This window comes from Eleutherodactylus coqui, chromosome 5, assembly GCF_035609145.1.
Source record: "Eleutherodactylus coqui strain aEleCoq1 chromosome 5, aEleCoq1.hap1, whole genome shotgun sequence".
Lineage (NCBI taxonomy): Eukaryota > Metazoa > Chordata > Amphibia > Anura > Eleutherodactylidae > Eleutherodactylus > Eleutherodactylus coqui.
The window spans coordinates 79,137,411-79,281,589 of NC_089841.1; the positions used below are offsets into that span (position 1 = coordinate 79,137,411).

Here is a 144,179-nt window from a genome sequence, read left to right on the forward strand (position 1 = left end):
AACCTCTCATGCTCGCCTACAGGACTTCACTAGAGCAGCACCCATCCTCTGGAATGCTCTACCCCAAGGCATCCGGACAATTCCTGATGCACGAAATTTCAGATGCGCCTTAAAAACGCACCTCTTCAGGGAGGTATACCAAATCCCCTGACCTAGTCCCCCGCCCCTCCCTATGGCTCCCCACACCTTCCACCCTGCCTATCACATACAACCTCTAACCCTGCACCTCCTTACCGCCCCACCCTGTTATCTAATAACTGATTTCCATATGGAATCCCCGTACTGCCTGTGTTCCCCATCCCTCGCCCCCCCCACCTGTACCTCCTGTATCACCCCCACCCCATTTATTGCAAACTGATTGTATATATGTAATTGTTGTATTGTCTGTGTTCTCCCATGCCTGAAAGCGCTGCGGAATAAGTTGACACTATACAAATACAGATTATTATATTACAGCAGAGCGTCTCCTTTTTTTGGCGTTCTTTCATAAAAATGACAGGGAAATATATTTGTACTAAGAAAACGTGGAAAAAAACAATAAAAATGCCGCAAAAACATTCCTGGCGACGTAATTATGGCTGTATGATGGTATACGGCGCGGATGGAAAGTGTTGAGGCATGTATATATTGCATATTCAATATCAGGGAAGGGCTTAGAGCCATATGCATCCCTCTACAATGCTGTAAGCATCTTCTCGGTGTTCTAATACACCCGTGTACATCACAGTCCACGCGCCCCCTCCCTTCCTTCGTTGCATGGCAACCTCCTCACTCATACACTGTAGGCTGTAGCTCGTGCATATACCTCGCCAGTAGTGGGTTTTGCTTTCTGATTGGCTGAGTCTTCTACTTACCTGCTTTCTATTGGCTGCCGCTCTCTGGCCATACAACGTCACTTTCTCACACCATTCCATAGTGGAGAGCCGGCAAGTAGCTACGATGTGCGGCGCCGGTGGGCGTGTCTTGTTGTTCGCGAGGCGCCCGGCACGCCTTCCTATTGGCTGGGAAGAGCTGTCAGTCAGGAGGATACCTGGTGGTGGCGCGGAGGGCAGTGCTGAGGATGGGGAGGTTATAAGTAGTATACTGCAGATACTACACACAGTAGCATCCGTGGACGGGAGCATCACCACCATCATCAGCCACGTACAGGTGAGCACACACTGTGCAGTGGGTAACTATAGAGGAACTACAAGTCTCAGCATGTCTTGCTTGCATTGGCTTTCATATCCACGCTCAGTTCTTCCCAGGTGCCTTATTGCTGTCCAGCTGCCATGGCACTACAAGTCCCAGCATGTATGGATACTTTCTTGTGGGGGTTTGCATTCTTCTATGGCTTGTAGCACAGATCAGACAACCTGTGGAGGTCCTGCTGTTGTAGAACTACAAGTCTCAGCATCCACTGCCAGGTTGCTGATGATCAGATGAGTATTCTATGATTTGGCAGTTGTGTGGGACTACAAGTCTCAGGATGGCATCCAATGCCATAGGGTAGAAACCAGAGAGCTTCTTTTGAATGCTGAGACTTGTAGTTCTTGCATGGTTTGTAACTCGTTAAGCAACCTGTAGATCTGCTCCTTTGGTAGAACTAGAAGCCTCAGCATGCCTTGTCTGCTTTTTTTTCTCATTGCTTGAGATAGATGAATAGTAGTCTATGGCTTTCCGATTGTGGCGGACTACAAGTCTCAGCATGCACTGTTGGTTTTCTTTGCATACATATGGGATGGGATACAAGCCAGGCAGTTTCTTTGTGAATGCTGAGACTTGTAGTTCTTGTATGGGTTGTTGCAGATCGCACATCCTTTGGATCTGCTGCTGTTGTGGAACTAGAAGTCTCAGCATGCCTCTCCATCTAGCTGTGCACATTTTCTGCTGCTTAGGGTGTGTGGAGAACTAAAAGTCTCAGCATTTCCTACCGCTTTACTTGTGGCAAATGAGTAGTCTGTGGCTTTGCAGTTGTGTTGGACTACAAGTCTCAGCATGTGCATGTTTGTAAGGTGAGCCAGACAGCTACTTGTGCATGCTGGGACTTCTAGTTCTTATATGGCTTGTAGCAAATCACACAACCTGTAGATCTCCGACTGTTGTAGAACTAGAAGTCTCAGCATTCCCGGACAGCTGCCTTGTCATTACTAGGGGCAGATGAGTAGTTTGTGGTGTTTTCCAGTTGTGTGGGACTTGTAGTCCTACAGCCATCTCCATCAGTCCCACAGAAGTGACTGGAGCACTGGTCACACATGCACTGTGCTGCTTCATTCACTGCTGGGACTTGGGGTGTGCCGTCCTCATGATCCCTGGTGGCCCCAGCGCTCGGACCGCCGGCAATCATGCTGCGGATCGGAGAGGATTCTGGTGGGATGCCACTTTAAAGGGGCTTTCCAGGGAAATCCTACTAATGACGTATCCTCAGGCTAGTGGTTGGGATTTGCCGGGACCCCACAGCTGATTGGGTGCCACTGTCAATGCTGCTGTCCCTGTGTAGTGGCCAGAGCTTGGAGCTGCACCTGCAATTACCAGCGCCAGCCACTGCTCAGGGACAGCAGCAGCTTCCACTCTGGGTCGGCAATAATTTTTCCCTTTAACTTCATCACGCCTACTAATGTTCACTAATAGAATGATATGATTTCCACGTCAGATTCGTTGGGTTTCAGAATGTGTTCCACATATTGAAAATCTAGAACCAGCATATTTCCACTTATGGCACTATTAATGTGCTGTCTGCTGAAACTTGTAGTCCTACAAAAAGACCTCCCCAGTGTGGAGTATAGGAAGAGCTCTGTGCTGCTTGCATGTGAGCCTATGACAATGACACTTCGCTCAGGTGTCACACAAGCTCCTTACCTGGCAGGCAGCGTGCCACTCCATGTGGCAGATAATTACCTTGTCATCACCTTCCAGCAGAGCTTACATGATCTAATCCTCATCATCCTCACCGGCCAGGTAGCACCCGTCCCTGCCTCAGGCTGTGTAATCCCTGGGAACGGGCGGAGAGCTGCTGCAAAAAAGGATTCCTCCTCTTCATCTCCTACAGGATCACATGATACGCGACATTGTAGAGTCCGTCTTTCAGGTTCCACCCAGAGCCCTTACCTTTCACACGCCACCTACCCACATTATCCTGCTCTCCCACCTGCGTTAGGGTCAGTTCGGGGTTTCCGTCTCTCTGCTCTGGTTTTTGGAAGAAACTGAGAAAAAAAAACGGATCCGCTGTTTTCTCCATTGATGTAAATGGGGTTTCAAAAAAAAAAAAAAAAGGCAAGGCTTTTCCGATTGCTTACTATTTTTTATTTTAAACCCCATGGAGATTAACGGAGGAAAAAAAGATCCATTTTTTTCTGTTTTATGTCAGCAGAGACTGAAACCCCGAACTGACCCAAACGCAGGTGTGAATGCAGCCTTAGACCGCCGACACATCTGCACTGGAACCTCAGATCAGAGGTTCCGGCGCAGATCCAGCGCAGTTTACAGTAAAAGTACGTGTTTTTTTGCTGTGCGGTTTTCAGTCCCGCGCCAGGTGAATAGATCCTATGGCTTTCTGCCCCATGGTTATGTTTTCAGTCCCAGCTGCCCCCACACATACCCAACATGGAGTAATAAGTTAGAAGTGACAGATGATGAACTTTCCCCTACTTGGATGGATCCTGCTGCTGGTAGGTAAACATGGACTACAGACCTGGAGCTACAACCACTGGGGATCAGCCAGACATCACATTGTCTCCCCGCAGGCAGCTAGAGAATCCAGTAAATAGCAGCTACCGCTAGGGGGCACTCACTACAGACAGATTATATACCTCCTTCACATATCAAGTTCGGCACTAACAACCAATCAGGTTGAATCAGGGAACCCAAACAACCAATCAGGTTGAATCAGCCAATCCAAACAACCAATGAGATTGCTGGAATTGTGAAACAGAACCAATGAGGTTGCTAGAATTGCTCCATGGTGCCGAACTTGAGTGTAATATAGATATATGCCTTCGGTGAGCATATTAAGGATTTCTGTAACGGATCAGCCCCAAACAGCCAATCAGGTTGAATCAGCCAACCCAAACAGCCAATCAGGTTGAATCAGCCAACCCAAACAGCAAATCAGGTTGAATCAACAAACCTAACAACCAATCAGGTTGCTGGAATTGTGAATCAGAACCAATCAGGTTGCTCGAATTGCCGAATGCGGCTGAGCTGTTACAGAAATTGTTAATATGCCTTGGGGTGAACAGTATAATTACAGAACCGACTAGTGGCGGCTGCAGGAAGCATCTGGCCGAACCCAGATCTCCTCGACTTTTACTATTTTTAAGAGTTTTATGAGCCGGACGTAAGGAATTGCTTCTCTCCGAGCTCCTACGAGCATGTGTAAAATAAGTAGTTCTGCCACACACAATATGGCGACGAGACAAGAGCGTTACGTAGAGTCACATGATACGATTGCCGCGGAAGGTCTGCCCTTAATAAGCATGGCGGCGTGAAGCCGTGTCCCGTTTGACAGCACTGCAGGGAGATCTAGCGCGCATGCGCAGTGACGGGCGGCGCCGGCTGTGTCAGTGTAGCACGAGTTCCGGCAGCCTGTGATGAGACTTGAGAGACGGTGACCTCTCTGCAAAGTGGCTGCCAGGGACACAGGCGAGCTGGAAGGGCTTTATCTGCGGTAAGAGCTTATCCCGGGCCCGTGCTGGACAACGTGATGGTAGGCTCTTGTAGAACTACAAGGCTCAGCAGACTATACTCAAATGGTTGCAATTAGTATATTGATTGCAATAGTGATTTGCAACCTGTTGCTCTCCAGTGGAGACTACTACAACTCTAAGCAAGTCCTGACTGCCAGAGACGCTGGGAGTTGTAGTCCCCGACATGTATAGGATCCGTCCTGCCATGATATAGGGTAAATAATTAATTTTCTGGTTCGTTCAATGAAAGGGAAGAGGAGGTTAGCGGCCCGGACCCTGCGCTGGAGATCATAATTAATACTTATCCCTGCAGTAATCTTATAACTGCCGGCTATAATAGTCGTGTGACAAGACAAGAAGCGGCGTGTCGGCGGCTGCAAAGTGTCGTTCTGTGCAGCGTGGGGATGGATCGCTCCATATGGGGGGGGGGGGGTGGAGTCTGGGAAAGCTGGGTGACAGCCACTCTTAGGAGTTGGTTTATATGGGGCGGGGAAGGGGTGGGCTGTTAAAGGGTATTCCTGCGTCAGCGCTTCATGGCGTCTCCATGGACTAGGGCAGGGAGGTCTGGTAGGTGCAGCGCCCGCCCCTTTATTTATTTTGCAGTGTCACTTGTCCCTATATGTATTAATAAGGTGGAATTGTCAGGATTCGAACCTGTGACCTCCTGCAGCCCAAGTAGCCCTTCATACTGAACTATTCCGCCTCCTCTGTGCCCCATTTCCTGCTCTGGCCTGCGCCATTTTTTTAACTCCCATAGAAGTGAATAGAAGTTGTAGTAACGGCGTAGTACAGCTGCGCTTGGCCGCCCTGTAGACTGTGGTGGTCCCACCGTGTCCGTGATGGGGGCATCGGCTAGTTTTATTGATGACCTGCCCAATGTTGTAGATTCTGACTGATCGGCTGCTGTCGGTGGCACAATGCATGGTATTGAGCAGAATCTGTTAGCGCTGACCGCGGTGTAGTGGCCGGCACTGGTAACTGCAGACATGTCGCTGATAGTAATGGGAGCTGTGCCTTTAGTTACCAGCGCCGGCCACTACATGGTGTCAGTGATCTGCTTCCATTCCCAACCTCTTTGTGTTGTAGCCCTGATTGCAGGACCCATACAGCTGATCGGTTGGGATCCCCAGCTGATCATGAATTGATGACCCATCCTGGATAAGAATGGCCGTACCACTACTTTGACTACCTAATGTACATTGTGCATTCGTATAAGACGCTACCTCTGCTTTGACTGGCCATTGCTGCTTGCATAAGCAGTACAGGCCAATCACAGCTGCAGGAAGGGTCTTAGACTACCAATGCACAGTGCACATCAGGTAGTCTGCGAAGCGGTGCGGCCATCTTTGTTTGTCCAGGATCCAAGGGTTGCTTTAAGGTTTTTTACATACAACTGCTTAGCTAACAACTCCATAATTCCTGATCACCAGAATTTCCCCTGTAAGTCAGTTCCCTCCATCCTCGATCTCTCTCCAAGCTGTACATTACAAGCAATAGGACAAGGGATCAAAGGGCCACTCCGGTGAACACCTTTTTCCATGCCCTCCCCTTCACCTGATTGCCTGTCATACTCTGGAGGTGGTCCTTGTGTATTCCAGCCACTTCCCTGCAATGCAGCCCCCTGTCTGATGCTTACTGGGCACCATCTTGAGAGATCTTGTACTATCAGTCAATCTCATGATGCATTAGCTGAAGCTATACCATTTTTGCCTGCTGAGGGAATTTCTTAATTAGCATTACCTTCTATATTCCCCTAAATAAGCTACAGACCAGGAGGATGAGCTGTGATCTCCTCTATTACAGCTGTGTGATCATTACCAGTAACTGTCATAGGAGTGTCTGTCTCCCATTAAGCAGTGTCTATGGTAGGGTCTATCCAACCACATCACACAGACTGAGACTGACTAGAAAATAAATCTATAACCCCAAGTAGATCTGAGCTGTCAGAACTGAGATCACATGACCATCTGAGGATAAGAGGCTGGAAGTTCTGGACCAAGTAACACTAGCCCACTTATATATACTGGGGCATAGCTACTTAAAGGAGATGTCTCGAGGAAGCAGTTAATTTTTTTTTTGCCCAGTCCCCCCCATTAAACACACATTACTAAGCCCCCCTGTAAATGACATTTCTAGCTGGTTCGTACTTACCGTTCCAGCGTTTCAGCAAGTTATAAAAGTTTCCTCAAGATGGCCGCCGGCTCTTTCCCCGTCGCTCGCTGCAGCCCGACGTGCGCGCTCCCGAGACGCCGCCAGCTGTGTCTCCATGGCAACCGGACGCATCGCAGCCGCCGACCAGACGCCCCGCAGCCGCCGACCAGACAGCAGGTAACCGGCGCTAGCCCCCGGCTCCCCAGCGCTAGCTCCCCCGGCGCAGCGACAGCCCCCCCCATCGCAGCGACAGCCCCCCCGGCCTAGCGCTAGCTCCCCCGGCCTAGCGCTAGCTCCCCCGGCCTAGCGACAGCCCCCCCGGCCTAGCGACAGCCCCCCCGGCCTAGCGACAGCCCCCCCGGCCTAGCGACAGCCCCCCCGGCCTAGCGGCAGCCCCCCCGGCCTAGCGGCAGCCCCCCCGGCCTAGCGGCAGCCCCCCCGGCCTAGCGGCAGCCCCCCCGGCCTAGCGGCAGCCCCCCCGGCCTAGCGGCAGCCCCCCCGGCCTAGCGGCAGCCCCCCCGGCCTAGCGGCAGCCCCCCCGGCCTAGCGGCAGCCCCCCCGGCCTAGCGGCAGCCCCCCCGGCCTAGCGGCAGCCCCCCCGGCCTAGCGGCAGCCCCCCCCCCCCCCGGCGCAGCCCGGCGCAGCGGCAGCCCCCCCTTCGACCCATCACTTACCTGGGAGGCTTCTCGGGGCTGCTGGGCTGGGCTGGGCTGGGCTGGTCTTCTCCGCTGGGCAGCTCCAGTTTCTGCACCTTCCTCTAACAGAGGATGGTGCAGAATGGCCGCTTCAGCGCGCTCCCGAGCAGTGACAGCTCGTCTGCGCATGCGCAGAAGAGCTGTAGCGGGGAGCACACTGAAGCGGCTCGTGCTGAATGGAGAAGACCGGACTGCGCAAGCGCGTCTAAAAAAGCAAGCTGCCAGCGAATTTAGACGGAACCATGGAGACGAGGACGCCAGCAACGGAACAGGTAAGTGGAATAACTTCTGTATGGCTCATATTTAATGCACAATGTACATTACAAAGTGCATTAATATGGCCATACGGAAGTGTATAACCCCACTTGGTTTCGCGAGACCACCCCTTTAATGAAGGAATAAAAAATATAGGATGTGTTTACTATGTAACCATGGAGATTGTTCAATCAAGAATATTTCTGTAGTTTGCAACAATGGCAAAGTTTTTGGAAAATATATATGTGTTTTATACTGCCAATTAACTGTGGTTACCCTGTGATGATGCAGTAAATGGGGTGTAATGTAAAGAGAACACATGGGTGAGTCAGTAGCCACCTGATGAGGCTGATGTATAAATAGTCTCAGGCTATGTTGCATATTAGAGGCCGGATGTATCTTGTTTCTGCAGTATAATCTCAGTACAAGGAGCGCAATGTAACCTTACAGGCTTGTCTGATTCTGTATAGATAATGTCTGGGTTTTAGCACCTTAGGGCTCATGCCCACAGACTGATTTATGCCGCGTTCCCTGCGTTGTAAATCCGTGGCGAAATTAACGCAGCTATTAGTTCTATTGGACCTAATACCTCAGTCCTCACATGTGGGATTCTGCTGTGGATTTACGCAGCGGGAAAAAATTGCAGCATGTTCTATTTACTGCGTTTTTACACAGCGAAAGGTCTCCATCAATATAGTATTAATGGAGACCGCGGTAAAAAGCATTTTTTTTCCACGATTGCCAGTAGGGATTTTTTGTTTATTCCCACGGTGTAAAACCGCGGGCCTTTCTCTTTTTCCCCAATTTTCGTTTTTCTCGTCCCACCCCCTTATAACTTTCATTTATCCATTGACAGCTGTCTGAGGGTTTGGTTTTTGCGACATGAGTTGTAATTTTAAATGGTACCATATAATGTACTGAAAACCTTTAAAAAAAAAAAAATTCTTAGGGGAAACGAAATTCCACCAACTTGGAGTGCATCTTTCTATATCGTACACACTGCAACAAAAATGGCCTGACAACTTTATTCTATGGGTCAGTACGATTACTCTGATACCAAATTTAGTGTGTGTGTGTGTGTGTGTGTGTGTGTGTGTTTTTTTAAAAACTTGTTTAGATTTTCTGTCACCATCTTCTGACAGCCATTACTTTTTTTATTTTTCCGTCCACCTAGTTGTCCAAGGGCTCATTTTGTAACTTCTGTTGGTCCCATTTTGGAATACATACAACATTTTGATGGCTTTCTATTACGTTTTTTTTCTCGGAGATGAGGTGACTAAAAGCGCAATTCTGGCGTTTTTATTTTTTCTGATGATCATCATCATGTGAGGTATATAATGCGTTACTTTGATAGGATGGACTTTTACAGAAGCAGTGATGCCAAATATGCATGTTTGCTGTAATTATAAATATGGCAAAAGGTTTTTGTTTTAACTTTGATCACTTTTACATCATACCACGATTTGACGGGCGATCTATCAAGCCACCCCACAGGCATAGCTTGATAGGCAATTTGCAATGACAGCCCTGGAGGCTTTTCAGAACTGCTCAACAACTACTCAGATTGTTTTATACTGGACTTATTGATTAAAAGCAAATCTTTCTACTTGAAGTCTTAAGTGTGTTGCAACTTACTATTTTAACCATAGCGACATATCAGAAGGTTTGGTATGTGGGGTCCAGGTGCTGATATCCATACTGATCACTTCTGCCCCCTTTTGTTTTAGCAGTTAATAGGCGTTTCGGCACACGGATCCCCACCAATCAAAGCTTCTGACGTACCACTATGACTTGTCTGAAGTTATGTAAAAGTTTAGTTAAACTTTTTAAGTTATGCAACTTATCAGACACTTGGTCATTGGAGACTGGATCTTGGGAATCCCAATTAGGGGGACGGCTCTATTTGCATCTGGGGAGCCCTGGATCTGATAAGTCTACGTGTCCAAGGAACCCTGTAATCCTCCCCCTTCTTAGAGGTCAGGAATTGGTGCATTTAATTATGGATTTTGTTCAGAACTTACAGGGATAATATCGTTGTATTGATATGTAGGACATGCAGAAGATACATTGCTCGTTCTAGGAGCTTCTTGTATCATTGGGAAGCCTAACCATGTTCTGTTCCTTCCCCTCTGTCTAGATTGATCACCATGCCTGGGTCTCTTCCTGCCTCTGCTGAAACTTCCTGGCCTAAAGATGTGGGAATTGTGGCCTTGGAGATCTACTTCCCATCTCAGTATGTTGACCAAGAAGAGCTGGAGAAGTTTGATGGGGTCGGAGCGGGGAAGTACACCATTGGCTTGGGCCAATCTAAGATGGGCTTCTGCTCGGACAGAGAAGACATCAACTCCCTGTGCCTGACTGTTGTCCAGAAGCTGATGGAGAGGAACAACCTGTCCTACGAGTCTATTGGAAGACTAGAAGTGGGAACAGAAACGATCATCGACAAGTCCAAATCTGTAAAGACTGTTCTGATGCAGCTATTTGAGGACTCTGGAAATACTGATGTCGAAGGCATCGACACGACTAATGCGTGTTATGGGGGCACCGCAGCTCTCTTCAATGCTGTCAACTGGGTGGAGTCAAGCTCTTGGGATGGTAAGCTTTGTGTCCGGGATTCCAAAACTACATACCTGGCATGCCATGACAGCCAGAGGAATGCAGACCAAGTGGAAGCCCCCGATCTGTTTAGAATGATATTTTAATGAAGCTTCTGGATTGCCAAGGGAGTTGCCCGTCTCTTGCAGTAAATAAGTTGTGGCATGTGTAATATTCTGCCTTGCAGGGGGATTAATTCTTCTGTAACCAATATATATTCATAGGTTTCCTATGAAAATAAATGATCCCTATGCATAGGGCAGGAGACAACGATCTCATCACTGGAGGTCCAACCACTGGGACCCCACTGATCACGAGAATGAAGTTCCCCAAGCAACCAGATGGGCAGTCAAGAATGCCCGCTGCTGCTTCATTTATTTCAATGGCCAGGCAGAGATGGTGGATATCTCTGGCGGTCACGTGGAAGTGAATGTAGTAGGAGCGGTGGTCACCCATGCGTAAATTAGTTTTGAGATGCTCGGGACCCCTGTTTTCATGATGGGTGGGATTCTGGGAAGGGGAAATGTAAATGACATGAGGCGTTGATTGATGCCAGACGCCTGATCTGCGGGTCAATGCCATTGACTAATGCTGATTCTTTCCTGCAGGACGCTATGCTCTGGTGGTCGCTGGAGACATCGCTGTGTACGCCACAGGAAGTGCCAGGCCAACAGGAGGGGCAGGAGCCGTCGCTATGCTTGTGGGACCAAATGCTACTCTCGTATTAGAAAGAGGTTGGTTTAATTGAGTGCAGGTTACCTGCACACTGTTATACCTGTTCCAAATTATGTGCATGACGTTTTAGCTGGTTTTCCAAAACCATGTTCAGGGATTTTAACTTTATTTTATCCTCAACAGTTCTATTACAAATAAGAGTACTGATGATGGTGATGGCTTTATTCATGCACTTGTCAAAAATAATCTGTCCCCTAGAAGTAGTTGTCGGAATCGAATGAAACTTTTTATGTGACTTTGTAATGTTGATATAAGTGATTAAAATATCGGAGGAAAATAAGAATTGTTTAAAAAAACTACCCCTTTAAAGGGAGGCTCTAGTAGTACCCTGTTGTATCCAAGCTAGAGGTGGTACAAGATGTGATACAGGTAGGCATGGAGACTCTAGCTTGGATACAAGATGTGATACGGGCAGGCATGGGGGCTCTAGTACCCTGATGTACCGCCTCTAGCTTAAATGTTAGATGTGATACAGGCGGGCATGGGGGCTCTGGTACCCTGTTGTACTGTCTCTAGTTTGGATACAAGATGTGATACGGATGGCCATAAAGGCTCTAGTACCCTGTTGGGTAGCTTCTAGCTTTGATACAAGATGTGATACAGGTGGGCATGGAGGTTCTAGTACCCTGTTCTACAACCTCTACCTTGAACACAAGATGTGATACAGGGGGCATGGAGGGTCTAGTATCCTGTTGTACCACTTCTAGCTTGGATACAAGATGTGATATGGGTGGGCATGGAGGCTCTAGTACCTGGTTGTACTTCCTCTAGCTTGGATACAAGATGTGATGCAGGCAGACATGGAGGCACACAGGTTCTGTATGGTATCCTGCAGTATATCGCCACGCTTTCTCTAACTGAGCCTCTAAATCGTGCAAACCCACAGGCTGTAAAAGCTAATGTCCCAGATGGTCCCATACATGTTCTATTGGTGGTAAATCTGGTGACCGGGCAGCCATGGAAGTCTGACAATGTTGTGGAGACATTCCTGTGACCCCTAAGTGTGTGCGGCCGAGCGTTCTCCTGCTGGAAAGTCCTTTTTGGAAGCTGCCATGAGAGGAACACATGTGGCTGCAGGATGTCCTGAACATATCGCTGAGCTGTCATTGTCCCTCATACTGTTGGATGTGATGCCCCCCAGACCGTCGCACCAGCAGGGGGCAGTGTGCCGCTCCATAGCAATGGCAGGATTTAGGCGCTCACTCCTAGGTCTCCAGACAGGAACACAACGGTCAGTGCCCAAACTATACCTGGATTTGTCACTGAAGACAACCTGATTCCACTTCGTAGCAGTCCAGTTTCATCATTCATGCCACCACTATAAACAGAGGCGACGGTGGGTGTCGAAGGCCATACATGTAATGGGGGCTGTGAGACCAAATGTCCTTCAGCCAAGGAAATGGTTCCCACAGACACAGGGGTGTAACAATGGTGCCTCATGTCTCTAGATGGTTGACAATAAAACAGTAGGAGCGTGCTTGTTGGACAACCCTCTCTAAGGGTGGTCTGAGGGCATCCTCAGACCGGTCGCCTTCAATGGATGGCACACACACAGTTTAGTCTGAACTTCCCGGTAAGGGACAATTCATCGCTATGACACCCCCAGCCTCACACCCCAATAATGCGCCCCGCTCAGACTCTGGTAACGAGGTGAAATCTCTTCTATTACATTGTTGAGGCGGTTAGTGGTCAACAAGCTCTACACAAGCTGAAGTCACTACACACAAGGGGCCTCCTAGAGCCTTTTATAGGCCAAGCGGGAACCGCTTTTAGGGCCTCAGATGACAAGACAATTCATCTAATCACTACAACTCTAATCATCTGCATATCTGCCTGACATGGAACTGCAGGACCAGTTTTACAGCAAAATCACAATTTCTAGGGGTGTTTTTGTTTTCTTTTAAACAATAGTAATCGTTCCATGTAAAAGCGCCTTATGGCTGCCATAAGAAACCATTCAAATAGGACAGAATTGCATCCAAATCGGCAGCTGCGTAATTCCACACCAAAAGCCGCAGATTTTGATGCATTGCTACAGGTTGGATTGCAAAGGGTTAAAACCTATTTTGGATTCAGGGTTTCCTAGGGGGCTTTCTCTTTCTGCCATTATACAATGGCGCCATCTGCTGGCTAGAGCCAGTACTGCGGTATGTGACATGCTGGAGAGGCCCCCGACAACAGTAATATACAGTAAGATTACCCTGCCAGACATCTTCCGACATCGGAGCTGTACAGCCTTCAATCAGAATGTCTTTAGATGTCAGTGGATTGGAAAGGGTTAAGCCATTTTCAGTTCTGCATTAAAATCCTCAGGCAGCCTGCAGCTTTTGATGTGGAATTTACCTCTGCTTGCGGTGTGTCATGCGGCCTATTCTGTTCTGTGTGAAAGCTTCCCTACACACATGCGTTACCGCATTGCAAAGCGCAGGAGGAGCTGCACTGACTGCACCCAGTAGCTGGATGTCTCGGAGTCACTTTACTGAGATGTCCAGGTGCCGGCTGTAATCTGTGTAGCTCCTCCTGCGTTTTGCAGTGCGGTAACAGGTGTAATACGGTAGCTGCCTGCAAGGAGATGAAAAATAAAACCCTTTATTTTAAAAACTGAAAGCTAAATGCACAGATTACTGAAATCTGATTTCTATTTAATTTGCATAATAACTTGGAACACCACGTAATGGACTATATAGATAGACTGTCACAATGGAGATGTAATTTCACTAGTATTTCATCAGCATGGATGATACACTGCTGCCATCTAGTGTCCGCACAGTGTTCTACACAAAGGTTAAGGACAAATATATCTCTAAACTTGGCCAATTTAGTGACCTTTGTGCGCCCCTTACGGTCTGATTAGTGTCTTTCCTGTTGTAGGGTTGCGTGGAACACACATGCAGCACGCTTACGACTTCTACAAGCCTGACATGGTGTCTGAGTATCCAGTTGTCGATGGGAAGCTCTCCATACAGTGCTATCTCAGCGCATTGGATCACTGCTATTCCACTTACCGTAAGAAAATACAAGCACAGTGGCGGAAAGGTAAGTTGTCTCTCGCTGGCCAGGAAGAATTGGTGTCATTCAGGTTTTGCAGAAATTCTTATGTTACTACTTTTTTTTTTTTCCCCCTTTAGAGGGATGTGATGAGCCGTTCACACTGGAGGACTTCGACTTCATGGTTTTTCACTCTCCTTACTGCAAACTTGTGCAGAAATCCCTGGCTCGTCTGTTACTGAATGACTTCATTAGTGATCGTAGCCCAAACACAGAGAGCGGTGTCTACACTGGTCTGGACTCATTCCGGTAAGATAAAGGTTGTACGTCTACAGGGAATCTTTTTTTCATAGGATTAGAATTTTAAAATGTTTTTTAAAGTCATCAACTTTGAACCCTATCAACTACTTCATGGGGCTCAAAGGTGAGGGAACGGGGGGAGGTGGGGGCTGTTTCATACTCGCCCAATTCCCTGCGAAGTTGGCTCACACACATAGCATGGTACTTTCTAGACTGCTCTGTGCACGCGCTCTACTGTTTTTCTCTATGGGAGAGCGTGTGCATAGCGCTGTCTAGGAGTCATGTTGTGTGCATGTCTGTATTAGTAAATACTTGTGTTCCCCCATTGAATAACAACTCTGAAGTGTCTACAGTTATAAGTCCAGTGTTGTGCCATCCCCATTATTCGTCCTGGGAACTTTGTGAATAAATTGACAACTGGGTGTTACCACGTCCCCTTTTCAAAGTAGTGTTTCCTTACATAGTCAGCACTGATTGGCTAGTGTCAGTGTGTTGGGACACGCCTCCAACTGCTAACATCCAGTTAACAATTCATAAATTTCCAGGAGGAGTATTAGAGGAACAGCTCAATGTAAAGCTCTAAGAGATGTTGCAGTATGGTTAGTCTATGGTGAATATTGTAGATTTACAGTCCTCTAGAACATGTTGCTTCTGCTCATTATAGGGATGTGAAATTGGAGGACACCTACTTTGACAGAGATGTAGAGAAAGCCTTCATGAAGTCCAGCACGGAGTTCTTTGAGCAGAAGACAAAAGCATCGTTGTTGGTGTCCCGGGAGAACGGCAACATGTACACCCCGTCTGTGTACGGCTGCCTCACCTCTGTGCTCGCCCAGTGAGTAGTATCGGTTTTCAAGCTTTACATCTAGAATCCCTTTTAGTATTTTGTCATCTGATTCATCTGGCCTGAACCATGGACAGCCAGAACCCCCCACCCGCAGTATGAAGACCGGTGGCTCTCCCCTCTTGTGTATAGGGAGAGCATTATCGGTTCTTACGGAGAGGCCGGTGCAGCCCGCACCCCTGAGCTCTGCTTCAAGTGCTTTTATTCTAAAACCTATGGGGGCAACAGACCTCTCCGAACCACAGACAGCGTGCATCTGATGACACGGCTTTAAGTCAAAGGGCTATCAAATTTAGGTCCTTTGACCTCTATTAACTTTTTTTTTCTTCTACCTCTCAGGTATTCCCCTCAGCAGTTAGCCGGGCAGAGGATTGGAGTGTTTTCTTATGGGTCTGGTTTTGCTGCTACTTTATACTCTATTAAAGTTTCCCAAGATGCCACACCTGGTAAGAGCGAAATAGAGTAATACACCCGTATTTGTAGGTATATTGTAGGAACACCTATTGAGAGGGATCCTCATTCAAGAATAGGAGGTTCTGTTAGCCGGAACACCGGGCTATAAAAGCCTTTTTGCTTTGTAGGATCTGGCACTTCCATGTATTACATGATTTCATTGGGTGCTATGTTTTATTTATCTATTGGTGGCGCTGCATGGGATTTTTTTTAATACTTGCCACTGGGGGTCCCAGAAGCGCAGGACATTTTATCATATAGGGACCCTTTACTCTAAAGTTAATGTGTTGAGAACATTTTAAAGTAACCCCCTGGTTCTGGTATGTAATTCTGTCCAGGCAATGGAGGGGACTTGTATAACCTGCTGTTTATTTTCTACAATGTTGTTCCTCCTATCCATGGGTTCCTGGGTGCTGTCTTTATGGCTTCCATATTGGAAGAGTAGTCCTCTAACTACCCAACACAGGGCATCAGTAGTCTGAGTCACTGCAGGCCGCTCTTATTGGCCAGTGCTAATCATGTGATTAAAGCGGCTGTCTTGTAAAACCAAAAACAGTGTCCAGGAACCAGGAGATCAGGGGGACAACAGCACAAAGGACAGATGGCAGGTAATGCCTCCGCACCCAAGCTCCATGTTATAGAGCAGGAGGAGCTGAACAGACTGCTATATAGTTATATGGGGAAAGATTCAGTAGAACTTATATTTTATTCACTTATATCTCTGCACATTGAGCTGAGCAGTCCAGTGGGCGGAGCTATTAGTGAGTGACAGCTATGTATGACTGCACATACAGGGGTAGCTGCCAATCACTGATAGCTCCACCCACTGGACTATTCAGCTCAGGATGTGCAGAGATATAAATGAATAAAATCCAAGTTCTCCTGAATCTTTCCCCATAAAACTATATATCAATCTGCTCGGCTCCTCCTGCTCTATAACATGATGCCTGCAGCTTGGATAGGAGGTTCCAGCTGACGGATTCCTTTTTAAGCAGTAATTGTTTGCATGTTTTTGACTTTCAGTATTCGCATACTCTAATGTACTGGTGATATGTAATGGCATTCGGACGCATTCCCATGTAGTGGATTTTAAGATCTGCAGCAGATTTAACTCTTTCAGTTAAAACGGGTGAGGACTGCTGGTGGTCAGCTTCAAAATCTGCTACATGTGAACATGCCCTTATAGTGGAAAGACAATAAATTGGTAAAAACCAAATGGTAGCTGAGAATTGTTTAGTATTGCTATGTTATCCTGGTCAGCCAGGACCACAGCCTATACTTTGTCTGATCACCATCCGGTCTTGTACAGGCTCCTCTCTGGATAAACTGACGTCTAGTCTGTCCGACCTGAAAGCAAGATTGGACTCCAGGAAGTGTGTCCCTCCCAGTGTGTTTGCAGAGAATCTGAAGCTCAGAGAAGACACCCACCATCTAGGTATTGGCTACTGATGCATTGTCAAAAAAATGTACATTGGCCTACTAAACCAAGACTCTTTATAGGACTACTTGGTCACAATTTGGCAGCGTGGTTACTCTTCACTGAACTTGCCTTTGTTCTCCTGCAGCCAGCTACATACCTCAGGGCTCAGTGGATGACCTGTTTGCTGGCACTTGGTACCTGGTGCGGGTGGATGAGAAGCACAGGCGGTATTATGCCCGGACCTCGCTACTGAATGACGGACCCCTGGAGGCAGCGCTGGAATCGGTCCACTCAACAAACCCTAGTGAGGTAAGGAAACCATCTTCACTGCCTCTGTACTCTGACGGATGTTCTCTTCATGGCCGTTCATCCTTCTGAGACCACAGAGATGATATAGGGATCTGCCCTTATGTATGTTACTCTACTGAGGATAGTGATTGAGGGCGAGTGGCAGCATTATAACACTACCTAATATAAGGTCCTATGGCACTAGTGGGAAAGTGGCACCAGGCACCTTCCCAACTGGCTGTACCTTTTTGATTGGTGTATTACTGACATAGGCAAGCGCTTGCGAATGTGCAGTTTTCACGGTGAAGCATCTCTTGATTCAAAATCCCATCGCTTCTGAGAAATTGCAATCCTTACATGCGTGTTAGGATTGCAAGTGTTTCCTATTACACGGCATGCATAGCTCTTAAGGTACCATTGCACAATGGGCGAGGTGTTCCGAGGGAACGCCAAAAGATAAAATATGCTGCAGAGTAACTGGGGCATGTGACTGCTGCAACTAATTACCAGCTGAAGTAAGCCAGTGACTGCCTGTACTGATCCTGTGGTGCTGGCGTCAGTGATGGCATCGCTGGCTTTCTGCACTCGGTAGTGAAGAGCAACGGGGCTCAGGCACCGAAAGAATGGAAACGGTTGGATGTGACGGTCGTGTTATTTTACAGCAAGCTGCGCAGATTTTGGTGACAATAAAGCTGTCTCTGGGAAACTTTTAAAAGCTGTAAGTTGTTTTCTTTTTTCCCTTCCACCTTGGATATGATTTTCTTTTTACTTTGGTCTATCACTGACACATCAATGGGGCTGCTTTCTTTACAGCCAGAGACAAATGTAATCAGTTTTGGTGAAGGAACCGAAAAAAAAATGGTTAGAGTTTTTGCTCACTTATCATTAGAGATGAGTGAGCATACTCACTTAAGGGCAATTGCTCGATCGAGCATTGCCCTTACAAAGTAACTGTCCGTTTGGGAGCAAAGATTTGGCTGCCGGCAGAGAGAGGAGGAACGGAGGGGAGATCTCTCTCTCCTCCCCCCCCCCCCCCCCCCCCTGCTCCCTCCTGCTCACTGCCACAACTCACCTGTCACCCGCGCCTTCTCTGCCGAGCGGGGAGATGCTCGCTCGAGTAATTGTCCTTAGCAAGTATGCTCGCTCATCACCACTTATCTATTCACAGAAGAATGGGTTACAAATGTATGATTGTTGGGATCCAAAGTGATCCCTAGAATAGCACACTCCAATTGCCCATAGTGAATGGCACAGTTGGGCACATGCATGACCACCAGTGAATTCACTCCTAAGGGGCTAATAGGTAAGCACAGCGCTCTGTGCCATCTCCATCTTCATAGACTTGGTAGTGCCATTCCTGTGATCATGGAGAATCCAGTGGACTGTGCCCCTGGTAATCATACATATTGGCGCTCATCCTGTGAATAGGAGGTAAATGCTTATTTTGTGGAATAACCTTTTTGGAGTGTCCACACATAGTGATCCATATGATCTGATGTGAATCCCCATCGGACCTCATCCCTTCTAATAAAGGTGAGAAGTCTGCTGCGGATCCACATAAAAATCACGCACCAAATCGATGTGTTAACACACCCACAGGGAGGAACTACTTATTGTTGTAGTAACTGCAATAGGTCATATGTAAAAAAAAAACAACCAGTTTTGGTTTATTGCCCCCTGGTGGCCAATCTAGTGACTTATATCAACTGCAGTATTATGTCAACAGACCAATGAGAAACCGTCAGATTCCCTCATTCTATAGGACAAATCAAGATGGGGGGGGGGGAGAGAATGTTTGTTTTTTTTGTCTCCCCTGAGAAGTTTGCTAGATTTGATATACAACCTGTTGCAGTTCCCACAACTTTGTTTGGAGTTTCACGCTCACATGTTGTTGCTTTGTCCTAATAATCCTTTTCTTCTACAACAGCACTTCCCGAGCCCGGCTAAGAAGGTACCAAGAATCCCCACCGACGCGGAGGCCATTTCTGTAGCCAACGGAGAACACTGACCTGAGTCTTCCCATATAACACATAGATGAAAATGCAAAATGAACCTCCCTGCAACCTTGCACCTTTTATTAGTTTGTTAAAGAATTGCTACAGAATATATAACTGTCCTGTATGAAAACTAGACCTGTACATCTACAACATTGTAAATAGTGAAGGGCTTCTAGCTCCTGGTGTCGGCCGGCTACAGAATATTTTATATCTTTCTAAAAAAAATAAATCTCTATATATTATGGCATTTGATATCATTTTGCTGCACTGCTTTTCTAGTTATCATGGATTAGGGAACGTCCCTGTCTGGTTTAATTGGGAACTGTTGTGTTTTGGATGATGAAACTGTCCTAGAAACATTGTAACGTGTTTGCACGAATGCCTCTGCTATGTCTTCATTGTGCAGCACTTCACACAACTGTAGTGGGTATCACTAGAATACACAATTCATCTACTATTAGCAATTCGGCAGAATCCTCGTACAGTATTAACTTCTTTCTGCCGGACTCGGTGAGTTTTGTATGGACAGAATTGTTTAAAGTCACCAGGAAAAAGCTCTGAAGATCACATTGGTGCTAAACTTTATGGGTCACGCCCCTACAAAACTGTAAAATGTAGAAAATGTAAATTTGAGGTTTTGTTAATTTTTGTTTAATTTCTTATTTTTGAACTTTATCTGTCACCGGAACATAGTGGAGAGGGCTGTTTTGTACACCTCTTATAGGTCCCAATGAAAGGTACATTTTCTTCAGCTCTCCTTGGGATCTTTTGGCACTTGAACCTACAACCTGTAAGCTCCTCAAAAGCCAGTGACATTGAAGGGGTTGTACCACAATTACAAGTTGTCCCTTAGCCACAGGATAAAGCATAACTTGCTGATCACCTCTGAGACCCACATACTATCTTGAGAACAGGGGTCCCATGCCCCTCATCCTCCTCCTCACTGATAGGGGTGCAGTAACCCTGTAGTGAGAATGAATGGAGCACTGATCACATTAACTTTCAATGTGCTTACGGAGATAGCTGAGGGTCAAGAACGCTGGTATTTCCATCAGCCCCACTGAAATGAATGGAGCACAGACCATGCATGTTCGTCAGCACTCGGTGACGGGCAGAGCGAGACCCAAGAGTCTCATTCTCGACATTAGATGGGGTTTCAATGGTAAGACCCCCACCGATCAGCAAGTTATCTCGTATCCTGTAGATGGGGGATAATTTGTGGTTGCAGTAAAACCCCTTTCATGTAGCCTGCTTCCTAGCAAATCAGTAAGCATTGCTGCCTTCCCTATGTGAACCTCACTAGGTAGACCACTTTAAAATATCACTTGAAGGGGTTGTCCAGGATTAGAAAACATGGCTGCTCTCTTCCAAAAAATCTGTCATACCTATTCATAGGTTGTGCGGTATTGCAGCTCTTCTCAATTGAAGTGAAGGGCCTGGGCTGTAATACCACACACAACCAATGGACTGGAATGGCGCTGCTTTTTAAAAGGTAGCCTTTGGTTTTTTCTTATGCTGGAAAGCCCTTCTAACATCTATGGACTCCTTTGCAATAATTTTATTGTACATCTAAAATGCAAAGCTGCTTTATATTTCAAATGGTCCTGATTAAAAATGTCTTTTTTTTTTAAATTTTTGTGTGTACAGCTTCTATGTAGATCTATGGGACTCCATGGCAACAGACTACAACCCCTGTGTAGCCTCATCTTGCAGTTGTACTATGTCCCTTGTTAAAGGGGTTGTTCAGGGTTAGAAAAACGTGTCTGTTTCCTTCCAAACACAGCATCACCCTTGTCCATAGGGTTGTGTGGTTTGCAGCTCGACTCCATTGTGAATGAGCTGAGCTAAAAAACCGCCTCAGACAAGGGTGTGGTGCTGTTTGAAAGAAAGCAACCATGTTTTTCTAACCCTGGACAACCCCTTTAACCTACAAAGTGTATATTGGCATAAGCTATGGGACCGATGGAAGTATGACAGCAGGATCTGACTACACGGTTTCTTTGTAGTCTGTTACCATGGAGACGTATAGGTCTGAATAGAAGCTGTAAACGCAAAATAAATTTTTCAAAGACTATTTGTAATATCTTTTTCTTTTTGATGCATTGGCATAATAAAATGTTTGCAAAGTTGCGCATGGTCATGGAAGTGGTGTAACTTAGATTTCTGTATTTGACAGATTACAGAACAGTTTGATTTTGCATCTTCAGTGATATTTTTTGAACAACTCACTTTGTATGTTTAATTTTCTTATGATTTGTATAATATTTCTGTGTACTCTATTTTGTACAGTCTAAATCTTTTCTCAAGCAATTCCCATCTGAAATGTACAGTACACGAATGTAAAAAATAGTGATGATGTGTTTAAATTGTATACAAACATGGACAAATGGTTCTAATAGAATCCCTTCATAAAGTCAAGGGATGGGCAAAAAAAACTTGCAAGTGATGTAAAAACTTTACAAATAAAGTCTTCGCAGAATTTTGTATGCTCGTGCTTATTTGACATTTCGCTTCCATTATACTTTATTTTTGTGATTTGCTCTTCATAAGAGAAACCAAGTAATCTTGTAGATAAGATACCTTTTAATGACCAACAAAAATACATGATGTTGCGAGCTTTCCAACCTCTTGGGATTCTTCCTCCAGGCATCATGAAATTGATCTGAAGAGGCACTAAATTAGTGTTAGGGGGTCACCAATACATCTGTACTATAGATGTCTCATAATTCCCAGTCAGGCATGAATTAATTTTTTTTTCCTTTATCAAACCAGAACAGTCTGCAGTTAGGGTTAAAATTAAGACCTAGTGGTTGAAACGTTGCCTTTAACATGGAGCAATAAAGTTCTTTATTTTTTGATATACACCGCTTTATTGCTTTGCAATTGATCTACATTGGGAATTGGAGGTCCATGATTCCTGGATGTTGGCTGGGCATGGCTGACTGCCTCTCGCAAAAGGGATATTGGAAGGAGTGCTGCTGGATCAACTTGCTATTTTGTTCCAGCCTTCCTAACCAATCCCAATTTTTCAAACTTGACATATTACTTTAAGCAGTAATTTCGTAAAGCTTTTTCTTTATTTAATTTATTTTTTTTCGTTTTGGAGTGACTTTGGGGGATGTATATATTAGAAATATCTCCCCAGTTTAAAAATCCTCCGTTTTCAAACCGATTTACAAAACCTGTTTAAGTGCTTCACAGAAACTAAAGAGATTGTCACCTACTTTTAGCCCTCTGAGCTCAGCGGAGCGAGTGGTTCTGTAAAGTAGTCCACCTGTTTAAATTATAATGGATGGACTATTTAGTGCACCATTCAATGCACTGAGCGGTGGCTTCCAGTGCTGGACATCAGTGCAACAACTAGGAAGGTAAGTAAAACACATCTCTGCACTCAGCAGGTCATCTACTTTTAGCCCATAAACTTAACTTGTAGAACTAAAAGTACACACTTTTTTTTTTTTTTTTATTCTCTTCCCCCCCCCCCCCCCCCCCCCCCCCTTCAATAAAGGCATATTCACATGGTGGATTTATTACCATGTGAGTTCTGTCTGTAGCTGATCCAGGTAGAACTTGCATTAAAAAAAAATAATAGAATGGGTTCTTTTACACCAACAATTTTCCAAAATGGAGGCATTTTAAGGGGTATTATCTTTTAGAACCTCAAAGGCCTTTATGAACCTGGAATGGTGCCTGGGAACAACAAGATTACTAGTAATTGGAGATGAGCAAGTATACTTGCTAAGGCACATTACTTGAGCAAGTAGTGCCTTAGCCAAGTATCTTCCCCACTCGTCTCAAGATTTGGGCGCCGCTGACAGGTGAGTTGCAAGGGGAGAGAGATCTCCCCACCGGCCCCCGAATCTTTAGAGATGAGCGGGGAGATACTCAGCTAAGGCACTACTCGCTCTAATAATGTGCCTTTGCGAGTATACTTGCTCATCTCTACTGGTAATCTATTTTCTAGGAGTCCATGGCAGCACCAGTGAGACCACTTCCCATCCAGACTGGAAACGGGATCCTCCCAGATCTCTTTAAAAGCAGGCATACCCTTCACCTCCTCAGTTCCTGTTTCCTGTCCATAAGACCGGTTGGAGGATGCTGAGGTAGCTGCTGCTTGGGGTTATCTCTGCTCTTTTAAGGATTCCAACAGATCTCGGACAGGTGGTGGACTGTAGGGTGTTGTAACTGGAGCTGAGTTTTGTGATTATGTGACCTGCTTTATTTGGTGCTTTCATCATCCGATGGAATTCAGAAGTGCACTAATCTGGGCTTTGTCTATTATCGCTGATGGGAGCGCAGGAAGGAATGAGCCCTTTCTGAGAGGATTTCCAGCCAGTCCAGAATAGAATTCTGCAGAAGGAACTCAATTCTGTCTTTACCTTAACCCTACACTAATGAAACATTTTAAGGGGATTGCTATATGTGCGCTCAATTAGCAGACCAAGGACCTAGAATGGTAGCGTTGGAAGGGACCTCCAGGGTCATCGGGTCCAACCCCCCCTGCTCAGTGCAGGATTCACTAAATCATCCCAGAAATATTTATCCAGCCTTTGTTTGAACACTTCCATTGAAGGAGAACTCACCACCTCCTGTGGTAACCTGTTCCACTCATTGATCCCTCTCAGTGTCTAATATCTAATTTGTCTCCTCCTTTTCAGTTTCATCCCATTTCTTCTAGTCTTTCCTTGTGCAGATGAAAATAGGGTTGATCTCCCCTCCTTTTGCACACGGTCACAAGGCGAGGGGAGCTGTGATGTCAACAGTAGGCAAAAGGGCCAACCTAAAATTACAGCAACAATTTCCCAGGTTGTTCATCACCATATTTCCATAGTAGCTTACCCTGCTGGTCATCATGAGAAAAGATTACTTAATTTTTAAATGAGTAGTGGAAAAAAAAAGCAGCACATTCCCTTTAGCCCCTGCCCTGTAAGAGGGAGTACATGTATGCCCTCTAGTGGCAGGGGACGGTGGTGTATGGAGCAGGCCAGGGAGCTGAGCCTGGGTTGTAACATTCCGTCGTACTGGTTTTGTGCATATTGCATTCATCACGTGGTCTAAAATGGCATGTTAACAGTATTCTGTGGGTTTTTATGTTTTACTATTTTTGTAAAAACTTTCCATTGCCATATTTAGAGAACTGTAACTTTTAATATTCCATCTACGTGTGAGGGCTCGTCTTTTACGGGATAGTGTTTTTAGGAGCTGAGCTGTTCAAATTACTGCCACTTTTCTTTTCCCTGTACTCCGTTCACCACCATGTAGTATAAATGATAAGTCATCTGAATTCTGCAAGTCAGTAAGATTGCAGCAATACCAAATTTATGTAGATTTTTTAACACTTGCCTAATAAAAGCATTTTTAATAGAAATTTTATTTTCTTGCATCACCATATTTTGAGGGGTAACTTTTCTGTCTATGGAGCTGTGTGACTGATTGTAGGATAAGTTGATGTGGTCATTGGTACCATTTTAAGTGGGCAAGTGACTTTTTGATCTTTGTCGTTTTTGGGAGCTGTAGTGATTAAAGCAATTCTGGCATTTTTTTTTAAATTTCTTGTGCAGTATAAATGACATTAAAGGGGTTGTCTCGCGGCAGCAAGTGGGGTTAAGCACTTCTGTATGGCCATATTAATACACTTTGTAATGTACATCGTGCATTAAATATGAGCCATACAGAAGTTATTCACTTACCTGCTCCGTTGCTAGCGTCCCCGTCGCCATGGTGCCGTCTAACTTCAGCGTCTAATCGCACGATTAGACGCGCTTGCGCAGATGGGTCTTTTCCCTTCGGCTCGGTTCGGCAGCAGCGGCGTTCTGGCTCCGCCCCCTTGTACGTGTCATCGCATAGCTCCGCCCCGTCACATGTGCCGATTCCAGCCAATCAGGAGGCTCGGTACACTTGTTTGTTTTTTTTGTTCATATTTCCCTGATGGCGTGTATACCCGCAGCCAATACATAATGCAATTGTGCGCATATATATATATATATATATATATATATAATATATGTGTAACAGAGAACAATAGGCTCTATTGCACATATATAGGCAGCAAAATAGCACACGCTGTGTTTTGCCCTTGCAGATTACACAATTCTGACAGACTAATGTAAGCGAAACTGCGTAAGACCATGTAATTGATTGCCTGCGAGTTACTGCGTATCACACGTGTGTACAGAGCCCGCATAGTATGCTATTCCAATACAGTCATGTGAGCCTGGCTTTATGGTGCAATCAAATGTATCTGCGTGTGTATATCTATATAATATATTTTTTTCTATAATAAAAAACATTTTTAATATGAAAAAAATTTCTTTGCTGTACCATATGCAGAGAGACGCTGCTTTTTAATTTTTATCTCTATTGAGCAGACTGAAGGCTTTATTTTTTTGCAAGAGGAGTTGACTTTTTTATTTCTACCACTTTGGGGTACATATGACTATTTGATCTTTTTTTTATAATTTTTTTTTTATTCTGCTTTTTGGGAGGCAAGGTGCTCAAAATCAATATTTCTCGCATAGATTTTATTATTTTTTTTACCGCCGTGTACCTTACGGGATAGGATTCATAATAATCTTTGTTGTTAATAGTGCGCAATACCAATTTCGTCGTTTAAAAAAAAAAAATATATATTTTTTTACGTTTTTCCCATAGTAAATCTTGTTTTATTGAAAGAAAGAAGAAAAAAAAAGTTTATGTGACTATTTTGTTTTCTACACTGAATGTATTGCTCTATTAATTTCAATAGGAGTGCCAAAATAACTGAGTGCTTCTATCGGTGGCAGTCCCATATAAACTAATGTAGGAACACTCGGGACCATGTTCCCATGATTAGTAGGGGTCCCAGTGGCTAGACAGCCACCAATCAGATACTTATCTACTGTCCTCTAGATGGGGGATAATCTCTTTTCACGGCACAACCCCTTTAAAGGCATCGTCCTACTAGTACATCCTCTGTCCATATGTCCTCTTATAGTATATGGATGTCACAATGTGGTCCTATCAGCAGTTTGTGTTCTGGCAGACCCAGCCTCTCCTTGCATTGCATTTGGATGGTAGCCTTGCAATGCATTTCCCCTGCAGGAACTGCAACTCCACCTGCATCCCGTGAATTCTTGACTCCTTTACCAAACCCAGTCGCTTTATTGAAGTTGTACTGTTGAAATTACGCAATCATGACAGTGTCCAAATAATAGTAAAATAGTGATTTATAGAACACATTTAACAGCAGAGACCAAAATACCACTGCAAGGCGTTCAATACAACCTGCACTGAATTACAATGGGTGTCATTAATGCAGTCCTTCAGCATGCACTAAAGAAAAACACAGACAATGCAAAATAATACAATATTTAAATAGTCAATAAAATGTGATACAATAATTTTACAGGTAGAGAAAATGCAAAATGAGGTTAAAGTGCACATGCCCATAAACCAGTGAACGATACAGTATAGAGCCAGGTGGAATATTGCTGCCAAATACACACACAAGGGTGCAAACTGCACTCAAGAGTCTCGAGGATGTGGTGCCAACGTTGGCGACAACCCAAGAAGCCTTGACATGCCTTTACTATCCTTCATGTTGCATCCTGGCACCGAAGAGTAGAAGCGTATTTCCTATAATGGACAGGCGGTTTGTGAGGCTTCCACATTCTCCACTACTCATTGGATATAATAGGAGGGAGCGTACAACCGGGATCTGTCATTTGAGTCATCAAACAATATTGGCCTCCTGTCATATTTTTCTGCTACACTGTATATGTGCAAGGTGAAAATACAATGACACTGAGCCGCGTCATTCTTGCCCTTCCGCTTTCGGAACCCATTGTAATGAGAAGTCTACAGTTCCTTCATCAGGACTTTGGGTTCTCCCCAATCCTGTCCGGTTCCTGAAGGTCACCTTTCAGCTCTTGAGTACCACATGTACCTGCAATGCATGGCAAAGCAAAGGTTATTACCAAGAGATCTCAGCCAACCAAATTGCCTTACCAAAATGGACTACAGGAGGCGCTACAAGCCGCTGTGTACAAAAGGATGGATTTCAATGCAGGGTCTAGACTAAATAATCTCTATTGGGAAGGCAGGATTCAGTGCATTGCAGGTCATGACAGTAAAAAAAGAACTGAAAGGCAAAGCTAAGGAGAAAAACTTTTCAGGCTAAGATTTCATGGCGATTTTTGGTCATGCGGCGGATGGTTGACCACAATGTTATTCAAATGAGGAAAAACGTTATATAGCAAACATAAAAATATGCTCAGGATTTTTTGCAATTAGTTTCAACCTCCCACATCTTTCCAAATAAGAAATAGCGTGAGCAAAAGTCGCCATGGTGCCCGAGCCTTGAAAGGATTATACCAGATTAAAAAAAAAAAGTGATGCTATTTTTAGAATTGAAAAAAAAAAGCTGATCTTTGTATTTTATATCCTCCAAATCCCTTAAAAGGCCCTAAAAAGGACTAGTGCTTTTAACACTTAGGCCGTCTTAACGGTGATATTCCCACGTGAGATCCGTCCGATTGCACTGTAGATGAAACTCGGACTGGAAAAGAACCCGTTGATTTCACACCTGAGCGATTTTTCTCTCGGACCAATGGTCTTAGATTGAAAAATTGCAGCAAGTCTTATTTTAGAAACAACTATTGTTTAAGAATGGCCCAATATTTCCTATGGGAGCATTAAAAAAAACGCATCACCTTCGCAAGTGAATTTTACTGTTGGATCCACTTACGATTTTTCTGTTACGAAGTTGTGTGTTTTTAATGCATTCGACATGCAGCAAAAAAAATATAAAAACTGTCATATTTTCACTGGCCTACACCTGTGTAAATACGGCCTACCGAAGAAGTGCCAAGTGTGAGGCAAATAAATGGCAACCCTTAGGATAGTGCTTCACGGCTGCATGAGTAATGTATGCCCCCAGTAGCTTAATGCAAATTGTAGTTTGATTTGATTTATGCAGCTTTCTTATACCTTTTCTCTTTGGAAGTAAATTTAACTTTTTTTTGGCCTTTTCTTGATTTACATTTACTTCTAAGGCCGCTTTCACACCAACATGTTCCTGCTGCGTTTATGCATCCGTAATAGGAACATGTGTCTTGTTCTGCCTGTGGGGCTCCTGACCCAAACTCCATAGATTCCTATGATGCTTGGAGTTAGTCAGGAGGCCCCTCGTCAGGTGGGCCACTCGTCCATATTACAGATACATAAATATTGCTAGAATACGCTGGTGTGTATCGGTCTTAGAAAGCAAGAATGATTGTGCAAAAGTTGCAGGTGGGTGGATTTTTTCAAAATTCAATCCGTTCCTCTCTATCGGCCTCCATGTCACTCAGCAGAAATCATTGTCTGCTTCAGTATTAATAAATCCCGTTCTCATCTTGTGTGTGCAAACCTAAAGCGTGCTAATGAAATGTAAGAAGTTACTGTTGCACCCTCATAAGAGAACCAGAGCAACATTTTTGCTTTATGGCAAAGCAGTAAATCTAATAAAGCATAAAAGTCTTTTCGGATATCATGATCACCCAGTATTTAAGTCCTTAAAATGCTACAATCCAAAATATACTCTGGAAGACTATTTCTATCAAAAATAGTGATTTCCAAAAAAAATCATCCTGCCAAACAGTAGTCACCAATAACTGTAAAAGCTTGCAAAGGACAGACTTACGAAAATACCAAAAAAGCCACCTGATGTTATAAAAAGTCTAGTATGAAATCTTATCAGTATGCCAAACACTATATACTTCTATAGGGTGTCAACCAAAAATATAAGGATTCGTTTTCTATCTTTAAACTGTTAATTCTGTTATGTAATAAACATATTTAAAGACAAAAACTAAGTAACATTTATCAAAAATTAACCTGTTCATGTGTCTATGTAGACTTTATCTGGGACAGTCAAAAATGACACCAAATGTCTTAATATGTAACTCCACTGCAGCGGCTGCGATCACAAGGTTTAGTATTATACAAATTTGTAGAATGTTTGTTTCCTATTAGTGTACTTTGTCCATTATGTGACTTCTGGTTGTCTTGAAACCACTTGAATTTCTTTCCGAGTGGCCAGCACTTCATTAGATGCATTGAAATGGTCACAGGAAATACTATCTGCCATACAACAGTCTGCCTCTGCTTGCTTCCCAGACTTGTTTTGGGTGCCTCCAACTCAAGCGAATGGAATAATGAGAAGTCCACACAGGAGACCATGGATGAAAAGAAGTAGGGTAAGGTATTCACATTCAGGGTATTCACATTTGCGTTTGAGCATTCCATTCCTTGATTCGTTTGAGAATTCCATTCCATTTATCGGGTCCAACCCCACTAAGCAGGGGGTTGGACCCGATGACCCTGGAGGTCCCTTCCAACTCTACCATTCTATGAGTCGTTATGGGAACTGGAAAATGGAATTTCAGCTGGGAATAGATCTGTCCTTTGATGGAAATGAACAGACCCATTGACTATAATGGGGTTTGTTGGGCTTTCGACATGCCACTTAGCATTTTCCCGGACATTTTGTGCTGAATCTGTGTTGACAGCTCCGAACTGAACTTCTGACACAGATGTCAACACAACTTGAGTAGGCAAAGTGCAAGGAAAAAGCATGTCTAGGTTATGTGCTGTTTGTTAAGAGGGGTAAGACTAGGAATAGAGTTTAATTAATAATGGAACCTGTAAGGAGACACACGGAGTCATAGGCCACTGTATGGTTACGACTAGAGATGAGCGTGTATACTCGCTAAGGCACATTACTGGAGCAAGAAGTGCCTTAGCGAGTATCTCCCCGCTCGTCTCTAAAGATTCAGGGGCTGGCGGGGAGGAACGGAGGGGAGATCTCTCTCTCCCTCTCTCCCCCCCGCAACTCACCTGTCACCCGCGCCGGCCCCCGAATCTTTAGAGGCGAGCGGGCAGATACTCGGCTAAGGCACTACTCGCTCGAGTAATGTGCCTTAGCGAGTATACTCGCTCATCTCTAGTTACGACTGCATGATGATGATATTCGCCCATAGAAGTAATGCTTTATGTGACTAATGAATAATGTACTAGGCAGGTACTTCAGGGATATCTTAAAAGTACATCCAGATGAGGCATAAATGCAGCGGATTTTCTGCAGCGTAATTGCGTTCAGAAGATCCTTAGTGTTCACGCTAGCAGCATAGTGGATGAGATTTTAGTAAATCCCATCCACATGCTGCAAAACAAATTTGCAGCAGAACAGACCTGTGGTGAGGATTTAAAATCCACAGCCTATCAAATTATGCCGTGGATTTTCACTGTGGATTTCACCCATTCTAATGCATAGAGTGAAATCCGCAGATTACAGCGATCTGTCTATCATATTTATTAAGTAACCTAAATACAATGAAGACCTGTAAATTGTGACGTATTCACTTACCTGATGTCTCAAGTCAATACAGAATACTGACCGGCAATTCTTAAATACCGCTGCTTTATTCCAGCTGTAAATGAACTGCTGCTTGCAATGCTATTTTAACCCTGGACCCATCAATATCACAATTCTCCAAGCTTCTCACGTGGTCCGACCCAAAATTAACAGATGAGCAACCATCCGCTGAGTTATACAGTATCAGACTAGGTAATGTCTTCTAATGTGAAAGTAACCTGTCTATGAATGTCAGAAACCTACAGTTTAACCAAAATGTAAAGGATATGTCCATCTTAGAGGATTGCTTTGTAAAGACGTAGGAACATCACAGTTGCTCCTAAGCATTATGCTGCAGAGCAGCTAGATATGCCTAGGAACGTTGTATGTCACTGCCAGCAGTTTTAATCTAAGCAAAGCTGCAGATATCAGTAAAAATGACCATTAATGTCTGAATCTATGATTCAATATGAAAATTAGGATATGTAAGAGAAAAATATGGAAAACTTCGAGTAGGTTGGGCTATATCATTGTGATTTTTCACAATTCTCACTGGCACCTATCAGGCAAAACAATACAATCAGACTGGAAGAATACAGCATGTCCAACCTAATGCCCCCTATATATCAAAAATTATACCCGGACAGTTTTTCGCATGGAACCGTGGTCCTTGTGAAAAAAATCATGCCATGCTCTATTCTTGTCGATTTCACGAACAAGGACATGTCAATACATGCCAGTGTGCAGAGTCCCTGTATATTGGGAGTCCCTTGGGGGCAACTTGCATTGAGGCTAGTGTGCACCTAACCTAAATCATCTAATAACTATGGCATCTTTAGAAATTTGCTTAACCTACAGGTAACTAAAGTGCAATCCCACCCAATAAGCCTTAATATGTAGATGCAATCATCATCCAACAATGCAGTATTGGATCACATTATACCAAAGTCTCCCCAAAAAGCTGTTATCATCGTCCCAAAATTGTGAACATAATGACCCCCAGCAAGGCACTAGAGTCAGACTTCTATATAGGTAACTTAACTCGGCATGCTGTTCTCCATCTCATCGACTAGCAGCTGGTTACACGACTGAAGCACTGAATGGAAGAATTATTTAACTGTATACTCATACTCGATGGAGTCTACAGCAATTTTCTTGGCGCCAAAACTACCAGAACCCTAATATAAATCAATGGTGTCCATCAGGACTCGTTATTCTAAACCAAGCCATGTCATTACTAGTGTGAACTGCAATAATGGGGATTGGTCACAAGAGTAAGCAATAGGCTCTGTTCGCATTGGTGGTTTCCATGGCCAAAAACCATCAGATAGCCTCTATTCTGTCAGGAAGAAGAAGTAATACCGTAACCTGGTGTGCTTCTTCTACATGGTAAAAAATAATGGAAATCTGATGTCATTTTAAACATCAAAGTAGAAGTCAAACAGCAGATGTTATGTTTTTCAGCTCGATCTGTTAAAAAACAGATCCATTAAAAATGGAAACGTGGCACTAGTGAAAAGATTGCCTTAAGAGGACACTTCGGACAAAACGGATACATTGTAATTTTAAAGGTTCCGATTTACCAACAACGGCTGAATGACTGTTCTGTCAACAGCTGTTTCCCTCAACTTCCCCACACATGAATGTTCGTTTGGCCACTTTCATGTGTTTTAGGGAGGTAAGCCGCAGTCAGACAGCTTATCTCCTGGGGAACAAAAAAATTTGGTGTTAAAATCCAACGTCACTAATTCTAAAATCAGTGGGTTCAAACAACTATACCCTAATATGTATGAGGGCCTTAAAGGGGTTGAACTTTTACTGTTGATGACCTATCCTCAGGAGTCAACAGCTTTGTTTGCAATACCAACCCAAGCCGCAGCAGTGTGAACAGTGCCGTCTGCTTCTGGCTATGCTCTGTACGCAATGACATTGGGCTCGGCGAACATCTGATTGGTGGGGATCCTGAGTGGCAGACCCCTGCTGGTCAACTATTGATGACCTATCCTGAAAAAAGATCATCAATAGTAAAATTTCTGAAGAACCCCTTTAAGAAATGAAAAGTAAGGGGCGATACTTAACTTAAAGAACACCAAAGAGTGATTCCCCGTGTCTTGCCCCCTCAACTCCTGCGCTAGATATAAGACAGTTTTACCTGGAGCATTCATTTAACATATTCACAATGTATATCCACAAGTGACTTTGGAACATGTACTACTAGTAACTCTGATCTGCAGATTCAGATAATCAGTCTTTTGCAAAAAAAGAAATGACCAATATTGTATGACAGCCTTGTAAGGTGTTGGTCATTGCCTACAAATCTGAATTGGTAGACCAGGACTAGTAAGGGCAGCAGGAACTTAAGAGATGGGGGAAGAAAAATATTAAAAAATATATAAGTACCCCAACATTTTTAATGTCATAGTATCCCTTCACTTAACCTTGAGTTTATTCTTGCAACATTAGGGGTGTGATACAGTGGAGGATGGCATTTAGCGATTGTTGCCTATTGTATTATTGTGTCCTTGTGGATTTGCTGTGTGACAGCATTGGCACTCTTAAATCCCTCAGAGCAAATCATTTATACAAACATAGCGACTATTTGAGGGTGAAATATCTGCAAAACGGTATTAAAGGCATCACTGTAAATTTGTGTAAAAAGATTAAAAAAGTAAGCAGCCTCTCATGTCTCGGGCATTTCAGCTAGTTTTGTCAAAAACTGAAAGCATTTTATAAAATGGAACAAAATTTAGACGTGTGCCTGATTTCTCGGCGGGTTCGGTGAGGCCTCTTTGTGGTCTTTTCTTTTGGTTCTGGATTTGTTATTAATGGGACACTTTCCACCGCTCTTTTCTTCTGGACTCTGTGAAGAACGATCCGATAAATCCCAGTGATTGAGCTGCGAGAGTCTTTGCCCCGATTGTTAAGAATATGATCCTCCGTAATGCCCAGATTTTCCAAAGCATTTTTCACTTCTGTTTCATCGTCCTTTAGGGTCTTCGTATCCAACAAGTGTTTTGGATCCAGGTCGAAGGGTTCTAATGGTTTTGGATACTGTATACTATGCATCCATTCACTGTTCATGATGTAATCCACACTGCATCTTTCCGAAGGAACGGGCTGAAGCATCCCTTTAATCAGTGTCTTGCAGGGTTCAGATACATAGGGTGGAATGGAATAAGTCCCATCAAGAATGCACTTTTTCAGTTTGGCCACTGTGTCTGCTCGGAATGGCATACTGCCTGTCACCATAAAGTATAAGAGTATGCCTAATGCCCAAATATCAACGAAAATGCCAATGTAATGTTCATCTCGAAAAAGTTCTGGGGCAGCATATGGAGGAGAGCCACAAAAGGTGTTTAGAGTCTCGTCTTTTTTACTTATTGTGCTAAATCCAAAGTCTCCGACCTTCACGCATGTGTTACTTGTGTAGAAGACGTTTTCTGCTTTTAGGTCTCTATGTATGATTTGGTTGTCATGCTGAAAAGAAACAAAAAAGTGGTTGGATAGCGGTTAATCAGATGGACAAAGAATAATGAAAGAATTCTTGGATGGATTGCTATGAATGAAGGACAGAATGTGCTGAACTGATTGTAACATAGAACAAAGGAATGGATTTGTGAGTTTCTATTGAACAGTAATGTGAAACTTCTCTAATGCTGCACCCAGGCATTGGAACCTGCTCTGTGACATCACAAATCACTAAAAAGATCCTTTTTTTCTATCACACTGGTTACTATGTTCAATCTGGTTATTAAGAAAATATTTTTTCTTTTTATTGAGAAATTTTTCCATAACTTTTTAGCTTCACTTCTTTTACTTACATTTGTACCTATCATTATAAATTGTAGGTGCATGAATATAGAAAACTTTGTAATATGTCTAATTAAGCGAAAGTTACATTTTAATTACCTTACAGCTGCCTGTAGTTTCCTTCTCTGCAAACTCTCTGTCATGGCTGACCACGCCAGTTGAGGATCAGGGTGACGTCACTACGTCAGCCCCAGACTTTGCCGCCATCTCGCTGGTGCATGCATTCTTTCATCTCAGCGCTGATAGACCGTTTGCTTGTACTATCTGTGGGCAAATTGGTTGGCTGAGAGGAGAGACAGCTCAGTCAGCCAGCCAATCAACACAGGGCTCTACACATTTATTCCAGCTCCTCCTCTAAGAAGGCGCCGGTTATACTTTTGGGCAAGTTTGTTTAAACACACATTTAAAGGTGTTCCTGGTCTGTTCTGTGATCTTCTGTCTGAAGATTGCTGTCTTATGCTGTTCTGGTCCTGTCTGTGGTTCCCTGTCAAACTTGAATTTCCAGTCTAGCTAAATTTGCTGCACACCTTGCAGCCATACCTTTCAGTGGTTATTCATATATAGTAGTGTCATCTATCCTTTTGCCACTGTTCCCTTCTTTCACCTAGGGAGAGTCAGGTTCCTGACGTGGGGCTGCCCTCATCAGGGCGATTACTCCATTTTCAGGGAGGGATCCCTTCTCTCTCAAGTTTAGGGTGAGATTTCCTTTTCCCCACTTAGTTCTGTTATTAATTCTATTGTTTTCTGTGTTAGTTTATTGTGTCTATCCCTTGGAAACATTATTTCACGTCTGATCTAGACAAGTTGTACTTGTGTCCAGCACGGATATGACACTACCACTTCATGTTACAAACCCATCTAGTATAAAGCAGTATATGCTAGACAGGTGATATGGGAAGGGTCATGGTACAGTCTTCCTCAGTCACTGTGTGAGGCTGTTATAGCTGTGAGAGGGGAGGGAAGAGCAGCAAGAGGTAACTAATTTTCTCAGAACACACAGCACAGCTCTCCAGCTCCACACCAGGAAGAGCCTAACCACCTATCAAGTAAAGATATATGTACATTTGCATGGGTCTCATCTCTAGGACCCCCACCCATCCCTTGTCCCCCTCTTCTCATCACTGTGGGCTCGCTACACCCCCTGCAGTGAAGATCGAATGGGGCACAGTCATGAACGTAAACATAAAGCTGAGTATATACAATATATGGAAACCATGCCTCACCATATGCTTCACAGCAGACACTATCTGGGAGAAGATCACTTTGCTATCTGATTCAGATAACTTTCCGTCTGCGTTAATTTTGGCAAAAAGCTCCCCGCCTCCCGCATACTCCATCACAAGATGCAGCTTAGACAGCGTCTCCACCACCTCGTAGAGTCTGATGATGTTGGGGTGATGCAGTTTCTCCATACTGGAAATCTCTCGGGATAGCAGGCGCTGTGTCTTCTGGTCTAGCTTGGTCTTGTCCAATATTTTTATTGCAACTTTTTCTAGAAAAGAGAGCAAATATAATGTTGATTTCCATTAAATAGAAGAGAGACTTGGGGAAAAAGTGGTTAGACTTCATTTATGCCTCTTGCAATTACAGGAGTCCAGGAAGCTGAGATCTATGGTGCTGTTTGGCAAGTTTGCCATGCTGGAAACTGCTGTGGATGATCATATGTAGTTGGTACCAACATGGGATTTATTTCTCTAACAAAATAGTGGCTTTGCAGAGTTGGGAAGTGATATTTAACTCTATAAAGCCAGCGTTGTGCCAACCAGGGAAACACATTTACTAGTGATCTCATGTGATGGCAGGGACAGTGACACACATGCTAAAATACTACATGTATATGGTATAGTTAGATCCTAAAAGCTACTTCCTGGGTCATTTCTTGTGACGACCCGTTCACGTGCTTTACTATTTAGTTCCAACCAGGGAATGAACATTACATTACTAGTGACGCAGCGTACGTTGCTCTGGTTAGAACTAAATAGTAAAACACATGAATGGGGGCCTCACAAGAAATCAGCCAGTATTAGAGTTATGTGATTGGCTCTTGGAACCTACAAAGGATCTGATAGGACTCTGTATTACAAAGTTTCCCACCATAACCCAAGTCATGGAATCAGGTTGCTTGAAGTCAGACAACTTCCTTTTAAGAAAAGTTTCACATTTGGACATCTGTATTTCGAAAATATTCTTAAGAAATGATCAAATCTATGATGAGCATGTTCAAAAGGTTTTCATACACTTTAGATAGTTGTTGATCAACAGCTAATTCTCCTAACCTCCCCAAATACATGCCCAATCCCTGATATCTGCCATCGGAGGGGATTGGGACACCCCAATAAACATTAGAAAGTCAGCCAGTCCTTCTGAAATTAGCAGATTTGAGTGATTTACCTAATGGTGCCCATACACGTTGGATATATGATGGCTTAACCCAATGGTTTTAGTGGCAATCTAATAGACATAGAGGTGTCCCTATTTTCTCTTAACTTTCTCCCAACTCTCATATGAGAGAGGTAGTTGCCAGAGAAGACTGGCAGTGGTTTATTTTCCTCTCCACACCAAAAACACACGCATGACTGGCTTTAACAAGCATGCATGTTTATGAGGGAATTGGGAGGATTAGCTCTCAGCTCAACAACTGCCCTATTGGCCACTATATAAAGTGTATGGCTGAGCAGAGTGTAGCCAAGGCCATGTTCTGTGAGAATATTCTATTTATCATCCAAATACTGAACTCTCCATACACTGTAATCAGTATCTGGGCCTGTGGGGACTTTGGGCGGTGCCTTAGGGACTCTTTTTGTGACATCCTCAATATGACCCGCCATAAGGTTCGGCACAAAACTAGGGACGGGAGCTACCAAGACACCCAACATGGTGCTGGTACACTGGGAGCTGTGGCATGTTCTCAAAGGGGTGACTGGGCCAAAGACACTGCAGCCAAGCTGGCAAAGTATGTTAGGTAGATCAAGATATAATTCTGTGTGCAGTGTGAGAAATGAAAGAAATTCCTTTTTTTCGTTATTTCTCAGCTGAGGTACCAAAGAAGAGCGGCCCTTTTAGGGGGTGAAACACAGATTGCAAGATCTTCAACTTCCTTATATATCATGTTATATCCAGCCAAGTTATTTTCCAGCTAGCCAAATAGTTTTACCCCCTGAAACACACCTTGTCCAAGATACTTTACATACTATCCATAAGGCATGGGTGGGCATAAATTGGTGTGAGTATGCCAAAAAGACATAGCATGTACCCCCTAGGGTTGACTTATTCCAGACTTGGGTTGTTGAGAACAGTGCACTACTAAGCCCTTTAGTAAGATAAGTTGTGGTAGGATGCCCATCTCCAAAGTTCAAAAGAGAACAATTAAAAAATATTTGACAAAACTAAACAAAAAAACCTATAAATGTTCCATTTATTCCACCAGCTGCTGTGGTAATGTCAGCAGCAGCTGTAAAGTGCTGCACCATTAACAGTGTGACTCATGTACCATTCATCTTGTGCAGCGTGTGATGGGAACTTGTACCTCTGCCAAAAGGCAGCACAGTCAGGATCAGTATGGATGAAGGAAACTGATTTGGTGTTTTTTGAAAACCCATGATATGGAGCTTCATGTGTCGTGTGCATCCCAAGTGCTGATTCATACAGCCAAAGCTGAAGTACTATAGAGGTTCAAAATTTTGTGATAAAACAATAACATCTGCAAAAACAGATATAGCAGAGCTGAATTTGTGTAACATAGTAAGGTTGAAGAAAGTCTATCTAGTGCAGCCAATAAATAACATTCAGTATTGATCCAAATAAAGACAAAAAAATCCTAGCCAACTCAGATCAAGACTTCAAATCATATAAAGACTATATAAACCTTTGTACATGAAAAATCAATACAAACATTCTTTCCTAAGTCGCTGCAAAAAAAAGATGCCCTTCCCTGTTTTTTTTTGCATTGAGTTTTCTTTCTCAATCCTCGAACTAGAAAATAGGAGAGCCTACAAATCAAGTTTCTGGCTGGGGCTGCTCCCATGACTGATCAGCAGGTCTCTCTTATGAACATGCAAAAGCTCGTCTCCCTTTCTTCTTTCAGAGGCTGTGCAGCATAACCACGCCCACTCAATACTACACAGCTATCTCTCCATCCTCTCTCTCTGAGTAGCTGCTGGTCCGTTCCCCCTCACTGCTAACAGCAGAAAATTCACTTGGAGTGAATAGTATTAGTTAGAGTATCTTTCTCTGCTCTCTGTCCTCCTGATCTCCACCACCATCTCCCAGCACTCTTATACCCTCTCTAACAGCTGAGTGGAAAGGCAGTGAATGCACATTTACAAGAGGGGGGCAAGGTAGGGGGCTAGGAGAGAGCTATTAGTTTGCTCTGGCTGATGAAGTTTGCTAAGATTTGAGCCCTCCAGTCTGCTGTGCCTTGGAAAATAATTATAAGCACAGAAATCAAACAGTCATAAATTTTTAATGAAAACCAATCACAAAAAGTCTTCACTTCCAAAAACACATTCAATAATGAATGCCCCCTTTCATGCTTACCGGCCTTGGTAACTAAACTAAATCTTGCCATTCTGATTTTTTTTTTCCTGCACGGCGCAACTTTTAACTTCTAACAGCCCCATCATTCTGGGGATCAGTGAAGGTAGAGCACATCCTAACAGTATCCAATAACCTTGTTTGCATTATTCCTTCATTATGTGGTGCTGTTTCTGCAAAAAAAAAAGCTAATTTTCTTTTCTGCTCTTCTGTTTTCTCACAATTAATAATATTAGTGTGACATGATGATGATAATACCTGTTTTGCATTAGTCCAGTTGCTTTGAACATGAGTGCAAAACATACAGATGCAGAAGAGGTGCAATAAGTTTGATGCTAAAGCTGAAATGACAAGTAACACGTTGTTTATCAGGAGTCGTAAAGGGCGTTCCCATCTAAGACATTTATGGCATATACACATGATAAGCCATAAATGTCTGGTAGATGTGGGTCCTAACCCTGGGGGCCACACACCTACTTCTAGAATGGGGACCCCACCTGGTGCCTTGGCCACAGCTACAATAAAGGCTGCCAGGGTTATGAAAATAGCAAAGCACACTGATCTACGCTATTGCCATAACTCCAATCGCTATGAGTGGCTGAACTTAAAAATTTCTAGGTGGGGTAAAATAGAAAATAATGCATTTGCACCATGTTATTGGGTGGTTTTGTTTTTATGGTTCTCACTTATGTATAAATAAATAAAATACTGATTTTTCTGTCTCCACAGGGGACTCGGAACTTGCGATCACTTGAATCCCCATACAGTATAATTCATTACCATAGTACTGCTTTATGCTGTATTTTTACTGGCATTCTTATTATGACGTGCCACAGGCATGTTTTAATAAGCAATCAAAGTCCCTACAGAAGACCCTTGGCTGCCATGACATCTCATCAATAGGAAGCTATTTTGGATATCTGAGTCCTAATCAGGACCTTTAAATGCCACTGTCAGAATTGATAGTGACATTTAAAGGATTAAGAGCAACAATTAAACTTATCTCTGATTGCAGCTGTTTCAGACAGGTGGCTGACACCCACCATTTATGGAGCGGGCTCGGTTCATGAGCTTGCCCCATACATTGAAACTAAATGTGCGCCGTGCATGTACGACACACACTGGGAAGCAGTTAAGCTGGCCATGAGATAAAATATGTCTGAAATAGTCGATTTTGACCACATTGGCTGACCAATAATTGAAAATTATACACATACTATCATTTGCAGTGGTGAACAGCAGACCACTGTCTGCCATAAATGTGATCTGCCAGGTTGGTTTGGCTGCCGGCAATATGTTTGGGTTTGCATGATTGTCCGAATAATGACTAATTATTTGCTACTTTGCACAAGTGCCCACTCTATTGGTTTACATTTTTTAACCCATTTCACTGATCTGCCAGTTTAGTCTGGCATGTTGATGGTCAGATCATTACTACAAATGATCCGACATATGACTAATTGGACACATTCTAACCGATACTAATATTATGTTTATAGCCAACTTTGACGTAATGCAGGAAATAAAAGGCATAACTTCAAGCTCCTGGGAAAATCTGTCTCCCTAACTAAAATACTATGGGTTATTTGTAGTATTGGCCACCCTCCACATAAGAGACAGAGTAACCTTTTGAGTCTCCTCATGCCCTAAGAGCTGGTACAACAGCAACCAGTCTACTGCCTAAAATTACTCCCCTGTAGAATATATAGATGTGCTCTGCCTTATCTTTCCTCTTGGATCAACATTTCCTGAGATGAGTGGTGCAAAATGACCAGCTTTTCGCGATACTCTGTTGGGAGATGTTTGTTATATCTGTCTATTTGTGTCTATCCAGAGGATGTGATGTGCCTTCTACCCAGTTAATGGCTTGTCATGGTAATGTATTGAACTTCTACCATGGTAAATTGGAGAATTTAATAATGAAATTTGGCGAAAGGTAAGGGTGGACACCTCTGTACATGAAGGGCAAACTAAAGCCTGCTACATCTGTATATTTTTGAAACTATGAATTACCATATAAACATATAGAATGGACACGAATGTTACCTTTGGTAAGTACATGAATCCCAAGTTTCACTTGTGAAAAGTTTCCACTTCCAATTTCCCCACGTAACCTATAAAGACCAATCCTTTTACCCAGGGCCATCTCCTTGACTGTCTTCTCATCATGTGACATGTCATGGGAGAGCTTCTCAAAGGGTGTCAACTTGCGCTGCTTCCCTTCCCCGTCCTGTTCATAGCACTCCGAACGGACGTAATCCTCCAGGCTGTCCTGCTTGTTCCAGCGGGAATACCGCTGGTTCCCCGAAACCCCTCCATTCATGTACATTGCCGTCATGGTCAACATTTGGGCACCTTTTAATAAGTAGTCTTATTATAGAATATAGCAGTCACAGACCACAGATCACAGCTAGATGGCCTATGTATCAAAAATGTTCAGTGAGGGTCAAGGTAAGGCAAGAAGCTCTTATATTCCCCTTAGAAGGAAATGTCTCTTGAATGGCAGCACTAAGTCTTATAATCCAACTTAAATTTTGTCTTCAGGGTTTCAAGAAGACCTCATGTAGGAGACACAACGCCTCTTCTTGTCATTGTGCCAGATGAAGATAATTCAGAGTTCTTCTTCTCATTCATTCTTTAATGCAAGCACTGCCTTATCCTAGCTCCTCAGCTCTGAAGGTCCAGCTTCCAGCCTTCGGGGAGGATTGTGCAGGTCTGCAGATGCCGGCTTGTGCTCCAGGGTAATAATTCACTCTGTATGTCACATGACATGACAGAGCAGGATTAAGCCGCTGTAATGTCACATTCTCCTCATTAGCACAGACAAAGATGCATTAGACGCTTGAGCCTTCTCAAAAGTTAGCCAGACGTCTGGTCCCACTAAGGACAGAGATGAAAAAAATGTCATTAACACTTATGTAAAACCACTTTCTTCCAACATAGGGGCGGGTTTATAATGAGGCGGGTTGATGTAATTGTTGGGTTTGTGGTTGAAGGAAGAAGCACAGAAATAATGCAAGAAATGTAAACCCTCCGTATGCCAAAGAATAAATGTTTAACTCCAGTTTTAGTAAATCTAGGACTGCATTATTTAGCGATCAGATCTCAGACACATGACCGTATTATGGTTCCATACAAGCTCCGAGCTGCCTAGAGCCATGATAGTATACCCATAGAAGTCTATGGAGCCATGTTGTCTGTACCTCTGTACACCACATATTTCATACAGAAGTTACATGTTACAGTTGTACTGTCCCATACAAGAATTTATATTAACATTTTTTTTCTTTACCCTCCATTCCAGGCATTGTAGTACACATATATTTTTATCTATGCACGGTGTAGTCAAAAAGACTGATCCAGCACTATATCTCAACTCTGGTTTCCTATATGGAAATAACAATAATGTACTGGAATAGGACGGCATGGATACACTACACGATGGTATGGCAGTTGGGCCCCTAGGGGCCTTGAAACATGACTTTCAGTTTTGTGTTGTGTACCTATAAGAGATAGTAAAGAGAGTAAACCCCAATTGAAAGTTGAGGAGTAGCATGTGAGAAGCAGAAATCCACTTTCCACATCTCTCTTAGTGGGACCGCTGCTATGACTGAAGCAAGGAAAGCATATCGGAAGTAGTCTTCTGCTACGATACATGTATGGAGCCGTCCAAAGGCGTAACTTGAAGCTCCTGGGCCCCGATGCAAAATCTGTAATAGGGCCCCCAACTATAATGCTTTATTCATACTACTAAGCTTACTATATGGAGAAGATATGGGCTATCTAAGGGTCCGGGAGCAACCGCATCCCCTGCATCACCTATAGTTACACCCCTGGAGCCGTCGTTAGACTTGTGTTCATTCCAGGAACTCTCAACGCGGAATTTCTTGCAGAAGACTGTGGATGACTTCCCAGATGATCTGCACCATCGTCCCAGCTGACTGTTACAGAGGCCTCCATATTAAAGCGGTTATGTACCCTTTAAAACTGATGGCCTGTCCTCAGGTTAGACCATCAATATGTGATTGGTGGAAGACCACAATGTGGGATCCTCGCCAATCAGCTGATTGAAGGGGATGTGGCACTCATGGGAGCGCTGAAACCTCTTTAATCTTTATATCTGAGCACAAACCTATTTGTATTGAGAACGGCCGTATTATTGATAGCAGTCCTACAGGCATGTCCCATTCATTTCAATGTAAAAATAGAAAATCAGGGCAGTTTTTACAATTCAGAAAAAAACAATAGGGGTAATTTATTATTTGACTTGTACCAGAAAGGTGACAACAAAAAGTCACAATTTTGACCCAAAGTGCTATTTTTGAACGAAAATTGTGAGTTATTGAAGTTTACACCGTTTCACAAGATTCCTAAAAAATGGGCAGAACTTAGTGGGAGGGAGAAAGGGCTGCCCCGTCTCAGCACGTTTACTATAATTTACACCAGAAATTGGAGTCCATTATACCAACTGGGCCATGGAAAAGTAGCCCCACACAATGCTCCTATGACAGCTGTCTAAAAGAAAATCTGTCTTTATTGCCCATAACAACCAATCACAGCACAGCTTTCATTTTTTTATGATCTAACATGAAATCTGCACTATGATTGGTTGCAATGGACAAGCAAGACAGATTTTCTTTTAGACAGCTGTCATAAAAGAGTGTTGCTGGGCTACTTTTTCGTGGCCCACCCTACAGCTTACATCTACGACTCTATGCCAGCTCCTAGCTGGTGTAGATTTGTCTGGTGCGCAAAGACATGTGCCTTTTAATATGTTAGGAACATTTCAGATCTGGCACACCTCATATGAAGACATGCGCAGGAAATGCCTGTCTTGATACATTTCCCTCAATGTTTGAAGGAAGCTTTTAGATGTTTTATGGCTTCATAGTCCCAAGGAAACTTTTTTTTGTCTTTTTTGTTTCCTCCTATTCTAGCAGTCATAATGTTTTTATTTTTACATTTAGGCAAACGTATGAGGACTTGGTTTTTGGTGTGACGAGTTGCACCTTCTATGCTAATGATAAATGTATGTGATCAGTCTATACACTATTTGGATCTCAGGCTGATAGTAAATTTCTATAAGGTCTAAACCTGATAGAGGAGGTAGAACCTCCGAAACGCGTTGCATTCCCATTTGATGTACCGTATTTATTTATCTATTAAAAATAAAATGGCGATAGTCTAGAATCATGGCTTTGGACTTTATTCCACACCAAGATTCAGTTCAAGGCAGAGCTAGACTTTAAGGGGGGCCCGCTATGCCAGTACCACCCCAGAAAGTAAGTGTTACTTAATTGATTATATCCTTTTATCATCCCTGGAGAGCTGGAACTTTATACTTACTCTGATTTATTCATTTAAACTTATATTTTATTAATTAGGTTAGTTGAAAACAGATTTGACTAAACCATCAAAATGCACTAAATCATTTTGCGTCAGTTTTGCAATAAACTTTTTTTTACACTTTCAATTGTCAATGACTTTCATAAATTTATACTTTTATGCTTTTGGTTGTTTGATCCATTTGGATCACTTCCTAAGAAAGTCAAAGTAAAACATGTATGAACCTAGCACAAGTACTGAAAATCAAAAGGACCTCATGTATGTGAAAAGGTTACTGAGCGAACAGCTAGATGTGTTACAGAGGTGTTGGAGACTCACAGATCTTAATTAGTATGTATCTAGCAGTGCAGTCTGCTTCCATTCCCAGGCTGTTCATTGTGGTTGCCATAGAGAAAGTGCAGTGCACTGAGGTTCTCCTATTGTTATAGAGATATGCTCCACATCTACACAGAGCTCCCAAATGTCCTGTTTTCTCCACGACTGTCCGGATTCTTGGATTAGGAAATGGAAATGTGGGCACGTCCGGCAGCACTTTAAGCTGGATTGGCACACAACTTTGCTCCATCCCAGTTTTATAGCCGTAGCGTTAGTGGAAGATATGACCTGCAAACTGTTCTTTCTAACATTATTTATGATGTTGTCAAATAGATATTTTTTGATATTCTGCAATGGAATATTTATCGCCGATTTTGCAAATGAGCAGTGAATAATGTCAGAGGTGACCCTCAGCAATAAAAATGAAGGATGACTTGTACAGATGTAGCAGTTGTTAACATAATTGGCGTATAACTCGATTTATAACATTATAGTACATTGTAGGTAACTTGACAATTCATGCGTTATGATAACATTTACTATATCTGTAGGTCCATATTCATAGGAGGTTTTAACAAATTTACACTCATTGTCAAAATAAATCCCTCCCCTAGAAGGGGTTGTCAGAACGGAATGAAACTTTCTCTGTGTGATGGTAGCGTTGTTATAGGTAAGTGCAGGGGCGTAACTATAGAGGATGCAGGGGATGCGGTTGCACCCAGGCCCAGGAGCCTTGGGGGCCCCATAAGGCCTCTCTTCTCAATATAGGGAGCCCAGTACTATGAATAAAGCATTATAGTTGGGGGCCCTGTTACAGGTTTTGCATTGGGGCCCAGGAGCTTCAAGTTACGCCTTTGAGTAAGTGATTAAATATCAGAGCAAAAGGATACTTTATTGCCAAAAACTGAACCCTTGAAGGGAGGCTCTAGTACTCTGTTGGGCTACCTGTAGCTTGGATACAAGATGTGATATGGAGAGGCTTGGATGCTCTAGTACCCCGTTGTACCGCCTCTAGCTTAGATACAAGATGTGTTATGGTGGGCATGGAGGCTCTAGTACCCTGTTGTACCACCTCTAGCTTGGCTACGAGATGAGATACAGGGGGCATGGATGCTCTAGTACCCTGTTGTACCACCTCTAGCTTAGATACAAGATGTGATACAAAGAGGCATGGATGCTCTAGTACCCTGTTGTACCACCTCTAGCTTGGATGCAAGATGTGATACGGGTGGGCATGGAGCCATACAGATTCCATATGGTATCCTGCGACACATTTACTTAAACTGATCCTCTAGATCATGCAGACTCATAGGCTGTGAAAGTTGGTGTCCCAGATGGTCCTACTTATATTCTATTGACGATAAATCTAGCAACCAAACATACCAAGGAGGTATGGTTATGTTGTGGAGGTATTCCTGTGACCCCCTTGTGTGCGCCTGAGCATTATCTGCTGGAAAATACCTCTTGGAAGCCGCCATGAGAGACAACACATGCGGCTGCAGGATGTCCTTAACATAACGCTGAGCTGTCATTGTCCCTCGTACCACTACTAGGGGTGACTGACTGTCATATGTGATGCACCCCCTCGCCCCCACTATCACACCAGCAGTGTGCCGCTCCACGGCAAAGTCAGGATTGAGGCACTCACACCTAGGTCGTCAGACTCGAAAACACGCCCGTCGTCGGTATCCTAGACCAAGTCTAGATTCGTTGCTGAAGATAACCCAGTCCATTCCGTAACAGTCCAGTTTCGACCTTCACAGCACTACTCATCATGCTTATCATCCAGCTTCTTGCCTTTCTATAATGCTCCCACCCTCAAAATCTGTTAATTGGGCAAAATCTCTTTGATTGCATCGTAGAGGCATTTAGTCGTCAATAAGCTCGACACAAGCGGAAAAAGAGGTCACTACACACGAGTAGCCACTGAGAGCCTTTTTATAGGTCAAGAATGGAACCACTTTTAGAGCCTCAAGTGGCAAGACTGTTCATCTAATCACCACAACTCTCATCATTTGCATATCTGACTGAGATGTAACTGCATTCCGAGTTTTGTAGCAAAATGACAACTTCTAGGGGCTTGATTTTTTTTTTTTGGTCAAAGAGTGTGAACACAGAGGTATATCTTGCTGCTAGAGGGCCCAAAGGTGGGGGCCCATCTCAGGTTTTTCATAATGGGTGAACTTGAACATGTCTCTCCATATCCAATATTAGCAAACAATAATAGAGGTTCCTGAGAAGGAGAGGCCTTCACCAACCCATTGTCAGATGTATGATGTATTTTATGGTATTCTATATGGTTTTATGCTGGGTGATTTGCTAGTAAACCCAAATGAAAATTGACCTGATTGTCAAGGTCGCATACCTTTTTGACAAAATAAACTTACGTGATGGGAAATAGTAAATCCATTTGTACATATACAACTACTATAGCAGACAGTGCATATTTCTCATTTTTTCGAGGGAACAGGTTTTGTAGAATAGAGCCTCATGTACAAGGCAGAGTTAAGTCAGGCACACCCAAATTCTGATGGCTCCGCAATAGGAGCTATAAGGAGGGGGGTTTCACCCAAACAGGTAATTTTAACAGCCTATACCCCAATGTAGATGTCACAAATAATTACATGACTAAATGAAGATTATTCGGTAGGTGAGAGACTAACAAGATGAATCGCTCATTCCAAGCTCTCAATGCTATATAGTTCTATTATGAGGATACACAGAATTGTTTAGTCAACTGTCCCCAATATACCAAGCAACCATATAACAAGTATAATCAGTACTTCACAGTAAGCAGAACATACATGTTACTTCAATACATTGGCAGTTGGTGTGTGCCCACCAGACAGGACCAGCATGGTACTGCTTATTACTGGGAAAATAATACAATTGATCAGACAATAGTTAATAGTCCTGATCCATATTGCATCCAATAGCAGATGTCTGGCAGTTTCAAAGGACAGCAGATCATTAGTGGGATCCTCTGACAAAAATCTGTCTATGAGCACTTTCATAGTCCCATTGTCATGTCTGTCCATGCAGCATAAAAAAATTAAGGAAAAGTAGGTTAGGCTGAATACAAAATGACCACTTATAGACATTAAATAGTCAGATTCAGTTGTTGATAGGGGGATCTTCCGAATGGTAGACTTGGGAGTCAGAAAAAAACCTTTTCTCAAGAGTGTTGATCCAGGGATTATTCTGGCTGCCATTATAGAGTCGGGAAGGAATTTTTTCTCCCAGGTTGGGGTAAATTGGCTTCTGCCTCATTGTTTTTTTTTTCCTTCCTCTGGATCAAGATGGGGGTGGGGTGGAAGCTCATCCTCTGGATCAACATGAGGATGGGAGGGGGAGGTCAGAAACAGAATGAACTGGAGGGTCATTTGTCTTTTTCAGCCTAGCAAACTATGTTAGCTTAGAAAAACAAAATGACAGAGACTAAACTTAATACAAAAGAAGAATGTGACCCTAATCCAACCATGTCCGGACCGACCTAAAAGCAAAGCGCCCGCCCTAGTAAGGGCAACCCCATCAGGGGAACCCAGCGGAATACCCTGCTAATCCTTAGAAGCAGGAAGGACAAAAGAAACCTAGGAAAATGGGGCAGAATGAAGGGTTTAACAAATAATACAGCTAAAGCACACCAACTCCCAGGGAATAATCTACAGAAACCTGGCACCTAACCGCAGCACAGACCAGAAATACAAAGTAGTACAACCAGCATCCTGAACTAATAGGAGGCAAAAAAAAATACCCTAAAGCCATTACTGAAAGGCTGCCTGGGCTGTCCATCATCCCAGCCAGCCTATCAAACCCAGAGAAGAAGTTAAAGGGGTTGTCCCGCGAAACAAAGTGGGGGTATACACTTCTGTATGGCCATATTAATGCACTTTGTAATGTACATTGTGCATTAATTATGAGCCATACAGAAGTTATTCACTTACCTGTTCCGTTGCTAGCGTCCTTGTCTCCATGGTGCCGTCTAATTTTCAGCGTCTAATCGCCCGATTAGACGCGCTTGCGCAGTCCGGTCTTCTTCCTTTCTGAATGGGGCCGCTCGTGCCGGAGAGCGGCTCCTCGTAGCTCCGCCCCGTCACGAGTGCCGATTCCAGCCAATCAGGAGGCTGGAATCGGCAATGGACCGCACGGTGCACCGCATGGTGCACCGTGGGTGAAGATCCCGGCGGCCATCTTACTTAGGTAAGTAAGAAGTCGCCGGAGCGCGGGGATTCGGGTAAGTACTGGCCGTTTTTTTTATTTTTATTCCAGCAGGCGCATCACAGGGTGCAGCGCTAACGTGATACTACGACACCCCTGCGCTAGTGCTGCACACGCCCCCTGGTTCAGCTGCTTTTCAGTGTCTCTATAACTCCACAGCCCACTGATGTCCTGTAGTTCGACAGAGCCAAACCCAGATAACTAAAAAGTTCTTTGGTGAGCTAAATTTAGTCGGCTTCACACGAGCATATTTGTGCATGCCGAATTTGCGCACACACTTCGCAGAGAATAGAACCCATTGATTTCAATGGGTTCGTTGACATGCGTGTATTTTCCCGTGCATTTCGGTTGTGCAAAAAAAGAAAAAGCAGCATGTTCTATTTTCCTGCGCATCTGCACACCAAAAGTCCCCATATAAGTCAGAGGGGATGCGCAAATGCACACGTAATACACTTGGAGATGTGTGTAAAACTGCGTAATTGCACAGGAAATAGAACACATCTTGAACTCATTAGACTAAATAGACATTTCAATGGCTGGGAACATTGGTGGGTTTTTTTTATGTGTGCGCAAATGCACACGCCTTGTGCTTGCAAAAAGTACAGTAAAATACACTGATGTGCTAGCAAATATGCATACGTTCATGTGAAGCCAACCTCAATGTAGGTTCCAATCTAATGAGTTTGTCTTGTTGCTGGCAGATGGGCTCTCGTAATTTGATCAAAATATGCAAGTTTAGCAGTAATGCTGTTCAAAATTCATATATTCAGTGTCAGTATATTTCTTGTGCTTGTCCTTTGCTATTTCTATGTTTGCTTTTTGCATTGCAGTCGCAGTCACGTATTTCACTTTGGGGATGCTGTCCGACCTTGCTTTTTTTTCTGCATTAAACGGCTTTTAGGCAGCCTTCACTTAACTAACATGTCACGGGATTCAGACAACTCCATAATTTTTTTTCATAGCCTGCATATATTTTGGAGCATTGCCTAACCGCTGACATTGCAGTGAACAGATTAGCAGGCAGCATCTCCCTGCTCATGTATGGAGATAGGCATTATGACTCACCATTCTGCAGAAGGACTGGCTTCACATATTGATCATTTTGACACTTGGAATTTTCCTGATAACTGTCACTACCCAGCGCTGGACCGTGAAATAGATCACAGGAGGTTGTTTTTTTTTTTTAATAACTTAGTTCAAAAGAGGGCCTGGTAGGAAATATTAGATACTAATAACAAAGTTTCCCTTTTAATTACTTTTTAATTCCTGGTTTAAATAAACCAGCAAGTATTTTATCGCCACAAATGATTGAAAATAACACTAATGCAAACTTTCTTCTATGTAAATGAGCATAAACAAATAACCCCCAGAAGTGTCACCAAATGACAGGATGATGCTAATTAGCAGCTTTTAACAGCGCTCCCTCCTCTTCTGTGAAACCTATTGACGGTCTGCCTCTGATCTTGGCCAAGCAACTGATGGAAGCAACATGAAAGGCCGACGTCGCCCCGATTTATAATTGCTGTGTACTTTGTCTATGAAAATATAAATGAATTACAATGAAATGTTTATTGGTGATGCTTTATTGGTGGTTATAAAGAACGTGTGCCGGACGGATACAGCAGCCAGCCAGCATACCACCGACTACCGGGCCAGTAGCCTGATTTCCTAGGATGACATTTAAAGGGGTTAGCCCACCAAAAACATTTATCTAACATCCACAGAATAGGTGCTAAATGTATGATTGTTGGCAGAGGCGTAACTTGGAGCTCCTGGGCCCCAATGCAAAACCTGAAACGGGGCCCCCAACTATAATGCATTCTTCATAGTACTGGGCTTCCTATATGGAGAAGAGAGGCCTTATGGGCCCCCCAAGGCTCCTGGGCCCGGGTGCAACTGCATCCCCTGCATCCACTATAGTTACGCCCCTGATTGTTGGGGGTATGACTGCTGGGATCCTCAAGGTGCTCTATTCACTGTCCAGAGTGATAGCCAAGTGATCTGCAGACAGAAAAAATGTATGAAATGCATGGTGTTTTCTAACAAGCGTAAAAAAATCTGTAAAAAGATTATGCCTGAAGGAAGCCTAAGTATTCTATCATCCCCAGACTTTTTCAGGTTTGTAAAGCCCTGTTCACATTTGTGCCAGAGGCTCCGGCACAGAACTGGCATGAGATGTCAAAGGCAAAAATCCGGCATGCAGGACTTTATCATCTGGTTCAATCCTGGAAAGGATGACTGGAACCAAACAGTCAATGAATTTTCCAGTGCAAATGTCAACATAGCTTAAAAGCCATTAGTTTGTGTTTTTAAGAAATGTTTTTAGGTGGCAGGGTTTTTTTTACACACACACACGCATTTTTTCTGGTTTTATTTTGCTATAGAGAAGCCAAAGGAAAAACCCCAAAAAGTGCAACGGGCCTTCTAAAACTCATCAAAAGTGAAAAAAAACACCACAAAGTAAGCACAGCTTGTACTGAATTTCTTAATTCCGATATGGTCTACAACTAACACCCAGCTTTTTGCAGAAAAACATATGACAGAAAACACCACCAAATCTATCAAAAATACTGTGGTTTTGAAAAAAAAGATAATTTTCATAATCTATGCAATTTTATTGTTCCAGTGCATCTAAAATTAAAAATGAAGCCACTTTGCAAAATGCCGTGATTAAAAATTCACTGTGGATTTTTCCATGGGAAACGTAGCAAAATCTACTGTGGAAATTCCTCTGCGGAAAATCTGCCAGGTTCGGCCACAGCCTCAACCCCTTAAAGGGGTTGTCCCGCGCCGAAATGGGTTTTTTTTTTTTTCAACCCCCCCCCCGTTCGGCGCGAGACAACCCCGATGCAGGGAAGTAAAGAAAGTTTACCGGAGCGCTTACCTTAATCCCCGCGCTCCGGTGACTTCAATACTTACCGCTGAAGATGGCCGCCGGGATCCTCTGTCTCCGTGGACCGCAGCTCTTCTGTGCGGTCCATTGCCGATTCCAGCCTCCTGATTGGCTGGAATCGGCACATGACGGGGCGGAGCTACACGGAGCCGCTCTCTGGCACGAGCGGCTCCATAGAAGACTGCAGAAGACCCGGACTGCGCAAGCGCGGCTAATTTGGCCATCGGAGGCCGAAAATTAGTCGGCACCATGGAGACGAGGACGCCAGCAACGGAGCAGGTAAGTAAAAAACTTTTTATAACTTCTGTATGGCTCATAATTAATGCACAATGTATATTACAAAGTGCATTATTATGGCCATACAGAAGTGTATAGACCCACTTGCTGCCGCGGGACAACCCCTTTAAGGATAAAGCCTATTTTGAACACAAGGAAGTGGTGCTTTTTTGGGGATTTTCATCTTCACTTTACAAAAACCATAACTATTTTTCCATCGACATAACCACATGGGGCTTGTTTTTTTGTGTGGTCAGCTGAAGTTTTTAGTTGTACCATTTTGAGGTACATAAAATGTGTAACTTTAATTTTTTTCGGAGGGCAGGGTGAAAAGAAAACCGCATTAATTGTACCATACTTTACTATGTTTTTTATTATGTGGCCTAAATAACACGATACATTTTCTTCTGCAGGGCAGTAATAAATCAAATATAATTATGTATTTTTTTACATTTTCCCACTTTTGCACAATAAAAAATCCTTTTATTTTGGAAAAAAAAACATTTTTCTTTTGGCATAGTTGCATTCAAAGACCCGTAACTGATGAGATTTTCTATCAACAAAGCTCTGTGGGTTTTTTGTATGATGAGCTGTAGCTTCTATTGGTACCATTTTGGGGTACATCTGACTTTTTTGATCACTTTTATTGTGTTTTTTGTCAGGAAAAAATTAATAAATTAACAAAAATTAACATTTCTTATGTACCTATAGGGAATCTGAACCCGCAGTCTCCTGATCACTCAGATTATACACTGCAGTAGCTGCTGTGTATTATTATAGGGAGGACATATGTAAACAGTCCCTTACTTGAAGATGGGGGGGAGGGGGTCTCAGGCAGCTTCCCTGCCTGTCACATGACTGCGCTCAGTGCCGGGGAGGATGGGGACGTCACAGTGTCGTCCGGCGCCCCACGGCTGTCGCACCGATCACTTACTGCTTCTACCAAATAGCTATAAATTCTGCTCCTTCTGTATACTATTCAAGCTTGAGAAAGCTGCTTCTAATGCGCCGAAACACATTACATGCTCCTCTGTTGTTGTAATTAAAAGTTCAAACCTCACTGGATTCCAAGTTGATCCTTTGGTACTAGGAAGGGGGTCTTATTAAAGGTTGCCTGAGAACCCCACCCCCCTTAAAGTAAGTGATGAACTTTAACAATTCTATTCCGCATGAGTGCAGAGGGCCTTGTTACATATCCTCCCTGGAACACTTTTACCCATTTTTTTTTTTGCTAAATCTGGGTTCTTCCTCATGCTGCTCTCTATGGTTGTGGATGCCTATCGTTGTTAAACTACTATTTAACCTCGCCAGGACTCCAGGTTCCGGCGGGTTGGTTCTCTATCACTCAAGGAACCCCTGCCTAATGACAGGTAAGTCCTTTTCCTCCTATTTAAAGGGGTTGTCCCGCGCCGAAACGGGTTTTTTTTTTTTCAACCTCCCCCCGTTCGGCGCGAGACAACCCCGATGCAGGGACTGAAAAAAAGAACCGCTCAGCGCTTACCTGAATCCCCGCGCTCCGGTGACTTCTATACTTACCGGTTGAAGATGGCCGCTGGTATCCTCTCCCTCCGTGGACCGCAGCTCTTCTGTGCGGTCCATTGCCGATTCCAGCCTCCTGATTGGCTGGAATCGGCACGTGACGGGGCGGAGCTACACGGAGCTACACGGAGCCCCATTGAAAAGATAAGAAGACCCGGACTGCGCAAGCGCGTCTAATTTGGCCATTCGACCATTTTAGACGGCGAAAATTAGACGGCAACCATGGAGACGAGGACGCCAGCAGCGGAGCAGGTAAGTGAAAAACTTTTTATAACTTCTGTATGGCTCATAATTAATGCACGATGTACATTACAAAGTGCATTATTATGGCCATACAGAAGTGTATAGACCCACTTGCTGCCGCGGGACAACCCCTGCCTTTTTTGTTAATTAGCACACGATATTAACATCAAGGTGCTGTCCTACTCACATTGGGATTTTTCTGTGTATTATTGTCTATCAAGCCATTGACTGGCATTCATTTACCATGGCAACCCGTCAGCCCTCCATGATTACACGGCAGAGGACCAATGACACCCGAGATGAAGCGCTCCTTTTCTTTGCCTTGTACATGCTGTGAACCACCTTGCTGTAAGGGGTTAACAGCAGGGGTTGGTGTTTTCAATGATCCCTGCAGTTGCATATGGAAAGGCCGGCTGTAACTTACAGCTGTCTCGCACTGAATGGTGTGGGCTCAGCTGCTGAGCCTGCAACATGCATATACCATATATTATATACTAGCTTACCCGTCGCGCGTTGCTGCGAAGACAGACAGACATACATTCATTTGTTTTTATATATCTAGATAACAACCAATCACAGCGCAGCTTTCATGTTACCTCAGTGGTATAACATATAACAACCAATCACAGCGCAGCTTTCATGTTACCTCAGTGGTATAATATATAACAACCAATCGCAGCGCAGCTTATATGTTACCTTAGCAGTATAAAATATAACAACCAATCACAGCGCAGCTTTCATGTTACCTCAGCAGTAAGAGAAATAACAACCAATCACAGCGCAACTTTTATTCTGCCTCAGCAATATAAAAAATAGCAACCAATCACAGCGCAGCTTTCATGTTATCTCTGCGGTATTATATATAGCAACCAATCACAGTGCAGCTTTCATGTTACCTCAGTGGTATAATATATAACAACGAATCGCAGCACAGCTTTCATGTTACCTCAGCAGTATAAGAAATAGCAACCAATCACAGCACAGCTTTCATGTTACCTCAGCAGTATAAGAAATAGCAACCAATCACAGCACAGCTTTCATTTTACCTCAGCATTCCTAATATCCAGCAATTGTCTTGCGAAACGTTTGGCGGATGCATCATTTTGTAGTTGAACATGCATTCCGTTGCTCGTAATGCCTTTTGCTTTTGTGCTTGAGATGGAAATCAAACGATCTTTGTCTGGGGGGGCATAACTGTCGACGATGCTCGCACGCGCGGCACCTATCGTAGGATAGATGTACTATGCCAGTAATCTTCCCAGGAGTGTACTCAGCAACTTCCCAAAGTCTCATGGCAATTGGATGAATGGTGTAGTAATGCATAAAGGACAGACAGACAGACAGACATACATACATTCATTTATATATATCAGGAAGTGAGAGAATTAGATTACGTACGTAAAATTTGGACGCTAATTCTTTGGCGCATAGAATTGAATAATCGAGTTTGGACCCATTAACTTTTCCTATTTATGACATATTCAATGCCCGTGCCAAATTTCAAGTTTCTATGTGAGAAAATTAGATTCCGTACGTAAAATTTGGACACTAATTCTTTGGCGCATAGAATTGAATAATCGAGTTGGGACCTATTAGCGTTTTCTATTTATGACATATTCAATGCCCGTGCCAAATTTCAAGTTTCTATGACATTGGGAAGCGAGAAAATTAGATTCCGTACGTAAAATTTGGACGCTAATTCTTTGGCGCTTAGAATTGAATAATCGAGTTTGGACCCATTAGCTTTTCCTATTTATGACATAATCAATGCTCCTGCCAAATTTCAAGTTTCTATGACATTGGGAAGCGAGAAAATTAGATTCCGTACGTAAAATTTGGACGCTAATTCTTTGGTGCTTACAATTGAATAATCGAGTTGGGACCCATTAACTTTTTCTATTTATGACATAATCAATGCTTGTGGCAAATTTCAAGTTTCTATGACATTGGGAAGCGAGAAAATTAGATTCCGTACGTAAAATTTGGACGCTAATTCTTCGGCGCTTAGAATTAAATAATTGAGTTGGGACCCATTACCTTTTCCTATTTATGACATAATCAATGCTCGTGCCAAATTTCATGTTTCTACAACATCGGGAAGTGAGAGAATTAGTGGCAATGATGGAAATCGAACGATCTACGTGGGGGGGGCGTAACTGTCGACGACGCTCGCACGCGCACCATTTATCGTAGCATAAATGTACTATGCCTGTAATCTTCCCAGGAGTGTACTCAACAACTTCCCAAAGTTTCATGGCGATCGGATGAATGGTGTAGTAGCGCATAAAGGACAAACAGACAGACACACACACACACACGCAGACATACATTCAATTTTATATATATAGATATATAATATATATATATGTACATACGCCATCTCAACACCCTCCTCCCTATGATGCATATAGGTACATCATGAGGTCAAAGGGGTTAATGTTGAGTTTCACCAGTAAACAGGGTGTTTCTAGAACTTCAGTAGGGAATGTGGAGCTGCCGAGGCTGCAGCCGCCACATGTGCTAATTATGTAACAGCTAGACTATGAGAAGAAAGTGCACAATGTGACAGCTACAGGGAGTTTGTCCTCTTATGGAAGTGAAGAACACAAATACTGGCAGTAGATTAAGATCGCTGTCTTCTGCTCTCCTTCCCAGTAATTTTGTGTCATAACATAATTTATCTTCATACCTGTTCCCAGGGCGTACACAGAATCAAGGGGCCTCATATCGGAACTCTGAATGCACTCCCAGCGCCCCCCCCCCCCCCCAAAAAAAAGTGCATATAAGTGCATCTCCTTGTATATTGTGCGTGCATCTGTTGATTTCTATGGGGAGCTTTGGTGCAAAAATATGCAGAGAAATGAAACATGTTCTATTTTTTCTTCTGCGCAACCAAAATGCGAGCCCCAAAATGCGGAAATGTGGATGAATCCACTGATATCAATTGATTTTACCATCTCTGTATTGCGCACAAATATGTCCATGTAAAGCCAGCCTTAGGCCTTATGTCCACGGGCGGGTCGGATTCTGCACGGGGGAGTCTGCAGCAGAATCCAACCCTGACCGCAGCCGAGGACCCTGCTTACTTGTCTGGTCTTCTTTTTTCTCTACCGCGGATGTGTGCGGAAGTTTCTTTTTTTTAAACTCCTGATTTGCAGTGGAATCTGTGGTCATCTGCAATTCAGCTGCGGAGAGGCCATGAATCAGATGGCTTCCATTGACCTCAATTCAAGGCCGCCCGATATACGCTACCATCTGAGCTGTCTTCCCCTCTCCCCATCCCTCCCCCTCGCAGGCTCTCTGCCTCTCTCCTCCCCTCTGGCTGTTTGCAATGGGAGGAGATGGGAAGGGGTGGAGCTGAGCTCTGCCCTGTCCTCTCCCCTCCCATTGCTGGCTGTGGACAAGAGGCGGGAGCTAAGCTCTGCCCCCATCCTGCCCCCTCCCATTGCAAACAGCAATGGGAGGAGAGAGGCAGAGAGCCTGCGAGGGGGAGGGAAGGGGGAAGACAGCTCACATGGTAGCGTACATTAGCCGGCCGTGAAAACTAAGGCCAATATACGCTCCTGAGAATAAGCCCTTAATGTCTATTCCAGCTCTTTAATTAAGTCATATGAGATTTCAGTTGACTTTGTTAAGGAACTAGTCAGATTATTGTGCTAAACAAAAGCATTATAAGATTTTAATCAATGGGAGCATCTAGCCTGCTTGTTGATTGTTTCCTGGTTTGAAATTGTGGATAGGATAAAAAAAAACAAACACAAAAAAGTTAAAACAATAAGAGCTCCTTCACAAGAGCATATGTGTTTTCACGCTGGTTGCATCGCCAACGAAAATCGCATGAATGAAGAATAGCCGCGATCAAGTCCCGAGATTCAGCTGCGTTTTCTCAGCCCTTCACACGGATGGCGGGGGCTTATTAGTGGGTCTATACGCTGCCACACAGTAATCCCTTAGTCGGCATAAATCCCTAGAATAACTTCTAATAGTTGAATAGAGGCAGCTGTAATAATTTTGCAGCGTTGGATGCAGCTAAACTCCCCTCCCCTCCGTTTTTTTTATCAGCTCCCATAAAAGTCTATGGGATCCTCCAGTGTATTTTGGCAAAAGGTAGGGCAAGACCTATTTTTTCCAGCTGCTCATAAAATCAGTCGCCGTTTTTAGTTGCCGATGTCCTATTACTCCTGGCGCAACGTTTTCATGCAGCTAAAAATTGCTCATCTGAATGAATACATTGGAAACCCATGATTCAGATGGTCGCGATTTTTTTTGCGTCTAAATTAGCCGCGTAAAAACGCTTCTGTGAATAAGGCCTAAGGGTAATGAAACTCTATTACAAAGAGCGCTGGCTCTGGCCTTTGCACAATCAAATCTAGGGCCACGAAGAATCAGTCCATAATTATACATGGTAAAGAAGTAATTGCTTAGCAAAAGCACTTACATAAACTATTTTGGTATTGGTTTGAATTATGGAAAGTAACAGTATGTAAGTCCGAAAAAAGACACGTCCATTCAGTTCAGCCTATTACCTACCAATATTGATCCAGAGGAAGGCAAAAAACCCCAATGACGTTTAAAGAGAAAAAAATGCCCTCCCGCCTCCACGTCTGGCAATCAGAATAATCCCCGGATCACTTACCCTTCTGAAGTAATGAGTGGCCATAACATGTAATATTGTATTGTTTAAGAAAGGCTTCCAGGCCCCTCTAGAACTCTTTTATCAAATTTGCCCTCACCACATCCTCAGGCAGAGAGTTTCTTAGTCTCACTGCTCTTACAGTAAAGAACCCCCTTGTATGTTGGTGTAGAAACCTTCTTTCCTCTAGACGCAGAGGACGCCCCCTTGTTACAGTCACAGTCCTTGGTATAATTTCTGTATTGTCCCCTGATATATTTATACATAGTTTTTAGGTTGCTCCTCAGCCGTCTGGTTTCTAAACTAAATAACACCAATTTTGATAACCTCTCTGGGTATTGTAGTCTGCCCATTCCATTTATACTTTAGTTGACCGCTTTTGAACTCGCTCAAGCTCTGATGTGTCCTTTTTGACAAGACACAAAACAGGCAACACAGGACACCAAACACCCAGCAAGCTGCAAGCTGATCAGACACTACACACACAGCAAGCTGCAAGCTGACATGACACAAACACAGGCAGACAAGACTGAGGAGATAACGCTTCCTCTTGCAGAGGGGCTGAAGTATATATCTACCCCCAAACCCAGGGGATTGGCTGACCAGAACCACCACACCCAGCCAGCTCAATTAACCCTAACCTGTGCAGATGTGCTCCTGGAACCCAGAGTACTACAAGTCCAAGAAGCACAACCTAACACAATGTTCTCGTCATTTGCCCCTAGATCCCTTTTGATGCCCACCATGATCCTATTAGCCTTGGCAACAGCTGCCTGACACTGGTTGCTTCAGTTAAGATTACAGTTAACTAAACTCCCCAAGTCCTTTTCCATTTCAGTTATGTCCAGTGGTTGTCCATTCAGTGTGTAATGGTGACATGTATTTCCTCTGCCCATGTGCATAACCTTACATTTATCAGTGTTAAACCTCATTTGCCACTTTTTTGCCCAAGCCTGCAATGTATCCAGATCCATTTGCAACTGCATTCTATCCTCTCTTGTGTTAATGACTTTACATAGTTTTGGATCATCTGCAAATAATTGACATTTTACTGTAGTACAATCTTTCTACCAGGTCATCAATAAATATATTAAAAAGAACAGGGCCCAAAACCAACCCCTGTTGTACCCCACTAGTAACGGTGACCTAATCAGAGTATGTAACATTTATAACCATCCTCTGGCTTTCTATTACTGACCAGTTACTTACCCACTTACACACATTCTCACCCAGACCAAGCATTCTCATTTTATATACCAACCTTTTATGCGGCGCAGTATCAAACGCTTTGAAAATGTCTGGATACACAAGATCCAGTGACTCTCCCTGGTCCAGTCTAGAACTTACATCCTCAAAGAAGCTGATCAGGTTGGTTTGAAAGGAGTGATCCCTCATAAACCCACGCTGATACGGAGTTATACAGCTTTTTTCCTTGAGGTACTCCAGGATATCATCTCTTAGAAACCCTTTAAACATATTACCCACAGTGGAAGTAAGACCTACTGGCCTGTAGTTTACAAATTCACTTTTTGACCACTTTTTGTTTATTTGTACCACATTAGCAATGTGCCAATAAAATGGAATAGACCCCGTCATTATAGAGTCCTTAAATATAAGAAGCAAGGGTCTATCTATCACATTACTTACTTCCCTTAGAACCTGAGGGTGTATGCCATCGGGATCCGATGATTGGTCTATTTTAATATTTTTAAGATCGGTCTGCACTTCTTCCTGGTTAAAATGGTGACATTTACTGGAGAGTTTACTTTATCACTTTACATCTCATCTAACATTTCATTTTCATCTGTGAATACACTGGAGAACAAAAATATTTAATAGATTTACTTTCGCCTCATCACCCTCTACAAGTTATCCTACATTATTTATTAAAAGGGCCAACACTTTCATTATTAATCTTTTTTACTATTTACATAATTGAAGAACAGTTTAGGAGTCTATCCATTTTCACCTTTGCTGCTTTTATCTGTTTTTTTTTTTTTTTACATAACTAAGATATTTAGTTCACGGTTTGCCAATTTTTTTTGCCTCTTCTAATAGAGAACTGTGATGGGGCCCCAATAATTGTCCACTTGTTTAAAGGGGTATTTCGGAGACTGGGCAAAATGTTACAAATTTCCCTAACATTTCTACTTATTGTCATTATTCTAAACTTCCATCTAAATGGTCCAACTGAACTCCAGTACCTTTTTTTGCCAACCTGCGCCATCACTGCTTTCGAGAAAGCTTTAGATTTTCACATTGCTATTTAAAATAGCTTCCGGGGAGTGCAAAAACGACATCCCTGCCAATATCCCATTGCCAATTACGGAAGAGTGCACATTCACAACTGTACAAATTGTATCGTCATTAAAGAATTTGAGAGCCCAGAGCATGACTGACCAGTAAGGGACCTTTCACGCATCACGGAATATTCCGCACTCACATGTCCTATCTTTGCAGGTGCAAATTTTTTCCGCTTCTAAAAAACGGACATGTGACCGACCGCTTTCATTGGAAAGCATTGGTTCTAATAGATCCGTTTTGAAAACGTGCCTATACGTGCATGAAAAATTCACTCGTCTGACTGAACCCATACTGTGCCTTAATAATATCACAACCAGTACAATATCGTTAAGTCCAACATTCGCCAGGTAGTAGAGGCTCCTTAACCATGATGGACACATGATAAGATTCCCTTCTGCCCATATTATAGTATAAGTCTGTTTTCAATCCCTTTTGCTCTCATACAGATTAGTATACAATTTTTGACGAACTGTTTTTGCTTCTCATCATGAAAAAAAAAAGCTTTCCATATTTCATTTCAGAAAGCAAATGAAATGCAAACGTAAGAACCCGTTGATTATGATAAGACAATTGGTTACTGCTGAGCATCAAGTCTCGTGGGCCAGACAGGATTAGACATAACATTGTTAATGACACACAGGTGAGAAACCTGCAGGCTTATGCAAATCCCATCCATGAACTAAGCTGACATTATGAACTGCTGCCAAGAAAAAAACAGCACATATTGTTCCAGAGCACAGGACATAGCCTAATGCTGACTACAAAGCGGCGTGTGTGCTGCATCAGCTGCGGGAAGAATGGTGCTCGGCCCTGGAAACCACTTTTAGTCCAAAATGCAATTATTTTAACAACAGCAGATACAGAAGAATTGTTTTCATCTTGACTGCAGAGAACATTCTTGTAAGGTCTAAATCAAACATATCAACTTGATTATGAAGCGCAGAGTGCTTTAAAGACATTACAGATAACAAGAACTTAAAGGGGCTTCCTTGACTTAGTTATTAATGACCTAGACTCAAGACCGACGGGGGTCCGTTGACCCCGATCGCCAGCGATCATCTGTTTGAAGAGTCCACGGGGCTCAGTTGAGCACCTCAGCCTCCTCTCAGGCATGTGGAGTCTCGTTCATCGGTCACATGACCTGACAGTAGCTCAGTCCCATTCAAGTGAATGGGATTGAGCTGCAATACCAGACACAGCCACTATACAATGTATGGACTGAAGTGACAGCAATGGTCACAAGAGCACCACCGTCATTTTAATCAGCTGATCGTGGGTATCTGGAGTGGCATACTCACATCAATCACATATTAATGACTAACTACATCTTGAGGAAAGTTAATCAATAGTTTAGTCCAGGAAAACCCCATTAATTACCTGGGTCCCAGGCCTGACCTACAGTTGCTGTGGGGCCAAGCAGCCAAGGGAATGTCTCAATTGTTAGAAAGCCTTAGGCTGGGTTTTTTACGCTATGATAACCACATGTGATCGAGACTTTGACCCAATGGCCAATGGCCCCATAATTTTGCCAGTAATGCTAACTAGGGGCAGGGCTTCAAATGCGTGGGATTACCGCAGCATGGAAACCCAGAAGAGGGGCAGTTAAGGAAGTCTGTTATCTAAATTCGACATAACCCAATCAATATACTGCTATATATGCGCTGTCATAAGGAACCCGGCGTTACCTTTATCTTTTGCCAAAGTGCCTCCTATGCGAAGATATTGGCCAATTGAAAGGAATAGGCCGGAGGTCCCATACCAAACACAGCCTGTTTTCTGGTAGAACGCAGCTATGATTTTCGAACTCTGCACAACCCCTTTAATATAATTAGTGCATCTAGGGCTGTCAGAACCTGAAAACTACACCAGCGATGTGCAGGTGTAGCTTTTCACTACCTTTGCTACCATTTGTCCACTGCTTGCCACGCCCCTTTATTAACCCCACCCATTATTTCAAACATGGCAAGAGTGATAAAAAAAGGATGCAGATTTTTGCACAAATACACATTACAACAAAATTTGTGTTTTTTTAATTTCTTGCCAGAAAACTTACACAAAACTTTGGATAAGTCCCCTCCTCTAATAGAATTCACTAGGTCACACTGCTAAGTTCACACTGCTGTGAAAGGTTTCTGTTGTTCAACTCTGCTGTCCTTGGAGCTGGAAAACCTGAAGTGCTAAAATCCTGTTTAGCATAATGGAGTCCGTTTGGCTTCTGCCATGCAAGAAAAGATTTTCTAAGATGAAATAGTGCAGCATGCTGGGCTATATTTTCCCTGAAATATCATGCTGGCTCTGTGCATGGTCTTCTTCATTAACATTGATCAATTATTCTTACAAGCGCCAAAACTTAAACACATTGTGGCAAAAATTAGCCAGTGAAAATGGGCACTTATTGGGGTGTATTAAAGGGAATCTGTCATCTCAAACATGCTGTCCAAACTGCAGGCATCATGTTATAGAGCAGGAGGAGCCGAGCGGATTGTATATAGTTTTATGGGGAAAGATTCAGTATAACTTTTTTTTAGTCATTTATATCTCTGCACAGTCCAATGGGCGGTCCTATCAGTGATTGACAGCTACCCCTATATGTTCAGTCATACATAGATATCTGTCAATCACTAACAGGACCGCCCACTGGACTGTTTAGCTCAGCTATAAATGAATAAAATACAAGCTCTGTAGCTAGGACAGCATGTTCCATCTGACAGACTCCCTTTAAAGGGAACCCATCAGTCATTTAAAGGGGTGGATTATTGTTGAGCCTGGAATGCTTTGAATGTGCACACCTGTGCCAGAAGTTTGCGGACTGGTGACTGTGCAGATCATGCATCTCTTTTGTGAGCAGATTTGTTGTTCACATCTGTTTATGCTCTGGTCCACAAGCCTCCAGACCATGCGTGGAAGTTGAAAGCGCTCCATAGATTATGTATATAGCAGCAGCCGAGATGGGCGAAAAGCTTTATTCAGAAGAAACGGTCAGTATTATTGTACCTTGACGCCACCAGAACTGGTGGAAGTCCACCAGGGGAAGGCTGTTTGACAGCCAAGTGACACCCCTTGTTTATGATTGGCTGCAGGACTGGCTTCACTTCCAAGGCCGCACAGGTCCTCAGCACTGTGGTTTCCACATCACATTGTCGGCCGCCCATCTGCCTTTGCCGCTCATGTGAGTGTCTCCCCTCCTGAGGCCGCTGGCTTTGTCTCCGCTACAATGGGCATGTGTTGCGGCGCTCCCGCCCCGGCCCAGTGTAGCCGCCTGCGTTCTGGCCGCTACAGCAAACTTCTGCTTAGGCGGTCGCACTCCTGCCCCTGTTGTGACTGTAGGCGCCTACAGGTTCCAAGTGCTGCGGCTCCCCTGCTACTGACCCCGCTGTCACTGTAGCCACCGGCAGCATTCCAGCTGACTTCTCTCCGCAAGAACACTGTTCTCCAGAGCCGGCCGTGCAGATGCTGCCGCAGTGAGTATAGCCACCAGCGCACTCACAGCGGCACTGTGAGTGTGGCCCACGGCGGCCTGACATGTCCCCCTACCAGCTCCCGGAGGGGCTGTGCCTGCAAAAAGTAACACTGTAGTTAGTAGTCAGTGCCTTCCCCTTGTGGACACCCACCTTTCCGGTGGCATCAAGGTACAATAATACTGAGACGGTGCTGGCCTGCCCTTTGGACTGGACTGCAGATATTTGTATGTGACATGGGTAAGTTTTAAAGACATTTTTGCAGATATGTTTTCAAGTCGAACAGTAACAAACTTATTTTTGGAAAGAAGTGTTTCTCAGTAGTCCATCAGTAGTCCGACCCTGTTGCCTGTTTAGTAGAGCTAAAACCACTAACAGGTTCTCTTTTAAGTCTGAGTGTTTAGGGCATCATGAGCTATAAATATGGCCTTGCCTGCATTAGGTTGATGAACAGTAATAGAGAATTTAAGGGTTTTCTCTGCAAAAAAAAAGAGCTACATTTTAACCCCTTCAAGTTCAGAGATTTCTTTTTCTTTATTTTCCGATTTTAAGGCCCTGCCTTCCAAGAGTCATTGCTTTCGTAGCAGGGTGTGTTGTATTTTTTAATGGTAACATTTAAAAGCTTTTAAAGATTTTTAAGTGGAGTAAATGAAGAGGAAATGCAATTGTATGATTTTTTTAGGGGAAGGGGGGGACAAAATTTTTAGTGTGCTCATGCTGCAGTAAAAACGATATGGGAACTTTTCTGTGTGGGCCAGTATGATTACAGTAATAACACTTTATATAATTAAGGGCTTATATCGGCCGGGTTTTCATGTCCGGTCGATATACGCTGCCCCTCTCTGCAAGAGGAGGAGGCGGGACGGGAGCTATTATACTGGGCTCTGTCCTCTCTCTGCCCCTCGCCACTGTTTGCAATGGGAGGGATGGGGGCGAAGCTAAGTCCCCCCTCCCACTGCAATTAGTGTCAAGGGGTGGAGAGGGGGCTGGAACTCAGTGCACTAGCTCCAGCCCCGCCTCCTCCTTCCTTGCTGAGATGGGCAGCATATATCAGTCGGGCGTGAAAACCTGACCTAAATATGCCAGTCTGAATAAGCCCTAACGTTGTACCAGCCTTAGAAAGCAATTTTTTTTTTTTTTTACACAAAAATTACTTTCCGTTGCCACATTATGCACATTATGAGACCCAGACCCTTTTTTTTTTTAAATTTGTTTGTTGACTAGGATGTGTGAGTGCTTGTTTTTTTTACAGGACAAGTAGTGTTTTTTTTATTAGTATCAGTTTGGCATACATACATCTTTTTATCACCTTTTACTAAAATACCAACAAGGTGGGGTTTTTTTATTGTTCAAATTTTTATGGGAAAAATGGGAATAGGTTTTTTTTTTAACTTCTAATACATTTTTTTTTACAGTTTTATGAATTTTTCTGCATTCTTTAGTCCCCATAGGGGTCTTAAACCTGAAGTCACTTGATCTCTTGTACTATATTCCACAATACTTTAGCACTGCAATTAGAGATGAGCGAGCATGCTCGTTCGAGCATTAGCATATTCGAAAGTACTTGTTACTCGGGCGAGCACCACGTGGTGTTCGAGAAAATTTCATCCTCTCCTCCCCACATGTTTAGCGGCTTTTTTAGCCAATGAGCATGCAGGGAAGGCTTTGGCACCTCCTGCTATGATGTGCCAACCTGCTGGCCGGATCAGGTGACCGAGGATCATAAAAACTCAGGTCACCTGATGCTCGTCTCACACGGAGGCTGGATTAGCTGGGGGACAGAGCTGCTGTGAATGACGGAGAGCGATAATGTAGGCTAGAAGGAGCGTTTAGGCAGGGACCCATCTTCAAATAACCCAACAGTCCTTTTTAGAACTACAACTCCACTTTTGTGCATCATCAATCAGTTTGGCTGCCTGGGACCAGTAGTGCGCACAAAGCATTCACAAGCATCCCGGCTGTATACTGCATAGTGTTACCGTTTCTATACAGTATACTGCTACTGGTGTACACAGACTAGATAGGAACTAACAAAACTCCTCTCATGTTTCATTTTTTTATTTGTTTTTGGCTGAAAGCATTTGCATAATAGGCTCAAGTGTGTGTCCTGTAGATCCACACTATATAACAAGACTGTACTCATTTTACACTGTCTATTTTTGACTGAAAGCGTATGTAAAATACCCTTTGTATGTGCCTGCTGCTGAGGGAGAAGTAGAGCGCCACGTATCTACGCTCCATAGCTTCATCTCACAGTTTGCAGGTCCGCGTGGTAGACCATTATTAAAACCACAACAGTGCAATCAGGTGATCGCGTGGATAGTGGATAACGCGTCCAGTAATTTATCCACCACCCAGTCTTCCACACAGTCCACTCACACTAGCCAAAGGACTGGACCTGTGAATCCTCACACTGATCCTCCTTCCTCCCAGCCTGGTCACTCCAGGAAAAGGAGAGTTTCTGAACACTCATACTCACAGGAACTGTTCTCAGGTCCCTTCCCTGAGTTGCAAACAGCGGTTGATGAGCCACCTGAGGAGTTTGTCGTGACCGATGCCCAAAATTTGGACCTTTCACAGTCTCAGGGCGCCCACCCACTGGCGTTTTTTTTCCTGCGTTTGCGTTTTGCGTTTTGCGTTTTTCCTGCACAGGCATAGAGATAACATGTGTTCCTGTCCACTGGCGTTTTGCGTTGCGTTGCGTTGCGTTTTTTAACATAGGAACTGTCAGTTGCATATGTGACCTTATTTTTCTCCTAATGCACCCATGAAAGTCAATGGAAAAGCCGCGAAAACGCCGCAAAAATGCGGCAAAAAACGCCGCGAAAAACGTGGGAAAAACGCCGCGAAAACGCGGCGTTTTTCACGCACGAAAATCGCAAACGCCAGTGGGTGGGCGCCCTCAGGGTGATGAGGGTGGGGACTTCCAAGTAGTGTCTCAAGAGGTATTTGTTGATGATGATGATGATGAGACACAGTTGTCTGTCAGTGAGGTTGTTGTTAGGGCAGTAAGTCTCAGGGAGGAGCAGACTGAGGATTCAGAGGAAGAGCTGGTGGATGATGAAGTGACTGACCCGACCTGAGTTGGTAAGCCTACTGAAGACAGCGCTTCAGAGGGGGAGGCAAGTGCAGTAGCAGGACAAGTTGGAAGAGGCAGTGAGGTGGCCAGAGGGAGAAGCAGGGCCAGAGCAAGTAATCCCCCAACTGTTCCCCACAGCACCTCCTCGCGGCAAGCTCCCATGTAGAGGGCTAGGTGTTCGAAGGTCTGGAGGTTTTTTAATGAGAGCGGGGACGGCCGACGAACAGTGGTGTGCAACCTGTGCCACACCAAGATCAACAGGGGAGCCCCCACTACCAGCCTGACCACCACCAACATGCACAGGCATACAATAGCTAAGCACCCGATGAGGTGGAACGAAGGCCATTCACCGCCTGCGGGTCACACCACTGCCTCTTCCCCTGTGTCACATGCTGGCACTGAGATGCAATCCCCCTCCCAGGACGCAAGCACGAGCGTCTCCCGACCTGCACTCACCCCTTCACCTGCACGGTCCTCCAATGCCTCCACCAATGTGTTCCAGTGCAGCGTTCAGCTGTCCATAACAAAAACATTATGCAAATATGCAGCCACCCACTCGCATGCACAATCGCTAAATGTGCATATCTCCAAACTGCTGAGCCTGGAGATGCTACCATGTAGGCTGGTAGAAACTGAGGCTTTCCGCAACCTCATGGTGGCAGCCATTCCTCGCTACTCGGTCCCTAGTCGCCACTATTTTTCCCGCTGTGCCGTTCCTGCCCTACACGGAATATCAACCGTGACCTCACCAACGTGGTTACTGGGAAGGACCACTTAACCACCGACACGTGGACCAGTGCTGGAGGGCAGGGACACTACATTTCCCTGATGGTACATTGGGTAAACCTGGTGAAGGCTGGGACCGAGTCTGACCCTGGGTCCGCTCACGTGCTACCCAAACCGAGGATTGCAGGTCCTACCTCGGTCATGGTTTCTCCGGCTTATTATGCCACCTCCTCCAACCCCCCCCCTCCTCCTCCACCTCTCAATTACCATCTGTAAGCACGTCGCCATCAGTCAGTAGCTTGAGGCACTGCAGCACTGCCATGGGGAAGCGTCAACCGGCCGTGCTGAAACTCCTGAGCTTAGGTGACAAGAGGCACACCGTCCAAGAGCTGTTACAGGGTTTGATGGAGCAGACAGATTTGTTGCTTTCGCCGCTGAACCTCCAACCAGGCATGGTTGTGTGTGACAATGGGCGTAACCTGGTGGCGGCTCTGCAGCTTGGCAGACTAACACACGTGCCATGCCTGGCCCACATGTTCAATCTGGTGGTTCAGCACTTTCTTAAAAACTAGCCTAATTTGTCTGAGCTGCTCAGCAAGGTGCGTCGCGTGTGCGCACATTTCAGAAAGCCCACCATGGATGCTGCCACCCTCAGTCACTGCAACATCACTTCCAGCTGCCAGTTCACCGACTGTTGTGCGATGTGCCCACGCGCTGGAATTCAACTTTGCACATGTTGGCCAGGGTTTACGAGCAGTGTAGAGCCATTGTTGAATACCAGCTGCAACATGCTCATCGGAGTGGTAGTCATCTTCTGCACTTCTTCACAGAGGAGTGGGCATGGATGGATGACATCTGTCAGGTGTTAGGAAGCTTTGAGGAGTCAACACAAATGGTGAGCAGCGATGCCGCCATTATCAGCGTGACCATCCCGCTGCTTTGCCTACTGAGAAAGTCGCTGCTAAGCATTAAGGCCGACGCTTTGCGAATAGAACAGGAGATGGGGGATGACAATACGTCGCTTTATAGCCAGACCACCCTCAGGTCTGCCTCCAGGTTCTCGCCCCCAATTTTGAAGAGGTTCACCACTAGAGTTCAGCAAACGTGCTGGTTCCAGATTCATACACCCACAGAGTCCACAAATGTATCCCAGCGCAGTGTCCAGCTATCTAACAACGAGACAGAATGAATTGTCCTGGTTTGGCCACTCTAATTTCTTCATAGTACATGCTGTCTTTCCCTGGTGCACTGGTTAAAAAAGCCCCTTGGAAAGAGGCAGGAGCTGGGACAGGCGGTAGCTTGCCTGTCGGTGGACCACCACCTGGATCCCATTAAGCAAGTACGAGCTCTATGTTAAAAAAATTTTCAGGGGTTCACCTGCACCCTGGGTAAACAAATCTTTCAGGGGTTCGCCTATACTCTTGGTACACAAATCTTTCAAGGGTTCGCCTATACTCCTGGTAAACAAATCTTTCAGGGGTTCGCCTATACTCCTGGTAAACAAATCTTTCAGGGGTTCACCTATACACTTGGCAAACAAATACCCTGCACTCTCGCTCAAAAAAACTTTCAGGTTCTCACCGGTATTCTTGGTAAAAAAAAAATTCTTCTTTTTAAAATGGGTTGTTTTCTTCATTAAAAATGTAGAAGTACTGGCCTCTGAGTCCCACCTATGCTGGCATTTGTGGCTAATGAAATGCTATGACGGAGGTGGCATGGGATGGCACTTACAATCATACATTAATTTGTCTGCGATTTGTCAGATATGAAGCACAATTTTAAAAGGGTCACACGGCGTACAGAAACGTATCCCAGCGCGGTGTCCATCTTTGGCCACTAATTTCTTTACAGTTCATGTTGTCTTTCCCTGGGGCTCTGGTTAACAAGCCCCTCGGGGACAGTCAGGGGCTGGGACAGGCGGTAGCTTGCCTGTCAGTGGACCGCCACCTGAATCCCATTAAGCAAGTACGAGCTGTCGCTCAAAAAATCTTTCAGGTTTTTACCTGCACTCTTGGTAAACAAATCTTTCAAGGGTGCACCTATACTCTTGGTAAACAAATCCTTTTAGGGGTTCACCTATACTCTTGGTAAACAAATCTTTCAGGGGTTCAACTACACTCTTAATAAGCAAATCTTTCAGGGGTTCACCTGCACTCTGGGTAAAAAAATCTTTTGTTTTAGAATGGGTTGTTGAATTGTTGAGATTAGTAGAAGTACTGGCATCTGAGTCCCCTTTATGCCCACATTTGTGGCTCATGAAATTTTGTGATGGAGGTGGCACGGGATTGGAATTATGATCATACGTTAATTTAGCAGCAATTCTCATCAGCATTGTGGGCTATTTCAAAGATGGTCGCTGCCAGGCCCTGCCAACCCTCTGCAGTGTGTGTCTCTGGTTCCTCCTCATCCAATTCACACTTATAAATAGACATGAGAGTGGTGTGGCTATTAAGCGACCGTGTGGCATGAGGACAACTGAACACTGCACTGGGAAAAAGTGCAGTACGCTGTGGCCTACTGAGTAGGCGAAAGGGTGCGCCTTACCCCGTCTGGGATGGGGACAGCTGGCCGCTGCGCTGGGAAAAATTTCAGTACTCTGTGGACGCAGGCTCGTGCCTGCATCCTGGGGGGGGGGATTGGACAGCAATGCGAGCATGTAACACACAAGAAGAGGCAGTGGTGTCACCTGCAGGCGGTGATTGTCCTTGGTTGCACCTTGGTGCTTAGCTAAGATGTGCCAGCGCGTGTGCCTTGCTGCTTATGGTCTGTCCCAAGTAAATTGTTAGGGGGGTGACCACCAGGCTCTTGCCCACAATTTGGCTTAATAGTGCGACCTGGGAGCCTCAGATGCATCCACGCATGCTGCCCCTGCTGTTCCCTATCCATTTCTGTGGTGTTTCATAACTTTCTGATGTTTTCAGGTGAATCACACAACCTCCCCTATGCAGAGCATGGGTCACTTTGAAAAATGCTCGAGTCTCCCATTGACTTCAATGGGGTTTGTTACTCAAAACGAGCTCTCAAGCATTGCAAAAAGTTTGGCTCGAGTAACGAGCACCCGAGCATTTTGCTGCTCGCTCATCTCTAATTGCAATATATAGTGATTTATAATTACTTCATGGTAGCTTTGGGAGGTTTTACTAGGTTTCAGCCTGGCATGCTAACCCATCAGCACCCCACAACTGAGTCCTAGGGTAGTAGGAGCTGGAAAAGCCTTTGCGGCTGGCTATTTAGACATGGCATCTAAATAGTTAACAGCTGCGAGATCGGAGCTAACAGCTGATAGCTGCAAGGTATGGAGACCACTTGGCCTCTGAGCCAGCTCCATATACCTTTTGTAACCACATGATGTATATTTACATGGTGTTTAGGAAGTGGTTAATTTCTTCAATGCATCTGAAATGCTTGTTTGCGGTAACATTGATCTACAAATAAACTGTAGACACAAAACGGTAGAATAGTTTTAATCAAATTATTTGCAAAGTTGCTTTGTATTTCATATTAAAAGTTTGGAAGCAACTTTTGCATAGGCACAGCCTTTAAATTTCTTGTAATAATCTGACGAAGCTCAAACCTTTCCGTATGTACTGTAGATTAAACGTAGGGTGGTTTACAGAGGCAAATATCCGCATAAGCTGAAGATTGTGAATACAAATGAACATTTGCATGAACATTCGTGCTCAATCACGGGCCCGGGTAAGAGAGCTTTTAGTTTTTGTGAAGTTAGCGGAAGGTTCAAGGGGCAAAATGTAATTCTTCTACTTTGGTCCTGGTGGGGAATGTGTTTTCCTCAGTTTAAAACTTTACTAAATTGAGAACTCAGCTCACTTATTAAAGGCACTGTCCACTGAAGAACACCTTTAATAATGATTTGGTGTCTATTTTATACACTTTTCTCATTCTGCATTACAGGGGGGCTATTATACTAAAATATCTATCTATCCTCTCCCAGGGGTGTAACTATAGAGGATGCAGGGGATGCGGTTGCACCCGGGCCCAGGAGCCTTAGGGGGCCCATAAGGCCTCTCTTCTCCATATAGGGAGCCCAGTATTATGAATAAAGCATTATAGTTGGGGGCCCCGTTACAGGTTTTGCATTGGGGCCCAGAAGCTTCAAGTTACGCCTCTGTCCTCTCCAGTTTATGCTTCTATTCATACTACATCACGCTACCACTCCAGCCCACTACCTACCACCCTTCCTGAGAACAAACATATAATGCTAAGGAAACTATGTAGATTGTAAAACAGCAATGTTGTGCAATCTTCTAAGAGCGGCCATGAACCATTTTCCATGACGTTATCTTAAAAAAAGCTCTGCAGACGGTGATGGTGTATTTTTTCCTGTTTAAAACTTGCAAAGATGCAAACAAAGAAGCATTTATAAAACTTTACAGCTGCTTCTCCTCGGAGGTTAAAAGGCTACTGCCTGACTCCACTGCGTACTACACAGATCGCTATGGGAATGCTGTCTGCGATACTTCAAGATGATTTACTGTACTGTTGCAATCAAAATTATTCAACCCTCCATTGTAAATTAGGTCTATTTGCCAAATTTACAAACTTTCAGCTGTTCGCAAAAAGATAATCAAATAAAAGCAATTAAATAGCTCAACACAACTAATATAATATAGTGATTTCTCCAAATTCAACACAAAATACCATTTTTAAAGGGGTATTCCGATCATTTTTAACTGATGATCTACTTCCAGGATAGTTCATCAGTAGTTAATGGATGGGGACACTGTCCATCAGCTAATTGTCCTGCCTGCTGTCAGTGCAGCAGGCCTGACGTCTTCATCAGTGGTCGGAGGAGGAAGTCAGAGTGACGGCTTCACTGCCATTGAAATCAATGTGAGCACAGCATTGCTCCTACACTTCCTGTTCAGGACAGGACTTGCTGTCCTGACCATGGTCCTGAGCAGAAAGTGTAGGAGAAAGTGTGGGAGTGAAGCCTCAACTTTCTTCCATGACCACTGATAAAGACATCCGGCCGATGGCCGGGAGCGAGTTTAGACCATACAAACGGTGACCTCAGATTGCTAAACCGAGTAGAGCAGCATCTCCATTTCCAACGTCTGTGCAGTTTCCTGTGTAAATGGGCTAATGACTGAGTTAATCCACGTTAATGAACTAAGAACTGAGATATCCTGTATTAGCAGGCTAAGGACTGAAAAATCTGCACAAATGGGCCAAGAGAAGCTTTCATTTTGTTATTCCATTTATTGTTGAAAATAAAGCTGTTTCTTTCTTCTGCTACAGTGATTCCTCCTGGGTTCATTACTTTTTCCTGGACTCACCGGAACCGGTATGGCTGGAGCCCAGGAATGTGTCCTTTATGTTTCCGTGCCACTAAAAGAGGACAAGGGGACCATGACTAGTTTAATAGACCCTAACCTCCATATCAAGGAGAAATTGTGACCTACTGATGCCCCTGTTGTGAACAATCCAGATGATTGAGTTATCACTGAATTTGCTGCCTGTGGACCCGTTGCATTGTTATAGGGGATGCGGAGGTTGCCGATGTATCATGGTCCTGGAGACTGAGGAAGCCTCAGAGGTTCCTCCTGCTCAATAAGATTAGTATTACAAATGAACCGTGGTAGTTGGGGGCTCTTTCAAATTTTGCATTAGGACCCAGGAGCTTCAAGTTACGTCTTTGACGATATTACCACTGTAGATGTTTGAGTTCCCAGATGATGGGCAAAAGATGGCATTACGCGGTGCCCACTGAAATCAATGAACGGTGGTGATTCTACTAAATTGAGAGTTGCACTAAAGCGGTTTCAGCTGTAGGTGACAATAGGGTTTCCCAAGTGGAAGGAGCTTCTCCCTATCGATCAACTCAACATGACCTAATAGGACATTCTAGATGGGTTTGTCTAAATTAGACAGTAGATTAAAGATGTTCTTTAGGGTAAGTTCTTAGGGTACTTTTACACGTAGTGACAATTGTTCGCCCAAGTAAAGTCATAGTTTGCTCGACCGTTCGGGCATTCAGTTTAAACACAAAGATAAATTGTTGATTTATTTATTTTTTTAACAGGATCGTTCATTCATTTGGTTCACTGTATAAGTGGAGGGCAACGACTGAACGGTCGGTGTTTAAACCGAATGATTAGCGAACGAGTCAACAAGGATTTCCATGCTTGCATTAACCCTTTGAAATCCAGTTTTAGATTCAGGGTTTCCTAGGGGGCTTTCTCTTTCTGCCATTATACAATGGTGCCATCTGCTGGCTAGAGCCAGTACTGTGGTATGGGACATGCTGGAGAGGCCCCCGACAACAGAGCGGCCAGTAATATACAGTAAGAATACCCTGCTGGACGTCTTTCGACATTGAAAGCTGCACAGCCTTTAATCAGAATGTCTTCAGCTGTCAGACAGTGGATTGGAAAGGGTTAAGTGAACGATAAGCAAACAAATTATTGTTCATCGTTCAATCGCTGGCTGTGTTTACACTGAACGATTATCATGTAGCAATGTTTGGGATGCTTCCTCTTGTAGCTTGAGCTCTACTTCTCTGTCTAGACTCTTCTTTGCCTTCTTGCTTCTTGTAAATATTAGAGGAGTTGAGACCAAATCCCCTGAACAGCATTGTGAGTTCTGACTTATGTTCCACCAGTTCACTAGAAAACATTTTTTTGACTGTACATATGGTAAAAAGGTAAGTCATTGCATCATGACATGGACAACATACTTGGCAATTATTCTATAATGGGCTTATCAGAGTATCTAGAAGTTGTTCTCACGCTCTGCCTTTATGAATAATACATATTATCTAGTAAGATACAGTTCCACAGTATATACAGTCCCATCAGAGACGTAGCTACTAGAAGTGGTTGTCTAATCCAAACATGGGGGTGAGTGGGGGGGGGGGGCAAAGGTCCCTCTGCTTCATAAGACAGCAGTATGATAAATGGCACATGATAGGTGAGAGTCCTGTTACAGAATTTGCATTAAGTTGCAAGAGCTTTAAGTTACAACTTAGAGCCCAATAATACTGAAATTAAAAAGAAGCATGTGACCTGCTACTTGGGCTGACCACAAAATCCAGAGACATGTGTAAGAAAACTAGGCTACTTTAACCACTCCATTCTTCTCTATGGTACTGTTGAAGATAGCCAAGCGCTGTATGTGCCACCTTGGGCAGTCCCATAGAGAGAAATGGAGAGGTAGACTGTTGCTCCATCATTCCAGGAGACTTGGTACCTCCTGTTCTTGCGATTAGTGGGGGTCTCGCAATGATCAGGCACTGATACCCTATGTAGTGCACAGCAGATAAGTTGTTATGGGGGTTCACTTTAAACCAACATGGTATCCTATCATGATCTAAATCCACTTAATCAGGACTCTAGGAAGTTCAAGCATTGAAAGCATAATACGGGTGTAAGCAACCTTACATTTTAATATAATCCCACAATAAAGTCCCCACAACACATGCTATTCATTCAAGAGTTTCAAAAAGACTCAAGAAGATGTCTTCTAGTAACATTAAAGGGAACCTGTGACCACCAAACCCTATTGCAGATGTACCTGGGTTCATTAGGAAAAAGAAGGAAAAATGAAGTGGTTGATTGTTCATCTCCTGTTGGCCAGTGAAGTTGGTTTTAGGGGTGGGATGGTAGTGACAGTTTTCCTTTAAGTAATCGAAACAAACTCCCATACTCTCCAACATTTGGAATAATATTTGGATAATGGAAAAAGTGGTACAATACTACCCTCACTCCACTAAGGCCCCCTGCACATGGGCGGAAATTCCGCGGCAGGATTTCCCGCAGAATTTCCGCCCGTAGAAGCTGCCATAGGATTGTGTTAGAAAACACAATCCTAGGAAGACAGCCATGATTAGTCCGCGTGAAATCGCACGCAGAAAAAAATCACGGCATGTTCTATTTCTATGCGGGTCTCGCAGAGTCCCGCACAGAAATGTCACTCCCGAGCTGCCAGCTCTGCTCTGCGCATGCACCGGCTGGCGAGTAGCCGGCACATCAGAGCCGCGAGAGCAGATGAGACCCGCACTGGTCCCTGCAGGGGCTCGGGTCCCACCTGGCCGTCTGCAGGCAGCCTAAGAGTTAAGGAAACTAATGCACCGTACATAATTCCAAAGCTTTTATATTGTCTACAATTTTCTTGAGGGTAAGCCACTCCCTGATGCCTCCATTCCAGTCAGATATACCCTGTAGTGACAGCTATACACTGACCTACCAAAAGTAATTGGACACTTAAGCAAGAATCAAAAGTAGTATTAACTTACATACATATGTTAAAACTTAGTGGGGCCTACTTTAGCCCTAATGATATCGGATACTTTCCAAGGCATACGTTTTACTAACATTGAACACATCAGCTGGTATTTCCCTCCATTCAGCCTGCAAACACCTGACAAGTTTTCTTAAAGAAACTGCTCAGTCCAACTACAATAGTGCCAGGAGCGTTGTCATTGGACAGTTGAGTAATGGAAGAACGTTCTATGCAGTGCTGAATCACTACTCCATCTTTAAATCAGATGGATGTACCCGAGTGCGGAGGATGCTGGGGAGCTGGGATGCCTGAGTGTGTTGTGCCAACAGTTAAATACAGCAGAGGTTCTGTTACGGTCTTGGGATGTTTCACATGGCATGGTCTTGGTTCGTTGGTTGTACTGGCAAGAATCATGAACACGGAGGTGTACCCTGACATTCTAGACAATAGTGTGTTGCTGATAATGTGACAATACTCTGAGAATGATCAGCCATACTTCCAACAAGACAACGCGCCATCACAAATCCAACACTGTTTTATGTTAGCTTGAAGATATGGATGATCCATGATTGGACTTGACCTGAATCCTACTAAACATCTTTGGGACAAACGTGAACATCGGGTCAAGGAATATGAACAGCGTCCATCTTCTTTGAGAGAACTGGCCAGACGTTTGCAGGATGAATGGAAGGAAATGCTAGCTGAAGTCTATCAGATCTTAGTAAAAAGTAGGCCACGGTGGCCAAAGCAGCTTCACTAAGTATTAGCCTATGTAAACAAATACTACTTTGATTCTTGCTCAGGTATCCAGTTACTTTTGGTAGGATAGTGTAGATGCCCCTATTCCAGCCAAAAATCAGAATCAGCACTGCGCTTCTCTTTGCACTCATATCCACATATTAGATGTAGTATTTGACCCTAACGCCCGAACTGGACCACAGAAGCGGAACATTACCAATCGATTTGACTGAATTTCCGAAAATCATTAAAAGCTGTACCAGGATTTTTGGTGCTGTATACCAAAGAAACTTAGCACTATATTGCCAAAATCAGCTTTCTTGGAGGGTATATACTCCATACATTACTATCAATCATCCTTGGATAAGAATACTAAAACAATAGATGAGTTATACACGGTTGATTGAAAAAGAAGACCTATAACCCCTATGATAATTTTCTGCAGATATAGGGTTAAATTAATCTATCAACTGTAATTCAATAGAGACTTCAAAAGATAATGAAGACTTCAAAGACTGGAAATGTAAAGGCCACTCATTCATCATTATTTCCTATTGTCACTTCATGGTTGCGTGACTTTGAACTTCTACGAAGCTCCCGGCTCATACACAGGAAACAAAGTATTAGATAAATGATTTCTCTGCTCCTTTGTGAATATACATATATGGATAAAACTACAGAACACTTGGGGCTGTGACTGGAGGAGTGGTATGCCTGGTTTAAATGCAGATGTAGCAGATTTGAGGTTGCTGGTTTCAGAGGAACGCATTTAAAGGGATAGGTCATCAGTAATTGATGGATGGGAGTCTGCCACACGGATTCCCCCCATCCATCGGCTGATCATCTGGCCCGCTGTCCAGTGCAGCTGGTCAGACATTGTCCTAAGCAGACAGGGAAGGAAGTGCCAGCTTCACTCCCACTGAAATCAATAGGAGATCCACCCTGCTATGGCACTTCCTGCTTCGGTGCTGGTCAGGGCGTCACATCCAGGCCTTACCAGTAGAGGAGAAGGAAGCTATCGAGAAGAGAGGTCATCAGTGAAAAAATGAGCAGACAACCCCTTTAAGTACGTCCGCAATAGGGATTTGTATTATGGACGTGTTGAATATGACATCGCAATCATGTCATTTTACTATTGATGACTATCCTCAGAATAGGTCATCAATATTTGATCGGTGCGGGTCTGCCATTTGGAATTCCTGCTGATCACTGAGCCTGCTGTCAGTACGGACAGTGCTGGAAACAGACAGCATTGTCAACTTTGCAGTGGCCTGGTTGGGTACTGCAAGTAGTACTAAACCGGGCTGCTGCAGTATGAAGACCTCGGTATTATTGTATCTCGACGCCACCGGAAGCTAGGGGTTTGATAGGGCTTGAATGCAGGAACGCCCCTGTCACACTTCCAGCTCCCGATTCGCTACCTTAATATAGGTCCTACCAGCAGCAACCCCCAAAGCAGTTCTGCCCGCTCACCACTGCTGCAAATCCACCCCGACCCCGCTGCTGGCGGCAAACTGTTAGGGTTAATGAACCCCCTCCTGCCGCTGTGCAGCACTCACCTCCCCGGTACAACCACCCAGCCCCTTGCTCCAGTCATTAACCAGCAGCCCACCACCTGGCGCTCTGCTGCACTCGCCGCTGCTGGATATCAACTCTGGCCCCGCTGCTAGTGGCAAACATCTCCGCTGATGACTCAGTGCCGCGGCCCCCCTACCCGCTCTGCAGCGCTCACTGCTTCCTTCCCACTGCGGCTCAGAAGTCACAACCGCCGCTGCCTGTGACTTTCCGCCACCGGGTCCGCCGATGCACAGCAGCGGTCATAAGCGCGCACCGCCACCTCTCTCCTTCCTCCGTGGCGGGTTGCGGTGCCTACAGGACCTGTGAGGAGCAGGACGGGGAGACAGCTGGACAGCCAATCAGGAACAGGGGGCAGCAACCCCCTGTCAAACACCCTGTGTCTTGGCTCCACCAGGACTTCTGGTGGCTTCAAGATACAATAATACCAAAGAGTGCTATCTGCTTACAGTGCTTTCAATACAGACAGCAGTCGTGGGGATCTGAGTAGTACTGATCAAATACTGATGACCTATTGTGAGGAAAGTCAGTAATAGTAAAAGTTTAAAAAAAAAATATATATATATATTTACATACAATACTGTGTAAAATTTTTAGGCTGCCTGTCCACGGGCGATTCTTCACTGCGTTTCCTGCGGCGATAATCCGGCTGCGGGAAACGCAGTGAACGCTTTCTATAGACTACTATGTGAAGATATAACCCCACAGAGCCCTGATCTCAACATCATTGATTCTATCGGGGATTACATGAAGAGACAGAAGGATTTGAGCAAGCTACATCCACAGAAGATCTCTGGTTAGTTCTCCAAGATGTTTGGAACAACCTCCCTGCTGAGTTACTTCAAAAACTGTGTGCAAGTGTACCTAGAAAAATTGCTGCTGTTGTGAAGTTAAAGTGTGATCACACTAAATATTGATGTGATTTACATTTGTCTTTTGCTCATTCACTTTGTATTTTGTTATTTGACAAAAATGCTTCTATTTTTGAAAGCATTCTTTGCAGCATTTTTTCCACACCTGCCTAAAACTTTAGCACATTACTGATATATATATATATATATTTCTCCAATCCAAATGAATTGACAGTAGCAAAACTTTCTACAACAAATCTGCTGCTCTATACGCTAAGATCACCAAGGGGTAGTAGTGGTAGGATATGGGCCAGCCAGATGGGGGTGATAGTGGGAGCAGCAAGCTGTTGGGCAGGAAACCAGAGAGAACTGCATTGGTGGTGGATTCTGTCTCCAGGAAGCCCCAACGTAGGGGACATACGCTATTGAAGTAAGAAGACACACAAGTGGGGTCCTACCCTCACTCCAAATAGTTAATTAGTGTAGTACTGTATGTAATATCTGATTTTGTCTGCCCATGTTCCCCCTGATTTGGGAAGTGCTGCGTTATCTGTTGGCGCTGTATAAATAAAGACTGTTACTACTACCCCTTTAAGTGAGCTTACCTTATATATGATTGACAAACAGGTCAGCTCTTTATTCCTACTCATCGTAGTTTTTGACTCCTAGTGATCATGTGGATAGGGCTTCTCTAGAATGTCCCATCTTCTGCCAGGGTCTTCGGCTTTAGTCCCTAGTTGTAGAGAACACCCAAGAAATCAGAGCTGTGCAGATAATCTGCTTCCTCCTGGCTGGAATACTCCAAGCGTGTTGATCTGATGTGTGCTTGGCTGTGTGTTTGTGCAGTTTCCTCCGATTTACGTGTTCCCTCTAAGCCAGCCTGTCTGGCTCTGAATCTTCCTGTGCTGTTCCTGAAGCTTTACACAATGCACCGCTGTGCTAGATAATTGACAGACTCCTCTCATAGAGCAGAACCTGTTTAGGAATAGCACATAATGGGGGGACTGACATTCTGGAGGGACATAAGAGAGTCACACAAGGACAAAGAAGTTTAATGACGGAAAACTTCCCAAAACTTTCGAGCTGGTACAAAACCTCTTTTATATACAGAGAATGCTGAGGCGTAGTTCACAGCCAAATCGTACATGCTGTTGGGTCTGAGTAATGAGTAACATTTACCCGTACACATGATTTATTTTTATCCACGGTACGGCAGGGTTTAGTTTGTCTGGCTTGCAGAGCTGAGTTTGTCAAATATCAGATTACAATGTCTTATTTGTAAGTTTATATAGGCGCGTTAAATAGTTAAAAGTGTAACTGCGCTCTCTGAAAACTTTTGACATGTCATAGTTGGGGATCTGGCTGCTGAGACCCCCACCGATCGCTAGAATGAGACAGATGAAGTGCTCATCCAAGTGCCGTCACTACTCTCTGGCGGAAGATAGTCTCAATAGAGCGTTTATGGGCCCATCTTCAGCTAGCAAGCAGTGACCACACACCAATGGCTGGCTTGTTCTAGCTATTGGTGGAGGGTTTTGGCAGCCGGATCCCCAGCAATCAAAACTTTTGAGATATAACTATGACATGTCCAAAGTTTTTAGAAAGTGCAACTAAACTTACAGCAAACGTTTGACAAAACAGTAGATTTCTGTGTCTGTGCACAGAGCAGATGCGACTGATATACGAAGGTTTGTGCAAGTGCAGATTATACTAAATCCGGCATTGGAAATGCCAGCCTTAACCCTTTGCAATCCAATTTTGGATTTAGGGTTTCCTAGGGGGCTTTCTCTTTCTGCCATTATACATTGTCGCTATCTGCTGGCTAGAGCCAGTACTGCAGTATGTGACATGCTGGAGAGGCCCCCGACAACAGAACAGCCAGTAATCTACAGTAAGAATACCCTGTTGGACGTCTTCCGACATCGGAGCTGTACAGCCTTCAATCAGAATGTCTTTAGACGTCAGACAGTGGATTGGAAAGGGTTAATAATTTTCCCCTTATGAGTTTATACAGTACTTGCCAATTACAGCCAAACAGCACAGCGCTCAGCTGAAGGCTTCTGCCCCTTCAGTTTAACGATCAGTGAGGGACTCAATACCAATACCCCCACCAATCAAAACTTCTAACATGTCTGTACAACAGGTCAAAAGTTGAATGTTTAATTTTGCTGCAAATGTGGTGTCCAGGATTAGAAAACTTGGGTTCTTTCTTCTATAAACAGCACCACTCCTGTCTATAGGTTTCGGGTTTATTTACACGAGCGTATATCGCCGTGTTTTCACGGCTGGCCGACATACGCAACCATCTGTTGCATTGGATTTCAATGCATCCGTTCAGATGGCTGATTTTCGGGTGCGAAAAAGCAGTCGTCCGGAAAAGATAGCGCATACGGTGCACATTCCTGGCAGCCGTTTTTACGCCGGCCAGAAAAGATAGTTCTGGAACTATCTTGTGGCCAGAATATGACGGCAGGTCCCATAGACTGCTATGGGAGCCTATGGGAGTGTAGTGGCCCAGTACATCTATTCCTGGCCCCCTCCATAAATGTCATACATGTCATGTTTTATGTTGGTGCGCTGTGCAAAAGTGTCTTGTCCTTTTGTTATGTGTATTGCACAGCTGCAGCAAATGAAGAGTTAAGTGTCTGCAAAAGTGTGGGTGAAGCTTGAAATGTATCAATTTGTCTTGTCGTGTCTGTCTCCTTAAGGAGAGCCCCCAAAAAGCGTGTGGAGACACCTAGCGGGTGAGAGTATTATCGTATCTTGACGCCACCAGAAGCTAGGGGTTTGACAGGTGTTGGATGCAGGAACGCCCCTGTCACACCCCTAGTGACTTCTCAAAGGTCCCAGCAGGACAGTGTGTATTGATTGCTGGATGCCGTGGAGGGTTAGGGTTAGGGATGTTTTTCCTGTTAGACTTATATTATTACATGTAAATATTTTCATCTTAGTAACATGGAAATATTTACATGTAATAATGTAAGGCTAACAGGAAAAACATCCCTAACCCTAACCGTCCACGACAGCCAACAATCAATACACAGGAAGCAGCAGTGCTGTGGATCTACTGACAACGCCACGCAGGACAAAACGGAGAGGGGCAGCAGGGATCAGAAGCAGCAGCGGCGAAGGGCCGCTGAACACACTGCAGCAGTGGGAAGCACAGGTAAGAGCCGGGGAGTCGGGAAGAGCTACTGAAGATTTCAAGTGGGCTGGCAGCGGAGATCATGAGCAGCAGCGCTGAAGCCGCGGTGAGCAAACAGCAGGAGCAGAGAGCACAGGGTCGGGGATTAAACAGCAGGAGCAGGGAGCACAGAGCTGGGGACTAAACAGCAGGAGTGGGGAGCACAGGGCCCAGGACTAAACAGCAGCAGCGGGGAGCACAGGGTCGGCCATGAGACACCACAAGCGAGTAGCATAGCTCGGGGATGAAAGAGCAGGAGCGGGGACTGCAGGAGTGGGGAGCACTATTAACATCCAGGAGCCGGGACGGGATAATTATACTGGCCTGCTAGGACCTGCTGCTGAGCCTTCTCTCCAGCCAATCAGGTTCAGGGGGCATCACTGTGCTGGCAGTCTTGTCTCCCCCAGTACTTCCTGGTGGTGTCAAGATACAATAATACTGGGGGTGAGTGGGTCAGGGGATGGTATAGTCTCTCCCCAAGGAGAGCACCCAGAAGGGGCGTGAGGAAATCTAACAGATGAGTAAGGATACTTATAAGGCGATGCTAGCTCCTAAGGGAAATTTATGAAATAAGAAAGATGGAAAAATACCTCTACAGCGCCATCAATTGGATGGCAGCATTACTTCAAATCAAAGTGACTTTATAACAAGTCTTTTTAATGATTAGGAATAGGAAACCAAGCCCTATTGTGACCATTATTATTCCTATTGCTTTCAATGGGGCTGTGATTTTCAAGCACTGTCTGCTCTATTTTTGCACGTTTTTGTGGTTTTTGACACACGATCACCAATCATAATGATGGGGTTGGTTAAAAAGCGCTGTCAAATGCTGTACAATGCTTTAAAAAAAACAGTACTCAAAATCACGGTAAAATGCGATTAATCAGCTGTGTTTTCTAAAAGTATGTGTGAGAGCAACGTAACATTGACTTGCAGGAATGCTGCCTTCCAATAGGTGGCACTGCAGAGATATTGTTCCATCTTCTCATTTAGGCCCAATGTCCACGGGTGGATTTTTGCTGCGGAATCTGTTGCGGGCGTTCTGCACCGGATTCCATAGCAATAACCTCCCATAGCATGCTATGGAAAAATGTTTTCTGTTTGTTTCCTCTAGCGGATTAAAAATCGTAGCATGCTTGGTTTTACTGTCGTTCCCGCACGGAAGGCTTCCATTGAGGTCTACAGTTGACACTGCGGACGGGCCCCGGATTCTGCGGGAAAGCAGGAGTTTACAAAAAGATAACTGTACTGCGCGTGTGCACTGGTGCTTCTACACACATCTGCAGTACAGAAAAAGAAGACCTGGACAGGCACGCAGGGTCCACGGTCACGGCAGGGTCGGATTCTGCTGCGGGCTCCCGCATGCGGAATCTGACCTGTTGGTGGACATGAGGCCTTACTCCACTCCCTATCACGGACCAAACTTTTTTTTATTTTAGAGTATTGATGTGCTGAAAAAAATATCTCCATATTTGCTTACGCACTTTTCTTTCTATATACAGTACAACCACAAAACTGCATGACTTCCCTTAGGGCTGTTGTTCACAGGCGATTGTGCACTGCGTTGTTATAGAAAGAGCAGCCCCCCTGTCCACGAGCGGAGAATCATAGCAATTCTCTGCTTGCAGGCGGCAAATCGTGGCATGCCGCGATTCTCCGCGGTGAGCTTATCTGTCAGATAGGCTCACCATGGAGAACTGACAGTTCTCTACCCTGGTCCTGGGCGGCGCTAGCGATATTCAGCAACGCCCGTGGACAGGCAGCCTTATTCTCCTCATAAGCAAATATATCTACTGTACCCCTTCCAATAGCTCTCCTGTCTTTTTATAATGTGAGTGTATATGCACCAAGTATTTAGTCCCATAACTCTTTCAAGCATTTTAGTGGGTGGTTCAATAGTCAAAAAACATATGTAATGTCATTATGGATATATCTGGCATCTAGGGGGACCTCTGATATTGCTCATAAATGCAGAATTATAGAAAAATGTGTAAAAGAGCTGACTAGTTGTGTTACATCTTCTTAATATAACCTTTGCAAAGATTCCTTTTTAATCTTCAGAGGTATCTATCTCTCATATCTTTCTATCTATCTATCTCATATCTATCTATCTATCACCCATCTCCTATCTATCTATCTATCTATCTATCTATCTATCTATCTATCTATCTATCTATCTATCTATCTATCTATCTGTCTATCTATCATCCATCTCCTATCTATCTATCTCATATCTATCTATCTATCTATCTATCTAATATCTCAGTCATCTATCCATCTACATATCTCATATCTATCTCATATCTATCTATCTCATATCTATCTCATATCCATCTAATATCTCAGTCATCTATCCATCTACCTATCTCATATCTATCTATCTCATATCTATCTATCTATATCTCATATCTTTCTATCTATCTCATATCTATCTACCTCAAATCTATCTAATATCTCAGTCATCTATCCATCTACCTATCTCATATCTATCTATCTCATATCTATCTATCTATCTCATATCCATCTAATATCTCAGTTATCTATCCATCTACCTATCTCATATCTATCTATCTATCCATCTCTCTCATATCTATCTATCGCATATCTATCTATCTATCTATCTATCTATCTATCTATCTATCTATCTATCTATCTATCTATCTATCTATCTATCTATCTATTTCATAGCTATCTATCCATCTCATATCTATCTATCTATCTATCTATCTATCTATAATATAGTCTTGGTCATTGACAGAATAATTCCTCACAATGGTGAATGAACCCTTCAGCAATTCATTAAACATTGACACCTAATAATCCTCCGTCCTATACAGCATGGCTTCATTCTCCTTCTGTGACCTGACAGCATCTCCGGGCAGATAATAAGCTTCTTCTGGCGCAGGGTACATACTACGTAATCCGGTCAGGATTTCCTCGCAGCTCGGCCTAGCTTAGTGCTGCCCCAGTACACACAGACACAGCTGTTTGTCAAAGACATTGGCCAAGAAGACAGCACAGAAATGACCGCAGGCAGAAAACAGACATAACAATCAGCAAGATGCTATTCAGAGGCTCGATACATCCACAAAAATGTGTCAGGCGCTCCTCCCAATGAATAGACGCTGAGAGGAACCTAAAAATATATTGAGGTCGCAGTCGAACCACCTGCAAGATGAGGCGAGGTGAGGTTCTGTCTCTGGACACTGCTACTCATTGTATGGTCTGTGCAGACACTGGACCAGACCATGACACGCTCTGCACTAGGGAGGTACCAAGGCACTAACAAACCGCAGAAGTGCTGCTACTTTCTTGCTTGTCTCGTGCCTTCTATATTTGTAACCTGCACAAATGGAAACATCCTTTATGTAGGACCAGATTCATATCTACGATCGGCAATATAAAAAGTCAAATGACACTCATTTAAAGGGCTTCTGATACAGGCCAAACCAAACCGTATGGGAGATGAATAATTGTTAATTCGAATGTTCATACCCCGTATACTTTCATTATTGACGGCAGCATATCCACTGTTTACCGTACATGGGGAGATTTACTGGCGACAATAATGATTATCTCCAATATCATAAAATAGGTTTATAATCGTGAACAAGCGTTTGGCTGATTATTGGCCCATGTAAAAGGACCTTGAGGTGGACCATACACATAAAATAGCAGTCGGTTGGATGGTCATTCGCCTGATAGCCCATACACATGTGCATTCTGCTGGCCCAAGTTTACATTGGTTCTGAATGCAGAGAGAGGTGAAAGCTGCATTCAGAACCAATGTTCGCCGCTGGTCCGTGCGCTATCACTGCAACTTCTCGTGGCTATACGGCAACTTTCTAGCACTACATGCGAGGAATTTCAGGGGGGGGGGGGGGGGTGAACTATAAGCCCTACCCTGAAAATAAGCCCTAACTGAAAAAAACGTATATTTCACCTAGAAGCGCTGTCCAGGCTCCACTGCATCTTCTCCCTGGTCTCCGGCACTTGTCTACTTCATCTCTTTTGGCCAGGGATTGAAACATCCCAGCCTCCTGGAAGAGCTGGGTGTGACTGGCTGATGCTTAGCCAATCAGAGCCAGCGCTTCATGAATGGCTGTAATTGGTTCATCGCATGGTTGCTGGGATTGGCTAAGTGTCAGCCAATCATAGCCAGCACTTCCAGGAGGCGGGGATTTTTCAATCCCTGGCCAGAAGAGATAGAGGAGAATAGTGCTGGGGACCCGGGAAGAAGATGTGGCCGGGCTGACAGCACTTCTAAGGTGATGTATGCATTTTTTTACGTTTTCCTGCACCCAGGGCTTAGATTAGGGCTTTGACAATAGCATTTGCTTCTGTCAAAGTTGCATCGCACCGCATGAAAATCGCGTTTTCGTGCAGTGCGATGCAACAGAGAGAAAGGCTCTATAGGGAAACATGGGATACAAACCTCACAAGTCGCGGGCATATCACCGGAACCGCAAGATTTTTGTGGCGGGTTGTTGCATGCTACAAAACATCGTACGTGTGAAGGAACCCATAGGAAAGCATGGGCTTTACATACATGTGATTTGTAGTAATGCGACAAACTCGCACGACTTTGTCGCCCATGTGAAGGCCTAAATGTTAACATTCAGAGTGTTAAGACTCTTTCAGACATAACGATTATCGTTCAAACGAGCGAAAGTGAGTGATAATCGTTCAGTGTAAACACACACCAACGACAGACGATAATCGCTTTTTTTTATTCATCATGTCATGCAGCATAAAAATCATTGTTGGCTCGTTTACTTATCGTTCAGTGTAAACGGCGCTTCTTCAATCGTTCTCATTAACTAATACAGCAAATGTGACTGACTGAACAATTTCTTGTTTGAACGAGCCAACAATGCGTCTGCGTATATAAACAGGCTGCACAAGCAAATAAACGAACTCTGATATCATTCGATTGTTCAAACGATAATTGTTTGGTGTAAACGGACCCTTATCCAGGGCTTTTATGGCTCCTAGTCAGTGTTACACACCAGTTTTAGGGGTTTTGATGAACTTCTGGCTCATTTCAAACTAATTCAGACTGAACCAAACTTTTTGCAAAAGTTTAGTGAACCAGCCAAACCAATCTTTTAAAAAGGTTGCTCACCACTAGTCATGAGGTCATTAACAATGGGCATGCTATGGACGAAATGGAAAAAGAAACGGTCTAACCCAATATGTCAGGAAATATCAGCAACAACATTTATGGACTTTTGCAAATAGGTTTTTCACAGTCTGCAGCTACATGTGAATTTCCCAGTGAAATTCATTAGATATGACATGGGCTCTCGGAGGACATCACTTAGCCTGGTGTTAGGTCTCTTGTGACTTAGTGTTAGAAGTTTGGATTCTCTTGAGACTTGTTAGTCTTTTGGATTTATGTAGTTAAATCCCATAATAACAAAAGTTTCCAGTCATTATGCCACTGTGTGTGAATACATCCTTAATTAGCCCCTCAAATATTCCAACTCTTCTTGCATTATAATTGGGTTAGCAGCATGTAATATAAAAAGTGTTATAGGGGAAACCAAAATATTTGCATTGAGCAGCCCTTTCAGTACCTATTTATGAGTCACGCTCCATCCTAGGCCGCTGTTTTTGCAGAAGAAGCGGTTGCTTTACTGGGACAGCCTAACATATAGTTTTAGTCAAGGGCTTACGATCATAGTAGAAAGGATAGCAGTCACTATAAGGGGCCAGCAGTTCAGGGGATCTAACTTTATTCCCCAATGGCCAAACGTTAACTGACCAGCCGCCCTAGTATACACTATACTACCAAAATTATTTGGATAGTCCTATCAGTAGAATGGGCCAGTAACAAGGTCCTAAACCATGTTATATAACATGCAGAACCGTGGAGGTGTCAGACATAGTTGGTGACGGAAACTGCACACTGTTGGATATTCATGTTATGCCACAACACACAAGCCATCCATAACAAAGTGCAATGCATTGGCCTGCCTATAGTGGTGCAAGGAGCGTTTTCATTGGACAGTTGAGCAATTAAGAACATTCTATGGATGGATGAATCATACAACTATCTTCAAATCAAATGGCTGTACCTGGGTGTGGAGGATGCTGGGGAACGTCTTTTGCCTGAGTGTGTTGTGCCGACATTTAAGCCTGGTGGAGCTTACGTTATGGTCTGGGGATGTTTCACGCAACATGCTCTCGGTCAATTGGTTGTAGTTGCAAGAACCATTAAGGTGTATCTTGACATTCTAGACAATCATGTGTTGGAACAATGTGGAAATACTCTGGGAACGGTCAGCAATACCTCCACAAATCCAATGCTGTTGTACGTTGGCTTGAGGGTATGGTGGAGTCCCAACCTGAAGCCTATTGAACATCTTTGGTTGAACTGGAAGGTCGGGTGGAGAAATATGAACAGTGTCCATTTACTTTGGGAGAACTCACCAAACGTTTACAAGATGAATGGAGGGAAATATCAGTATAAGTATATCCAATGTCAGTAAGACCAAAGGAGCCCCACTAAGTATTAAAACATATGGAAATAAATACTTCAGATTCTTGCTCAGGTGGCCAATTACTTTTGGTAGATTAGTGTACATATAGACTAATGTTGGTGCAAGTAATAGGCTATAGGGCCTATATCACCCCACTGTTATTGTAGCCTCAGAGGTAAGGGGCATTTAGTGAAGACTGTTACTAATGATGGGACACGGGTGGAAGTAGAAAGGTAATGAATAACGGATAACCGTGCACTGAGGCACCTAGGAAATTTGGAAAAGGCCAAGAGGATTGAAAGTGAACCTTTCCTGACTTGCTGCTGATGGCAGTTATAGAATAAAACCCCAGGTCTGGCTGTGGAGCCTCATGGTATTGTTGCCCTCATGTGGCCAAAGATCTGTTATTCGCTGCAGTGCATGTGACCCTGTAAACCACGCGGGCGTGCAGCCTGTAAAAAACACATGCACATAGGACTGGGCACCAGCACGTGATACAGCAGGAATGGGAAGAGGTGAGTATATGCCTATTTCTTAAGTTACAGCATGGGGAGCTGTTTGTACAGACATTTTATAACTCGGACAACCCCATTAAGCAAACATTATTTACAGTGTTGGATAAAAACAATTGACCTGACAAACATCGTATTGAATAGGTAACATGTAAGAACATGACTTCACTCAAGGTCTCCATGGCCCATTATTGACATCCATGCCAGGTATTGTGGTATCATAGAAGCTTATGTTAGAACACGCCTTGGCCTGATATGATCCACACTTCAGATCCCGCTGATCACCTAGTATATGGATGCAAGTGTACTCAATGACCTTGCATTGCTTTTAGTTACCAAGTATAACAAATCTGCATATCATCTATTCACTAAAATAAGGCTCTTTATTAACCCCTTAATGACATGGCCTATTTTGGCGTTGAGGACCGAACGATTTTTGGTAGATTTTCATCTCCATATTTCAAAAGCCATAACTTTTTTATTTTTCCATCGACGCGGCCGTATAAGGGCTTGTTTTTTGCGTGGCGTACTGTAATTATTCTCGGTGCCATTTTTGGGTACATAGACTATATTGTAAAACTTTTATTATTTTTTCTTTATGATTGTGGGGAGAGAAAACACATCAATTCTCCCATAGATTTTTTTTTACAGCGTTAATCATGCAGCATAAATGACACAATCCATTTTTTCTGCACGGTTACAACGATACCAAAATTCTTATTTTTTTTAGGTTTTTCCACTTTTCTGCAATAAAACCCCTTTTTTGGAAATTATTATTTTTTTTTTAAATCGCTGCATTCAAAGTCCTGTAACTTTATTATTTTTCCATGGACAGAGCTCTGTGAGGGCTTATTTTTTGTGAGACAAGCTGTAGTTTTTATTGGAACCATTTTAGGGTACATACTTTTTTTTATCACTTTGAGGCCTTAGTCAGACGGGCGTTTTTAGCCGCGATTTGCGCATGCGTCCGTCGATTTTATAAAAGCATTGCTTTGCAATGGTATCGGACACATGAGCGCTTTTTATACGCTCGTCCGATAAATTATAGAACAGAAATCGCAGATCGCACCCATCTGCGATCTGCGATTCCTGTTCTCTTCTCTATATGCGCTCAATGGGGCCGGCGGCAGCAGCGCCGACCCCATTGAGAACATATAGAAGACAAATCATTCTTCTCTGCCACAGCTGTAACAGCTGTGGCAGAGAAGAACGATGTTTGCCCATTGAATTCAATGGAGCCGGCAATACAGCCGCTCCATTGAAAGCAATGGGCTGCCGGCGTGCGCGGGGTGAATTGTCGGGAAGGGCTTAAATATATAAGCCCTTCCCTGCAATTCATCCTAAAATGTGTTAAAATAAAAAAAAATTGTATACTCACCTTTCCGCTGCAGCCGGAGTCCAGCCGCGGCCGCTGTCAGTTCTCCTGAACTGCTTCTCGGCACTATTCAGCCGGCGGGGCTTTAAAATCCCCGCCTGCTGAATGATCTGCCTCTGATTGTTCACAGCCCTGACCAATCAGAGGCAGGTTTCACTCACACACCCATTCATGAATTCATGAATGGGTGAGTGACTGCTGCCTCTCAGCGCTGAGCCAATCAGGGGCAGGTCTGACTCACATCCATTCATGAATTCATGAATGGGTGTGAGTGAGACATGCCTCTGATTGGCTCAGCGCTGAGCCAATCAGGGGGCAGGTCTGACTCACACCCCCTTCACACCGACTGCAGGACGACGGCGCGGAGCTCCGGCTGCCGGGAGAAGGTGAGTATATATATATTTTTTATTTTTACACATTTTAGGATGAATTGCAGGGAAGGGCTTATATATTTAAGCCCTTCCCGACAATTCATCCCGGGCTCGCCCGCAGCGCATTGCTTTAAATGGAGCCGGCTCTATTACCGTCTCCATTGAATGCAATGCGCTGGACAGCTCCGGCCCGTTTCTAATGAAACGCGGCTAGGAGCAGATTTGCGGGCGATTTGCGCGCACCGGTTACGCGATTTGCGGATGCGCATCCGTCATGCGATCCGCAAATCGCGTGAAAAAACGCCCGTGTGACTAAGGCCTTATAGTGTTTTAGCATTTTGCCTCAGTCTTTTACACTTTTTGCTGTGCAGGATAAAAAGCATGTTTGATTTATTGTACAGGTCTTTACGGACACGACGATACCAAATATGCGTTTCTTTGGTTTTTTATGCTAATATGATAAAAAGCATAAAAAAGGGTGCTTTTTTACATTTTTTTTACATTTTTAATTTTTGTACATTATTTTGATTTATTTTTTACACCATCTCTGTCCCTCTGAGGGACTTACACCATACCACCGATGATCACTATGATAAGGCATTGCAGGACTTCTCTCCTGCAATGCCTTATTGCTTATATAGCGATCACAGGCTTTGGCAATACAGGATGCCGGTATCTGGTGTCCTGTTGCCATAGCAACCAGCTGGGCTCTCTTCGATACCATCGCGAGAGTCGGCTGAAGTCACAGAGGGAGCGTGCTCCCTCTGTGAACCCTCTCCCTGCTGCAATCTATTAAATCGTGGCAAGGAAGGGGTTAACAGCGGGGGAGGGCGCATCTATGATGCACCCCTGCTGTTGCAGCGGGAGGCCAGCTAGTGCGAGATCTGTCATGATCTTGCGCTATCCCTATGACGTAAGGGTACATCATTTTGCGGAAAATACCACACTCCCATGTCGTACCCTTACGTCATGGGGAGGGAAGGGGTTAATAATATACCAATATGTTAAAAATATAGGCACTCAATAAAACAGCAAAGAACTGGTTACATAGAAAATACCATAATCAAAGTACATGCCCAAATCTCTACAATTCCTTATCTCCTACCTCTCAAAGTGCAAGTGCTACATGAATAAATACAAAAAGACCATCCAAAAGGGAGTGATATACAAACAGAGCGTATGAATCACATATAAACCAGGTCCTCACTGCGCCCAGAAGCGCATTTCACATCCAACTTTTTCGAGGGATTGGAAATCTGCAATGATTTGGGATTCAAAAAGTTAGCAAGTATGCATACAGATTAAAGGGGTTTGCCGGGACTTGGATAGGTCATTACTATTTGATTATTGAGGGTCTACCACCAGTTGTTTGAAGAAGCCGGGGTGCTGGGGTTAGTGCCGCAGTGTCTTCACTACATGACAGACACAGTCCTGTACTTTACCTAGCTGCTTTGCCTGGTATAGCAGCTTAATCTCATTCACTGAGTCTGAACTGCTGAAAACTACTGGTTTGAGAAGAGGCCATGGCACTCATCGGTCCGGTCACAGCTGATTGGTGAGAGTCCTGCTAGCTGGATTAAACATTAGTTTTGGCAGCTTTTTTTTTTTTAAAAAGGAAAATTTAAAGGTAATCTAACATAGTAACATCATATGTCAGGCCAAAAAAAGATATATGTCCATCCAGTTCACCAATGTTGATCCTGTGGAAGTTGGAACAAAAAAAACCCGAAGTAGAAGCCAAAACCTAACTTTTTTAGAATAAGTTGCTATGTCTGTACATGAGGAATAATGGTATTTCTGGCCATTATATGACTTGTACACACTGCTGAGAGGAAAATGGCAAAAATAAAAACTACATCTTATTCTCAATCCTTTCAGGACTGGTAGGAGTAGCTTGGCTGCTGTGCTGTGTGCAACAGACTGTGCACAGAGAACTGTAGTTTTTGGTTTCAAACTGTCTGTAATACACACAGACATAAAATCATCATGGAGCACAGTGTATAGCATAAATGAGCAGTGGAGATGTGATTTCAGTAGCTAAACTCAGTAAATAGTGACTTACTATTAGCTTGCAGTCAGTGTCTGTGTCTCGTTTCACTGTAGTCTGAGAATGTTTTACACAGCATGGTCTCAGTCAATTGGTTGTAGTTGCAAAAACCATGAAGGTGTACCTTGCCATTTTAGACAATAATGTGCTGCGGACAATGTGGCAACACTCTGGGAATAGTCAGCAATACTTCCAACAAGACAATGCACCTGGTCACAAATCTAACGCTGTTTTACGTTGGCTTGAAGGCATGGTGGTTCCACGATTAGACTGGCTGCAGAGTCCAATAGCACGAATGAGCAGTGGAGATGTGATTTCAGTAGCTAAACCCAGTAAATAGTGACTTACTATTAGCTTGCAGGCAGTGTCTGTGTCTCTGCTTCCTCCCCCCATCCCCCTTGCCCTCTCTATATATTTCAGTGAGCACAATGACTCATCCCTCTTTTCCACATCATCCTGCAGTGGAAAGCAAATTAGGAGGAAGGGAGACTCACTAATTGCTAGCACTTTATAGAGAAATGTTTCAGCACAAGAATGTCATTTTAGGTAAATGAAGTAAATAGCACTGGCTAAGATATAAGCTGTTTGAAAAGTTTGTGAGCATTTCAAGTATAAGTTCAATGACAAAACAACATGACTATGCCCATAAAACCTGCCATGTAACAAGTGCCAGTGTGATGCCAACTTCCATTCCAAATATTGTTTTCCTGCTTATATCTGACACTTTCTGTCCTATTCAACACAGTCTATGCTCCTCACTGCTGTAACAAATCAACTGAGTTGCAATACCAGATATGGCCTATGAACATAAATGGCGCTATTTGGGGGGAAAGAAAGACCATTCTTTTCTAATGTCATAGCACCCCTTTAAATTGTATCATACAACAGTTTAGTTTCCTAATGCTCCTATAATAACAGTGTTAGTGAGTAAATAGCAGGGCTGGCTGACTGTACATTGTGTATTTGTGCGTTCACTTGTGCTTATGATTATCAGATCTCGGTTGGCTGCTTTCTGTTGAAGTTGGCACAGAACCGACAATTCTGGAACAAACAGACTGACCTAACAAGCATGTTTACAATCTGGATATATATTTTAATAATTGTCTGTACGACAATGACATCCACAATGCAAGTAATAATGAGTATTTAACCGTCCATGTATTTACCCAACCATAAAAGTGTTGATCGTTGATTTAATATGGTTGAGCAGAAAAAACTGCGGTCAGAAAAGAAAAATAAGGTATCACACTGTGTTTGTATGTGTTCTCTAACTGCACCAAGGGTGTCCATATCATAGAGGCAGAACATGTAAACGCTATGGGGCCCCTACAGAGCGGGACCCGTTCTGGTTAGGTTGTGAGAACTTGCATAGACAGGTGGTCTCTACAGGTGCTGCAAGCAAGGAAGTAGAAATGTACTCATAATGATGAAAATGGGACCAAAACCTCCTGCTCTATGCAGTTGGATGTGTGGTGGTGTCAAGGAGCACCTGAAAGAAGCCAAATTTTTTTTTATCATTGCTACGTAGTTTTCTCCTGACCTGAACCATATTGAACATCTTTGGGACCAGCTGGAATGTTGGGTCAGGAACTATGAACAACATACATCTTATTTGAGAGAACGCACCAGACATTTGCAGGATGAATGGAGGGAAATATCAGCTGAAGTGTATCAGACATTAGTAGAAAGTACGCCACGGAGAGTATCCGATGTCAATAGGGCCAAAGGAGCCCCACTAAGTGTTAACATATGGAGATAAATACTACTTTTGATTCTTGTTCAGGTAATTACTTTTGGTAGTTGCATTTTAGGATAAAATCCAGGCACGATAGCTTTGATAAATCCCCCCCTTAATTACCGCAACAGAAAATGTTTCAGTATAAATCCATCATCCACACCATGTTATTATAAATCTATGTACAGAGTTGAGATACTTCACAAATATCTTGCTTTACTATTATGTTACTGATTTCAGCTATTTTACACCTTTTCTTCCATTCCCATCCAGAGCTACTTCCAAAATGTTGGTAGTTGCTCTCAGAAACAGACAACAGGTAATCAACAATCGTCTGTCAAGAAGTGGCCAAACAACATAAAGGGGTTTTCCGGGGGAAAAAAATTACCGTATATACCGGCGTATAAGGCGACGGGGCGTATAAGACGACCCCCCAACTGTCACCTTATACGCCGGTATTCAGTGGAGAAAAAAAAAAAAATTTTATTACTCACCTCCCCCGGCGTCCTGTCGCGCTCCGGCAGGATGTCGCTCGCTTCGGCAGGCTGTCGCTCGCTCCTCGTCCCCGCCGCAGCATAGCTTTCTGAATGTGGGGCTTGAAATCCCCGCTTCCAGAAAGCTAATACACACGCCGGCAGCCATGACATCATTGAATGGCTGTGATTGGCTAAAGCACACGTGGCTTCAGCCAATCACACTATTCAATGACATCATTGAATGGGTGTGATTGCTAACACGTGCGCCTTCAGCCAATCACAGCCATTCAATGATGTCATTGAATAGTGTGATTGGCTGAAGCCACGTGTGCTTTAGCCAATCACAGCCATTCAATGCTGTCATGGCTGCCGGCGTGTGTATTAGCTTTCTGGAAGCGGGGATTTCAAGCCCCGCATTCAGAAAGCTATGCTGCGGCGGGGACGAGGAGCGAGCGACAGCCTGCCGGAGCGAGCGACATCCTGCCGGAGCGCGACAGAACGCCGTGGGAGGTGAGTAATAAAATTTTTTTTTTTTACACTTTTTTTTTTTTTGTATTACCGGCGCATAAGACGACCCCCGACTGCAGAGCAGATTTTTCGGGGTTCAAAAGTCGTCTTATACGCCGGTATATACGGTATATGGGCAGAGAAAAGTTAAAACTAAAATAAATATGGCGACGGTTTTGGTTGACGTCGGCTTTGGGTCATTTTCTCTTTTATGTATATATTTATTATATGTTATTCTGTAATTTTTTAAACTTATTTTTGTAGCTATTTTTTTTTACCATCTATGACCCTCCCACAACATCATAAAAGACCTCTGGGGGCATTCATATTGTCTTTTTTTTAATTTCACACTTTTCCACTGTAGTTGGGGCATCCATAGGAGCCACATCCATAGGAGCCCCAGTTACTGGAAAAACATCCTCCTATAGTGACATCAGTCACTAAACAGAGCTGATCAGGGTCTGATAAGACCCTGCAGCTCTGCTGTAACAGGGGACACCAGGTGGTCAGTAATACCTCCACTTTCACTTCCTAATACATGGAGCTCATTGAGTGCCATGTACCCAGGAAAGAAGAAGGCAGAAGTGGTTAAAAACTTCTTCTCCCTTCTCTTCTGGGTCCTCTGCTGTGTCTGAAAGCTGATGCCCCGACCTGCTCCTCCTTGATTGCAGGAGCAGAAGCTTTAATCTCGCTCCGTACTTCTGTTATTAGCAGGGATTAAAGCCCAGGACCAAGCACTATATATTTACCACGCTTGGTCCTTAAGGGGTTAATATCTCCATGCCCTTGCTCAGCTCTGCACTACACTATTCTGGTAATGCAGGACCTTACCCTTCAGTATATAAGACCAAGTGACACGTGAGCAACGTCACGTGTATTGTCATCTGCATCCCTATGTTGCTCTACCAAGTTTGGTGTTTCCCAGGCAAGCGATCACACTTTCACTTTTTCAGGATTTGTAATAAGTGTCGACTTCTTGGAGCCAGAATTACATGTTTTATCAAGGCAGACAAACAGAGGCCCCCTATGTACTGAAGAGATATCAAGGCAGGTCATCAAGTGTTGATGGTGGGAGTCTGCAGCTCTGGATCCTCGCCAATCAGTTGATTGATGAGGCCTTTGATGTCGCGTTCATCGGTCACATGGCCTGAGAGCACCTTAGTCTCATTCAGGTGAATGGCATTGAGATGCTATACTAAGCACAACCACTATACAATGTATGGCGCTGTGCCTGGTATGGACTAAAGCATCCTTGGTGCTCACCCAAGCACCACTGTCACTTTAATTAGCTGATAGAAGGGGATCCTGAGTGGCAGATTTACCACTAGTCAACTCCTGATGACATGTCTGGAGGATAAGTCATTAATAGTAGTTTCGTGCAGGAAAACCCCTTTACCTCTTAACACTTCAGGACATACATCTACATCATGGAAGTTTAGGGTTTATATGGAAGTGGATCAGGAGTCGATCCCGCTCCATATAATGCAGATGCTAGCTGTTTCTTACAGCCGACAGCTGCCTGCAACAGCTCTGATCAGCACCGCCACTGATCACAGCTGTCAACCTTTTAAACGCCGCCACCAATTCTGACAGCATCATTTAATATCCTGATCAGAGTTCAGGGATCTCAAACGGCCCCCCACGATGAGATCCCAGGATGCCATTCAGTTGCCAAATCAGTCGGGGCCCTTCTGAAAGCCTCTAGGGCTGCCATAGCAGATTGCCTATGGCGTCGCTTGATGGATTGCCTGTCAAATTGTGGTATGATGTAATGCTATGGTATTACAACATACTGCAGGAGCGATCAAACCATTGTAGGTTATTGTCCCTTCTGGTGACTAATAAAAATGGAAAAATCCTTTTTCAAAAGCTTTATGAATTAGTAATTATAATTAGTAAAAGGTAATAAATGTTAAATGGTAAGTGTTACTTCGGCATTCCGCCCGGCGATTATGTGACCGCTGGCACCCTCCTGATCTCGGCTGTCAAAGATCAGGAGGGTGAAGGGTGAATGGAGGGGGGGAAAAGGATTGGAAAGGGTTAAATCAGTATATATATGCACACACACATGCACACACATTTAAATAATTTTCCTCTCTACAAATAAAATACACGGGCAATGCCGGGTAATCAGCTAGTTTATAATAAAAAAATCTAAATGAAAAATACAAAAACATATTTGGTATCGTTGCATCCATAAAAGTCCAATCTATCAAAATAATGCATTATTTACCCTGCACAGTAGATGATGTCAGAAATAAATAAACACCAGAATTGAAATTTGTTTTTTGGTCACCCTGTCTCCAAGAAAAATGTAATAAAAAGTGATCAAAAGGTCATATGTAAGGATGAGCGAGTATACTTGCTAAGGCACTACTCGCTCGAGTAATGTGCTTTAGACGAGTATCTCCCTGCCCGTCCATAAAGATTCGGGGGCCAGCGCGGGTGACAGGTGAGTTGCGGTAGGGAGCAGGGGAGAGCGGGCGGGAGAGAGGGACAGAGAGATCTCCCCTCCGCTCCTCCCCGCTCTCCCCCGCAGCTTCCCGCTCCGCAGCGGTCCCCGAATCTTTAAGGACGAGCAGAGAGATACTCATCTAAGGCACATTACTTGGACGAGTAGTGCTTTAGCGAGTATACTCGCTCATCCTTAGTCATATGTACTCCAAAAAGGTACCAATACAGGACGTCCCGCAAAAAATTAACCCCCGCACAGCTACGTCGACAAAAAATACAATTATTTTATTTTTTTCCAAAGATTTTTTTAAAAGTAACAAAGCAAAAAAAAAAAGTTGGAAGGGACCTCCAGGGTCATCGGGTCCAACCTCCTGCTCAGTACAGCATTCACTAAATCATCCCAGACAGATGTCTGTCCAGCCTCATGTTTTTTTTTCATGCTAAAAGCTGCAGGGTATTCCTCCTGCCCCACCGCTGGGCGGGGAGTGAAAGGGGAGCAGGGTTACAGGGCTTTCCCCGAGAGTGTGGGAAGAAGGGGTGGGGCAACAGGGATCCACCCCTAGCCCCACCCCTCTATCACTGCCCCCTCTATGGTTTGCTATGGGGAATCTCTATGAAAATCCCTATAACAACACCCCCACTCTCTATGTGATATGGGGATATCCATCGGGGGTCCCCATAGCAGGGAGAGAGAGAACCCTACGGGGCTTCCTTGCTCTCTCCTCCTGGAGCAGCTGCGCTTCTCTAAGCACAGCTGCTCCAGTGAATGGGCAAATTTCATGCGCATGAAGTTTGGGTCTTCTGCGCATTAAAAAATTGCCCGGTCACACAATTTTGGCAGATGTGAGCATCTCATTTTTTTTAACGCCTATTGGTGCGCAAAAAAAACGCTTGTCTGACCGAGCTCTAAGACCATATTTACACGTGTGAGTGTGATGAAAATCTGACATACATAGCACTTGATTTTTCTTCGTTTGTGCTGTGCTTAGGCATTAAAACCATGCGATTTGCCTTAAAGTACACGTGTTTTTCACACATGTGGAAAAAAAAAATTGCATGCTACCTAATAATTATAATATTAATAAATACACCACATTTGCATGCAAATCCCAGGACATGGAAGTGTGACATGATTTTTCATACCCCCATAGGCAATAATGAGCTATTCTTAAACAAGAATCACCCAAAAATAGGACATGCAGTGATTTCTCTATCTTGGACTCTCGGTTTGAGTTGCTCATGTGCATTAACACATTGAAATCAATGGGTTCTTTTCCCGTGCGAGTTCCTTCTATATCATAATCAGACAGAACTCGGATAGGAATATCACCTGTGTAAATACACCCTAACTATGGACTAACATGGCTATTCCAGTACTATTATTATGAACGTCACCTGTGTAGCATCAGTGATTATAGTGAATAATAGAAGCAGAGTAGATGCCAACAAGTAGTTACATCACAACTTCCATTTTTTCAGTACAAGTTAGAAAACATACAAAATTGCATAATTTGCTGCTAAATGCGACAGCGCCATTTAATAAAACAAAAAACAAGTCAGTGCTTACCTTTATTTCCGTTAGCTCACGGCTATCATCCCCTAAGAAAGGCAGAAGACTGATTTTTTTCTTCATTTCGCACACCGCTAGATGCTTACGATGATCTAGAGATACAATATAGTCACCGACTGCCTGAATAATTTAGCAAACTGCATACGAAAAGTCATCTGCATCATCGAGTATATAGAAACGTGATGTCTCTTCGGTGGTCAGAAACCTTGTGCCAGTCGAATTTGTCTTTGTTGAGTTGATGAGCTAATTCTTGTAAAACATAATTAAATGACAAGGATTACCATGCAGAAGGATAAAAGACACGGCTCCCACAATGGCAAATCGGGAATGTATCTTGTTAATCCACTCTCTACGTTCTGTAGGAACAGGGCTATGCTTAGAGAAGGCACATGTCTGCTTCCGTGCCAGTTATGCAAGAAGCAGAAAAGCTGCAGAATAGGATGCGAAAACATCCTCAGAGAGAAAACAAATCTATAGACTTGGACATCATAAGGTGGAATGTTGTTTTTGACGATGTTTCATCGTTTGGGAAATACTCTAATAGGGTATTCCGAGTTGTAGATCCCCATTTAGGACACTTTTCTACAGGGTGTCCCAAAAAAAGAAGAAAGTTTGATTTTTCTCAGTAAGAGAAACCAAGTAATCTTGTAGATAGGATACCTTTTACTGGCTAACAAAAATACATGATGTTATAGCGAGCTTTCAAACCTACTTAGGTTTCTTCCACAAGCATGAAGAAACAGGAAGAACACTAAGTAGGTTGGAAAGCTTCCTATAACATCATGTATTTTTGTTAGCCATTAGAAGGTATTATATCTACATTATATGCAGTCACCCACTCAACCAAGCCCAAATTGGGGAGGAGTGACTGCAGACAACCTAATCTGCAATGTGAACAATACAACAGAAGCCAGGCAATAGATGGGTGCAGCCCACAATACAGGATTACAACTCACACTGACATAGCAGTGGGTTGCCATGTATCTCAACAGTGGGTGGGTGACTGCATACAAGTCTGCAGTGGACAGCTTAGCTCCTCCAGTTTATAGTCTGGCTTGCTGCATATTGTTAGGGTCTATGGCCATTGTGCCGACCCTACGGCCATTGTGCCGGCCTTATGGCGATTGTGCCTGCTCTGCACTTTATCAGGTATTGCATTTTTGGCTCTTTTCTAGTGAAATAAAAAAAGACTTTAATAGCAAAAAAATTATCTGCATAAAAGCTTTATTACTAGATTTATATAGACTTCAAAGTTATGTTTGACGTCTGCAATCACATTAGGTGCTCAAAGTGGTCACAATTACCATACTGACACTTCTGATTTCCGCGAACTAAAACACGAGCATTGGTGCTTGAAAGACAAGCCTGCCTCCAACATTTTCTTTGACTTTCCTGGAGGCCAGATGATGACTTTAGCAACTGTGGGACTACTGATGTCTTTAGAGACAATATAATACTAGATACTGACATCATAATTCAATTCGGTTTTTACAAAAGTGTATAGATAACCTAAAAAAAATTAATTTTTTTTTTGGACACATGATGTGCGCTAACTCACTGGAAACAGTACTGATACTTGGCAAGGTCAGTGGAAAGAGAAGATCAGGATGACAAAGAACAAGATGGCTAGATACAATCAAGACCACCACGAACATGTGAATCACGGAATTGAAAGAAGCCGTAAAAGACAGAAATGTGTGGAGAACATTGAGTCATGGAGAGATCGCGGGTCGGATGGGACTGAACGGATAATCATCAATCATCATAGATAACCACTATTGAAGAGTGTATACTTTTTATTTAGGGACACTCTGTATTAGCCAGAATGGAGAATGACTAGGAAAAGAGTCTCTTGCTCTGGAGGACTGAGATGATCCCTACAATACACAGGCAACTTATTGAATTGATGCTTTTTGACCAGAAATTTGTTCAAATTTTCTGTTTAGTTTTTTCTTGCCTACTTTTCAAGTGTCATATAACTTTATTTTTCTGTCAATATTGTGCGGCAAGTTGTACTTTTTAATGGTACTATTTAACTTACCATATAATGTATTGAAAAGCTTTTAAGGAATTTTAAGTAGGATGAAATTGAAAAAAATACAATTGGACCATTGGGATTTGTATTTACGGCATTCCAGGTGCAGCAAGAATGACATGTTAACTTTATTCTGTGGTCAGTCCAAATGTGCCCATAAAAAATCTATATGCATTGTTTTCATGTTTCTTACTTTAAAAAATGTAAAAAAAAATGTTTTTAATAATTTTTCTTGCCATATATTAAGACTAGAGATGAGCGAACGTACTCGGATAGGCACTACTCGTCCGAGTAATGTGCCTTATCCGAGTACCTCCCCGCTCGTGCTGAAAGGTTCGGGAGCTGCCGCTGCTGACAGGTGAGTCGCAGTGGGGAGCGGGGCAGAGCGGGCGGGAGAGAAGGAGAGAAAGATCTCCCCTCCGTTCCTCCCCGCTCTCCCCTGCAGCTCCCCGCTCCGTGCCGGCACCCGAACCTTTCAGCACGAGCGGGGAGGTACTCGGATAAGGCACATTACTCGGATGAGTAGTGCCTATCCGAGTACGTTCGCTCATCTCTAATTAAGACCTATAACTTTTTTATTTTTCTGTTAACCCTTTCCAATCCACTCTCTGACGTTTGAAGACATTATGATTTAAGGCTGTACAGCTCCAATGTTGGAAGATGTCCGTTGCGGTTCTCTTACTGTATATTGCCGGCCTCTTTGCTGTTGGAGCCTATCTAACGTGTCACCTCATGCAGTACTGGCTTTAGCCAGCATATAGCGCTGCTGTATAACGGCAGATAAAGAGTAAGCCCCCTAGGAAAACCAGGATAGAAATTGGATTGGAAAGGGTAATGGGACTATGTGTTTTATGTATTTTTTTCGTACAAGAGGCAGAGCCTAAAGGGAATCTTTCAGCTGGAACATGCTATCCAAACTGCAGGTAGCATGTTATAGAACAGGAGGAGCTGAGCAGATGAATATATAGTTTTATAGGGATAGATTCAGTAGAACTTGTATTTTATACACGTATATCTCTGCTCATTCTGAGCTGAGTGGTCTACATACAGGTGTAGCTGTCATTGATGATAGGACCGCCCACTACAGTCATACGCAGATAGCTGACAATCACTGATAGGACCACCCATTACAGTCATACACAGTTAGGACCACCCACTACAGTCATACACAGTTAGCTGACAATCACTGATAGGACCACCCATTACAGTCATACACAGTTAGGACCACCCATTACAGTCATACACAGTTAGCTGACAATCACTGATAGGACCACCCACTACAGTCATACACAGTTAGCTGATAATCACTGATAGGACCACCCATGTGATCATTCAGCTCGGAATGAGCAGATGTTTAAATGACTAAAACACAAGTTATACTGAACTTTTTCCACAAAACTATATATCAATCCACTACTTCTCCTCTATAACATGCTGCCTGTAGTTTGGACATCAAGTGTGAGCTGACTCTGGGCTACCATTTGAACCCATTGGCACTTCCCAAGGAAGAGGGACCAATAAGGTGCCATTGACAGTGGCATCTAAAGAGTTAAAGGTGTGGTCTGAGTTATATATTTTTTAGTAAAAGTCTGTTCCCCATGCAGTAAAATAACAAATCTGCATATATTCACCTTTCTCTGCTGTGTCTTTAACCGCCACTCTGGGTTTCCCCTCTGATGTCACGTTTACAGACTGCCCCAGCCCGTTTATTGGAGAGCACAAGCGCTGCAGCCAATGACTCAGCACTGTAAATAAACAAAGTGGCGGAGGACCGAGCAGCACCATGGGACACAGCGGGAGCTGCATTTTCCTACATGGGGAATAGACTTTTAGGCTGCCTGTCCACTGGCGTTGCGAACCATGGGAGCCGCCGCCCGGGAGCAGGAGCCGGCAGATGGATCTCCGTGGTGAGCCTATCTGGCAGATAGGTTTACCGTAGAGAATCGCGGCAATTCGCAGCATGCTGTGAATTGCCGGCCGCAAACAGAGAATCGCAATGATTCTCTGCTCGTGGACAGGGGGCTGCGCTTTCCATAGCAACGCTAAGGCCGGATTATCACCGCAGGGAACGCAGTGAAAATTCGCCCGTGGACAGGAACCCTTACTGGAAAAATGTATCTCAGACCACTCCTTTTAATAGTCTTGATCTGAGCTAATTGCTGAGTCCTCTTATGTCCATTACTAGCTGCTGACAGCTGCTGGGTATGGAGCAGACTGTGTTCCTGAGCCCACTCCATATACCACCTGCGACCACCCGCTGTACATTTATGGCAGGTGGTCATTAACAACTTACAGTGGTACTCTGTAATGTTTTATTTCTCTTGCGGTGGCACTACTAGTGCATTGAACAGTAGCTGCTGGCTCCACTAGATCAGTGGTTCTTAACCTTGTTGGAGGTACTGAACCCCACAAGTTTCAGGCTCCCTCCATCTCCTGTGCAACTACTCAGTCCTCCGTGCTTTGTGTTTGCTTACAGGCTGCAGCAGCCTGTTTATGAGATGTCACATGCTACTGCAGCCAATGTCGAAGGTCAGTGATTGAGCGCGGAGTTCTGTTATTGGCTGCAGCAGCCGGTGATATTCCATAAACAGTCTGCTGCAGCCAGTAAACATGACGTCATGGGGGATACCCAAAGCGGCGTGCTGGACACTTTGGGAGGCAGGAGAGGTGAGTATATTATTGTTTCTTATTTTTGGCATTTTGGTGCTTGGGGAATATGGCTTTACATAAAAAACATATCGGATAAACCTTTTGATTCTAAGAACCTAGCAAGCAATCAGTAAAACATTGTAACATTTTTGGTATTAAATGCCCATTCATAAATGTGCTGAAAGATTTAGTTCACTGATATTATTAGAACTAAGCCTGGCAAGCCCCCATATAGCGACAGCTGTTATTATGTATATACAAATCTCTGTGAAGCAGCCGTATCTTGATCGTGCAACTGAATAAACAGTACAACATTCCTGTAGCCTGGGGGAGACGGGGATGACTATTCCCTGCACTAATTAGGTTATAAAACGTCTTGTGGGCGATTTATTATTTCCGAAAGCATAAACATTCACATATTAAAAATATTTTGTGACCCACATGCAAACCAATGATAAACCACGGCTGCCATCAGGGACGGATAAAGGGTATATATGCATACGTACATATATACACACGTATACGTTCTGAAAAAGGCTGGGACTTGAGATGAGCGAACGTGTTCTTAACGAACACTTACGCACCCGGCCACCGACTTTACCGAGGACTTCAGTGTCCGCGCGTAAAGATTCGGGGGGCGCCGGGGGGCGGGGAGAGGCGCGGCGGCGCGGGCGGCAGCAGCGGGGAACAGGGGGGAGCCCTCTCTCTCTCCCTCTCCCCCCCACTCCCCGCCGCACCCCCCCCCCCGCGCTGCCACGGCGACCCCCGAACTTTTTTCGCCCGAGCACGGAATTGCTCGCAAAGTTCGGTGTTCGGGCGAAAAGGGGCGGAGCCGAACACGTTCGCTCATCTTTAGCTGGGACCCATAGCAAACTTCTGAGTGTACACACCCTCTTTCCCTAGAGCATAGACTTTTTGCAGCCCCATGTTAAAGTTCAGGAATTCAGGTAAGGGCCCGCTTTCCTGCCAAGTCAAGTTTAGACCCCCCCCCCCCCAAAATAACAAAAAAACAAAAACTAGGTTACTACTGTGTAGAGATGAGCGAACGTGTTCGGCTCCGCCCCTTTTCGCCCGAACACCGAACTTTGCGAGCAATTCCGTGCTCGGGCGAAAAAAGTTCGGGGGTCGCCGTGGCAGCGCGGGGGGGGGGGGGTGCGGCGGGGAGAGGGAGAGAGAGAGGGCTCCCCCCTGTTCCCCGCTGCTGCCGCCCACGCCGCCGCGCCTCTCCCCGCCCCCCGGCGCCCCCCGGCGCCCCCCGAATCTTTACGCGCGGACACTGAAGTCCTCGGTAAAGCCGGTGTCCGGGTGCGTAAGTGTTCGTTAAGAACACGTTCGCTCATCTCTACTACTGTGCCTTTAAGCTTACAGGCTTAGGAATAGTGTAACAAGTAGTAAAGAACAAATATGTTACTCTAGAGCAGACCCTAAAAATTTTTTACATACCATATATATAAGGTGAAATACTATTATAACTCATATCACCTCCATATTATCACTGAGATACCCATTATAGCAAAATCACCATTACCAATAATAAGACTGTATAAGGGGCAAATAATACTACCTGACCATGATCACATATTAGCTAGTGACGGAATACCACCATACTGTTGCAAAAAAAAACACTATACAAAGACCAATATTACTCCCATACAGTAGCCGTATATACCATATGGTAGATACCAACTCCACTGGGACCCGTTTTGTAGACTGTACAAGTGATTACAGTGCAGTTACCTCCAGTGACCATAGTTGACTTCCTGCCTGATTGGAGTAGATGAATTTCCCTTTTCTTCTCCATCCAGCCCAGACAACCATGATGGCTTTTTCCAGTCACAACTCGTTTCTGCAGAAAGACACACAAACATCTTTGGCTCCTCATTTTTCCAGCATCCTTTCCTATGTTTTCCACACCTCTACACAATCTCTCCACCTGCAGTGCCCAAGATAGTAATAATGTCACTGATGATGTCTCATACAGTAATAGTATCCCCCGTATTGTGCCGCCAGTAAAGTCCACATATTAAGTGGTACTTATAGTGACTACCACTTAGTAATATTGTCTTCTTTATGCCTTCACTCAGTAATAATACCCATTTTTGTCAAATTCAGGGACAATTCCCTTTTGTGTCCAGTCAGTAATAATGCCCCCTTCTGCTTCCAGTCAGTAATAATGCCCCTTAGGTCCCCAGTTAATAATAATACCTCATTTTGCATTAGTCAGTAATAATACCTCATCTTGCTGCCTTTTTAGGCTCTCTTTTATATACATGCATGCCCCCCTTTCACTTGTATATGCTGCCTTTTGCCCCTTTCACATAGACATTCCCCCTTTTACATATACATGCCCCGTTTTGCCCTTTTTTACATAGATATGCCTCCTTTGCCCACTTTCAGATAAATATGCTGCTTTTTGCCCACTTTCAAATAGATATGCCCTTTTTGCCCACTTTCACATAAACATGTCATATTTTGCCCCCTTTTACATAACTATCCTTATATAAATATGTTCTGAAATAAAAAAAAAAAAACAATACATACTCACCTACCCTATCGCTCCCTGGCCACTGGGGACAGCAGCGCCGACCTCAACAGACGGGGAGTGACAGGGGAGGGGAGTATGTATTGATTTTTATTTTATTAGAGACGCTTTACAAATAATCAAAATCAGAGGGGCCCAACTACTGTGTCTGACCCAGCAGCTCAGTCCCTCTTTCTCTTCTGGGTCCTTGTGCAGTCAAACTGGCACAGCCGGTATGTCCGCACTCAATTGCCATCATCGAATTAAAGAAGGCGCAAACGAACAAATGCTAAAAAGTTAAATGAATTTCCTCCTAAATCCAATTACCAGTAAATGTCATGTCTATTTTAGTAAATACTGCATTCCCCACATAACAATAATGTGGGAGGTTTTTTAGAGCTTTGTATGGAGGAGTTTCACTGTCATTCCTCTTGGATGTTAATGAATTCATTTATATCTGGGTGTTTCAATGTAGAATCTGCTATTAGATATTTTGTCATTTGGAGGATATATCTATAATATAGTGCTGCCTGGTGGCATCTTATGGCAGCATAGTGTGCCAGTGACCCCATAGTATGATGCTGCCATACAGGCAGGAGCTGGCTGGCAAATTTTAGTCTGGGGGCAAGCACACAACACTGACCAATGAATAGATGTTGACTTTAAAAGTGTACATGTAGTGGCACTGAATGGGTTAACATCTGGGTTATGTCTAAGAACTGTATCATGTTGTATGTCATGTGATCGTGCTATGTATATGTTTTTGCAAGGGATATGCAAGTCAGTTGGAGTCAGTCTAGCAGAAGTCTGCAAGGAAGTGAGCTGAGTGAGACGCACGGACACTGTCTGGTCTGTGTGGTCCAGAATAGAAGATGCCGAGCCATGGTCTGAAGCCTGCCCTGGGCCCACACTACCCAAGATGTGCCGGTCTTACCACTAAGCACCGGGGGAGAGAGAGTAAAAAATCACCTGAAGAGTGAGTGTTGACCAGTAGAGAGTAGGAGGGGAAAAAAGAGTCGCCAGGAGCGGCATCTCACATATAACTAGCTTGTGGATTGTCCGGAGTCATCCCGAGAAGTCCTCCCTGTCACACCACCTTCTGGAAGGGTAATTTGTGTTAGTACCCTAGTATTTGTTGGAACAGTGCTGAAGTTGAAGTTAACGGACACTACCGATTTGTCCATGAAAAGTTACTTTGTGTGTGGACTCTTTTATTACAACATCCAGCTTCACCGCACAGGACAGAACGGTGGAGTCACGAGTGACAAAATATACTCAAGGTAATTTTCAACTACCTTTCCTTGTGACCTCCCCAGCAGTAACTTGGTCAGGTCCAGGGCTACCCTCAGGAGAGGAGATGGTAGAGCCACCCGTGACAAAGTCCTTATCTACCCCGCCATCTCCTCGGCTGTGGGCCCGTTCCTCAGATGCTGCATACACACAGTTCGGATGGCAGCATGCAGCAAACCATGCCTGCTTGCAGCCAGTGGCAGTACAAATTACTGCCAAAATTGTGCAACCATTCACAGGATTGCCATAGCTTGGAAGTGTACAACCATCCGCACCATGGGCTTGGCTTGGCAGTGTACAGCCAGCTGCACCATGCCGTTCTACGCCTAACTTGTTTATCTATTTGACATAAATATGGCAACAGAATTTACCTCAGTATACATGAGTACATATAGTCCTAGAACCAAGCTCAGTACATAAATACAGCACCAGAAACAACCTTGTACCATACAATCCTAGTACTAAGTTCATAATATAAATGCAGCCCAGAACCAAGCTTATTACATAAATTCAGCACCAGAACCAAGCTGCTAATACCAATACAGCACTAGGACCAAAAAGTTTTTTCCTTCTCTATATGTCAAGCTCCATTTTCTTGTCTCCCTGCCCACCCACTACGTACAGGATCTGTGCACAACACGAAGCTCAGGGGCCACATGAGGTTCACAATGCTATTCTCTGTGGCCCCCATCATATGGACACAGAAATATCTATGCATAGCTACTTACATATAGTTTCCATGTCAGGGTGAAGAGGAGTGGAACGTAGTAGGGTAACTGGAACGGAGAGTGCCATATCTGGGTCCCTTATATATTAGGACAAGTACTAAGAGTGCACTGTGTAGCCATGTCTGGGTTCCTATATAGTAGGACAAGTACTAAGGGTGCCCTGTGTAGCCATGTCTGGGTTCCCTACATATTAGGACAAGTACTAAGAGTGCACTGTGTAGCCATGTCTGGGTTCCTATATATTAGGACAAGTACTAAGGGTGCCCTGTGTAGCTATGTCTGGGTCCCCTATATATTAGGACAAGTACTAGGGGTGTACTGTGTAGCTATGTCTGGGTCCCCTATATATTTGGACAAGTACTAAGGGCACACTGTATTGTCATGTCTGCGCCCCCTATGTATTAGGACAATTACTAAGGGTGCACAGTGTAGTCATGTCTGGGTCCCCTATATATTAGGACAATTACTAAGGGTGCACTGTGTAGTCATGTCTGGGTCCCCTATATATTAGGACAAGTACTAAGGGTGCACTGTGTAGTCATGTCTGGGTCCCCTATATATTAGGACAATTACTAAGGGTGCACTGTGTAGTCATGTCTGGGTCCCCTATATATTAGGACAATTACTAAGGGTGCACTGTGTAGTCATGTCTGGGTCCCCTATATATTAGGACAAGTACTAAGGGTGCACTGTGTAGTCATGTCTGGGTCCCCTATATATTAGGACAATTACTAAGGGTGCACTGTGTAGTCATGTCTGGGTCCCCTATATATTAGGACAATTACTAAGGGTGCACTGTGTAGTCATGTCTGGGTCCCCTATATATTAGGACAAGTACTAAGGGTGCACTGTGTAGTCATGTCTGGGTCCCCTATATATTAGGACAAGTACTAAGGGTGCATTGTGTAGTCATGTCTGGGCCCCCTATATATTTGGACAAGTACTAAAGGCACACTGTGTTGTCATGTCTGCGTCCCCTATATATTAGGACAATTACTAAGGGTGCACTGTCTAGCCATGTCTGGGTCCCCTATATATTAGGACAAGTACTAAGGGCACACTGTGTTGTCATGTCTGCGTCCCCTATATATTAGGACAAGTACTAAGGGTGCACTGTCTAGCCATGTCTGGGTCCCCTATATATTAGGACAAGTACTAAGGGTGCACTGTGTAGCCATGTCTGGGTCCCCTATATATTAGGACAATTACTAAGGATGCACTGTGTAGCCATGTCTGAGCCCCCTGTATATTAGGACAAGTACTAAAGGTGTTCTGTGTAGTCATGTCTGGGTCCCTATATATTAGGACAAGTACTAAGGGTGCACTGTGTAGCCATGTCTGGGTCCCCTATATATGAGGACAATTACTAAGGGAGCACTGTGTAGCCATGTCTGGGTCCCCTATATATTAGGACAATTACTAAGGGTGCACTGTGTAGCCATGTCTGAGCCCCCTGTATATTAGGACAAGTACTAAAGGTGTTCTGTGTAGTCATGTCTGGGTCCCTATATATTAGGACAAGTACTAAGGGTGCATTGTGTAGTCATGTCTGGGCCCCCTATATATTAGGACAAGTACTAAGGGTGCATTGTGTAGTCATGTCTGGGCCCCCTATATATTAGGACAAGTACTAAGGGTGCACTGTGTAGCCATGTCTGCGTCCCCTATGTATTAGGACAAGTACTAATGGCACACTGTGTTGTCATGTCTGCGTCCCCTATGTATTAGGACAATTACTAAGGGTGCATTGTGTAGCCATGACTGGGCCCCCTGTATATTAGAATAGTCTTTTGCCCAGTTTGGCACTCCAGAATACATGTAGTTTTCTAGCTTTGTAAGAAATATAGATTTTAAAAAAATGAATAAACGCATTTTTATGTCTGTTTGTTCCTGTAAGACGGAAATATTACCAGAATAACTACAGCCTTGTTTTTTTTCAGCAACCCACGTAAGGGAAGAAGCTAATACAACTTTTCTAAGTTCTGCTGTAGGTAATCACTGAGTAATGTAAAGTTGCCCATAATCACACTCACGAAGAATAAACCTATTCAGAAAAGGTCAGGATACTAAATGTTGCTCAATGTTCCGCAGCTCCGCCCAACAATTCATTGGCATGAATAGCATTTATTGTTAATAACACTTTTATAATTACATCGTGGAAATGAGCTGCACAACAATAGGCAATAAGAAGCGATCTGATCTCATGAGCTCCAAAATGAAAGGAGAAATGAGGGAAATTACAGGAAACTGGACTCACTGATACAAGAACGGGGAGGAATGTCAGTAATATATAGCAATGCCCCCTTGGCTCTTTTGGCTTCATTCAGAAGATTGGCTACAGACTGTATTGCAAGTGGAATGGAAAGAGGCCAACAAGACCAGAAGAGCTCTGCAGGACTCCTCAGCCTCTTGTGAGTCTTAACGCCAAGAGCTTCACTAATGAAAACTGCTAAGTAGCATTACATGGTGGCAATCCAGATAAATGGCTGTCCATGTGATGGTAACAAGATTGCATGAGGGCAAGGCACCCTCAAGGAATAGTTTCAGAGTGCAATGGTATTAGAAGTCTCTTGGAAACATTTAATGAACTTAAAGGGATTGTACCAAACTTGACCCCAGTGATCCTGTGAATGGGGATCTAGTATCTCCTTGTTCTTCTCACTATAGGCTCACTGCACCCCTTCCAGTGAGGAGAAGCTTGAATGGAGCAGAGGTCGAGTATGTACGGTGCCGCTCCATTCATCTTTAATGGGACTGCCAGAGATAAGTGAGCGCTTAGTGCCGAGTTTTAAAGCAGCAGAATGCAAGTCCCATGCTCTTGCTCACGACCTGAAGGTTGCGAGTTCAATCCGCACGTGGTTCAGGTAGCCACCTCAAGGTTGACTCAGCCTTCCATCCTTCTGAGGTCGGCAATATAAGCACCCAGCTTACTGGGGGGGTAATAAATAAATTACCTGAAAGCGCTGCAGAATAAGTTGTCGCTATACAAAATGACAAATCCCTGCTTGCACTTGGCTGTTTCTATTGAAATGAATTGAGTGGCACCACTCGTGCAATTTGGCATAAATTATACATAAATGTGTCAATCCAGGATGGCCATAGCTTCTCCTAACAAGCCATGCTCCTTTTTTGGGAAAGTGGCATAGAAGAGCAGAAGTCAAAAAATGTTAGTGCAAAATCTTGCAACTTTTTTTTATACCAGAAACTGGTATAAAAGTCTTAATAAATGTCCTCCGAGTGGCGAGGTCTCTTGCTGTTTGCTATGGGTGACAACTGCTCTGGTTGTTGTAGTGGCTATTATATGATCTGGCATACAGCTCTCTCAGAATAAGGTCTCGTACACATATGTCACTGCAAAACTATCCATACAAAGGCCTCAGATTTTATATGGAAGCTGATGTAGCTTTTTCCCTATCAGATTTGAGAGTCCAGCATACTACAACTTGTGGTGTACTCCATCATATGTTGTTTTATGGAGTTAATCTTGCACAGTTGCATTGTCTCTAAGTGAGAATATATCTGCTATACAATTCTGAGGATAGCTCAACTTATATTTACAGCAGGTTACTTATTTAAAGGGGCAGTGTGCCTTTTAATTTATCTAGCAGTATGTTTACAGAGTGTGGGAAGAACCAGATCCAGGGAGACCAGTGCAAACGTAGCGCCCTGATCAGAACTGCTTACAATGCTATAGCACTGTCTGGCCGTACTGAACACACATTATTCTTCATTGCACTATCATCATCATGTGATATTAAAGTCTGTCCAAATTATAGCAGGTGACTTAACTGATACAAGGCAAACATCACACAGATAAATTCTGGAAGCTGAAGCTGCTCTAACTTATCAGTTCGACATTGGGTAACACTATATAGCAATGATGGTCGGAGAGTATCGCAATGCCTCCCCCCCCCCCCCCCCTCATACCACTCAATGCAGAATCACTAAATTATCCTAGACAGATATTTGTCCAGCCTTTGTTTGAACACTTCCATTGAAGGAGAACTCACCACCTCCTGTGGTAACCTGTTCCATTCATTGATCACCCTCACTGTCTAATATCTAATCTGTGTCTCCTCCCTTTCAGTTTCATCCCATTGCTTCTAGTCTTTCCTTGTGCAGTTTATAATAGGGCTGATCCCTCTGCATTGTGACAGCCCTTCAGACCTTTGTAGATACTTGCTGGGCATTACTCTATCGAAGAAGCGTAAGGCTACCTGTCCACAGGTGTTTTTGCATTGCACTGCTATGGAAAGCGCAGCCCCCTATCCAGGAGTGGAGAATCATAGCGATTCTCCACTCACGGCCGGCAAGTCGCAGCATGTCAGATAGGCTCACTGCGGAGGTCCGTCAGCTGGCTCCTGCTCCCTGGTGGCGGCTCCCGCAACGGATATCTGCCGTGGGATATCGCAACGCCCATTGACAGACAGCCTAAGGTGAAGTTCCTGGGCTCTACTGATAATGCTACTCCTTGGGTCACTCAGCTCATTGCTATGACTTTACCTACATGGTGTATATGATGTACATCACACTGTATAGATTCTATAGGATATATGTTCACTGACACCACTCCAAGAAGAGCGATTAAGGCTCAATCTGCTCAGGACTACTGATAGTCAAAAGCCATCACCAACATGACAATACCCCCAAACTGAAACCCCCCTCTGCGGTAACTAGTTGTGAAATTGAATCACACCATAGTAGTATATAATATTTCCCAGGTACTATATAGTCATGTCACCTTTATTAATATACAGTGCATATATATGAAGGTGGTTTCACACCTGTGTTGGGGATTCCGGTTTCCTACTCTGTACAGGGAGCAGGAAAGGGGAATCCCTTTGTCCGAATGGTTCCGTCTCAGGACAGAACCGAACAGCGCTGGGTGGACCCCATTGACTATAATGGGGTCAGCCCATCTTACGGATGGACGAAAAAGTGCTACATGCAGTGCTTTTTCTTTTAGTGTTTTCAGCCGGATATACAACGGAACATCCGGATAAAGATTCCGATGGAGATGTGAAGCCGCCCATACGTAGCACTTTACATCACTTGATATTGGGCTCTATGTCCATTGGGCTTCACAATTTTTTAAAATGAAATTAGCATGTTTTTGGAGTTTGGGAAGAAACCTATGCAAACATGGGGAGGGCATACAATCAGGGCCCTGTATGGCACGGTTATACAGTATGCTCATGATATGGCAGCATTATGTACACACTGTATGACAGTATTATCTGTTCACTCTTAGGCATCCTTATTTTTTAACTATTCTTGGTTTCTAAAATGAAAAAAGGAATCCACTCTTAGTGAATAGAAATGTATGAATTTTTATTAAAACAATTGGGGGAAACTTATCATTACAGGAATTTTTGACACCAGATTTCTGGCAGCTTTTTTTTACCTTATGAAGCTTAAAGATGCAACAAATTTATTATATGTCGCATTATGATGTTAAATTTGTTGCAACTTTAAAGGGTTGCCCAGTTGTTGGACAACTCCGCTTCAATAGGGCCCCCTGTAGCAGAGTAATAAACTCAACTATACTTACACCTCCGACGCTGCTGGTATCCAGTGCTACAGCCCCGGTGTTTGTTGTGACAGGAAATCAGGTGATTGCTGCAGCATCAGCGCTCATTTTTGTGGCATCGGCACTCACATCCTGAGTACTATGATACTGGCAATTCAAGAACGTAACGCTGCAGCAGTCACCTGATTTCCTGTGACGTCATCTGTCACAACAAAAGCCGGTACTCCAGAGGGGCTGCAGTGGCGGAGGGGTAAGTATAGTTCAGTTTATTACTTAACACCAGTAATAAATGTGACCTAGTCAGATTTTCTTCTTGGCACAAATTTAATTGTGAAACACTGGTTTAAGTAAACTATGCACTCAGCTAGGAGTGACAAATGTATTAAGAGTTGTACCTCCGTGTGCCAGATGAAAACCTATGCCAGCTACAAGCTCCAGGCCCCCGAAAGCCGGGCTCCACCCACGTTTTGAAAAAGTGGCATGGTATAAATGTGCAACAAAAATTGCAGTTTTGGTGTTCAGGGCATAATAAATGGGCCCAAATCTCTATATAGATCGGCCCTTAGCAACTGATTCTAAGGGTGCTTTTAAATGGGACGATCTGTGGGGCAACAGGCTGTCCCAGAACAAACCGCTAAATGAATGAAAGCGTGGCAGTGAATGGAGGTGGAGCGGGCGGGGAATGTTCTGGCCCACCCAGTAAGTAGGCAGTCGTTCATACACTGTTTACATGGAACGATATGTCCTTCAGTTTTCTGCATGCAGAAGCTGAATGATGAACGAGGAGTGAAAGACTTATCATTCGTCTTTCAGTTGGTGCATGCATTTACACTGAACATTAAACGATTAGATATTCACTAGGGTCGTGAGAATCCATATAATCGTTCCGTGTAAAAGCACCTTAACATAGTCTACATTAGAGCCATAGACCACTGCATACATGCCTCCCAACCTTCCCACGTTGGGTGGAAAATCCCATAGTTTTGGAGCTATCTTGCCCTCCCAGGAGGCATGCTCTCAGTCCCGAACGACAGCTAACTTGGCTGATGGTCCCTGGACTCAGGCCTCATGTCCACGGGGAAAATCAGGCCCGCTACGGATTCTCCATGGAGAATCCGTAGCGGGTCCCTACTGCCCCGCGGACATGAGCGCTGAAAATAAGAATAAATAAGAATAAACTTACCCGCAGCGGAATGGGCAGGTCTTCTCTTCTTCGCGGCCAGCGGATGCGCCGGGCACATCCGCTGGGCCGAAGAAAGAAGATCCGGCCGCGAAGAAGAGAAGATCTACACGGTCCGCTGCGGGTAAGTTTATTCTTATTTTAGGTCTCCCGCGGATCCGGATGGCTTCCATAGGCCTCAATAGAAGCCTACAGGAGCCGTCCCCGCGGGAGACCCGCACGAAAATGGAGCATGTCCTTTTTTTTTTTTTATGCTCCATATTTTTTTAAATTCCCTTTTATTGACCATCCGCGGGTATTTATCTACCCCCGGGTGGTCAATGCATCCCTATGGGGTGCGGATTTGCATGCGGGTGAAGAGTTAAAATCCGCTGGGAATTTTAATTCTTCTTTTCCCCGTGGACGTGAGGCCTCATAGTAAGCAAGATCGGGAGGGGCAAAAATGTGCTTAACCTCAGTTTTTGTTTTCTCCTGCTCATCCTGGCCAGGAAGGTGTCAGAGGCATCAGTACTGTGAGGTGGTCCCTAATAGGCAAAGGTGTGGCCTAATATAAAAGGAGCGTGGTCTTTCAGAAAAATTGATACAGCGTGCTCTACACACCACAGGACTTATCCCTATTTTCCTTGTTTGAAAGTTGGAAGTTTTGCAGCACATACACTTAGGAAGCTAAGCCTTATTTACTAAAAAACTAAAATCTGTCCCAGAGATCTCAGGGACCGCGCTTACAGATGATACACCTGTATATACCTCACGTGACTGACAAGAAAAACATGCCTAGAGTTAAGAAGGGGTGTCATCTCTCCTTAAGGAGAGCACCTAGAAGGTGTGTGGAGTCACCTAGGAGATGAGTGAGGAGACTTATAAGGCCATGCATGCTCCTTTGGGAAATATATGCAAATAAGGATAATATAATAAGGACAATATTGTTCCACCTTCCTTATTTGCATAGAGTTAAGCATACACCTGCCTGCCCAGGGAAGCGCTGGATGTAAGCCAACTGAGCAGCCCCTAAGATTTACTCTTTTTCTGGATACACAGTATATTAGAACCTGTGCGCTCATGCTTTGCTCAATTTAAGTTTGTCATATCCTAGAGAGATCCTTTCACACCTTCGCAGAGAATGATGATAGCCTTTCTGCAATCAATCTATACATCCTTGCAGAGACTTCTAGTAATTCAATTCCATGAACCGTTAACCCATCGTATGCATCTACTACGTCAACAGCTCGGAGACTCCGGCAGAAATTTTGCAAAAAAAAAACAAAAAACGCTCCACGTCATGTATTCCCAGTGCATTTCATGGCCAGGGATAATCAGCAGGGATCACAGTCATAAGCGGCAATCTGCATAGAGATAAAGCAAGAGTCATGAACGTCCTTACCTTCTGTTGCTACATTGCTGGTGGTCTGTGGAGCTGCTGGTCTTGAGTGCGCTATGGCAGCCCGGGCGTGCAGGAAGGCGTCATGTGTTGCTGCTGATGCTAATATTCTGTACCCGGGCAGCTGTTTTCCAATTTGCAAAGCCATCCATTCTAGAAAAACAGGGAGGATCTCCGTGAATGGGAATGGTGCGTTAGCAAGAAGGAGGGTGGCTGACCGCAGACCCTCATTCCCCCGAGGCTGTGTTAGTGGTGGGAGGTGGAAGAGCTGGGACTATAGCTATGGCAACCAGAAGGAATTAGCAAATGTAATGCTTTCTATTTCAGGTGGAAACTAATGTGGCTTCGGGTTCCGGAGATGTATTATCTCTCTGATCCCATTAGTTTTACCTTCTCCTTTTGTTACGTAACGCGCTGTTGTATAATTGGGAAGTTTGGGTTTTTTTGCCTTTTTTAATTATATTTTGCTGCTTCCTGCCTCCAAGATTTTTGCTGCAAGTCGTTTCCTTTAGGCTGCGCTCACATATGCGTTCGCAAAACCGTGGTGTTTTCTAACGCATTCTATAGTGTTTGACGGCGGTTTTTAACGCACCCCATCGATGGGTGATGAAGTGCGTTCAAAAGTACTTATACGCACGGAAATAAACAGAGCTCAAAAATAACGATGTGAGAAACGCCGCATTCGAACGCTAGTCTGCAAGGCTACAGGGCTGCTTCACACGAGCGTATGTGCATTTGTGCGCACCGCAACATTGCTTTTTTTGTGCACGTGACAGTGCATCTCACTGTACTTTTCCTGCCGCAGGGCATGTTCATATGCACACAAGACACAAATATCATTAAAAAGGCTAATTTTTCTGTTGAGGTCCAGATGTCTTCTTTTTTCAGTGGAATTGCGCAGAGTATCACACATCTCCTTGCATATTGAGAACGGATTTGCATATGCCCCATTGACTTCTAATGGGACCTGTGGTGCATAAATATGCAGAAAACTGGAACATGTTCTATTGTTTTTTTGTACGGCCGAAATGCACGTGCAAAATACGGAAATGTGTGCGAACCCATTGAAATTAATCGGTTCTATTATGTCTATTACGGGCACAAATACATCCGTGACAAGTCGGCCTTTTTTTCTTAAAAAATGCAGCTTTTTTTGTGCATTTTCATATGGCGTTTTTATTTTCTTGCCAAAAAATGCGGCTACCTGATGTTAGCTGCTGGTGAAAAGGAAAAATAAGACACACTACATAAAGTTTTTTTTCTTTTTGGCGTTTCTTTCTTCACTTGCGTTGTTTTTAGGTCCAGGACATTTTGGGGAAATCTCATCATGCTCTAGCTATGCCGTTTTGTCAAGCACTTTCATGTAGACTTCTCTATAGAAAAAAATACACCAGTAAAAAACTATGTGTGACCAGAAAGCGACATAAAAAGATGCTTGGGAAAAAAACGCACAAACCACTAGGGAGCGCTCTTATTACTGAGGCTGTGCCAGAATTCTGATGCAAGTTGAGCCTTTTTTTTGTGCAAATCAATTTAGACAATTTACTATTGATTTATGCCGAAAGGAACAGATGCTACCCCTCTCCACTCGTCCAAAGTGTCTAGTAATAGGGGCAAGGTTTGGGTAGAGTGTGTTTTTCAGAGATATTTATGGCATGCAACTTTTTAAAAAGTCACAAAATGTGCTGCAATCTCGCTCCAGTAGCTGGGCGGTGTACAAAGTGACTCCACAACCCTGGCTATATTTACAGATATGGCAAATTTATCAGCATCATGCCACATTTGATATGTTTGCAGCATCTTTAAACGGGAGAAGAGAAGAAAAGCTGCCAGAAAACGGACATCAAAAATTCCCCTGATGATAAATACCCCCCCCGGTGTTTTTCACGAGCACCAAGAACTGCAATGCAAAGACTACTGGGCACGTTTATTACTGGTGTTGCTGCTGGATTTACATATAAGTTGCATCTATTTCTTGGAGCAAATCAGTTTAGACAGATTTACTATTGCTCTGTGCTAAAATAAGCAGATGTTACATCTCTGATCCCACTTTTTAAAAGTGTCTACAAAAGGGAGTGGAGTGAGAATTGCAGCTTATAAAAAAAGTTGCAAAAGTTTCCACAATCTCCCTTCAGTAGCTGGGTGGCGTGCAGCGTGATTCCACATCCCTAGACATATTTAAGGATGTGACAAGTTTATCTACATTGTGTGACACATTTGATAAATGTGTGTGATAAACTTACCCATATCTGTTAAAGGGAAACTGTCACATCCCCAAAGCACCATATACTATGTTATGGTGCAGCTAGAGGACGTGACAGGGAGACGGGTGTTTTTTTGAATATTCACCTGCTCCCGCGATCCAGTGGAGTCCCCATCTGAAGTCGGTGCGCAGCACGAAAATCGGACTCTTTTCAGAGTCCCGTGCGTGCGCTCTCATAGACTTCTATAGCACACAGAGTGTGGCAAGCAAAGGGGCCGGCCAGCAATCAGTTAAGAGGGACAGGGTGTTTTCGCCTTTAGCATTGTGCACCATTTTGTAGCAGGAAATATTGGTGTTTAGTCATGCCAGCAATGGGATGATATAAGGAATAAAAATATCCAGCCTCTCTAGCAAGTTTGGGTAATTTTGTTGCAATTTCAATAAATTAGATTAACACATCTTCTCCCTTGTGCTATGGGTCTTAAAGAACAGACACTTTTCAGTATTTTTGTTATACCATTTTGCATTTCATTATTCCATAGTTAGTTTTTTGTAACTAATGTTCACTCTAGCCAAGAAATGAGGATTCTGAACAGAGAACCCCCTATGTCAAATCAGAATCCTCTAATAGAGTATATAATAATGGGTTTTCCAAACTTGACACCCCTTTATATATCTGCCTATTGCTTCACATGGAAGAATTTGCTACTGCCTGAAGTCTTCGGTCTCTCGTGTGATTCTGCTCTGGTCAGCCTGAGGTCACAACTATCTAAGGTCATATGGAAGAGGACACAACTTAACATCAATCATCCATTTTCTAGCACACTCTGCTCCAGGCTCCGCGTTATAGCAGACATTATTCTGTATCTCCGCACATTTTCCTGCCCAGTGACTGCTAGCTTTAGGGTTGAATCATTGTGTCTTCAGAAGGGTTGTGCCCCCCCCCCCCCCCCCTCCGAAAGCCTCTCCACATTTTGTTAGACTACAGCTGAATCAACAGTTAAAGGCGTATTTTTTGTCCGTACATATTAAAGTACATGAAAATGGACAATTTCAACCATAACGAATACTTGTTGGGTGAAATGTAACAACTAACAGTCATTTCAGCTGTCAAATGTCTTGTGGAAAAAAGTCAAATGTATACAAAAATTTCATCGGTGGAAGGATGTTTTGTTTTTCTTGGAAATTTCTGTCGTCCATCACCCAGTGTTATTGAACATGTATGGCCAATTTGAGCAACTAACACCCAATATGGACTAAAAGGTGTATGGCTGTGTCAGCAAATGGTTATTTTCAGAGTTATTCAACTGTTGACCTACTTCTACCGTACGTGTATGGCCATCTTTATACATTTTTGGCAAATCTATGGGATATGCCCTAAATGACTAATAAATGCAAGTCCCACCTCTAGGACCCACACCAGGTACCCCCATCCTTGTTCCCCCTACTGAGGTGGCCTCTGGCTGTCCCAGACAGGCAGAGAATGGATGGAGAGGTGGCCGCACATGTTGAATTCTTTCAATTAGCTTCTATCAGAGTTCTGGAAACAGTAAGAAAATTAGGGGGCAATCATTGTAATAGCAGTAGCAATAGCCATTTTGGGTGCCACTTAGTTTCCCAAGAATCAAATGTAAGAAATGGCTTAAATATAAGATAAGATAACCCCCTTATTAAACTGAAAGTGACCAGAAGGATGGGGTGGTATATTACCAGCCCTTGTTCTCGGTCATCCGTCTGATCTGCTGGTTTAGTGTCCCATTTTCGGTCATCTAAAATGGCCGGTGTAATCTTCATACTATGTAATCCCCAAAGAGCACCGGCCGATCAGTGAGCAATGCACAGTGTACATTAGATAGAAAATTCTTGGATGGACAAAAACCAAGACCAGAACCAGTTGATCGGATGGACAGCAGAGAAGAACAAGTGCAGATAATATATCTCTTGACTCCTCCGGTAATCAGACAGCTATACAATTCCACTGTATTGGCCTCTTCTACGATATTCGGCATATAGAAAGAGGTTATCGTTACAAGACAACACCTTTAAGCGCTCGTTCACATCGGCCTTGGAGGTTCCAATTCTGCTAAAAAAAAACACCAAAATACGAGCAGGGAGAAATAGAACTATATGCAATGCTATTTTGTCCTATCAAATCTGGCAAAATACTGGTCAGCCGAAATCAGGACGAACCCAACTGTAGCCAATAGAGTCCATTCGGCACAGTTTGGTTCCGGCTCAGTTAAGCCAAGGGTTTCCATTTTCCTGCTCCCTGAGCTGACCAGGAAAATGGAAGCTCCTAGTGCAGATGTGAACGAGCCCTAAGCCGTTTCACAGTTGACCAAAGAGGACAAAAAAAAGCACACGGCACATTCCATGCTGGTATTGTTTTATTCTCCAGTTTCATGGATTAAAATATTTACAATCCTGTTTTCCACCCCATTTCTCTTTAGCACTGGTAAACGTTATGGCTTGAAGGTCCCATAACCGAGCAAAGATACATAAGTTGCAGTAAAAAAGCTCTCCGCAAAATCGGAGCCTGATTCTTCTGTTTTGTACACAGTATCCCCAGGAAATGAGCTTTACAAAAAGTATACACTACTTTTTAATGACCAAAAAAAAATGGATAGTTCTATGAAATTTTAAATTACCCTGAAAAAACCCCCAGTATGACAGCATACAATCTCTGCTGGGCTACGGACCAATGAAGGGATCCTTCCTGCTACCTTATATTACATATATACCCTTGTTCTCCTTCAGAAAAGGCAAAAGATTCTTCCCTTCCCCCCTCCAGGCATTGAATATAAAGGGCGTATGTGGACTACCCCCAAAGTAGTCCTTTCAGGCAGTCATAACACGGTCAATGAGACTTTGGGAGAAATGATGGGTGCATTCAACAGCTATGACCAAACTAAATCAGTATGTGCCTATGTATCACCCCCTAAAAAAAAACCCATCCATGTTCACTGCCATCTTTTTTTTTGCAGAATGGTGCATTCCAATGGAATAATTACATTCTATGTCATAGGCTTTAAACTCATGTTGATGAAGGACTGAACCCTGTATGAGCTCCATCAAAATTAATGTGCGTACAAGGTAATCTCGAAATGACGGCTCAGCTATAGTTCTTGGCAATCACCCCGCCCCCCCAACATAAATAAAACTTTTTGTTTTTTAAACAGACACTAGCTTTTCACACATTTGCATCTTGTAATATATTTGCATGATTTTTTTTTTGTTTTACCATTGAAAATCAAATTTGAAGTGGCTTCCATTAGGTCTCTCCCTTCCAGCACCTATGCAATCCACTGGCTGTCATTAGGCATTTGGCTTCTCTAGTAACAGGGGCATGGGGACATTGCTAGTTACTACATGCATTCAGATGCTGCCTTGCAGAATGGAATGGCTATTTAGGACACGCCCCCACTTAGAAATCGATTGCAAGCTGCAAAGCAACAGAAAAATAGGAAACTCTCCTTCTAAAACTGAATTGCTAGAGCTTAAACTGGGTGCAAATAGCAGCAAAGCAGTAGACAATGAAGTCCTGGGATTCTTTTGAATATTTTTGTAAAACTTGAATACACTTTATATTTTTTCCTGCTATCTGGGACGCTACTTGTAATAAAAGTTATAAAGAGCATATAATATGCAAGGAAAAGCGAAGGATGTGCAGGAATGTAAATAGCATATTGGATGCTGGGTTTGAAACAAACAGTGAAGTAGCGCTACATATATGGGGGATGATTGCATGAGTCAGGCTACAAAAAATTCCAGGCGGAAATTACCTGGGTGCTAGTATCAGTTGTATATATGATAGTGCCGACACATGCATTTCAACATTTGCAGGCAACAGGCTAAAGAATGCGCTGGAAGATTTAGCAAGTGATGTCATCAGAACGTCTTATCTCAACTGAAAAAACGGGACAAAATGCCGGGGATTGTGAAATTGCATTGTGAAGGGGGAACAGCGAGGAACCATGTATGAAGACCTGTGCAGAGCAAAAAATTGGACAGCAGGTCAACTAACCAATCAGTGCCCAGCTTTAAAGGGGTTATCTGGCGACAACAATACACAAGCATTGTCTTTAGAATGTAAAATAAAGCTACTTCTATATTGACTTTCATTTCCAAATGTGCATGGATTGCCCGATTTCAGCCGTAATCATGAGGTCTAAGAAGTTCAGTCGTCTTCCGAAACGCTGTGATGTGTTATGACAGGATCACGTGGAAGAGTGCATCCCCCCCCCCCGGGCCATCAGGTAACTACTGCTGTGTCTGACGGGAATGGCCGTTAGGCTTAGAGCTTATTCACATAGACCATTTTAACATCCAAGTTTTGTCCTCTTTTGAACCCTTACAGAACTCCAACCCATTGTAAGTCAATGGGGCACATTCACTAATACTAAGACTAGACAGTTTATCACAGCGGCTCACGCTGGATGGTAAGTCTGTAAAGCTAAGTTCATACCACAATTTAGGCCACGCTCTTTTCCATGAAGCCATGCCGCTTTTTGTTGCGAGTCAGAAAGTGTCTAAAGACACATAGAAAATGTGGCACAAAGCATGTAAGACAGCTTTCTATAGCAATTTGCACATTGAATAGTAAATCTGCCCCAATGTGTGAATTCACATGTGACTCTTCATGGATTGACGATCTGTGTAGAATAATACATTGCAGCACATCTTATTCTAGTGCAATCCTCAGGCCAGGATCAGCCAAGTCAATGTGTGCGGTAAAAAGTGGAATGCACTTGCATGACACGCAAATAAGTTCCAATTTTTCCTCATGAACCCATTGACTTTAATTGGAGTTTTACATTTCTTTAATTGGGCCACCTTCAGTTTTTTTTCATATGCGTAAAAAATGGAGTGCGCTTGGATGACACTCATGTTAAAAACTGATGCAAAATGCTTTCCCAGTGAGAGAGGTAGGTTTTTCACTGACCTAAAGCTCACTTGCCCCTGTGAATAAGACCTTAAGTCAGCCCCTTGTCCATCACAGCTGTCTCTATAGGGCAGTGTTCCCCAACTCTGGTCCTCAGGGATCCCAACAGGTCATGTTTTCCGGATTTCCTCAGTATTGCACAGGTGATGTAATTATTGTCGATGCCTCAGACATTGCCACAGGTGTTCTTACTATAGGATATCCTGAAAACATGACCTGTTGGGGTCCCCAAGGACTGGAGTTGGGAAACACTGCCTTACATGATAAGTGGGTTGAGCCAATATGCATTTAATGCCTGTAGCCACCGGAAAGCTTCTTTTACATGGGGCGATTGACAAGTATGTCGCTCAGCACTCGTCTACTATGTTTTCACACAGGCCGAGAATCGCTGCTATGAGGATGGGCAGTTTTGTGCAGGAATATGAGGAATAGGCAAGGAATATTTTTTTTCTAATAAAAATGGCATCCTATCTTTGGGCGTTCCCTTGGAAGGCCTTGGCCAGTGTTTTCAATGGGATCTTTAAAGACATTGCATGCCGTGTGACATGCATGCAGATGCCATGTTTCCCATTGTGATCCCAACGCACACAAGGATCCCAAGAAGTGATGCGACTTTTAATCAAGAATGCTTCACATCGCTGTGAAAACCGCACGTTGGCAAGCGCGATAACGGGCCAAGATTCTTGTATGACCGTAGCTTTTGTATGATTATTCATCCACATAGGCATGTACATCTCTCTGTTCACCCGAGGAGATGTAAAGCCGATCTGAGAACTTTTTTATAGTCCCTGAAAATGAAAGATCAGCCAACAAACGAGTGGTCACCTGTTCATTGGCTGCTCGGAGGCCCTTTTAAAAATGAACCATTCATGCTTAATATAATAGGACCATGTAAAAGGACCTTAAATCTGCAGCATTTCTCTCCTCTGCATGGATTTGCTTTAACTCCATTCACTTTGATAGTAAACTTTTCTGCTGCAGAATTCCCGCACCCCTAAATGGGTATTCCGCTCACTAAATGAGTTTTCACTAGTTGGGTGAAAACTGATGGATGTCCGGCCACTGGTACGCCCACCGATCCCAAAGGTGTCCTATTTGCCTCACTGGAGGACCGCAGCTACTACCCCATCCGACCTGAGATGGACATGTTCAGCGGAGCGCTGACTGCTTAAGACCATGAAGTGAAAGAGCAGCTCGGCTGACATATCGCTGGTTGGTACATCTAGAATCCCAGAACTTTTCATCAGCAAAGTATACTTTGGAGAATGAAGGAAGTGGTGCACACGTGTTTTGTGAATACTTTTCATGCCAGCAGATAGCCCCTTTAATTTTCTAACCAACAATAGAAAAGAAGAGGGAATCTGATTGGTTGGTACCAGCAACAAGTCCATTTTCCCCCTCAGCAGCCCGATGTACGTTCCTCACACCTGATCAAGCAGGGCCGACGCCAAAGTACATTGTGATGTGCTAATCAGAGAAAAGGACAATGCTTTGGTCTTTCCATAGCTAAGAGAGGCTTGATGTAAGACAGAAGGCTATACATGGAGAGGGGAGTAATACATTGGAGCTTACAACAGGTAATGGAAGTGTAAACTTGTACTGCAGGCGACATACTGCGGCGCTCCCATTCAGCTCCCAGAAGACCATACTGGGAGATGGACAAGAACTGGTTTTACATTTTCATGCACTAAAAATAAAATTCCATATCAATATAATAAAGTAAACTTGGTCTTACATTTCTATGATATTCGGCACCATTGAGGAGATCATGTGGTCCTCCAGTTTTTGAACATAAGTTTCGTAACAATTTAAAGGGCTTGTCCAGTTGTAAACAATGGATGGCCTATACTTAGGATCGCCCATCAATCACAGATTGGCGGGGAGTACCGCATTCATGACCCTCGGCCGCCAGGTGCACTCGGGCACAAAGCTGATTTCTGAAGAATACAGAGAGCTCCGTTCCCGCTGCAGTGGTTTGGCTTGATATTGCAGACCAAGTTCCCATTGAAGCAAGTGGAAACTTGTCCTGTAATACCAAGCCGGGCCACTGCAGTGGGAATAGAGCAGTCTAGAAATCAGCTTCATGTCTGAGTACAGCAGCCCAGCAAACAGTTGATTGGCAGGGAGGACTCCTGCTGATCTATTATTGATGGCCTATTCTGAGGATAGATTATCAGTAGTTTACAACTGGACAACCCCTTTAAAAGGGGTTTCTTTCTAACCAGACTCCAATCATGTGCCTGTAGTAGTCCATCCAGCTCTTTTGGTTAAAAAGGGGCATTCCACTTTTAGCTATTTTGCTGTACCAACTCAGGCCACTGAAAAAATGTACAGAGCTGTCTGCTTACTGCAGCAAAACAGCTAAAAGTGGGACAACCCCTTTAATGACATTTGTTCTCCACCTAAACACAAGTCTGTTTAATATGTCTGGGGCTTATTTACACTTATTTCACACCCGCCTGATATACGCTTGCATCTAAGCAGTTCCCCCATTCCCTCTGCCTTTCCTCCAATCTGGAGCTAAGCTCCGCTCTGTCCCGCCCACTCCCATGGCTTGCTATGGACAAGGGGCGGGAGCTTAGCTGAGCCCCCGCCCACTCCTATTGCAAACCGCTTGAAGGGGAGGAGAGAAGCAGAGAGCCTCTGAGGGGGAGGAAACTGTTTAGATGGAAGTGTATATCGGCCGGGCGTGAAAACCCCACCGATATACACTTGTGTAAATAAGTCCTGACAGTCTCGTTAAGAAGAGATACATTGTCAAACTGTTGGGAACCTTTCACAGGGGTTGGATTTTCCGCAAATGGTGTCCCTGAATTCCGCACCAAATTCCACGCGGCTGTGGGTTTTAATACAGAATTGCTGGCAGGATTCTACTACTTTGAATTCTGCACATTAGCCATGCGGATTTTAGGGCTGCATATCCTGTGTTATAGCAGATTCCCAACAACCTCGCTCAGATTATTGTTATTTTAAGGCTATATCCACATGGGCAACTGCAATGAAGGCGAGTGCAAAACTGACAATTTTACCTGGGATTTCACAGCATTTTTTTCAGATGAGTATGATGCGATTTTGCATCAGAATTACATCCTTTTACACATACTTGATGGAAAAAAAAAAAAGAATAATCACATGTGGTTCCAATAGTAAAAGACCTTAAAAACAGATCACAATGCGATTGTGATGCATTTTTTTAAATGAAAATGGGCAATTCTTGAAAAGGAATCCCCCCAAAATAGCAGAGGCAGTAATTTGGACTAATCAGTCCGAGTGAAAACTGGCTGGTGTGAATTACCCCATTCAAATGATTGAGTTCTTTCCCCCCCCTTGTAAGATTTGTTCATCTCAAAAAAGGACAGAACTTGCGCAAAAGAATCTCCTGTGTGAATACGGCCTGAAGGCAATGTCCGCCCTTCAACACAAATTGGTTTTCTTTTAACCTAAATATATTCAGAATTTTGTGCAGATTAATTTCTTCTATATCTTCTTATGTCTGGGAGTTCCATTTTTCTAAACCGCACCTCCAGATATCTTAAAGGGCCAGTCCACACTACTGTTTTTGCTTTTCGTCTGGCTATAGTGGTAGGTGCACACACACTACATCTTCTTCGGAGTGCCAAGTCTAGGAAGTGTTGCTCGTATCTTTTCAGGCATTTATGGCTATTACTTCGGACATGCGGTAAAGGTTTTAGCTGGTAATACCCCTTTAAGTTTTGTTGCAGCCCTTAGGAGTGATTTAATTTGGCCTTTGGACCAGAAAATGCTGTGCACTCTCTCTAAAGACATTGAATTCTATGATAAAACGATGGCTGCGTGTAGTCACCTCCCAGCCTACTGTTTATATTCAATTAGGAAAAAGCCACCACAAGCTCCCCCTTGTGGTGGCTTCTGGCAGCCAGAATTTTAGCATGTTTCTCTGTAGAGTATTTGGAGATCTGACCCTTCTAAAGAAAAATACAAGGAATGATCACTTTATTAGACACCGACCCTTGCCCAATTGGAGCTTCACTGCATAGAAATTAGGCACGTGACCCCGGAGTGCAGCATAAAATCAACTGCCAAGTTTCTTGTAGATCAGCTTCCGTGAGAATCCACAGTGGATGGGAAAATCCAGAAAACAGATAGACTTCCACTAAACCGAGTCATTGGTGCTAAACTAGCCGGGCCCAAAATTTCCAACACTGCCAACCTTGTGAGTTTTCTCATGCAACGGTTTGGAGAGCATAGCAAATTGGTATGATCGAAGTAAAAAAAAAAAGTTGAATCCTGTGGATGTAAACAGCTCCCCAACAAAAGGGGTCAAAGGAGGATGTCATGAATTGTTTTGACAAACAAGCGCTGCCCCATCAAGAAAATTGCAGCCACATACACTGCTGCTGCAACTAATGTGTCCGAATGCACAAATCATTGGGGCAGATTTACTATTGAAAACGCAGCAGTTTCCTAGCACAAACGGCATCAAACACTATCTAGCATAGTTTGCGTTACATCTATGATGAATTTTTGACATTTTTTTCAACACATTTTTTCAAAAGAGTGTGGCTTTGTGGGTAGGAGGGCATGGGTAAATTGCACCAAAATTTTGGTGCAATTTTTGAAGTAAAATTACAAATAGGTGGAATGAAGTTAGGCTGGTGAACTTAGACTGCCTGATGGTCCTTTTACACGGGACGAGCTATTGGGCAAACGATGCCCGACACTCGTCTTAGTGATGCTCGATCCAGGAGTATTGTTGGCAGCGTTCTTCCCCCACACTCGCCTCCATTCATTGCAAGCAGACAGTTGTTCAAGACTGAATGACCGCTGTTTACACTCAGCTGCGTGCAGAAACTGAACTGATGCGCTTACACGGGATGACTATTGGTCAAATTCCCACGGGAATCTGAACGATAAATCCTCGTGTGTAAAAGGGGTGTAAGTTCACACTGTTTTTCCGTATGAGCAAATTTGCCCCATTGTTCCTTAGCACAAAGCCTGAGCGCCTTCCACACAGGAAGATTGTCAGGCGCTAAAGTGCCTGACAGATGTCCTAGTAATAATTGAACTGGCGCTTTCACACAGGACCAATGATTGCTCAGTGAATGAAGGTGGAGAGCGCTAGAGATCATTCTGGCCGCCTGTTGCCCCCATGCTGAGGGGAAGATCAAAATTTGGTGCAAACAGCATAAAATGATGATCCCTTCTTGGTAGGTGTGACTAGTTCAGGCTGGTGTAATACTGTGGGGGTAGGTTTTCTTGATACCGATGAATGAAGGTTTGCATGGTAACTAGTACTACCCAAGTTCTGAAGGAGGTCCAACGTGCTACAAGACGAGCACCTCTAATAAAAGAGCCATTTAGTGTAAAGGAATTAATCAGCACAAAATGATGAACCTAGAAATAACATGGTGGACATTCTCTTCGAGACAGAAGTACCCCTGGAACTGAAGGAAGGGGGTGACATGATGCACTTTTGCAATGATACATTTAGGAAAACCTGAAGTCTTTTGTATATATTTTCGCAGCTACATGGGAAGAGCAGGTTGGGGAGATGGGAAGCTGGTAGTCTGGTTAGACCCCCAATAAAATTAACAATGATCATATTAACAAGATACTGTATATTAAAGGAATTCAACTGAATATTGGTTTTATATCATGAGATCTTAAAGAAAAATTCCAGTCAACACAGTGCAGCATTGTTACCAATGATGATGGGGTAGGAAAGAAATGCATTGGAGGACATTCATAGAGCCTTTTAAGACAGTTCCTGACGTAACAAAGTTGAAAATTTATGTGCAAGTGGGTATTTGTGTGAAAATTTGTGACAAGGGGGTGGAGCTTGTGGCCGCCCCAGGCTGACAGATTTATGTATAATTTACCCCAGAAACTGATGTAAATTATACCAGAAATGTATGTCACATCGAACCTGTTGTACATTTCTGTGGAGACACACGGAACAGCCGAGATGCACCTAATATATGAAGAGGAGCGTGCCCATATGAAATGCCGGTCTTAATACATTCCCACCATTAATTTTTCTTTGCATTGGGTCACATGATGATTAATCCCTTCAATTTTATATATACACTTTTATAACTAAACTTTTTAAAAACTTCTGACATATAAGTATAGTGACATATCAGAAATTCTGATCGGTGGAGGTCCAGCTACTGAGACCCTCACAATCACTAAAACGAACTGGCAGAAGTGCTCACCTGAGCCCTGCGCCATTCTGCTGTCATTGGGAGCGGTGTATGGACACTGTAGAGTTTACATAGAACCCCTACACCCCTCCAGGCAGTGACAGAAACAGCCGAACAGGCACAGCACTCAGATGAGCGCTTCTGCCTGTTTCAATACTCAATGGGGTTCTCAACACTTGGACCCCCACCGACCAAAAGTTTTTAAAAACTTTAGTTATACTGTAACTATTTCGCACCATGGATGGGGCTTATTGGCCTGAATGCCTATATAGTGAAATGATAGAAGGGGTGGAGCATGACACATTGTGTTGCTGGGATAAATGGGTTATGGAGGTAAATCTATTTGCTCCTCCAATGTAACACTGCAGTAAACACAAGAAGAATAAAACTTTTACAATGTACAGGTAAAGAATAAATTATAAGCGCTATGAGAGACGGCTGACTGGAGTTTTCCTTTAAGCCGCTTACATGCTGCCATACATTACTGAACAGTCGGATAAAAAAAAAATGTGTCATGAAGGCAGAACATAAATATTTCTGATCATTAGATGCAAAACACTGGGTAATATCCAAGTGATTCACCCAATCGTTCCCTTTTCTATGCGCAAATGGAAGAACACTGCCCAGGGCGTTCGAGGACTGGTAGATGGGACTTATTATAACCTCTGCTGAACACACTCGAGCCACAAAGTCCTATTCAGCTGTAGCTTCTATATGTGTCATCTCCATCTGTCTTATCTGTATGCTCTCGGCTCCCGTGTGGACAATTTGATGAAGTTCGGCCACTTCTGCTTGGCAGGATTGTTCCTCTATAGTATGTTCAATGTGTTGAATATTGGATTCATCCAGAAGTTGGGCCTCCACCTCCTCCATATGTATCTGATTGACATGTTCAACATGTACTTCCTCTACATGAACCTCAGTTCCTGGGTCTATCTGAAGATGCTCTACCTCTATGTGACCCATATGTACCTGCGTCTGGAGATCCAGTATGTGCGCACCTTTTACTTGGTTCACGTCTAGAAGATCTTGGTGCAAGTGGCCAACTGTTAGTTGAGGTGGATCAACTTGAACTTGAATAACTTGATCTACTGGCACCACGTGGACTTGTTCTACCTGTTCGACAAATGCCATTGAAGATACAGCCTCCGCTTCGTTTTGCTCGGATGGAAGGACGACCTCGGTCACTATTCTCTCCGAGATGTTGTGAATGTCGCGGAGGTGTTTCCTTAGTTCGCTGCCTTGCATAAACCACATGTCACACAATGTGCAATGGTTGGGTTTGTCACCGGTGTGAAGAACTAGGTGGTCTTTAAACTGGTCCCAGCAATTAAAGACACTATCGCAGACCTAGTAACAAAAGAAAAATGCTAAATTATGCATCGATGGTTCATGTCCCTATGAGCTATCCCATAAACTGCACCCAAAAGGAGAGGAGGATATCTGCTCTATTTCTCTGTAGCCCATCGTCGTAAGTAGCAACATCATGAAGGACATTATACAACAGTACTGGGCAGTGTATATGATTTCAGTAGCTGTGACACAGCAAATACTTACTATTAGCTGCAGCAGCATCTGTGTGCATTCTTCTGCTTTTTTCTCACTCTGCAGCAGCCTCCACACTGCCCAGCTCCATAGACTTCTATTGGCATCACTTACCACCTACGTCTTGTTAGCTTTCCCTTAAGGGGTTAAAAAAGGCTGACCTAGCATATACACCCACTTCTCCACTAAAAACAAAGGCCAGACCACACTGTTCTTGGGATCGTTGGGACTCTCAGTGGTTGGTTATCTACTAATCCGACATTTATGGCCGATCAACCCCTGAAAGGGATTCTGTCATCAGATTCATGCTCTCTGAACCACAGTTAGCATGACCCCGTGACAGGGAAGCCTGTTGCTCCCGTTGAAATGCTGTGGCGTTTCAGAATACGTATACTTTGCGGTTTGACTTGAAGCAGAGCTCCATGATACAGCGGCGGGTCACGCCAGCCTCGCTCTGCCCGCTGTATGCAGAGTGACAGCATTCTCCCCTTTTGTGTACAGGGAGAGAATGGTCAGTCTTCATGCAACGTGTGGGTACAGACCAGCGTAGCTCAGCTTCAAGTCAAACTTCAAAGTGCCTTTATTCGGAAACGCGGCACCCACAAGAGCAACGGGCTTCACTTTCCCGGGTTCAAGTAGGATGAAGCAGATGACAAAATCCCTTTAAAACATGTACATACCTGACATTCATACAGTTTCTTCCTTCCCTTCTTCGCACCGACACCGTACTGACAGGCTGTTAAGTGACATTTAAGGGTGCTGTTCCTAGCAAAATGCTCGTGACAGTTTGGACATTCAAAGGGCTTTTCACCTAGACACCAAAACAAACACAGATTACAGGAAATTAAGCAGTCGGCTACAATGTAAACTGCAACGTAGAGAACCATCAACGAGAGAAATAGGATCGAACAAAGTTACAAACACGTTTACTCACTGCTGTATAATACAGATGAACCACCTTAAGGAGGTTGTTCTAGGAATAAAAGTTATCGGACTCCATCTATTTCAATGGGACGGCCAAGTGCTTGGTAGGACATAACATTATCCTGGCACAACACCTTTAAGGCCCAAAGTGCACGGGTGGACTTGAATTGCAGAATCCGCAGTTCAAGACGCCCATAGAAAAACATGGGCATCCGCAGCTGGATTAAAGCATGTGGATTTCTTTTGCGGACCTTTTGGTCCAGAAAACAAATCGCAGCATGCTCCATTTCAGTGCGGTTCCTGCACAAATGACTTCTATTGAAGTCAATGGAAGCCGTCCGATTCGTGTCCATGCGGATGGGCCGCGGGAAAGCAGGAGTTTAAAAAAAAAATAACTCCACTGCGCATGTGTGTCAGCACACCGGTCGGCGCTTCCGCACAGATCCGCAGTGAAGAAAATAGAAGACCCGGACAGGTCCACAGTGTCCTCGGCCGTGGGCAGGGTCAGATTCTGCTGTGGGCTCCCACATGCGGAATCTGATCCGCCCATGGACATCTGGCCTAAAGAGAGTATTCTGGCCTTTCTGCAACTGATGACCTATCCTCTGCATAGGTCACATCACTAGTTGATCAATAGGGGTCCACAGCTCAGGAGTGCCATGCTTCTATTACACGTCCTGCTCCTGTTTCAGACAGGATTGGACTATATAATACAGCAGTAGGTCCCTACTTTTTTTTTAACTCAGGTACCCAAAACGATCGAGAAACCCCACTGTGAACCGTAGCTTGCTCTCTGGATGATCAGCCTCCAACGTTCCTGCCCTCTTCAGCGACATTGTACCAAACGCACTGACAGCGAGCCGGAAGATCAGTTCATGGGCGGGGATCCTAAATGGCAGATCCCTTTCGATCAACTACTGATGATCTATCCAGAGGATAGGTCATCAACTGAAAAAAGGCTGTAATACTCCTTTAAGAAGGAGTTTTAAAAAATGTGGTTGCTTTCTTCCAAACACAGCACCACCCTTGTCCCTAAGGTTGTGTGCGGTATTGCAGCTCAGCTTCACTGAAGTGAATTGGAGCTGGGCTGCAATACCAGATACAACCCAGAGACAAGGGTGGTGCTGTGTTTGGAAGAAAGCAGCCATGTTTTCTAACTCTGGACAACCCCCTTAATGATCCACAAATGTTTTTAATCATTTTTCATCCTCAAGTTTTAAGAGCCGTAACATTTTTATTTTCCCATTAGTATAGCTGTAATGTGGGCTTTTTTTTAATCTTCCCTCCCCCCCTCCATTTTAAGCCATGTGCCATGTGGTAGAAATAAGTTAGTTTTATTCTAGATGTCGTTACGATCAGAGGCGTAACTATAGAGGATGCAGGGGATGCGGTTGCACCCGGGCCCAGGTGCCTTGGGGGGCCCATAAGGCCTCTCTTCTCCATATAGAGGGCCCAGTACTATGAAGAATGCATTATAGATGGGGGCTCCGTTACAGGTTTTGCATTGGGGCCCAGGAGCTTCAAGTTACGCCTCTGGTTACGATCGTGAACTATTTGACAAAAATCGAATAGTTTTTCATGAAGAAAAGTTTTCTGGGGGTGGGGGGGAATTTTAGTTTTAATGAGACTTCATTAAATTTCATTTTACATTTCTTTTTCCTTGGGGATCTGGACACAGCAATCATTTCATTACTTGTATACTGCTCTGGAATACTTAGCATTGCACCGCTGTATTGCCTGTCGGTGAGATCACAATGATGGAAATGTGAAGTGCATCCCATTGCAAGAACAATCAGTCAGCCATTACGAACATTTTCATCAAAGGATAGTAAGAGGTTAAAGTATTAGCTAAACTAAATGATAAGGCTGGAAGCATACTACTATATCTCGGCAGTGATTATGCATGCCGGCCTGACCCGAACTCCAAGTATCATTCGTTTCTATGATACTCGGCGTTCGGGCAGAACGCAGATCCGTATAAAGGATGCAAAACGGCAGCCAAATACAGTAGTATTAAATAGACAATGTACTGAATGGAAGCTACAAAATAACTTTTTGTCAACCAGCTGAATGGTATTGAGCAATATTTAGAGCAGGAAGCGACTGTGCAGGGATTGGTCGGCTGCTCTATCCAGCACTTGCTATACATTGCTGCCCCCTGCTGGCTCACACAGTGCATGCACCTCTATGGCCAATATTACCTGTATGCTTCCTTAGGTGTTCTTTGAAATGTCCAAAGTGATCAAACTGTTTATCGCAGTACTGACAAACATGGATTTTTTTGCCCGGTCTTGGCCTCTTGCTGGCGCTACTTTCTTCTAGATGATAACAGGTGAGGTGTTGCTTCCACGCAATCTCGCGTACATAGCTTTTATTGCATATTTCACACTTATAATTGTCAGCAGAGTGTGATTTCATGTGTTCCTTTAAATGGTAAAACAATTTAAATGAACGATTACATTTCTGACAATGGAACATGTTGTTGACATGTGACAGATGAACTTCCATAATTTCAATGCCTTCTACCTGTTTGCCCGCAGCATCGCTTTCATTGGCGCTGTCTTCTTGCAGCTGCCTTTTTCGTTCGCCTTGGCGGTATTTGCTGGTAATGTCTGCTAGTAGAGCAAGGGCCGAGTCGTCCGATGTGCCTGTGCTCTGAATGTATTTCACAGACTGTTCGGGTGAAGTCACGGCTTCCAGAGTTTCCATGTTCTCCTCTAATTCAATTGTTCCTTCAGTAATTTCTACTTCAATCTCAACCGGTTCGCCCTCGGAATTTGGCAAAGTCTCTGTGATGACATTGCTTGAGTCAGAAATCTTCCATTTTTTTATAGGATTTTCTTCGTCTTCTGGCTTTTCTTCAATCACTATGGTCTCTTTGTTCCTAGAAAACATATACAGGCTCAATCAATGTCCACAAAGTCTATGAAACTGACTGAGCGTTAGAAGACTTCCTTATAAGAGGTATCCCGGATACAGGGAGGGGGGAAAAGGTATTTATTACATAAATAAGAAGTTATACAATTTTTTTCAATATACACTCATTGTCAAGAAAAAAATCAAGCACCCAGAAGGAGTTGTTGGAATGAAACTTTATGTGTGATTATAATGTGGATATAAGAAAGTGATTACAATATCAGAGATAAAGGATAATTTATGACAGCAAACTGACCCCTTGCATGGAGGCTCTAGTACCCTGTTGTACCGCCTCTAGCTTGGATACAACATGTGATACGGGCGGGCATGGAGCCTCTAGTACCCTGTTGTACCGCCTCTAGCTTTGATACATGTGATACGGGTGGGCATGGAGGCTCTAGTACCCTGTGGAACCGCCTCTAGCTTGGATACAAGATGCAATACAGGTGGGCATGGAGGCTCTAGTACCCTATTGTACCACCTCTAGCTTGGATATAAGATGTGATACGGGCAGGCATGGAGGCTCTAGTACCCTGTGGAACCACCTCTAGCTTGGATACAACATGTGATACGGGCGGGCATGGAGGCTCTAGTACCCTGTTGTACTACCTCTATCTTGCATACATGATGTGATATGGGGGGGGGGGGGATGAAGACTAGTACCCTGTTGTACTGCCTCTAGCTTGGATGTAAGATATGATACGGGTCGGCATGGAGGCTCTAGGAGCCTGTAGTCCTACCTCTAGCTTAGATACAAGATGTGATACGGATGGGCATGGAGGCTCTAGTACCCCGTGGAACCGCCTCTAGCTTGTATACAAGTTGTGATACAGGGGGGCATGGAGGCTCTAGTACCTTGTTGTACCAACTCTAGCTTGTATACAAGATGTGATACGGACAGGCATGGAGGCTCTAGTACCTTGTACCACCTCTAGCTTGGATGCAAGATGTGAGATGCACGGGCATGGAGGCTCTAGTACCCTGCTGTACGACCTTTAGCCTGGATACAAGATGTGATACGGACAAGCATGGAGGCTCTAGTACCCTGTTGTACTGCCTCTAGCTTGGAAACAAGAGGTGATATGAGCTGCCATGGAGGCTCTAGCACCCTGTTGGGCTGCCTCTAGCTTGGATCCAAGATGTGATACGGGCAGACATGGGGGCTCTAGTACCGTTGTACCGCCTCTAGCTTGGATACAAGGTGTGATACGGGTGGGCATGGAGGCTCTAATATCTTGTTGGGCCGCCTCCAGCTTAGATGCCAGATATGATACAGGCAGGCATGGAGGCTCTAGTACCCTGTTGTACCGCCTCTAGCTTGGATGCTAGATGTGATATGGGTGGGCATGGAGGCTCTAGTACCCTGTTGTACCGCCTCTAGCTTGGATGCTAGATGTGATATGGGTGGGCATGGAGGCTCTATTACCCTGTTGTACTGCCTCTAGCAATTAGTTGTTTGCTTCCAGGGGATATAAATGTGTGATGGTCACATGATGGCACACAGATGCACAGCTCGTTCCAATATAACAATGATCACATTAACAACAGACATTGTATAGTAACACAGGAATTCAATAGCATAAGATCTCATTACATAGAACCAAAGAAAAATTCTCGTATCCCGGGGCCCTAGAAATGAGCCCTGATGCCAGGAGTTTGGAAGGGGATGCTGCAGCCTCTGATTGGCCATAACAGATAGGTGACTTTCGGTGACGGTCCATGACGGAGGACGGAGCAGGGGGAGCCTCTCAGCTGGCTCCTGTGGGGCTGAAGAAAAGCAAGTACGCCGTCTTTTTGATTTTCTTTTGTGTCTAGCTGTTAACATTTTTCCTGTAAAGTTAAAACCACTTTAATAGGATGATCGTTGGAAATACTGAAGTATTGCAGAAATAATCAATTTGTTGTAAATTCAAGTCCTATATAGGGACTAGAAAAAATATTAGGAAATTAAAATAAAAAAATTTCTCTTTCGTCTATAAAAGTCCAAACTATTAAAATATATGATCATTTTTTCTACATGGTGAATGTTCTAAGAAAAAAAAAGTAGATAATGTCAGAATTCTATTTTTTGGAGCACCCCATCTCCCCAAAAAATGGACTAAAAAGTGATCAAACAGTTGTATCTACCATGAAATGGTAGCAATAAAAAATACAAGTCACCCTCCAGAAAACAAGCCCCCACACAGCACACTGACAGAAAAATAAAGTTGTGGGGCTCAAAATAGTGACAGAAGCAGTTTTTTGAAAGGTCCTTTAATTTATTATTTTAGAAGTAATACATAAAGAAACTGAATAAATTTAGCATTGCTGCATCCAAACCGACCCACAGAAGTTAACGTGTCCTTTTGTTGAACAATAAACACTGTAAAAAACAAAACCTAAAAAAACAGTGCAATTGTGTTTATTTTTCTTTCACACCACGAGAAAATGTTTAGAAGCTTTTGAATTTTTTTACTTACCTTACCTGGCCAGGACCGATCGCCAGGCATGTCCCCTCCGTCGGGCATCCTCTTCTGTGGCTTCTTGAAGCAGAGCTGGAGCGGTCAAAATGACCGCTTCCTGCTCTGCTCTGTCCATCAGCCACTTCCGAGGTGAACGGACGGATCAACGTCACAAGCAGTGCTTGCTGTGGGCGGCCCGTCCGTTCTGGCTAAACTCCCGAGTGCTGCACATGCACAGTGGAGAGGCGGCCCATCCTGACTCCTGTCAGAGGGAACCTCTCTTCTGCGCCTGCGCGCAATCTCGCTCATCTGAGGAAGACGACTACCTGCTGGGAGATGACCCCCGCAGCACAACAACGGAACACAAGGTAAGTATTAGTTTTTATGCTTTAACAGCCATTAAATCGTGGGTTCCCTGTGTCCATTAGGCAGACCAGGGAACAATGGCTGTTAAAGCATAAAAACATTTTTCGTGCCAGAACCCCTTTAAGTAGAACTATTAAAAAATACAACTTGTCCAGCAAGGTCAAATCCTAAAAAGTCCAGTTGAAAAAAATAAAAAGTAACATCATTTCTGGTCTCTAACGGATTAAACAGTAACCATGTGATTCTACTGCTGCCCACAATAAACAGCCTCTCTGAAGTGCCATGTGAAGTTGTGCCGCATATGCTAATGAGCGCGTCTCTTGGCTGAAGGGATCACGTGTTCAGTATCCACAAGAAATATAGGAAAATGCCAACCATGGCCATGTTCAGGCGTCTTCACTGGGTGCAGTACCATCCCGTGGATGCCGATAGTTAGGGCATCTACTAGGACCGGTCTCGACAGATTGTCTAAAGTGTATCCCCCCCCCCCCCCTTTTTTTGCAGCATTTTACAGATTTTTTAGTTTAACCATTCATGCTCAGACTGCAACTAAATAAACCCCCTCATTTGCAAACAGATAACTAACTTCAACAAGACTTTTAGAATATGTGCATCCGAGTCTTCATGAGAAGCCTCTGATGCAGTTTCGGCATAAAGTACCAGACAAAATAGAGCAACATAAAGCAATCTTCTCCGTGTCCCCAAGAGCAGTCATGCTCCACTCCCCCTCACAATCCCATGTCTGGTGGTAAGACAATGGCTGCAGCAGGAGCCTCTCCCCCTTCTGACTGTCTACTGCAGAGCATAAAGCTTAAGCCCCACCCCATGACTTGTCACAGGAACAGATCAGCAGTAAATTAACCCCCGAATTCTCTGTAGAATTTCTATAAGACTGTCTCAGACACATGAAGAAAATCCTGGGAACTAGTTCAGCAGAGGAGCTGGATTGTCTCTTGCTTACTTTCATCATTCATGTCTAGCTTTAATGTTCCTTCAGTCTGGAATACATTTTATTGTAACAGATGAAAAATCCCACCAACCCAGCTAGAAACACTTATGTTCATATAAACATTTCAATACCTGAACTCAAGTGCTTTGATGGCCTCGTGCATCTGAAGATACTCGGCTGCCTTGTATATGTCACTGGCCTCCTCCTCCCCTTGTAGCATCAGTTTAGCAGTATACGTGAATTCTATTAGATGTCTGAAGGCCACATTACTCACGCCTGTGTTTGGGGAAGAACAAACAAATGTAAAGCAATAGAAACAAAGTGACACTTAATAAATCGCTAAATGACAATGCTTTCATCTGAGATTGGCTATGTTGGCCTCTACCCGTCTGCAGATTGTAGACCGACGACCTTCTCTCTAAAGGGAAGAGAGCCACCAGTGTCCATGCTGCGGGCAGGAGAGGCCGGCGGCTCGGCCCATCTCTGTGACTCGGAGCTCTGTTCATGCAGCGATTTAGAATAAAACATACACAGCGGCGGGGGGCACTAGGTATACCTTTCCCGGGGGTTGATGCAGTTTGTGATTCAGGCAACATGAACCTGGTGACAGATTCCCTTTAACGATATGTAGCAAATACAGTGCTTTTGTGTTAGCCAAAAAAGAAATCAATACATCAGCTACCATTTTGAGGATCAACTAAGGCCGGCTTCACACTGGCGATAGGCTTTCTTGCGATGCGAGAGTGAGGGAAAATGCATGATTATGAAACCAATGATTTTCAATGGTTTCATTCTCATTTGCGATGTGTTCACTCAACTCTCGCAGCGCTAAGAAAAATCGCTGCAGCGCCAGCCCCATTGAAAACTTAGAGTACACTGCGCTCCCCTGACACAGCTGATCAGACAGCGTCCAGCCGTCTCTGAATGACAGCTGAGCGTTGCCTGTGATTAGTCACAGCGCTCAGCCAATCACAGGCAGCACTCAGCCAGCGCCCAGCCGTCATTGAATGACATAGATGAATGACCAATCACAGGCAGCACTTTGCCATCACAGCGCTCAGCCAATTAGAAGCAGTGCTCTGTGGAGGCCTCCAGAAGATGACTGCCGGGGATGGAGAGAAGAGACAGACGTCTTTTCTAGGTGAGTTACATTTTTTTTGTTTACCTTTTTTTTTTTTTTACAGCTAGGGATGATTATGTCAGATTTATTATCACATATTGAATTTGGTGTATCTACCTTTAATTATTGTGGATTAATATTTATGAGTATGTAGCCCAGCAGAGGGATGGATTGCAGAGGCCAAGATTCCTTTCCACAGTTGGAACGGTGATACAGACACATTTACATCTACTGAGAAAGGAAAATCTCCATAAGGTGCTCGTTTGTCTGGATATTCGTGATCAATATTGATCAGTGAGATTATGGAGTATATTTATTTTCAGGTGGGACTTGTGTCTGTGTTTCTTACCTGCTTCATTGTATTTGACCTGTCCCTAGGATTGTACTCCAAAAGGGGATACATGATAAATGATTGATCGCTTGAGATCCAACCGCTGCGACCTCCAAGGATCATGAACGTGACCACCACTTCTAAGGATACAGCTGAGCAATGTGGTTGACAACCTCTGTCAGCCCCACAGGAGTGAATGGAGTGGTGATCATGCATGTGTACGACGGCTCTGTTTACCAAGGGGGACTTGGGGGTGTGCAGTTTCTGTGATTCCTCCTGGTCCCAGCAGTCAGTTCCTAGTGATCAATCACATATTACATATCCTGAGGAATGTGATTGTTCCCAGCAAGTGAAACAAAGTAATCTTGTAGATATGATACCTTTTAATGGCTAACAAAAATACATGATGTTATAGCAAGCTTTTGAACCTTCTCAGGGTTCTTCCTCGGGCATAATGGAACAGATCTAAAGATGTACTTATATAAAAACATATACCCATGATCACATGGGAGGGCACAGACATGGTGTGCTTAATTTGCACTTAGATAAATACCAGAAAGGGATGGGCAGAACAATAAAGTATTTAATCCAGTGATAAGGGATGTGAATATTTTATGATCTCTAAATTGATGTTAGGGGGTCACCAGGCCAATGTGTTACCTCTACTCTGGGTTTCTCATATCTCATATTCTCCACTGATGCAAAAAAACCCTCCGAAATTCATTTTGTTTCTGATAGTATCAAAGATTGTTATAAGCTTATATTCCCAAATTCTTCTGTGACGTTGGGACTTAAAATTGCCTTTAAGTATAATAACTTTCATGTGTTGTATGTTGTCTCCGTGATTAGAAAAATGCTTGGCCACAGGTAATTCTGTCTTTCTCTCTTTAAAGGGGTTGTCCCGCGGCAGCAAGTGGGTCTATACACTTCTGTATGGCCATATTAATGCACTTTGTAATGTACATTGTGCATTAATTATGAGCCATACAGAAGTTATCAAAAGTTATTCACTTACCTGTTCCGTTGCTGGCGTCCTCGTCTCCATGGTTGCCGTCTAATTTTCGCCGTCTAATGGCCAAATTAGACGCGCTTGCGCAGTCCGGGTCTTCTCCTCTTCTCAATGGGGCTCCGTGTAGCTCCGCCCCGTCACGTCCCGATTCCAGCCAATCAGGAGGCTGGAATCGGCAATGGACCGCACAGAAACCCTGCGGTCCACCGAGGGAGAAGATGCCGGCGGCCATCTTCAGCAGGTAAGTAAGAAGTCACCGGAGCGCGGGGATTCAGGTAAGCGCTGTCCGGTGTTCTTTTTTTAACCCCTGCATCGGGGTTGTCTCGCGCCGAACAGGGGGGGGGGTGGGGGTGGGGGGGTTGAAGAAAAAAAAAAACCGTTTCGGCGCGGGACAACCCCTTTAATCGTGTGCTGATGAGACCTCATCCCGACTTTCAGTTTTTGTCCTGTTTCCCCAACATAAAGGCCCACAACAGGGCATTCACTGCACAGGATCAATCATTCTGTTCTCAAATTCGTTTCAAGTGCAAATTAATCACACCATGTTTGTGCCCTCCCATGTGATTTATATAAATAGGTCTTTAAATCTGTTCCATTATTGCCTGAGGAAGAACCCTGTGTAGGTTGGAAAGCTCGCCATGACATTATGTATTTTTGTTAGCCATTACAAGGTATCATATCTACAGGATTACTTGGTTTCTCTTACTGAGATTAATCACACTTTGCTCTACTGGCTAACACGATACCAAACCTTTTTCGTCTATCCTGTGCATAGATGATAAATAATTCTTGTGTGATATCTCCTTTGAATTTTTAGAAATATCATGAAATTGTGGACCCTCACTGTGGCTGAAAAAGTTAGTTACTCCCATCTTATAACGTGATGGCATATTGCTATGGTATGCCATCACTCTATGACCGGTGGGTGTAAGACTTCTTGGACTTCCACCAACCATGTGAATGATGAAGCTGCGGCGTTGGTGTAATGTGGGTCCCCGTCCAATTCTTCTGTGCAGAGGGCGGACACTGGCGCCTCAATGCTGGGAAAATTCCATAAAGGGGCCACAGTGCTGAATTAATGCTGTGGCCATTTTTTTCTCAGAATCAGTGGGGCCCAAGATCTGGACACATCCTATGCTAGTAAAATGCTATCAATTATTACTTATTGAGCCATCATCACTTTATGGTAAATACCTTCTATTTCGACCAAGGGCTCTTCTGTAAAATCCTGAAAGAATTTGTAGAAAAAATGGCTGCAAGCAGCAAGGACGGCTTTGTGGGCTTTGAACTGGTGTCCTGAAAGTAATGCAAAGGTAATATTAGAATAATGCATCCGTTTTCTATAAAATAACATTATCAGAGGGCATTAGTGATTTGTCGTATTACTACTGTGGTCCACGACTTGTATTATAATGTACATACAAGTCATTAGGAGGATAGGATGCAGGCAGGGCTGCACCTGCTGTTCACAGATCAGCACCTGTACTGCATGCAGTGTGTATATGTACCTGTGTATAAGGCCAGGCTCGCGCGACTGTATAGTAAAACGCTGTGTAAAAATCGCAGCATTTCACCGGCGCAGGAAACTGCGCATCTCTGCATATAGTCATTTTTTATTGTCTGCGCATGAACGCTGTATATTCTGCACGCTGTTCTAGAATGGCTTCCTGGTTTCTTCTTTTTTTTT

General features: G+C 43.9%; 3 protein-coding genes across 9 annotated transcripts in view; 1 reads left to right on the forward strand and 2 right to left on the reverse strand.

Annotated features, from left to right (window-relative positions):
* The first annotated feature begins 1,063 nt into the window (after positions 1-1,063).
* Positions 1,064-21,869, forward strand: HMGCS1 (3-hydroxy-3-methylglutaryl-CoA synthase 1). 3 transcript variants are annotated; one of them, XM_066602751.1, is made up of 10 exons: positions 1,064-1,149; positions 9,903-10,360; positions 10,969-11,094; positions 13,967-14,131; positions 14,224-14,392; positions 15,048-15,218; positions 15,567-15,673; positions 16,990-17,115; positions 17,246-17,409; positions 19,316-21,869. In XM_066602751.1, the coding sequence occupies exons 2-10, from the start codon at positions 9,913-9,915 to the stop codon at positions 19,394-19,396; spliced, it is 1,557 nt and encodes a 518-aa protein (XP_066458848.1). In that variant the 5' UTR covers positions 1,064-1,149; positions 9,903-9,912; the 3' UTR covers positions 19,397-21,869. The 3 variants fall into 3 exon arrangements, with proteins under 3 accessions (XP_066458848.1, XP_066458847.1, XP_066458850.1); XM_066602750.1 differs by lacking the exon at positions 1,064-1,149 and adding an exon at positions 4,507-4,645; XM_066602753.1 differs by lacking the exon at positions 1,064-1,149 and adding an exon at positions 4,524-4,684.
* Positions 21,870-26,572: 4,703 nt separating this feature from the next.
* On the reverse strand, positions 26,573-117,634 carry NIM1K (NIM1 serine/threonine protein kinase). 3 transcript variants are annotated; one of them, XM_066602755.1, is made up of 5 exons: positions 117,568-117,634; positions 106,675-106,783; positions 41,149-41,982; positions 35,793-36,061; positions 26,573-34,236 (listed from the first exon to the last, which is right to left on the reverse strand). In XM_066602755.1, exons 3-5 carry the CDS (start codon positions 41,447-41,449, stop codon positions 33,487-33,489), a joined length of 1,320 nt encoding a protein of 439 aa, XP_066458852.1. In that variant the 5' UTR covers positions 41,450-41,982; positions 106,675-106,783; positions 117,568-117,634; the 3' UTR covers positions 26,573-33,486. The 3 variants fall into 3 exon arrangements, with proteins under 3 accessions (XP_066458852.1, XP_066458853.1, XP_066458851.1); XM_066602756.1 differs by lacking the exon at positions 106,675-106,783 and having other exon boundaries at positions 117,568-117,631; XM_066602754.1 differs by lacking the exons at positions 106,675-106,783; positions 117,568-117,634 and adding an exon at positions 80,143-80,393.
* A 12,684-nt stretch (positions 117,635-130,318) lies between these two features.
* ZNF131 (zinc finger protein 131) overlaps positions 130,319-144,179 on the reverse strand; it is a 24,307-nt gene continuing 10,446 nt past the window's right edge. For 2 of the 3 annotated variants that reach the window (XM_066602757.1, XM_066602759.1), the window contains 5 exons: positions 143,687-143,788; positions 140,164-140,308; positions 135,562-136,244; positions 133,117-133,247; positions 130,319-132,241 (listed from right to left, as the gene is read on the reverse strand). In XM_066602757.1, the coding sequence (XP_066458854.1) occupies positions 131,585-132,241; positions 133,117-133,247; positions 135,562-136,244; positions 140,164-140,308; positions 143,687-143,788 (1,718 nt within the window). In that variant the 3' untranslated portion in view covers positions 130,319-131,584. The remainder of the gene's footprint in view (positions 132,242-133,116; positions 133,248-135,561; positions 136,245-140,163; positions 140,309-143,686; positions 143,789-144,179) is intronic. The other variant, XM_066602758.1, reaches the window with a different exon arrangement.

Bases quoted from the DNA above. Each gene is read 5' to 3' on its own strand.
- NIM1K (XM_066602755.1), bottom strand. From the start codon at position 41,449: ATGTTGACCATGACGGCAATGTACATGAATGGAGGGGTTTCGGGGAAC. The intron at 36,062-41,148 runs GTAACATTCGTG...TCTCTTTTCTAG, and splicing joins GATTCATGTACTTACCAAAG to AAAAAGTTGCAATAAAAATA. The intron at 34,237-35,792 runs GTGAGGCATGGT...GTTTCTTTTCAG, and splicing joins TGTCTGCTGTGAAGCATATG to CATGACAACCAAATCATACA.
- HMGCS1 (XM_066602751.1), top strand. From the start codon at position 9,913: ATGCCTGGGTCTCTTCCTGCCTCTGCTGAAACTTCCTGGCCTAAAGAT. The intron at 15,219-15,566 runs GTGAGTAGTATC...TCTACCTCTCAG, and splicing joins CTCACCTCTGTGCTCGCCCA to GTATTCCCCTCAGCAGTTAG. The intron at 17,116-17,245 runs GTATTGGCTACT...GTTCTCCTGCAG, and splicing joins AGAAGACACCCACCATCTAG to CCAGCTACATACCTCAGGGC.